This window comes from Bufo bufo, chromosome 1 (genome assembly GCF_905171765.1).
Source record: "Bufo bufo chromosome 1, aBufBuf1.1, whole genome shotgun sequence".
NCBI classification, from domain to species: domain Eukaryota; kingdom Metazoa; phylum Chordata; class Amphibia; order Anura; family Bufonidae; genus Bufo; species Bufo bufo.
The window spans coordinates 246,701,668-246,845,846 of record NC_053389.1 but is presented as its reverse complement, the minus strand read 5'-3'; the positions used below and the strand labels follow the sequence as shown (position 1 = coordinate 246,845,846).

Sequence of the window (144,179 nt, the reverse complement as noted above, 5' to 3'; positions counted from 1 at the left end):
GCAAATCGCCCAGAGATGTGGCGAAGTACATTATGCACTTTGTCCCAGGTGAAAGGAGAGGTTTGTGGCAGCTCTGTGTGAAAGGGCCCTAAGACCCCTGTGTGCCTGTCCTGTGTCACGCAATCCTTACACTAATAGTGTACCTGTGTGTGGAACTTGCGGAAACACTCCCCTATGCATAGGGCAGGCTGGTCAGGACAGTCGGGACAAAAAAAGGTTGTGTCACGCCTTATTCCACCCCTGCTACAGACACAACATCTTTTTCTTGGGGAACGTTGAGTTGGGGTACCAGGATAGACACTGGGGAAGTGTCTGCCATGTAGCCGGCTCACTACATCAGGGACTTGGGGCACGGACCCTCCTGGATACAGGATTTCCGAAATAATCTCTTCCTGGAATTTTAGGAAGGATCCTGTTCTCCCAGCCTTACTATAGAGAACAAAACTATTATATACAGCCAATTGAATTAAATATACAGACACCTTCTTATACCAGCGTCTGGTGCGACGGGACACTAAATAGGGAGCCAACATCTGGTCATTGAAGTCCACCCCTCCCATGTGAAGGTTATAGTCATGGACAGAGAGGGGTTTCACAATGACTCCAGTTGCCCTTTCAATTTGCACTGTCGTGTCTGCGTGAATGGTGGACAGAAGGTAAACATCCCTCTTGTCCCTCCACTTCACCGCGAGCAGTTCTTGGTCACACAAGGCAGCCCTCTCCCCCCGTGCAAGTCAGGTACTAACGAGCCGTTGGGGGAATCCCCGGCGACTAGGTCGCGCGTTGCCAGAGCATTGAATTCCGACTAGATGTAAATGCCGAAAGAGGGCCACGCTCGAGTAAAAATTGTTCACGTATAAGTGGTACCCCTTGTGGAGTAAGGGTGACACCAAGTCCCAGACAGTCTTGCCACTGCTCCCCAGGTAGTCAGGACATCCGACCTGCTCCAGTTTTGAGTCTTTTCCCTCATAGACCCTAAAACGATATGTATAGCCTGTGGCCCTTTCATAGAGCTTATACAGTTTGACCCCATACCGGGCGCGCTTGCTGGGGATGTACTGTTTGATGCCAAGGCGCCCAGTAAAATGTACTAGGGACTCGTCTATGCAGATGTTTTGATTGGGGGTATACGCATCTGCAAATCTGGATGACAAATGGTCTATGAGGGGCCGAATTTTGTGGAGCCGGTCATAAGCAGGGTGGCCTCTTGGATGACAGGTGTTATTGTCAGCGAAATGCATAAAGCACATGATGACCTCAAAACGTGCCCTGGACATTGCAGCAGAGAACATGGGCATGTAATGTATTGGGTCTTTAGACCAATATGACCGCAATAATTTTTTTTTTGTTAGACCCATGCTGAGGATAAGGCCCAAAAATTTTTTTAATTCGGAACTGTGACTGGTTTCCACCGGTAAGGCTGGGCATAGAAGCTTTCCGGATTGGCGTTAATAAACTGTGTGGCGTAGTGGTTGGTTTCTGCCACAACTAGGTCATAGAGAACCGCGGTGAAGAACAGCTCAAAAAACTCAAGGGCTGATCCTAAATGAGCTGTCTCCACGCGAACTCCAGACTGGGCGGTGAAAGGGTGCAATACGGGTGCGGCGGATGCAGGGGAGTGCCAATTAGGATTTGCCAGCACCTCTGGAAGACTAAGGGTTCTACGGGCCTGTGAACACGGTGGCTGCGACGGGGGAGTTACTGTACGTGCCACCGTACCAGCTGGAACTGCCCTTCTGGTGCTCGCCACTTCACCAGGGAATACGGCAGTGCTGGTAGAAGGTCCAGGATGTGCTGCGCTGCTGGTGTATGCCGCACCATAAAAAAGATCAGCGCTAGCACCACTCTGCTGCAAATGAGGCTCATCATGCGGGGTATGCAGAACCCAGACATGGGATCGGGTACGCCTGACCGTAGCAGGGACCTCAACCTCGTCATCTTCGCTAGCGGTTAGAGTGCCACTGCTGTCTACAGGTTAGTATTCTGAACCACTGGATTCAGCGGGTGAGGCGTCCCCATCGCTTTCATCCATCATGACCAGAATCCTGTAGGCCTCTTCAGTGGAATACCCCTTGTTTGACATTTTGGGCTCACAAAATTTAGGGGGTATTCCTCTGAGACTACCCAGGAAAAAGAGCAAACCTGCCTAGTAAAAAGGAGTGCTTGCGAAGTAAAGCTACGATCGCTAATAAAGATTCAAAAAGCTCAAAAGTGATCTTTATAGTGGCGCAGCGATTTTACGGTGTTTTTGCAGTGATCAGAAAAAATAAATTTCTGTCACTGCGGTGGGGCGGACTGAACGCAAGTGTGCGCACAAGATCAGGCCTGATCGGGCGAACACTGCGTTTTTTGTAGAGCCTAAGGTGACCCTAATGTACTTATATAGATCTGATTGCGATCAGTCTTGATCACTTACAGATACTATATAGTACTAGTGCTGATTAGCGACAGCGATGACGCTAATCAGCGACTAATCAGTGACTGCGGTGCGGTGGGCTGGGCGCTAACTACCTAACAAGTAGCTAACTAACTGGCGGTGATAAGGGACCCTTACAGGGGGGTGATCAATGACAGGGGGGTGATCAGGGAGTCTAATATGGGTGATCAGGGGTTAATAAGTGACAGGGTAATGTGTATGTGTGGTGATTGGTGCTACTTACAGAGCTGCCTGTGTCCTCTGGTGGTCGATCCAAGCAAAAGGGACCACCAGAGGAGCAGGTAGCAGGTATATCAGATAGCGTCTGACATACCCATTTCATTGGTCATTTCAAAAATCTACAGCCTGCCAGCCAATGATCGCGGCCGGCAGGCTGTAGATGAACTTCTGAACTGCGCGATCCTGTGAACGCGCGCTCCTGTGAGCGTGCGTTCACAGGAAATCTCGGGTTGCACGAGATGACGCTGATCGGCATTGGTGTGACCTGAGGGAGCTGCCGCAGTCACGCCTTTCGGCGTTAGTGTGACGGGAGGTGGTTAATAAGATTCCGACCATAGCAACCGCTCCTCACAAGACTTCTTTCTGACTATCTTCTCAAGATGCCCGCCAATGCCCTTACCCTGAGGCTAAGACCTCCCTCCCTAACTACCCAGAATAAATTCGGCTCATCTCAGGAACGTGCAGCCTCACCCCAACCAATCAGCTTTCTCCAGACTTAAACACGCCCTCTTCCTCCTGAGTAGTTGATCGCGAATATTCTAATCGCAAATTTTTATCGAAAATATCGGCACTATCCCGGTCTGATAGGAGGGCGCACACAGCGCTCGGGACTTCCCTCTACTGCGTCCTTCGTCTTCTGTATATAGAAGATAGGAGACGGAGGAGACCTAGCAACGCTGTTTTAGCTGCACCACTGAAATGCCTGGGGGAGGAAAGAACATGCTGCAATTACTAGGTAATTCAACACTTATACAAAAGTATTAACTAGGGAACTAAGGTAAACTTAGTCAGACCAACCCAATTACATTAAAAAAAAATATGACAGTTACCCTTTAAGTAATGTGGAAAGGTGAGAATCTACAGATTCTGGTGTAAGGTCTATACATTCTAGGAATTTCACTGATGTCACTTCTCAAAAATTTGCAAGTGTGTCAGCTCAAAAAGCAAACAGTATGATGTGCTATAGAGGCTTGTACGACAGCTTCGTGAAATTCAGTTAGGGAAAGTTCACATCACCATTTTATTTTCCGCTCTTCTGATTCAGCAAAAGAACTGAAAAAAATCCCCTAAAAAACAGGATTCTGTAAAAAAAAACATCCTGTGCATCATTTTTGTACATTTGGCAACCTTTTTTTTACTTCATGCAGGACTTTTTTTCCGTCTAAAAAACAGATCTCCGACGGAAATAAATGCCAAATATTCAACAGGATCGTTTTTTTTTAAAGGATACGTTTTTCTACGGGATCCTTTTTTTTTTTTTTCTTCTGATGGATCAGAAGAATGGAAAATGAAACTGAGATGTGAACTCTCTCTTAGCTATATTTAAAGTAAGGCCCCTTTCTTCACGGGTGCGATGCGTGAGGTGAACGCATTGCACCCGCACTGAATCCGGACCCATTCATTTCTATAGGGGCTGTGCACATGAGCGGTGATTTTCACGCATCACTTGTGCGTTGCATGAAAATCGCAGCATGCTCCTCTTTGTGCGTTTTCCACGCAACGAAGGCCCCATAGAAGTGAATGGGGCTGCGTGAAAATCGCAAGCATCCGCAAGCAAGTGCGGATGCGGTGCGATTTTCACGCACGGTTGTTAGGAGACGAGCGGGATGGGGACCCGATCATTATAATAGCATGGGAAAATAAGGGAAAATAATAGCATTCTTAATACAGAATGCATAGTACAATAGGGCTGGAGGGGTTAAAATTATTTAATAATTTAACTCACCTTAATCCACTTGCTCGCGCAGCCCGGCTTCTCTTCTGTCCTCATCTTTGCTGTGCACAGGAAAAGGACCTGTGGTGACATCACTGCGCTCATCACATGGTCCGTCACATGATCCATCACCATGGTGATGGACCATGTGATGAGCGCAGTGACGTCATCAATGGTCCTATTCCTCAAAGAAGAAGACAGAAGAGAAGCCGGGCTGCGCGATCAAGTGGATTAAGGTGAGTTAAATTTATTTATTTATTTTTTTAACCCCTCCAGCCCTATTGTACTAAGCATTCTGTATTAAGAATGCTAATATTTTCCCTTATAACCATGTTATAAGGGAAAATAATAAAATCTACACAACACCGATCCAAACCCGAACTTCTGTGAAGAAGTTCGGGTTTGGGTACCAAACATGCCGATTTTTCTCACAAGCGTGCAAAACGCATTACAAAGTTTTGCACTCGCGTGGGAAAAACGTGCATGTTCCCGCAACGCACCCGCATCTTTTTCCGCAATGCCCGTGTGAAACCAGCCTAACAAGGTGACCATACACTAGCCCTCATATCAAAACTGGCCTCTTTAACCAGAGCAACCAATCAGAGCTTTGCTTTCGCTTCCTAAACTGTTCATGAACAATGAAAGCTGCACTGTGATTGGCTGCTATGAGAAACCAGGCCTACTCTGTCCGTGAGGAGGAGAAGCCTGACAACAGGGAATCACTCTCTGGTGTTCTTTGAAACTTGTGTCCTGCTGTGTCCCTGCACTAGGCCTAATACAGAGTATCAGTAATTTCCAAAATATGCTATAAACCATAATTCATGTTCAGGTTTTATCTTTTCTGACACATTTTTGAAGCTAAAATCATAGCTGTGAACTCACGAAAGAGGAGAACTAGAATTTACCCATTATACTGTCTGATAAACGTATATCGGAAAAGGATATTTTTTTAATACTCAATATTCATAGAAAACACATTTTGTTTTAGAATTTTGGCAGTTCATCTGTTTCATTTTGCCTGAACTGTGCCATTAAGAAAAAAAAAAATACTGTCCTTCTCTAGTAGTGAACACAAATAAGACCACCTATATAGATAGGTAATCCATTGTCAGTTTACTGCTGCTGTAAGGGGAGATGCGCATAGTAATCCTCATTATACTAGTAGGCATCAAATTCATCTGGCATTGCTGGATTCTCTACTTCAACGTTGGATCCCCATTAAGGCTCCATTCACACGTCCGTAATAATAGGTCCGCATCCGTTCCGCAAATTGCGGAACGGGTGTTGACCCATTAATTCTCTATGGGGCAGGAATGGATGCGGACAGCACACAGTGTGCTGTCCGCATCCACATTTCGGGAGCGCGCCGCCGATCTTCCGGTCCGTGGCTCGGGAAAAAAAATAGAACATGTCCTATTCTTGGCCGCAATTGCGGACAAGAATAGGCATTTCTATGGAGGTACCGGCCGGCTGTATTGCGGATCCACAATTTGCGGGCGAACAATGCGAACTGGCCATTACTGTTGATGACCTGTCCCAGCGATAAGCAACCTCTAGCTGTTCAGAAACTACCACTCCCAGCATACTTCATTCACTTCTATGGGAGTTAGAAGAACAGCTGAGCATATTTGCACACTGGGAGTTTCACACCAGCTGGAGTGCCAAAGGTTGCTGAATCCTGACCTATCCTCTAGATCAGTGTTTCCCAACCAGGGCATGCTGGGAGTTGTAGTTTTGCAACAGCTGGAGGCACGCTGGTTGGGAAACACTGCTCTAGATCAGGGATCAGCAACCTCTGCCACTCCAACTGTTCTCAGACTACAAGTCTCAGAATCCTCTTTTCACTTCTGTGGTCGTTACAAGAACAGTTGATTAAGTGTGCATGCTGGGAGTTGTAGTTTCACAGCAGCTGGAATGCCGGAGGATGCCGATCCCTGCTCTAGATAGGTCATCAGTATCTGATCGGTGGTGCTGTGACACCTAGCAACCCCGCCAATCAGCTATTTGAGAAGGCACTGGTGCTTGAAGTAGTACCACGGCATTCTGTCATCTTTCCCTAGGCTATGTGATGTCACGTTCATCATTCACATGGCCTAGGCACAGCTCAGCCCCATAGAAGTGAATGGGGCTGAGCTGCAGTACCAAGCACAACCTCTGTACAATGGACATGAACCTACTGCGAGCGCCGGTGCCTGCTCAAACCGCTGATCGGCGGGGGTCCCAGGTGTTGGACCCCTGCTGATCAGATACTGATGACCTATGCAGAGGATAGGTCATCCATATAAAGCCTCATGCACACGACTGTATGTATTTTGCGGTCTGCAAAAAATACGGATGACGTCCGTGTGCATTCCGTATTTTGCAGAATGGAAAGGCTGGCCCTTAATAGAACAGTACTATCCTTGTCCGTAAAGCGGACAATAATAGGACATGTTCTATTTTTTGGCGGAATGGAAATACAGACATACAGAAATGGAATGCACACGGAGTAACTTCCGTTTTTTTTGCGGACCCATTGAAATAAATGGCTCCGTATATGGTCCACAAAAAAAAATGGAACAGACACGGAAATATTATCATACGTTCCTGTGCATAAGGCCTAAAAGTCTTGGAAAACCCGTTTTAAACAATGTTGTTTATTTTGCGTCTAATGAGATTAATGTTACCGCAAAGTGTGTGGGAATAATGGTGTGAACTGGTCTATCCATCTCTGTCCAGGTTATAGGAATTTACCAGTTTTTTATGGAAATAAACCGCAATCGTATAATGAAACATTCTGCAACTTTGTAATAAACTTGCATGTTTCCATTTTTCTGTATCTTTGCCATCAGTAAATTGTATCTCAGGTCTTTGAAAATGATGCAGCGGCTGTAAGCCTGGGTTCACACCACATTTCTATAAGCTGCTCAGCAGATCTATTTGACCGGGTGATTTTCCATTTTCATCTTTTTAACCCCAGCCTACCCAAAGCCATAACTTTTTTTTATTTTTCCATTCACATAGTCACATGAGGGCTTGTTTTTTTTGCGGGATAAGTTGTATTTTCTAATGGCACCATTTACGGTTGCATACAATGTAGCGGGAAAAAAGTCCAAATGGGGTGCAATTATAAAAAAACACAACTGCATAGTTTTCTGGGTTTTGTTTTTACTGCATAGGAAATGCTGTAAAACTGACCTGTTACTTTCATTTTACGGTTCAGTACAATTACAACGCTACCACATATGTATAGTTTGTCTTTTAATAATAGAAAGAAAAAAAAAACTTTCAAAAAAAATATTTTTTCTTTGCATCACCATGTTGTTACGTCCACAGCTTTTTATTTTTCTTGTGAAAGTGGACTTAATCCATGTGCAAATAAACAGTTAAGTGCACCCAGAGAAGGCCCAACTCTGTGCACCTTTGCTCTTCCCGCTTTCTCTGCCAGACCCTCAGTGAACTTCCTACTAACAGACTCTGCTTTAGGCTACATGTACACAAACGTTTGTGGGGGAGGGATGCTTACTGTGAGGGGTCACTTTTTTTTGAATGGATATAAAGGAGGCTTACTCACTGTGTGTTACACAAAAATGGCACTATCAAGGTGTGCGGGGCACAAAGGGGCATTATTGCTGATTGGGGGCACAAGGGAGACCAAGCGAGATTAGTCATGTATGGAGAGAAACTGGGCAGGGCTAGAGGCGTTGGTTAACAAAAGGTTTGCTGCAATGTGGGTGGCACCCCTCAAACTGTGTCCCTCTTAGCTTTCTTAGAAAGTTGGGAGATGTGACGACTACTTTCACACTCACGTTTTGTACGGATCCATCATGGACGGATCCGTTCAGATAATGCAACCATCTGCATCAGTTCAGAACGGATCCGGTTGTATTATCTTTAACATAGCCAAGACGGATCCGTCATGAACTCCATTGAAATTCAATGGGGACGGATCAGTTTTCTATTGTGTCAGTGAAAACGGATCCGTCCCCATTGACTTAAATTGTGTGCCAGGACGGATCCATTTGGCTCAGTTTCATCAAACGGAATGGAGACTGAACTGATGCATTCTGAGCGGATCCTTTTCCATTCAGAATGCATTCAAATGCAAACTGATCCGTTTTGGACCGCTTGAGAGAACGGATCTCACAAACGGAAAGCCAAAACGCCAGTGTGAAATGATAGCAGTGTGATGTGAACCCAGCCTTACAGCAACATTTTAATGCTTCTTTCTCTGACATAGGAATGAGGAATCCCAAAGGGACAGTCCAGGGTTGCTAGAGGCCCTTTGTCAAAACGTAAGCCTCATGCAGACGTCCGTGGAACACGATCCGTGAGATACCGGACTGGCATTGCAGGAGCGCACGGCATCATAGCAACCAATGACACCCTGTGCTCCTGCAATGCCAGTCCGGTATCTCACGGATCGTGTTCCACGGACGTCTGCATGAGGCTTTATGGTGGAGATTTCCTCCCCACAAAGAACACTTATCCAGTTCCACCTGGCTCCCATAGAAGTGGATGGATGGACTTGCACACTACGGGCACCAATTATTTTGGATCTCCATTCTACTCAGCGCACCATCAGTCCCAGAAGTGGTAGGTGTACAGACATGCACACTACTGCTCTAGTCACACAGGGGCTCAGGGCCCTAAATTTTTATGATCACTGGGGGTCCCAGCTGTTGGACCCTTCGCAGTCAAAATCTTTGGAAAAAAAAAAAAATCTGGCCTGCCAAAAGCGGATTTGTGCAAGCCCAGCAATCAGGAAAGCCATCTCTGACCAGACAATTCCCTTACAGTGGCCACTACTGATGAAATGTAGTATTACACGGTGGCCATTCCAATTCCAACACTCATTGCTTTGTTTGAACGTTGCACAGGCAGCGGCAGAGGTGTATGTGTGTGACGCTTTCTTATATCCCTTAAGCAATAAACATGAATGCTCTCCCAAATAGAAAGACTCAACGGAATAAATAATTTATTGTAAATGCAGGGTAATACAGATGTTTATTCAATTACTAATCTAGTTAATTCAGAATATAAGTGCAAATGTTATTTCATATAATACTTTCCACGCTGTATATAAAACACTTCTTCCTCCAAAATCTACAAATTCCATACACACAAACACAATGTAGGAAAATCTGCCTCTTGAAACCTGAATTTTAAAAAATAAAAATCGTACAAAATGTTGCAAATTATTTAAAGGGGTTATCCAAAGTACGATAAGGTAGATAAGGTATGATGCTATGCAGGGTGGTCGTGTGATAGTCACGTGACTGCAGTTTCCAATAGCTCTAGTGCTGCATGTGCATAGAGGTTACAGTACATACAGTCACAAATTTGCATTGGGGCAAAATTCTAATTATATCCTTTGGGTAAATTGCTCAGTTTTACTATATGAAAAAGGCTGACCTTAGCTTGAAATATCTGACCATAATTTTTCTATATGCAGTTATGGGTTTTCCTAGCAATTTCTGTTACAGGGCAGAGCTTATAAATCTCCTACAATTTAGGATTACAATTTTGGCAAGTATAAGGAGAGGTTTTGACATAAAGTGCAATGCAATGTCATGTAGTAATCATACAGCAAGAAGGGGGTATACCAAGACAGCAGACAACTCATAATCTTCCATGCCCATGAACCTTTCTTCTCATCTTGCACATTATCTGTTATCTGTGTAGAATGAAGTTGTCTCAAGTGCACCTCAGAATGTCCTGTGACCACTCCAGCTTTTGTTGCTACATGTGTTGAGAAGGTGGTCAGTCTTAAAACCAGTCAAGTGGTTACAAGGCAACTGCAAGAGGAGAAATACATTCATAGACTGTGCTAAGTTCTACTACAGTGCAGTTCAGCTTTAAGCCATTAAGAAGAAGAGGTCCTGAGCAGCATGGCCCCCGGTTTTAGATGTTGACAACACACTGTTGAGTCTTATGTAAATTCTTATGAGACAAATCTGAAGAAATAAACCACCAACAGCCAGCTGTAAAGCCAAGAAACCAAGAGTCACATGGGAAAGGTCAAACTGGTCCAGGGTAAGGAAGAGATGACTGATTGTTCCCAAGAAAAGTCCTACTAGACTTAAAATGTTTAGGCCTAGTTGAAAGTTCCATAAGGTGTCATCTTTGAGCCACTGAGCTAATGCCAAGTTTACAAGGCCCATGACTACGATGACCAGTGAAGAGTATGTCAAGATGAGGGACAAGGTAAGACCATGGGAGGTGATTTTGGAGTGCAGGTCGCTGAAATGAGTGATACAGTGACAGTCATCATCATTTGTTGTGTTGTGGAAGCAGTAATTGTAAAAGCCAGTTTTCTTGCAGCCATCTACAAGAACATTCCCACCTCCGATGATCAAGGCATAAACAAGGAGAAGCCAAACCAGGCTCTGTAACAAGACAATTGTGTATCCCAGACATTGAAGGCTTAGGCACGTCTTCTGCCACCGAAGCATCCTGTCCTCCACCACTGAGAAGGCTCAACCTCTACAGAGAGACAAAACATCCAGAATAAATGTTTAAGCTCATAGGATTCTACACAAAGTCAGTGTTCTGTGACCATTTATAAGTTTATAAGTTGCATGAATCTCCATGCAACCAAACCACACATGGTGAAGACTAGGTAGACCTAGTGTATTCCCATTATGATTAATTGCTAAAATCTCCAGTTGAATAAAATCTATTGCACCGTGTTATCACTCATTACAGGAAGGGGGAGGTCTAATTATAGTATTCCTCAATAGCGTGACTGACAGGAGGTCTCATGTATTTATATTTAGTTTCTTTCCATATTGGAAGCACACACATGCCTCTTGCATAGTCTACACAGACAGTCAGCAGGGTTTGTCCTTTATGGCAGCTGCAATAAACAGGAGTCAACGGTCAGAAACATGTCCATATACTGTGAATGGGAGAAATGTTTTTCCAGTGGGCCGCCCGAGCCCTCTCCACGGCGGCTGAAGAGATCTGATGCGTTAATCAATGCTAGGAGCATCAGGTACTTATGCCCTCCTGAATTCCTCAGGATAGTGATACAGCAGTATTTTATGCTGCACTGTGGTAATTGGTTCTGCTGAGGCGGTATTTTGTGAGGCACTACGGTATTGCTGGCCCCACCACTTCTGTTGTCCCTGCCTACTTGTGTCGTCCCGCCTTCTGTCAATTTGGACTCGTCTATAACATGGGCCCACGTTAAGTTCCTAGTCTACTCCTGCCCATGTCATTGCTAGAACTGGTAAACAGAGACTGGCAGAGGGCCAGGAAACCATCTGCATGGATGCGGAAGGGGATTGGTAAGGTGAGTATTACTCCGTTTGTTATTTTATACCAGGAGGAGATGGCAGACAGCCCCTTCCACTAGAAACCAGTAGTTGCAGAGGAGCTCGGCCGAGTCGACCATGCACCTGTACAGAGGTGCCAGGACAGAAGCAGAAGCTGCAGGCCAGAAGAAGCTATCTATTGTTTATGGCCGGCAATATACAACCACCAGAGGACAGGTGGGAGATAACACAGCCTGGGATGTAGAAGAGAAACAAGCAGCTCTACAGGGTGCATGGAGAATAAAATATGATGTAACCAGGGGCGGACTGGGTACTTAATGTGGCCCTGGAAAACCCTTAAAGTGCCCCCATGTTGTAGGTGGGTCCAAACTGAAAGAAGGCAGTGCAACGCAAAATGGCAGGGTCAGCAATACCACAGTGCAGCACAAAATACTGCCCCAGCAGAACCATATATAGTTAAGTTACATAGTTAATACGGATGAAAAAAGACGCAAGTCCATCAAGTTCAACCAAGGGATAGGTGGGGACGTGAATCCCAGAAGGAAGTGAGAATACCACAGTGCATCACAAAATACCGCCCCAGAAGCAGCCCTTCTATGGTTGCCAGCACCAGCTGCCACGTTCTGCCCTCCTCTAGTTGTCTCTAATTAAAATATAGAGCAGGAGGCTTAGGAGGTGAGACGTGGACCAAGCAACAAGCCAGTCCTACCTGCAGCATGCATAATAATGACCCCTATAGTTCCCCCAGTAGTATGCTCCTCAAGTGGCCAAGGAAAGAAAATGAAATACCTGCGCCATTTGTACACTGTCTTATATAGTGGCCTTTGCCCTGTTGCAGTATTCAAATGTATCACCATCGTATGCATAGAAATACAATTGAATTTAGGAGGGCATTTGCAGCAGATGGCCAGGTACATAAGTACCCTGGATGTAATTTATGATCCAGTATAATGCCTCATTCACACGTCAGTGTTCGGTCAGTGATTTCCATTAGTGATTTTGAGCCAAAACCAGGTGCGGCTCTAAACACAGAACAGGGGCAGATCTTTCCCTTATTACTTATGTCTGTGGAGGCTCCAGTCCTGGTTTTGGCTCACAATCACTGACCAAAACACACTGACGTGTGAATGAGGCTTAAGTGTCTGCAAATTTTCTCCAAATTATAGCTAAAGATAGATATATAAATGAGGCGCACCTCCTGAGTGGCGCTAGGGTCCACATGTAGAGGTTCTATTGTCATTTTATGTAAAATTACAGCAAAACCGCAGTGTGTGGCATCACCCTTACCTGGACACTTAAAGGGAAGGTGTCATCAGAAAATATTTTTAAAGAATTTTATTTATTTATGATTTCATTTTCCATGACAATATGTATATTTAAACAAAAACCATAAAATCCTGCAGTTTTCACACTGGCCACTAGACCTAATAATAGGCGCCACTTCTTGGTCTGTACAGATCACTTTACTGCAGTTATCTGCTTATCCTGCCTGTAATGATAAGAATATATCACCTCTGTGTATAGATAAGACAGGATCCATCACTCACAATAGGTGATTGTCACATCGTATCTATGCTTTCCTTATACAATGACCTCTGCACAGGGCACTGAACATGCCTAGAAGACTCTCCCATAGAAGTCAATGAGGTCCCCTCCTGACCACTGTATCTATGGACCATGGGGCTGCCGTAAAGCAATTTTCTTAATTTTCTGTGTAAATGCTGTCAAGAACAGTTCAAACAAGATGGCCGCTCCCGTAATCATACTCAGGAAATAGAATAAATAAATCTGCAATCAGAAAATAAAAACAGATTACAAAAAAGAATGTGTTACTGGTTTTAACTGGCAGAAAAAAAATAATTGGTGACACTTTCCCTTTAAGGCACTGAAGCAGGGCTGAGTTTGTCTGCACACAAAATGTAAACCGTTCCAAAGAGTGAAATCACAAGCACTGCTACATGAAGCAGAGTTGAATTTGCCATGCAACTGTCTCTTCTTTGCACAGAGATAACTCACTTGGCTTATCTGCAGTCCTATGGAAGACTGAAGTCAATACATTGTCATATGACCATAAACTCCTCTCTGCTACACACTGCTGCTGCTCTCCCTTTCGATTTCTTGTAAGGTCATTCTATGTTGCTGTGACTTGCGCTTCCAAGAAAATGAAAAATCTATAGCAGGGATCAGCAGTCTCCGGTACTCCAGATTTGATGACACTACAACTCCCAGCATGCACACTTGCTTGGCTGTTTTTAGAACTCCCACAGAAGTAAATGGAGCATGCTTGGAGTTGTAGTTTCACAATAGCTGTGGTGCAGGAGATTGCTGACCCCTGATCTATAGGCAACAGTAACTTGCAGTACAAGTAATTTGCACAGGACTGCTTACCTGAATGTACTCGTTCAGCGCCAGGAGACGTCTTCTATGTCATAGAGCTGACCTGTGGGAAAGGAAGAATCACCGTTAACTGTTTACTCACTGCATTATATGATGGTGTCCTGTGGCCCCTCACTCACCGTGCAGTGCTATTCTCCGCAGACTTGTTTTGCAGTCAGTTGTTAGTCATATGTCAGACTGTTGTCCCCATAGAGTTGCTGTGCTTGCAACTTTCTGTTTCATCTCAGACTTTGCCAATCCGAACCCCTCCTACCCCTTGGCCTGGATCCAGGGTCAAACTGCAGAACATTTCTGTAATCACTCACTGGAAGGGATAGATAATAAAAATCAGAGCAAAGTCCTGTAACATCTAGGGGCGTAACTAAAGGCTCATGGGCCCCCAGAACATCTTCTCCACTCTCGGCAGCTGCAGCCGGTGGGTGACCCTTCCATGCAGCACCAGCTATCAAGTTCATTGCAAGGCTCTTAAAAATCAGGGGCAATAACATAAGCTCTGACCCCCCTCAAAAAACATTTATTGGAGACAGCATATCTATAAGGCCTAGTTCACATGATCGTTTTTTTTGTGAGTGTACGGGACGTTTTTTGTGTTCCGTATACGGAACCATTCATTTCAATGGTTCCGCAAAAAAAAAGGAACATTCCGTATGCATTCTGTTTCCGTATTTCCGTTCAAAGATAGAACATGTCCTATTATTGCCCGCAAATCACGTTCCGTGGCTCCATTCAAGTCAATGGGTCCACAAAAAAAACGGAACACATATGGAAATGCATCCGTATGTCTTCCATATCCGTTCCGTTTTTGCTGAACCATCTATTGAATTGAAAATTTTATGCCCAGCTTAATTTTTTCTATGTAATTACTGTATACTGTATATGCCATATGGAAAAACGGAACGGAAAAACGGAAACAAAAAACGGATCCATGAAAAACGGACCGAAAAACACAGAAAAAGCCATACGGTCGTGTGAACTAGGCCTAAGACAACTCTTCTAACATGGCAGGCTTAGATATGGCGGCTCAGCTCTATAAGGTTGCCTTCACACGTCAGGGTTGCCAACCATCCAGAAATTTCTGGACAGTCCGGAAAAATAGGCAACTTTCTTCCTGTGTCCGGGAAAAAAAATATATACATGAGGCTGGTGGTACTTGACTAGATTATTTTAATTATCATCATTTTACAGCTCACAGTGAATGCTGGTGGTGAGTTCTTATCAGTATACTGCGCTATAGACATGGATTACTTATAATCGTTATCAATCATTAGGATTTTCCAATTTGTCCATAAATATTTTTTTTTAGCTGTCCGTGATTTTGGGATAAGTTGTCTAGAAAAAAAGAAAAAATGTGGTTGGCAACCCTGTCGCACATGGCAGATCAGTTCCATTCACATGAATGGAGATTGCTGAAATCCATGTGCTCGGATCATCTATGTGCTTTCCGCATCCGTAAGTCCGTTCGGCAAAAAGATAAAATATGTCTGCAAAATGCAGACCATTTAAAAAAAAATGAAAATGGGTCTGCAGATTAAATGTGGATGGTACATGGACGCATCCGTATTTTGCGGATACGGATACAGTCATGTGCATGAGGCCTAATGGAGTCACCAAATAATGATCAGATATAGAGATAAGAGAATCCACTCATACAAATCATTTTGGTCAAAGCTCGTGAGCAGTGATGGACTTGCAGCGTACTCAAGTTAGGTGTAGAAATGTTCCTGGGTGTTGTAGTGCAATTGTGACACTAACCTGAGACGGCTGACTCTCTGCAAGGGCAGGTGATGATAAGTAATGTTCGTGACGCCAGTGCCAATTAAACGGTGGCACGCCGTTTGCTGATAGCAGGAATAACTGAGGAACCACGTGATGTTAAAACAGAACTCAAACTTTAGTAGTCATCATACATGGACATAGATGGAAGCGCAGTTCCTTTGCAGACAGTTGGTTGCAGTACATTTGATGCAGGCAATATATATATAGCAAGGTGACTTCAGAGTGTTAAACACAGGACTTGCAGTACAGGCAGCTTGCACTCTATTCCTGACTGATCCTGGAACATAGAAACTCTTCTCCAAGGTCCAATGCCCTAGCTCTGGCGTATATCCTTGGTTTTATCTCTATCAAGTACCTCCTCTGTTGTCTTGAGTACCTCTTGCTTTTCTTGACTTGCCTCTGTCTCTCTCAGCACAGACTCTGGAAACTTCTGAACTTCCTAGGCTAGGCCCTAGCCTATTTATACTGAACTGGGGGCTCCCTCTGCTGGCTGGAATAAAGATTGCCTGCACCAGGCCTAACTGGCTTAAAGGGAAACATACATTACAAACTAGCAGTGTCGGGTAACCTACCCGTATGCTGCACACCCCCAGACTTTAACGTGAGTAAGGCCTTGTACTCACACACACCTTCCTGAACCGGCATAACATGGTACATAACATATGCATTCCATTATAAATACAATAAATAATTATTTAACATTTGTAACTCAATGAACCAATGACACAAGGGAAAGGGGCGTCTTCTTGCTTCTTAGGCACGGCCGCTGACCTGGCACAGCAGACTTAGGGTGAACCAGGTTAGTCCATTGTCTTTGGTGACAGTATAATAACAGAACTACCCAGGAGTTTCTTGTTGGTGTATCACAGGCAAGGGCTCACGTGGGGGAGTCCATTCTTGCGCACAAATGTCCAGCAAGGCATTACCAGTAGCAACTGTTTGGGAGGAGACACCAACAGAATAGTCAAAGTCTCCTAAACGGACTGGCGGGCGTCCCCTGGTCATCCGGGTAGACCTTCTCAATATAGGGGTCTCTTCTTCCCTTAGCAACGAGGTAGAAGAGAGAGAAACAACAGGAGGGTCTCCATCAGTGAGACCTTGGTCAGGAACAACAGGAACAACAATATCCACTACAGGGGGAACTGGATCCGGGGCATCTTGAACCGGCTCTTCTGGAGGTGAAGATACAGTAGGTGCTGGAGCGGGCACCAACAAGTTCAGCCACGGTGTCAGAAGCCAATGCATGGGATCAGCGTCATATCTTAGATTACTGACAGCCTGCATAGGATCCTCGGGCTGTATTGCTGACTCTGACACAGGATATTCAGATCCAGAACTCTCGGCACTGGGTTCTGGTGTCAGGCAGAGCTTTAACCGGTTTCGGTGTACAATTTGGGATCCCTTGCCTTCCCTGGTGATCTCATAAGTGTGAGTTCCAACATTTGGGATTGCAGTGACAACATAGGGACTTCGCTCCCATTTACTGTCCAGTTTACTGGTACGGCGGTTATTCTTTAACCATACCACGGCCCCTATTGTCAAGGGTTCTGCATGGGCTGCTTGATCATAGTCTCTCTGCTGTCGGTCCCTAGCATAGTCCATACATTCCTGAACAATGGCTTTGGCTGTATTCAATCGCCTTTGATGTTCAGCAACCCAGTCGGTGTTAGGTAATGGGTTAATGCAATCAGGTACGTGTATGTCCAATGAATGATCAGCAGGCAATGTCCCTTGGCGCCCAAACATCAAGTAAAAAGGGGTATACCCGGTGGAACAATGTATGGTATGATTGTATGTGAACATGAGCTGTGGCAACAGATTAGGCCAATCTCCTCTGTTTTCAGGAGGCACGGCCCTCAGCATCTCTATCAAGGTCTGATTCATTTTTTCACATAATCCATTACCTTGAGGATGGTAGGCCGTTGTCCGGATCTTCTTACAGTTGTGTAAGCGGCACAGTTCATGGAACAGATGGGACTCAAAAGCAGGTCCTTGATCGGTGAGGATCTTTTCTGGACATCCGTAGGGCAGGAGGAAGTGCTTCCAGAACAGTTCGGCTGTAGTCTTGGCTGTCTGGTCTCTCACAGGCACCGCTACAACAAACTTAGTGAAATGGTCAATAATAGTCATGGCATAAGCATACCCTGAGCGACTAGGCTCCAGTTTCACATGGTCGATGGCGACCAGTTCAAGAGGACGGGTACTTACAATGGGTCTCAGTGGTGCCCTCTGATCATGGTGCTCACTTCGTTTTAAGGCACAGGCTACACACTCCCGACACCACTTTTCCATGTCTTCTCTCATGCCCACCCAGTAAAACCGCTGGCGGATAGTAGCCTCAGTCTTTTGGACCCCAAAGTGCCCGGATTGATTGTGGTACATCTCCAACACCATACCTGCATCTCGTCGGGGTATGAGAATCTGGTGTACTCTTTCGTTGGACACTGGGTCTAGGCTTCTCCGTAGCAATAGGCCCTTTGGTATGAAGAGTTGATGGCGCTGTCTCCACAGTTTGATGAGCTCAGGATCTGCACTCTTACGCCGAATCCTCTCAGGGGCTCTGCCACTAGTAATGAAGTCCAACAACTCACCCAGCACTCTACTTTCAGACTGTAGTTTCACCCACCTTTCTTCTTTAGGTTCAGGCCTACTGGAGGGTGAAGGAACTGCAGCTCTGTCATTGGTAGCTCGAGCCTGATCCTGTTGAGCAAATTTGTTATAGAAGGCCGGCATCTCTACATCTTCCCAAGCATCTCGCACATCATCAGGAGCTGTCTCTGTGGGAAGCCTGGATAAAGCATCAGCATTATCATTAGTACGTCCAGCACGATATTTTACAGAGAAATCATAGTTGGCGAGGCGAGAGGCCCATCTCTGCTCCAAGGCCCCTAATTTAGCTGTATTTAGATGTGCCAGAGGGTTATTGTCAGTGAATGCAATGAACGGGGTGGCGGCTAGATAATCCTTGAATTTTTCTGCCACTGCCCACACTAATGCCAGGAACTCTAGTTTGAAGGAACTATAATTCTGGTCATTTTTCTCAGCTCCTTTCAGGGAGCGGCTTGCATAAGCTATCACTCTTTCTTTTCCCTCTTGGATCTGGGCTAACACAGCTCCCAGGCCTCGCTTGCTAGCATCAGTATACAGATGGAAGGGCTTGTTGTAGTCTGGATAACCTAACACAGGAGGCTCGGTCAGTTTCTTTTTTAACAATTGGAACGCTATCTCTCTTTCCTCATTCCACTCAATGGGCACAGGAGTTCTAGGACTTTTCTTGGGTTGCCCCCTCAAGAGCTCCTGGATAGGATCAGCTATTTGAGCAAAATGGGGGATAAAACGTCTATAGTAGCCGGCAAAACCAAGGAAACCCCTCACCTCTTTGACGGTAGTGGGGACCGGCCAATTACGGACAGCCGCTAACTTATCAGGGTCAGGTTGCACGCCCTCTCCGCTTACCACATGCCCCAGGTATCTTACTGCAGGTTTGAGCAGGTGACACTTGGATGGCTTTACCTTCAAGCCATATTTGATAAGGATTTCAAATACTTCTGCCAAATGTTTCAGATGGTCTTCATATGTTTTTGAGTACACAATGACGTCATCTAGATACAGCAGCACTGTTTCGAAGTTTTTGTGACCCAAACACCGCTCCATTAGTCTCTGGAAAGTTCCTGGGGCATTACATAGCCCGAACGGCATACAATTAAATTCGAACAGGCCCATGGGAGTAGTGAAAGCAGTCTTTTCCCTATCTGCAGGGGCCATGGGTACTTGCCAGTAGCCACTGGTCAAGTCCAATGTGGAGAAATAGGCAGAGGAGCCCAAAGCAGTTAGTGACTCCTCAATGCGGGGCAGTGGGTATGCATCTTTGTGGGTTATTTGATTAATTTTCCTATAATCCACGCAGAAACGGATACCACCATCCTTCTTCTTTACAAGGACCAGGGGTGCCGCCCACGGGCTACGACTGTCCCGGATTACATTAGAGTCTTTCATCTCTTGGATCATTTCTTTTACAGTCTGATATGAAGTAGGCGGTAAAGGTCTGTACCTCTCCTTGATAGGAGGATGAGAGCCAGTAGGTATGGTGTGTTGTATGGCACTAACCTCTCCATAGTCAGTAGCATGCTTACTGAAGGCCTGGTGGTGCTCCTTGACAAGCTGAAGAATCCCTTCTTCTTGATGTTGGGGGGTAGTCTCGTCCCCGACATGGAGCTCTTCCCACCAGGGCACCTGTGGCTGGGTCACCGGCGAACATCCACTGACTGCAGCTGGCGGCTTTTCTGTCACTGGAAGACGAATGATGTCTTGGAAGGACACCTGGGACAGCTGAGCAACAGGGTAATGCTTAGTAAGCGCAACAGGATGATCACTCAGGTTAATCAGACGGACAGGTACTTTACCTTGGGAGACGTTCACCAGGCACTTGGCAGCTCTCACATAAGGGTAATCCTCCATCTGGATTGGTTCCACTAGGGCTGGATAATCTCGGCCTTGGACTCCCAGGACAGCACGACACCATAAAAGAGTTTGAGAATTAGGAGGCAAAGTCACAGGCTTAATATCACTAATCCTGGCAGTACAAATTTCTCCTTTCCCATTAGCAAACCTCTGCTGGGCACTTAACACAGTAATAGTCTTTTGAATCACCCTCTTGGATGCAGAGGAAGCAGTGGGCAAAGTCTGGTGTAATACGGCAAGTATTTCTGAATAACAGTTTTTGAATACATTGGTGCCTAGAATGACAGGATGTCCTCCTCTGTCGCCGGCCTGTACTACTATCACCCCCTGTTGCGGTAAGGTTACTTCTCCCACCTGCAGGGTGGGTTCCCAGTATCCATGAATCTTTACTGGTTTGCCATTGCTGGCGATAATTTCCACCCAGGATTCAGGCGGCTGGGTCAATTGGTTGGTGTCCCAGAATCTTTCAAAGGCGGGCAGCTGAATAGTAGTGACCTGAGACCCAGTTTCTAATAGGGCTTCAAAGGGGACCCCGTTGATCTCTATATTGATTTTAGGATGGGATCCTACATAACGTGGCATCCAATTTGGATCCTCTGGACCTAGTGTTCTACCTCCCGAGGGGTGGTCCTCAGCCTCAGGGGTTGCCCGTTTAACTGCCAGCACGTGGATTCTGTGTGTCCCAGCTTTTTGCAGTACAGGGAGTGCAGAATTATTAGGCAAGTTGTATTTTTGAGGATTAATTTTATTATTGAACAACAACCATGTTCTCAATGAACCCAAAAAACTCATTAATATCAAAGCTGAATATTTTTGGAAGTAGTTTTTAGTTTGTTTTTAGTTTTAGCTATTTTAGGGGGATATCTGTGTGTGCAGGTGACTATTACTGTGCATAATTATTAGGCAACTTAACAAAAAACAAATATATACCCATTTCAATTATTTATTTTTACCAGTGAAACCAATATAACATCTCAACATTCACAAATATACATTTCTGACATTCAAAAACAAAACAAAAACAAATCAGTGACCAATATAGCCACCTTTCTTTGCAAGGACACTCAAAAGCCTGCCATCCATGGATTCTGTCAGTGTTTTGATCTGTTCACCATCAACATTGCGTGCAGCAGCAACCACAGCCTCCCAGACACTGTTCAGAGAGGTGTACTGTTTTTCCTCCTTGTAAATCTCACATTTGATGATGGACCACAGGTTCTCAATGGGGTTCAGATCAGGTGAACAAGGGGGCCATGTCATTAGATTTTCTTCTTTTATACCCTTTCTTGCCAGCCACGCTGTGGAGTACTTGGACGCGTGTGATGGAGCATTGTCCTGCATGAAAATCATGTTTTTCTTGAAGGATGCAGACTTCTTCCTGTACCACTGCTTGAAGAAGGTGTCTTCCAGAAACTGGCAGTAGGACTGGGAGTTGAGCTTGACTCCATCCTCAACCTGAAAAGGCCCCACAAGCTCATCTTTGATGATACCAGCCCAAACCAGTACTCCACCTCCACCTTGCTGGCGTCTGAGTCGGACTGGAGCTCTCTGCCCTTTACCAATCCAGCCACGGGCCCATCCATCTGGCCCATTAAGACTCACTCTCATTTCATCAGTCCATAAAACCTTAGAAAAATCAGTCTTGAGATATTTCTTGGCCCAGTCTTGACGTTTCAGCTTGTGTGTCTTGTTCAGTGGTGGTCGTCTTTCAGCCTTTCTTACCTTGGCCATGTCTCTGAATATTGCACACCTTGTGCTTTTGGGCACTCCAGTGACGTTGCAGCTCTGAAATATGGCCAAACTGGTGGCAAGTGTCATCTTGGCAGCTGCACGCTTGACTTTTCTCAGTTCATGGGCAGTTATTTTGCGCCTTGGTTTTTCCACATGCTTCTTGGGACCCTGTTGACTATTTTGAATGAAACGCTTGATTGTTCGATGATCACGCTTAAGAAGCTTTGCAATTTTAAGAGTGCTGCATCCCTCTGCAAGATATCTCACTATTTTTGACTTTTCTGAGCCTGTCAAGTCCTTCTTTTGACCCATTTTGCCAAAGGAAAGGAAGTTGCCTAATAATTATGCACACCTAATATAGGGTGTTGATGTCATTAGACCACACCCCTTCTCATTACAGAGATGCACATCACCTAATATGCTTAATTGGTAGTAGGCTTTCGAGCCCTTTACAGCTTGGAGTAAGACAACATGCATAAAGAGGATGATGTGGTCAAAATACTCATTTGCCTAATAATTCTGCACGCAGTGTATGTACACACGGGCCTCTTGCGACCTCTATTACGCCTCCCAGGATCCCTGGGGTGAGTCTCTTGGTATGGAGGTGGGAACGGCCTAGGAGGTGACAGGAATTCTTCTTCTGTCATTATGGGTTTTTCCCATTCCTCTATTTTTCTGCACACTTTCTCTAGACTTTTAGTGAGGTGATTTACTTGCTCTGTCAGCATGGCAATAGTATCGGTAGCTGACACTTGAACAGCTCGACCGGCCTGAGCTTGGTTAGAGATAAGCGGTTTCACCCTGCAGGCTGATGACTCAGGTGGGGTGCTCAACTCCGTAGATACTGCTGACCCCAGAATTTTTATAGCCAGTTCTTTAAAGTCCAGAAAGGCACTGTTAGGGTGCTGGGCGGACAGCATCTTTAGTTGGGTCCTTATTTGCTCACTAGACACCCCGTTGATAAATTGTTCCCTCAAGGTCTGGTCCTGATTATCAGCCTCTTTGGGATCTATCTGAATTACAGCCCCTAAAGCCTCCTGAAGTGATAGGGCATAGTCACGGAGGGACTCACCGGACTTCTGTTTCTTGCCAAAGAAGTGCATCTTTATCTCTGAGGCAGTCCTGGTTTCAAAAGTGGCCCTGAGGCGGGTGAATATCTGCTCTAGAGTACTCCGCTCAGCAGCAGGCCAGGATAATACTTCTCTGCGGGCAGCTCCCTCCAGTTGTGCTAGCAGGATTTCCATTTGCTGATCGGCATTTATGGGGTACAGTTTGAATAATGCCAGCAACTTTTCTTTAAAGTCTCTTAGGGTATGGGTCTCTCCTTTATAGCGGGGAAACCATGGGGCCCCGAAATAGTAAGGCATGGTAAAGGGCATCATGCTGGGGGCTATAGAATGATTAGGAGCCGCAAGCTCTCCCGGGGCCGGCTGCTCGGGAACTCCCGGTTCTGACATGTTAGCTTATTGCGATGTGGCCGCTGGTGACTAAAGGGGCCGGAACACTCCCCTTCCCTCCGGTTACAAGTTCTTACCGGTATCGCCGGGCTTGCGCAGGCCAAGTCTCGAGAGATTCCGGACGTCCTCTGTACGCGATGACGTAGAAGAAACCGGGCCGCGGCGGTGCGATGATGACGAGGGGTGGGATTCTCTGTGTCTTTGCAGGGATCCGCCCACGAAGGTCCTCAGCAGCGCGGGAAACTTTACTCCAGGCGGCCGGTGGCCATCTTGGTCCCCATTCCCTGACAGCAAGCAGGGTTGTTGAAAAGTCCATAAAACCACACTCCGGTGTGGCGATTTTCTTCCTCTTGATAGCGCAACACTATACAGCGCTTTTTAGAGGTTTTAGGCACACTTTGGGTATGTTTTTCAGTTCACAAAGTCCACTTTATTAAAACAGGCAATTTGTCACTTTGGTCACAGGGCAACTGTATAAGGCACAAAGTTCACGCTTCTTGCACTAGAAAGCGTGCGTATCCTGTTTGTGACGCCAAAAGAGATGTGCAGCGTACTCAAGTTAGGTGTAGAAATGTTCCTGGGTGTTGTAGTGCAATTGTGACACTAACCTGAGACGGCTGACTCTCTGCAAGGGCAGGTGATGATAAGTAATGTTCGTGACGCCAGTGCCAATTAAACGGTGGCACGCCGTTTGCTGATAGCAGGAATAACTGAGGAACCACGTGATGTTAAAACAGAACTCAAACTTTAGTAGTCATCATACATGGACATAGATGGAAGCGCAGTTCCTTTGCAGACAGTTGGTTGCAGTACATTTGATGCAGGCAATATATATATAGCAAGGTGACTTCAGAGTGTTAAACACAGGACTTGCAGTACAGGCAGCTTGCACTCTATTCCTGACTGATCCTGGAACATAGAAACTCTTCTCCAAGGTCCAATGCCCTAGCTCTGGCGTATATCCTTGGTTTTATCTCTATCAAGTACCTCCTCTGTTGTCTGGAGTACCTCTTGCTTTTCTTGACTTGCCTCTGTCTCTCTCAGCACAGACTCTGGAAACTTCTGAACTTCCTAGGCTAGGCCCTAGCCTATTTATACTGAACTGGGGGCTCCCTCTGCTGGCTGGAATAAAGATTGCCTGCACCAGGCCTAACTGGCTTAAAGGGAAACATACATTACAAACTAGCAGTGTCGGGTAACCTACCCGTATGCTGCAGACTGTCCCTAATTCTCAAGAGGTTCCCTCCCGCTTGATGGACAGGCCGGACATGTCTCCTGGACCTGTCAGTCTCGCACTTGCACTCCTGCTCTGAGGAGCGACACAAGCACAGCGAATGTGCATGCGCTGCTACACATCCATTTATTCTGTATCTGTGACTTCTTGCGCAGATTGTGGGGTCTGATCAGTTCACCAAAAAGCACCGTATTCTTCACTGGATTGCAACAGTGCTGTTCAGTTGAGCTGCAATACCCGGCACGGTCACTGCCAATTGTATGGCACTATACCAGTGAATAACGAGGGGACACAGTACTAGCCGGAGCACTAGAACCACTTCAGTGATCTGATGGATGGAGACCACTACTGATCTGATCCAGAGGATAGGCCATTGATATTTTAGCTCTTTTAAAAAATAATCCATTACTTGTTCACTATTGGGTACAATTCTGATTTATTTAATTATCTGTATAGTGGTAGGAGATCAAATTCCCCCACAATAGGGTTAAATTATCAATTTTTGCCTTCTTGCTGCCACCACCAGAGGGTGCTGCTCATATATGGAATTATGGTGACTGCTTTGTGGTGGGAAGCAGTTCAAGGCTGAGCTCATGTGCCCTGGTAGGTATACCCCTGGCCCTGATCTTCCTTTAGCTCAACCCTATACTGGCCTCTTGGGAAGTTGGATGGAGTCAATCAGCAAACCACAGTAAAGAAAAGGTCAGAGTACAGATGTGTTTTGCATTCTAAGCTCTGGGGTGAATGGGTGCGCAGCTAGCGAAGTATCAAGAAGTCAAAGTTCAGATTAAACATTATTGTGTAACTTTTAGAAGCTTCTGGACTACAACTCCAGGCAGTTTGGAACCACAACTCCCAGCAGGTTCAGTTAGGATATCATTCAAAGGGACTCCTCTACATTGTTCACAGAAATTTGACATTTAATCATGGTCGATGGCGCCATCTGGTGGTGGAAACATGTATGTCGTTCTGTGTATTGTAAATGCTGCATGAAGTTTATTTATTATTTATTGCATGCACTTATATATCGCTACCATATTCTGCAGCGCTTTACAGACATTATCATCCAACTGTCCCCAATGGGGCTCACAATCTAAGGTCCCTATCAGTATGTCTTTAGAGTGTTGGAGGAATCCGGAGTACCCGGAGGAGACCCACGCAAACACGGGGAGAACATACAAACTCCATGTAGATGTTGTCCTAGGACCCCAGCGCTGCAGGGCACCAGTGCTAACCACTGAGTCACTGGTTGGTTACTTGAACTTAACTTTTTTGCACCCTGATTCTATTCTAGTGACAAGTGTAAAACCCCAACTTTGAGGCCAAGAGGACATTGCAATTTTGGCAGTGTATGGTTCCTGTTTTAGTTTCTTTTTAAATTCAAGCCTGGGCATGGATCCAAAAGGGAAGAGGGGCGGTTTAAGTCTTTCTTTTTTTGTGGATCTGATCCCCATCTGGGAACAACAAATAAAAATAGCACATGTCCGGTCGTGATAGGGGCAGGGTTTGTAAGTATAAAATAGCATAAATCTTTTAATCTGGCATTACCTAAACCTCAAAGGAAAAAGACTTGGCCTTTGTTGGAGTGTCCTTGGGCTGAAAAGGGCACAATAAACCTCCAGTATACCGAAAAAAGATGACTCGCAATCAGGCGCCACTCCCTAGCAGGTCAGATGTGGTAAAAAATGATTGTGAAGATAATAGCAATTAAAACCAATGGTGGATTATATTAGGTAAATGAACTCAATGGTCAATAATTAGAAATAAAAACATATATTCAAATCATAACTAAAAGATGCATATGTAAAACTCACTTCACTGGGGAGGATGTCTGTCGGATAAAAGCTCAAGACACCTCCAGACAGAGCCCCCCCGGCCGGGTCCGCTTCTAGAATGTTCGAAATGATGGCAGCTGGACGTCTAGCATATGATCAGTATTCCTTTATTGAATAAACTCATGGCTCTCAACGCGTTTCGGGGGCCAACAGCCCCCTTCCTAGTCACGAGCTGTCAGCGCAGAATACACGTGTGGACTCCTAGTCCAGTAATTTTGACATCATCACTGAGACTGTATGTGGACCACGGACCCAATGGCGTCAATGCGTCTACAAAAAAACAAAATAAAACGATGCAACACGGACATCATCCGTATTTTGCAGATCTGAGTTTTGTGGACCAGAAAATACATACAGTTGTAAGGATGTAGGCCAAGGGACCTTAACCCTTAGGCTACCGGAGTTTTTTTCATTTTCATTTTACTTCCCTATTTTCCTTGAGCCATAACTATTTTATATTTCCGGTCACATGAGTTTTTTTTACGCGGGACAGGTTGTACTTTCTAATGCCACCGTTAATTATGGCATAAAATGTAGTGGGAAGCGGTAAAAAAATTCCAAATGGGGTGGAATTGGAAAAAAAAAAAACGCAATACCTCCACCGTTTTACGGGTTTTGTTCCCACGGCGTTTTGTTTACGGCAAAACTGACCCATGCTCTTCATTCTCTGGGTCAGTACGATTGCAACAATACCTCATATGTGTAGGTTTTTAAACTTTGATAAAAAAAAAAAATATTCTGACCCCCATAACTTTTTTTTATACTTTTGTCTACTGAGCTGTTTAGGGGCTCATTTTTTGCGGAACAATCTGTAGTTTTTATTGATACCATTTTGCAGTATGTGTGACTTTTTGATCACATTTATTTAATATTTTAATAGTATGGGCGTTTAAACCAATTGCTGGGAAAGAACGATTGTCTGTGTCTGTGTGGCATTGTGTACCCTCTGTACCTGTGGACCCAGCCTCGTTTTTTTTTTCACAGTCGTGAACATGAGGTCTTAATCTTCTATATATAATATGTGAGAGAGAATCTAAATCGCACATCCTCATTACTATGCTTTTGATATAACAACTGTTCTAAATTTCAGCATGATAAAACATGGCTATACAGCACTATTATCAATATGTTGCTGTGCACTATTAGGAGGCATTAGTATACAGTTTGATCAAAGAGCATAGGCCCACTTACCGCGACAAGGTCGCCTCCTTTCAAGTGGGGACCTACTCTAACTATGGCGCGGCGCAGTGCGGCGACCATCACGCCCCCACACCGCTCCAGCAGGCAATGGGACCCAGTAGCCACACAGCACCCACTGTGCAGAAAAGCCACCTAGGCCCCGGGTCCCATTACTCCACCAGCACGGCACAAAAGCAGCGACGGCCACCGTCCAGCACCGCATGTGAACTGGTGCAAAAGGCTCACCTGTTCACAGCCTCTCAGGAACTCCAACTGAGATTAGGTAGGAATTTTAAACCCTATGCAGACTTCTGCAGATTAAAAGCACCTGAGCCGAATGGGGAGGAGTGCTGATCCAGAGACACCAACAGAGGATAAATTCTCACCATTAGGCCTCATTCACACAACGTATTTTTGGTCTGCATTCGATCTGCATTCTTGGCAGATTGCATGCGGACCCATTCATTTCTATAGGGCCACAAAAATGCAGACAGCACATGGATGTCATCCGTGTGCTGCCCACATACATGCAGACTTGGCGCAATTTATAGAACATGTCCTATTCTTGTCCGTTTTGTGAACATGAATAGGCATTTTGAGAGTTGCAGCTACCACATGGCGGATCTTGGGAGAAGCTTTCTTCTTCGCTGTTTGTTGCCCCCTGCCTAATAATGCTATTTTTATGAGCTGCAGAAAGAGTAGGGGAAAGGGAACCACACAATGAAACATGTTACACATCTACATCAATATGCTTAATAATCCAATCCAATCCTGGATAAAAATGTATTTAAAGATGACCTGTCACCTCTCCTGACATGTCAGTTTTAGTACTTGCACTCAACATGTAATAACAATTCTGGAGCATCTATTCTTATAACTCTATGATGAACCATTCCTCTATTATTCCTACTACAAGTTTTCAAATAAACTGCCAGCAGTCTGCAGTAAAGGTACTGCTGGGTTTTACCAGTAGTGGGTGTGTCTGACACTGTCCAATCAGCGCTGCTATTGTCAGACTGTGCAGGGACACACCCCTAACTGGTAACACCCATTTGTACCCTTACTGCAAGCTGTTGGCAATTCACTCATAAACTTCTAGGAAGAGAAATGGCACGACATAGAGTCATAAGAATAGATGCTCAGCCTCCAGAATTGTTATTACATGGAGAATGCAAGCAGTTATGAGAAGAGACATGTCAGGAGAGGTGACAGGTCCTCTTTAAAGAATGAATCAATACAAAATACATAATAATTCAAACAGCAATGTAAGTGGTGTGTTCTGGCTTATTTCATGAACCCCTTCATATTGGTGGAAGAGATCATCGCTCTCAGGCCCCAAGCACACAAACATATTTTTGTTCCGCATCCGAACAATTTACATTTTTGGTGAATCGGATCAAGAGTCATTTATTTCAATAGAGCTACAAAATGCAGACAGCCCACAGTGTTCTATCCGCATCCGTATGTCTGGCCACAAAAAGGATAGACGTATGGCAGCATGCACACAGGCTGTATCCACGTTTTCCCTAATGTCCTACCAGCAGCACAATAATGGGATATTTCTGCCCCTGTGTACTGGTATGACAGATGGAATTTTTAATAACTAAAATATTCAAATTAACTCCTCCCTTTCCTATATAATTCCCCCAGAAACCCCTTGTGTTTTTTCCTCCACCTGACTCTTCCTTTATAGGGGTTCTTTTCTCCCTATTCCCGAGGTTTCCTTTAGTAGCCTTAGGTGTTTACTTTTCCCTTTTTTCCTTACTGTTTGCTGCACAGCAGTATCATTGGCCCCTCACTCTTTCACAAAGACAAAGGTTGTGGCTTCAGTAGCAGCAGTCCTCGTGACCCAGGGCATCACCATCATGCCATATCTAGATGATTACTTCTACAAGCGATATAGAAGAATGTTTCAGTCTGATAGCAAGCACAAATATATCTAGAAAGTTTATATTATGTAGTATGAGACTGGCACTCCCTCGCATGGAAATAGAGCAATAGCAATAGTGTTGTTACACAATATTTAATTGGCAAAATATATTAAAATACAACATCACAGTACAATATTAAAATAACAATCGCTGCAGCGGAGACAATATCAGTCCCTAAAAATACCTAAAATCTAAAACTTCAATAAAAAGTCCAAAAAGAAGGGGACCATACGTCCTGAATGTGCAAAAATATCGCAAGCCAAAAGTGTCAGTCTATTCCTTATAATAGTATTGGCATTCCTTTCTTGTATGCAATATAACATGCAAAATCCATGCAAGGCACCTTTTCAAATATTCAGAATTGTCCGATATAAATATTCAATAAAGTATCCAATCGGACACCAAGTTGTTGTTACTCACAGGTGAATGTCAATTATCCTGCAGTCCCAATATTCAATCCTTTTGATTTTTACTCACGGTATTTATTCACGTGGTTCTCAGTGTTTAGCGCCCCACCTGGTTCCTTCGTCTCTGGTCTCTCTCGATCGCTATCCACAAATCTCAGATCCGGTTATACGATCAGGGTGTAATATCGCGAGAGGTGAACTTAAACTTGTACTGACCAGTTTGAGGAAGGGGAAAGGAGATCCCCGAAACGCGTTTGGTGCTTTTCAAAGACATCCCCAACAAGTGACCCCCACTGGAAGTTCGTCTACTAATATCCGGAGATACACAAAGAAATTGGAGCGCTCCAAAGATAAAGACCTGGATTTTCAGCCATTCAAACTGGTCAGTACAAGTTTAAGTTCACCTCTCACGATATTACACCCTGATCGTATAACCGGATCTGAGATTTGTGGATAACGATCGAGAGAGACCAGAGACGAACGAACCAGGTGGGGCGCTAAACACTGAGAACCACGTGAATAAATACCGTGAGTAAAAATCAAAAGGATTGAATATTGGGACTGCAGGATAATCGACATTCACCTGTGAGTAACAACTTGGTGTCCAATTGGATACTTTATTGAAGATTTATATCGGACAATTCCGAATATTTGAAAAGGTGCCTTGCATGGATTTTGCATGTTATATTGCATACAAGAAAGGAATGCCAATACTATTATAAGGAATAGACTGACACTTTTGGCTTGCGATATTTTTGCACATTCAGGACGTATGGTCCCCTTCTTTTTGGACTTTTTTGAGTTTTTATTGAAGTTTTAGATTTTAGGTATTTTTAGGTCTGATATTGTCTCCACTGCAGCGATTGTTATTTTAATATTGTATTGTGATGTTGTATTTTAATATATTTTGCCAATTAAATATTGTGTAACAACACTATTACTATTGCTCTATTTCCATGCGAGGGAGTGCCAGTCTCATACTACATAATATATATTTTTTATTACGCCTTTGTTGATTTGAGTGAATCAATTTGAGACTAGAGCACCCAATCCAGAATTGTAAGGGGAGTGAGCGGTTTGTCTATACTTTTTCCATATCTAGAAAGTTGTGAAAAATAATATGTGTATTTTTCACTCTATCTTTTTATTTTCTTTGAATAAAATAAGATTTATTGTTTAAAACCAATTATATCAACAATGCAACATGTGTAATCTAAAATAAGTTAATAGAAGTGGATTACAGTTGGCATATATGCTAAACAGCAAAAAACGCATATATACCGAAAAATTACATGAAAACCGCATGGGAATCGCAATAGACCGAGATCTGTAATCCTCACACTTCAAAATCCGGTCCAACTTTTCTGCATATTCTAAGAGGTATCAGTATAAAACCTGTTCTCTTATAGCAAGTGTAGCCACTGATGAAGGAGTAAAGAGATACTCCGAAACGCGTTTGGCGTGTTTGATACACTTGCAAGTCAGATATAGGAGCTGAGACCAACATGGACAATATCCATTGATATGGTATACAACCTTATATTGAGAAACTAGTGAAGCGCTTCACTGAAAAAGACATAGAGAAGATAAAGGTATACAAGCTGGGGCGATATCAACCGGATCTTGAAGGGGTTAATACCTAGCTGACCCTTACCATGAGGATGTGCAAGCCCGAAAACACGTGGGATGGCGAGCGCATGCAGACTAGACTCTGCAATCCACAGCCCGGCCAGCTGAGGCATAGGAATTGCCGTGTACAATCAGTGCCGTTCGCAGCCCAGACAGCCAAAATTATGGAACTGCTATTGAACCAGTGCGCAAAGGAGGTAAGCTTACCAACTGAATATTCCACGTGGGACGCCACAGATGGAATCAGAGCTCACAACAGTGAGTACCATATACACAAAAATAAGGCATTAGGAACAATCCTCATTAACAACTACTTTTAAGCAATAGAGCCTGATGGAGAACATTTATAAGATCGCTACATACAGTTGCAAGAAAAAGTATGTGAACCCTTTGGAATGATATGGATTTCTGCACAAATTGGTCATAAAATGTGATTTGATCGTCATCTAAGTCACAACAATAGACAATCACAGTCTGCTTAAACTAATAACACACAAAGAATTAAATGTTACCATGTTTTTATTGAACACACCATGTAAACATTCACAGTGCAGGTGGAAAAAGTATGTGAACCCCTAGACTAATGACATCTCCAAGAGCTAATTGGAGTGAGTTGTCAGCCAACTGGAGTCCAATCAATGAGATGAAATTGGAAGTGTTGGTTACAGCTGCCCTGCCCTATAAAAAAAACACACACCAGTTCTGGGTTTGCTTTTCACAAGAAGCATTGCCTGATGTGAATGATGCCTCGCACAAAAGAGCTCTCAGAAGACCTACGATTAAGAATTGTTGACTTGCATAAAGCTGGAAAGGGTTATAAAAGTATCTCCAAAAGCCTTGCTGTTCATCAGTCCACGGTGAGGTGAAGAAGAATCCTAGAGTGTCAGCTAAAGACTTACAAAAGTCTCTGGCATATGCTAACATCCCTGTCAGTGAATCTACGATGCGTAAAACACTAAACAAGAATGGATTTCATGGGAATATACCACAGAGGAAGCCACTGCTGTCCAAAAAAAACATTGCTGCACGTTTACAGTTTGCACAAGAGCACCTGGATGTTCCACAGCAGTACTGGCAAAATATTCTATGGACAGATGAAACCAAAGTTGAGTTGTCTGGAAGAAACACACAACACTATGTGTGGAGAAAAAGAGGCACAGCACACCAACATCAAAACCTCATCCCAACTGTGAAGTATGATGGTGGGGGCATCATGGTTTGGGGCTGCTTTGCTTTGGTATATTTTTATTGTTACATTTTAATTACTATATTTATTTAGTATCTAGCAGGGTGGATAAAAATCTATGATTTTTTTAAAAAAAAACTAAAAAATCGGATTTTTTTTTTATTTAAATCAGATTTTTTTGATTTAAATCAGATTTTTTTTTTATATAAAATGCTTTGAGGAAAATATATTACCATCCAAAGGTTATTCCATCATGAAATAAAGATTAGTTTTTTAATTATGTAGAATAAGGCTGTACGTAGACTCCCATATTGTTGAATGGATTAGGCAGTGGCTGAGGGACAGACAACAGAGGGTTGTAGTCAATGGAGTATATTCAGACCATGGTCTTGTTACCAGTGGGGTAACTCAGGGATCTGTTCTGGGACCCATATTGTTTAATATATAGTGCAGAAGGCCTCAATGGTAAGGTGTGTCTTTTTGCTGTTGACACAAAGATATGTAACAGGGTTGATGTTCCTGGAGGGATACACCAAATGGAAAAGGATTTAGGAAAACTAGAGGAATGGTCAAAAATCTGGCAACTAAAATTTAATGTTAATGAGTGCAAGATAAAGCACCTGGGGCGTAAAAACCCAAGAGCAGAATATAAAATCAGTGATACAGTCCTAACCTCAGTATCTGAGGAAAGGGATTTAGGGGTCAATATTTCAGAAGACTTAAAGGTAGTCAGACAATGTCATAGAGCAGCAGGAAATGCTAGCAGAATGCTGGGGTGTATAGGGAGAGGCATTACCAGTAGAAAGAGGGAGGTGCTCATGCCGCTCTACAGAGCACTAGTGAGACCTCATTTGGAGTATTGTCCTCAGTACTGGAGACCATATCTCCAGAAGGATATTGATACTTTGGAGAGAGTTCAGAGAAGAGCTACTAAACTGGTACATGGATTGCAGGATAAAACTTACCAGGAAAGATTAAAGGACCTTCACATGTATAGCTTGAAAGAAAGACGAGACAGAGGGGAGATGAGAGAAACTTTTAAATACATAAAGCGAATCAACAATGTAAAAGAGGATAAAAGTAATATCAGGAAGTATTACTTTACTGAGAGAGTAGTGGATGCATGGAATAGCCTTCCTGCAGAGGTGGTAGCTGCAAATACAGTGAAGGAGTTTAAGCATGCATGGGATAGGCATAAGGCCATCCTTCATATAAGATAGGGCCATAGTATTCAGTATATTGGGCAGACTAGATGGGCCGAATGGTTCTTATTTGCTGACACATTCTATGTTTCTATATGTGTATTTTTTTGGGTAAATAAATTCCATTAATCCATTCACAATGTCATGCTCTTCCAGAGGTTTTTGTAAGATTATTGGGCAGTTTCTCTGCCTACAAGATATTATCACAGATGCTTGGTTTACTTTTGCAGTTCTCAAAACTGAATTTGACTCAGCAGAGATCACATGCCTCTTCTTCACAGCAAAAATGTTATAACATGAACAGAGTTTAGAAAAATACCTTAATCCTAACTTCTACAAACCTATGAATGCAGAATCAACCTAATCAAACTAATATGAAAAGTTGTTTAAATCTTCATCTACTTGCATATTATAAGTTATACCAGCAAGAATTAGTCTTTATGTAGAAAACTATGATTTAAATCAAGCCTTACTGACTAGTGATTTAAATCGTGATTTAAATCATTTTGATTTAAATCAAATCCACCCTGGTATCTAGTATCTAATAAATTGTTTCCTTAGTGTTCTTGTGTGATTCCAAGTGTATGAGTGCCCATCCTTATTTACTTTAATATCTAGATGATTGGCTGATAAAAGCTTCATCAACAGAGATCCTCAACAATCACCTTCTGGTCACCATGTCTTTTCTCCAGCGTCTTGGCTGGATAATAAATTGGGAAAAGTCAGATATCCAACCTGCCAAGACTTTTCTGGGGTTGATAATAGACTCCATTCACATGAGGATGTCTCTAACTCCCGGAAGAGGTTGATGTTGGCAATAAAGTCTCGATAAGGACCTTTATGAGGGTACTAGACCTTATGTCTGCCACAGTAGAAGCAGTACCTTGGGCTTTCTGGCACCTTCGACCCCTTCAACAGGAAGTCCTTCGCATATGGAATTGCAATCCAAGGGGGTTGGAGACTAAGGGCTCCCTGTCTTTACAAGCCTGTTGGTCACTCAGATGGTGGTAGAGTCAAGGGCAATTTTGGAGACTTCCCTCACTGCAGAACCTGATATCTGAATGAGAACAGGTTTGTCCAGATCTAAACTGTTTCAACCTGATAGCCTGGAGGTTGACCAGCCCTTATTTCAATCTAGAGGGCTTTCCGATGCTGTCTTGAATTTTTACAAGCTGGACTTGATAAAGGCCTTAGAAGGAGATTTATCAAGACCAGAGCTTTCTGCAACTGTCTTGATATCCCCTGTGCTGCTGGAGGATGCACCTAATTTATGATGAGGTGCATGCCTCATCATAAATTAGAAGCATCCTCCTACAGTCTATGCGTTTAAACAGAAATCTATGACAGGTCAGAGATGCCATAGATTTCTGGCTTCATTTGCGCCAGAAAACTTGTGTAAATAAAGATAAATTTGTCTGGGAGACTGACTCACTACAGCAAATGGCATTTATCATGTAGAGAAAGTTAATACAAGACATTTACTAATGTATTCTGATTGTCCATATTGCCTCCTTTGCTACCTTAATTCATTTCTCCTTCACGTTATACACTGCTTATATCCAGTGGTTATGACAACTCTGCAGTCCAGCAACTGTGGCCGTGCTTGCACACTATAGGAAAAAGTGCTTGTAATTTTTCTATAGCGTGCAAACACTGCCACAGCTGCTGGATTACAGGGTGGTCGTAACCACTAGATATAAGCAGTGTATAATGTGATGGAAAAATGAATCAAGCCAGCAAAGGAGGCAATATGGATAATCACAATACGTTAGTAAGTGCCTTTATTAACTTTATATACATCAGGGAACAGCAACCTCCAGCACTCCAGCTGTTCTGAAACTACAACTACCAGAATCCTCCTTTCACTTTTATGGCAGTTACAAAACCAGCTGAGTAAATGTGCATGCTGGGAGTTGTAGTTTCATAGCAGCTGGAGTGCAGAAAGTTGATCATCCCTGGTCTACATGACAAATGCCATTTGCTGAAGTGAGAAACCCCCTTTTAAAGGCTAGTCAATAATTTACTCCTATATTTTCTTTTCACCTTCCTGCGGATTCTAACAGATGCTGAGATTGTTTTCTGGTGACACATTGTCAGTGGTAAATTTGGGTCAATATTTTTTCCTTTTATTTATAAAAAAAAAAATTCAAAATTTGCAAAAAATTTGAATTTCTCTACTTTTAAGACAGTAATACCTCATAAAATAGTTATCAATCAACATTCCCCATATGTACACTTTATGTTGGCATAATTTAGTAAATGTAATTTTATTTGTTTAGGACATTAGAAGGCTGAGAATTTTAGAAGCAATTTTTTTAATTTTCAAGAAAATTTCCAAAACCATTCAAGTCAGTTATAAAGTCATTTTGAGGGGTCTTATGTAATAGAAACCACCCATAAATGACCCCATTTTAGAAACTACACCCCCCAAATTATTCAAAACTTACAAACTTTCTTAACCGTTGAGGTGTTCCCCAAGAATTAAAGGAAAATGGAGGTGAAATTTTGCTGATTGTTTCTCAATTTTTTTTATTAACAGCAAAATAAACCTCAATATGTGACTCGGATTGTGGTCATAAACTGCTCTATGGGCACATAGCGGTGGTCAGAAGGGAAGGAGCGCCAAATGGTTTTTGGAGGGCAGATTTTGCTAGAATGTTTTTTCAGCACCATGTTGCATTTTAAGAGGGCCTAAGCTACCCCTACAATGGAAACCCCCAAAAAGTAACCCCATTTTGGAAATTACACCCCTCAAGGATTGAGCACTGAGCACTTTGACCCCACAGGCATTTTATGGAACTTAGAAACACCTAGCTGTGAAAATAAAATGTTGCTTTAGCCCCAAATTTTTCATTTTCACAAGGGGTATAACAGGAGAAAAAGCACCCCTATAATTTTTTTACCCATTTTCTCCTGAATACGGCAACACCCCATATGTGGTCGTTAACTGCTGTAGGGGCACACCGCAGGACTCAGAAGGGAAGAAGCACCATATGGCTTTTGCAGCGCAGATTTTGATTTTTACGAGCACCATGTTGGTATTGCACAGTCTCTGGGTTACCAGTATAGCTATTTTCTGACTACCATACAGTTTTTCTCCGTGTGAGGACTTATTTTTTGCAGGATGAGTTGCCATCATCATTGGTTCTATTTTGTGGCACATATGACTTTTGGATTACTTTTTATTTCGCTTTTTGGGAAGCAGGATAAAGAAATGCAGCAATTCTATCATTGCTTTTTGGGTTTTGTTTGGGAAAAATGACACGTTATCTTTATTCTGCGGGTTAGTACAACTACAGAGATAGCAGCAAGTTTTTATATAGATTTTTTTTTTTACGTTTTACAATTTTTTTTCACAAATTTTATAAGGAAAAATCATGATTTTGCATCACCATTTTATGAAAGCCATAATGTATTTTTTTGGCGCTTGTCGTTTATGGGGGCTAATTTTTTGTGGGATGAGGTGATGTTTTCATCTGTACTATTTTGGGTACAGATGACTTTTTGATTACTCAATGTTATGCATATTCTAAGGTTAGTTGACAAAAAATATTCTGGCATTGTTTTTATTTATTTTTACAGTGTTCACCTGACAGGGTAGTCACGGATGCAGCGATACATAATATGTCTATTTTTTTTGTTAAGTTTTACACTGTAAAAGTATTTTTGAAAAGAAAAAAAATCTTGTTTTTGTGTGAGAGCTATTTTTTTCTTTCAGGCAATTGTATTAAGTATAGGATCATTTTTTGTAGGATGAGATGACAATTTGATTGGTACCATTTTGGGGTACATATGACTTTTTGATCGCTTGGTATTACACTTTTTGTGAGGCAAGGTGACAAAAAAATTGCTGTTTTGGCACCGTTTTTATTTATTTATTTTTATGGCATTTGCCTGACAAGGTGGATCATGTGATATTTTTATAGAGCCGGTCGATACGGATGTAGCAATACCTAATGTGTCTATTTTTCTTTTTTTTTTCCTATTTTATATGTCTTAAATATGGGAAAAGGGTGGGGACCCGATGGAGACCCCTACCCTCCGCAAACACCTTCTATGCCACGATCAGTGCTGACCGCGGTATAGAAGGGGTTAATCCGCCAGCATCGACAAGTAGCTATTGGGACTAGAATTGGTGAAATGCCACTGGTTATTTTTTTCTGGAACAGTTACCACATGCTGCATTTTAGCACTGTTCCACTATTATTAAGAATTTTATTCTACAAGTTTAATTTATATTTTACAATGTATCAAAAATGTTTAAATCGCAGGGTGAGCTTAGTTTATTCTCAATGCATATATTTGATATGCGTGCTGCGTGCTTTCCTGTTTTGTGCAGCAATCTGCAGGAACATTTCTGCTGTTTAATGTTTTACCACAAATATTATAATATTAAGAAGATATATAAAGATATTATATAATAAATATAATAAAGTCTGACATTAAAGGCTAGTTTCATACTGCTGTTAGCAGTTCTGGCAGGCTGTTCTGGCAAAGAACAGCATGCCAGAGCTCTCTAGATCTGGCATTGCTGAATCCTGAATCTCCCCGGGATCCCCATGGGATCCCCATTATAGTCAATGGGGCCGGCGGGCATTCCTGTAACACCTGGCAATGCCATTCCAGCAGAGAACTACTAACAGCAGTGTGAAAGAAGCCAAAGAGAATCTGTCACCCGATTCTGAATTATTATCTGCAGTGACAGGGGCGTAGCTAGAACTCACTGGGCCCCACAGCAAATATTTTGTATGGGCCTACCCAACATTTTTGCAACCCTCTCCTCCTGTGCAACCCCCACTCCTGTCACTAGTCAAGATCTCTCTCAGACCAGGCCCAGACAAATCGCATATGTTTGGGGGAGATTTATCAAGACCAGCGCTTTCTGCGCCAGTGATATCCCCTGTGCTTCCGGACGATGCCCCTAGTTTGACAAAGTGCAAGCCTCGTCATAAATTAGGTGCATCCTCCAGCAGTCCATGCTCCTAAACAGAAATCCACAACAGCTCAGAGCTGCAGTAGATTTTTGGCTTAATTTACGCAAGAAAACTGGTTTAAATAAAGTTCAATTTGTTGGGGTTGCTGGCCACACCCCCTTCCGCCCTTGCCAAATACCCTTTTAAGGAGAGGTTAAATGTTCGGATATTGCCTCTGGGTGTCTGCTTTGAAAAAAAGGCTGATACCCAGCAACTACAGTGCTTGCTTAGCTTCTGAGCCAGTGCCATTACATCCAGGACTACTGCCGTTTATGTATGGCAGAGGTCCTGAAGGGGTTAAACACTTTAGATTGGGTTCCCCCTGCTTTTTAACTCTCTGCAGGGCTTTTCATCCCCAAAAAAGCAGGGTGAACACACAACTAAACTACAGTGACCAGCAGCAGGCAGAAATTTACCCACTAGGAGGCTGTAAGTGAACTGGCATACAGTAGGTAGTCTGGGCTGTAGACTGAGCATTGTGTGGATTGTGATGGCAGTGCACACTTAGGACACTCAAGCAGGGCCGGACTGGTACTGAAATGCCGTCCTGGCACACAAATCCCACTAGCCCACATATCATCCTCCCTTCCCCCTCCCAAATCACGAAATACAGAGGTGCACACTGCAGCAAATAGCACTGTCCTTAGTCATATTGTTAGGGACAAGTGAATGCTAACACTATACAATCAATAATGTAACTTATGCACTGTTGTGCTCCAGATACAGATAATATCATGCACTAAGTCCTACAAAGAGCACCCTGCTTGAAAAAAATGTATGTATACTGTCCCTGACAATAAGAATGCCTCCCTTCAAGAATATAATGGTGTCCCCACCCTAACACACACACAAAAAATAAGAATAAAATAAAAAATAATGATATATACTATATACTATATATATATATATTATATATATATTGAAGAAAATCCAGCGGGAGCACCACCAAGAGTCGGGTGCAAAATCCACAAATCCAGATTCTGTCTGATGCGGTGGTGGCGGGCACTATAGATGAAGGCTTAAGAGAATATTTGGAGGTATCCTTTCCTGTTACTCCTGTAATATATATATTACCTAAAGTGCATAAAAGCCTTGTGGATCCTCCTGGCCGCCCCATCGTATCAGGCTCAGATTCTGTATTCAGTAGAATAGCTATGTTCTTGGACAAAATGTTGAGGGACTTCTCGACAGCCGGAAAATCCTATATCAAAGACACAGGCGATTTTCTAGAACAGTTGAGATCAGTAGACTCCAGTAATGTAAAATCTCTACTTCTTGTGTCCTTTGATGTAGTACCATTGTACACATCAATAGGACATAAGAAAGGTATTGCAGCGGTCAATAAATACCTTGATGGTTCAGATAGCTCTATTGAGACAAAATGTTTTATCAATTCCCTTCTGAAATTGATACTTGAAAATAATAATTTTTTGTTCCAAGACACCTTTTTCAATCAAAAACGCGGCGTTGCGATGGGGTCGAATGTGGCCCCAACGTACGCAAATATTTACATGCGCCATGTGGAGGAGGACCTTATCTATGTATCCCACCACTTTCAACATGTTTTGAGGCGGTGGAGGTACATAGATGACGTCTTCCTCCTATGGACTGGTACCGAAACACAGTTGGTTGAATTTCATGACTACCTTAATAGTATAGATATTGATCTCCAGTATACTATATCTCATTCTAAAACCAATTTGTCATTTTTAGACACTAATGTGAAATTGGATGAAGGACGTATCAGTACGGGTTTGTTTGTCAAATCAACAGATAGAAATACAATTCTACGATTTGAAAGCAATCACCCACGCAGTCTGATCAAACACCTCCCTCAATCTCAATTCTTAAGGGCAAAACAAATTGTGTCCGACCACACTGAATTGCCAGCCACATTGGATATGATGGCTGTTAAATTCAGAGAACGTGGCTATCCTCGTAAACTGTTGAATGAACAGAAAAGCAAAATCCTTGATATGGGTTCAGAACGTGCACAACCTATTCTCCCAAAAACTCAGAGAATACCTTTTATGTCCACATATTCCAACTATAGTGTAGAAATAGGACAGATCCTTAAAAAGAATTGGAATATTCTTAGTAGAGGAATTAAAGATGTCCCTGAATTTGAGAATCCTCCACTGTTATCTTATCGAAAAAATAAAAATATAAGAGATTATCTGGTTAAAGCAGATGTTGGTTCAAAAAGAAACATCATTCAGCGACCATTGACGCAGGCGGGTCTGGGATGTTTCCCGTGTCTTAATTGCGTCAACTGCCGCTACATAAGTAAATCAAAATCTTTTGTACATCCATCTACAGGAAGAGAATATCCTATTAGATATCATTTGACGTGTTCATCATCATATGTTATTTATGTTTTATCATGTCCCTGCAATTTAATATATGTAGGAGAAACATCTACAGAATTGAAGGTTAGGTTAAATAACCATAGGAATTCAATTAGGAAAAGTCGCACCGATCTGCCGGTTTCCAGACATTTTGGATCCCTTCATCATGGTGAACGGGATCTAAGATGCTGGATAATCGACCATGTGGCTATGCCCAGGAGAGGTGGTGACCGTCTGGCAATCTTGAAACAGCGAGAATTAAGATGGATATATACTCTGGACAGCCTACACCCCAATGGGCTCAATGTAGATTTTAGATGAGATGTCTGGCTTTGAAGTTTGGCTTGATCTTCCCTGCATTTGTTGTTCTTTCGCTTTGGTTGTATAAAAGTGCCTTGAAACGGTGATAACATACATTGATAATTACTATGACACAGATTAATTAATCTGTAATTAATTTGTTAAATCTTTCTTTGCCTTTTAGAACAAGGTTGCCAAAGTTATGGGTGAATAAAGCTCCACTGATTTTTCACTTTTATCCGGAGTGCAGTCCTGCTTTCTTTTAAACTATATATATATATATATATATATATATATATATATATATATATATACATACAGTACAGACCAAAAATTTGGACACACCTTCTCATTCAAAGAGTTTTCTTTATTTTCATGACTATGAAGGCATCAAAACTATGAATTAACACATGTGGAATTATATACATAATAAACAAGTGTGAAACAACTGAAAATATGTAATATTCTAGGTTCTTCAAAGTAGCCACCTTTTGCTTTGATTACTGCTTTGCACACTCTTGGCATTCTCTTGATGAGCTTCAAGAGGTAGTCACCTGAAATGGTCTTCCAACAGTCTTGAAGGAGTTCCCAGAGATGCTTAGCACTTGTTGGCCCTTTTGCCTTCACTCTGCAGTCCAGCTCACCCCAAACCATCTCGATTGGGTTCAGGTCCGGTGACTGTGGAGGCCAGGTCATCTGGCGCAGCACCCCATCACTCTCCATGGTCAAATAGCCCTTACTTTCAAAGTTTTCCCAATTTTTCGGCTGACTGACTAACCTTTATTTCTTAAAGTAATGATGGCCACTCGTTTTTGTTTACTTAGCTGCTTTTTTCTTGCCATAATACAAATTCTAACAGTCTATTAAGTAGGACTATCAGCTGTATATCCACCTGACTTCTCCTTAACGCAACTGATGGTCCCAACCCCATTTATAAGGCAAGAAATCCCACTTATTAAACCTGACAGGGCACACCTGTGAAGTGAAAACCATTTCAGGGGACTACCTCTTGAAGCTCATCAAGAGAATGCCAAGAGTGTGCAAAGCAGTAATCAAAGCAAAAGGTGGCTACTTTGAAGAACCTAGAATATGACATATTTTCAGTTGTTTCACACTTGTTTGTTATGTATATAATTCCACATGTGTTAATTCCTATTTTTGATGCCTTCAGTGTGAATCTACAATTTTCATAGTCATGAAAATAAAGAAAACTCTTTGAATGAGAAGGTGTGTCCAAACTTTTGGTCTGTACTGTGTGTATGTATATATATATATATATATATATATATATATACTGCCTGTCCAGTGTTGCATTAATTTTTCACCAAGATCTTGCATTGATGATGGTAGAGTCTGACTACTGCGCAAAGCCTTCTCCAGCACATCCCAAAGATTCTCAATGGGGTTAAGGTCTGGACTCTGTGGTGGCTAATCCATGTGTGAAAATGATGTATCATGCTCCCTGAACCACTCTTTTACAATTTGAGCCTGATTAATCCTGGCATTGTCATCTTGGAATATGCCCATACCATCAGGGAAGAAAAAGTCCATTGATGGAATAACCTGGTCATTCAGTATGTTCAGGTAGTCACCTGACCTCATTCTTGGAGCACATACTGTTGCTGAACTAACCCCAGATCATAGCACTGCCCCCACAGGCTTGTACAGTAGACACTAGGCATGATGGGTGCATCACTTCATCTGCCTCTCTTCTTACCCTGATGCGCCCATCACTCTGGAACAGGGTAAATCTTGACTCATCAGACCACATGGCCGTCTTCCATTGCTCCAGAGTCCAATCTTTATGCTCCCTAGCAAATTGAAGCCTTTTTTTTCTGGTTTGCCTCACTGATTAGTGGTTTTCTTACGGCTACACAGCTGTTAAGTCCCAATCCCTTGAGTTCCCTTCGCATTGTGCATGTGGAAATGCTCTTACTTTCACTATTAAACATAGCCCTGAGTTCTACTGTGGTTTTTCTTCGATTTGATTTCACCAAACGGTTAAGTGATCGCCGATCACGATCATTCAGGATTTTTTTCCCGCCACATTTCTTCCTCGAATACGATGGGTCCCCACTATTCTTGCAGTTTTTAATAATGGACAGTTCTTAACCCAATTTTAGTAGTTTCTGCAATCTCCTTAGATGTTTTCTCTGCTTGATGCATGCCAATGATTTGACCCTTCTCAAACAGACTAACATCTTTTCAACGACCACAAGATGTGTCTTTCGACATGGTTGTTTAAGAAATGAGAAGCAACTCATTGCCCCATTTGGGGTTAAATAACTTGTTGCCAGCTGAAAGATAATCGCCCATGCAGTAATTCTCCAATAGGAGGCTCATAACTATTTGCTTAGTTAAATCCAGGTGGCGACTTTTTTTTTGGACAGGCAGTGTATAAACAAACAAAAACAAAACTGGAATACCCCTTTAGCACCTCAAGGACCTTGTCATTTTTCACCTTAAGGACCAGGCCATTTTTTTTTAGAAATTTGACATGTGTCACTTTATGTGGTAATAATTTTGGAATACTTTTACTTATCCAAGCGATTCTGAGATGGTTTTCTCGCGACACATTGTACTTCAGTGAAAAATTTTAGTTGATATAATTCACCTTTATTTATTAAAAAATCCAAAATGGACCGGAAATTTGGAAAAATTAGCAATTTTCCAGATTTGAATTTATATGCTTTTAAGGCAGATAGTGATACATCATAGTGATACATCAAGAGTTATAACTTTACACTTCCCATATGTCCACTTTCATCTTTGCATCATTTTGTAAATATAATTTCTATTTTTTAGGATCTTATAAGGATTAGAATTTTAGAAGCAAATTTTTACATTTTTAAGAAAATTTCCAAAACCCACTTTTTTAAGGACCACTTCAATTCTAAAGTCATGTTGTGGGGCTTACATAGTGGAAACTACCCATAAATTGCCCCATTGTAGAAACTACACCCCTCAAGTTATTCAAAACTGATTTTACAAACTTTGTTAACCCTTTAGGTGTTCCACAAAAATTAAAGGAAAAAGGAGATAAAATTTTAAAATGTCACTTTTTGGGCAGATTTTCCATTTTAATTCATTTTGTGCCTGTAACACATCAAGGGTTAACAGACAAATAAAACTCAATATTTATTACCCCGATTCTGCAGTTTACAGAAGCACCCCATATGTGGTCGGAAACTGCTGTACAGGCACACGGTAGTGCACAGAAGGAAAGGAGCGCAATATGGATTTTGGAGGGCAGATTTCACTGGGATAATTTTAAGTTGCCATATGACATTTAAAGACCCCCTGATGCACCCCTAGAGTAGAAACTCCAAAAAAGTGACCCCATTTTGGAAATTATAGGATAAGGTGACAATTTTATTGGTACTATTTTGTGGTGTGTATATATAACTTTTGATTGCTCTATATTACGCTGTTTGTAAGGCAAGGTAACAAAAAAAATGGATGTTCTGGCACAGTTTTTATTTTTTGATTTTTACGTGTTCACCTGACAGGTTAGATCATGTAGTTATGGAGGCGACAATATCAAATATGTCTACTTTTTTTTTTTTTTTTTTTCATAATAAAGCCTTTTTGAAATACTGTAAATCATGTTTTTGAGTCTCCTTTTTCTAAAAGCCATATTATTTTTATTTTTTGGCTGATTATCTTATGTAGGGATAAATTTTTTGCAGGATGAGTTGCCATCATCATTGGTACTATTTTGGGGTATATACTGCTTTTTGATCATTTGGTATTACACTTTTTGTGATAAAAGGTGACAAAAAATGGATTTTTTGGCACGGTTTTTATTTCATTTTTTTATGGTGTTCACCAGACGGGTTAGCTCATGTGATATTTTTATAGAGCAGGCTGTTATGGATGCGACCATACCTAATGTCTGTTGTTTTTAAATAAATTTTGGTTTTAAACAATAAAATCATTTTTGAAACAAAAAAATGATGTTTTTATGTCTCCATTTTCTGAAAGCCATCTTTTTTTATTTTTTGGGCGATTGTCTTAGGGTCTCATTTTTTGCGGGATGAGATGAGGGTGTAATTGGTATTATTTTTGGGTACATATGACTTTTTGATCACTTGGTATTACACTTTTTGTGATGAAAGTTAACAAAAATGGCTTTTTTAGCACAGTTTTTATAAAAAAAAAAATTCCGGTGTTGACCAGATGGGGTAAATCATGTTATATTTTTATAGGGCGGGTTTTTACGCACACGTTGAAACCTAATATGTCTGTTTTTTTTTATTGAAATTACATTTTTTTTTATTGTTAACACTTTTATTTTACTTTTATTATTTTTTTTATTTTTGTACCACTATGGGACTTCAACATTACAGGGTCTGATCCCTGTTTTCAATGCAACACAATACATTGGTATTGTACTGCATTGACTATCAGTGTATTACACAGTGTAATACACTGAGTTTGCCTATGAGACCCAGCCTGGGAGCTGGGCCTCATAGACCTCCGTAGCTGCCGGGCCCCAAGGCCTTTAAATGGCTTAGGGCTGCCATGGCAACCATCGGGGTCCCCGTCACCACAGCGCCTGGACCCAATGGATAAGGTCAGTAACATTCGGATTCCTGCCACTGATCACGGCACCACACATGGGGGAACAGAAGGACCGCAGGATGAGAATGCTCATCCTGGGGCACTGAGTACCGGCCATTTAGGATGAGCATTCTCATTCTGGGTCCTTAAGGTGTTAAGTTGTTGAGCAAAGCATATGATAAACCCGTCAGCAGCCAAAAGGGAGTGGAATGTACTATATTGTCATTTTCATTAAGAAACACTGGTGAAATTTGCAGCAATAATCCACCAACTAGCTGTTGTAGGTTTCAGCTATAATTTATATCAGTTTTCTGCCATCGATTATATTAAATGTGCTAGGTAGTTGTTGCCCCACCCCCTTCATATAAGTTTCATAACCTTTTTCATAAAAAAAAATTGGCAAGAATGGTGTAAAATGCAAAAAGCTGCAAAATTGTGGCACAAAATACCATTTGCACAAAGTTTGCAACTTTTTACATTAAAAAAACCCTTGTAAATCCTTTGTAACTGCTTTGGAACTGGATTTTGATTATTTTCTAACCCCAGAAGGGGGAACTTGTGCTGTTATTGGTGAGGAATTTTGCACCTGGTTTCAAGATTCTCATTGAATCACTTTTCCTGAATGGGGTTTATTGGTGTTTGGTTTAACAATATGCTTTCAAGCTTGCTAAAACCCATGGTTGTGATAAGACTGATTTTAATGTTCTTATTTACTTATACATTATTAATATGTTGTATTTTTCCCTGCAATAAAGGTGTGGATATGTCAATTTCTTAGGAAGGATGACATAACTACAGAGATTGAGCGTCTGATAAGTCAGCTCAACTGCCCGTCTCTCATGAAGACCCCTCAGCTTTTTGAGAGTTGAGTGGAGGACATCGTCTCTGAAAGAGGGTCCCATAGGTGCACCCAGCAGATTGATCACCACTCCTACGAGAAGAGGCAACATTCAATGGGGATTACTCCGAGGTGGTCCTTGTGTTGGGATAAACCTCTGGACAGCTGTCATCATCCTATTAATTAGAGAGCGAGAGAGAGTGTATGTGTGTGTGTGAGAGAGAGAGTGCCTGTGCTTGAGTGAGAGTATGTGTGTGTGTGAGAGTGTGTATGTTTGTGTGTGTGCTCGCTTTTACTGACTCTTCTTGTACTCCGGGGTGGTCCTTGTGGTGGGATGCACCTCTGGATGGCTGTGGTCATCCTATTAGTTACATAGTGTGTATGTGTCTGTTTGTGTGCACTAGCTTAGAATAAGCCAATAAAGATGTGTGAATGTTTAACCTAGCTCAACTGCCTGCCTCTCCTGAAGACCCCTCAGTTTTTTTTGTGTTAGGTGGAGGAAATCGTCTCTGAAAGAGTCCCATATATGCACCACAGCAGTTTGGGCACCACTCCTCAAAGAATTAGGGTCAGTGTAGAGGCTGTCTAAGGGGCCATTTCTGGATAGGTAGGTCTGATAGTTAGCTAGAAAATGCATGGGAAATACATTTATGTATGAAAATGAAATAAATGAGAAATATTAAATAAATGAATTAATTCCACCACATTGCCTCACTTGATTCATTCTTAAGCAACATATAAAAAAAAATAGATTCTACTGTACTTAATAGTACATTATGCTTATGCTTATAAGGTGGTTTGCAACAAGAATGCCCAGACACTTCGAATGCAGAACATAAGAAATCTTATCTGATATCTATAAGCTCGTCGCCAATATTGACTGTTCACATTGTGATTGGCTTTTTTTATCATGTTTAATACTATAAAAGCCCTTTTACATGGACTAATGCCCAGGCAATTATCAGGAACAAAGCGAACAATCCTGATAATTGTCTGATCATGAGTGGAGGTAATAGCTGCATTTACATGTACTAGTCATCCCCTATAGATTCATTGTTTGTCGAAATAAGACTACCGGACACCGTTCCAACTAGCACCTGGTCAACTATATCTGAAGTACCGAAAGACTCTACCAAAGAAAACACCCATGGAAACCAACGTAAGACTACAAACGCATCTGCTCTGGGAAATATTAAGGACTTCCTAAGAAACTAAATAGACTGGTTCTTTCTATCTATTTATGTACATTTAAAAATCATCCCACGTGGTTTGAGAACTCCTCTCAAACCAACTTTTGAAAATGATCCAGCGTTCATTAAAACCTGGTTATCAATTAATGACACGTGTTCATTAAACTTAATAAGGTTACTAATAATAAAGAGGAAAACAATTTGTCAAGAATTAGGCGTATCCCTGAAATATCTCCTTGTAAACCAATCCCATGATCTTAATATGAATCATATCACAAATTTAGCAAGAACGTTTGAATACAACGAAGTCACCAAGAAATGCAGAAAACTCTTGAGAGATATAGGCGATTACAAATCTGAGAAAATCAGACCATGGGAGAGAAAATACCCCCATCGGGCAAAATATCTTCGGCCCCCGTTTAAGACTTCATCCTCAATCTATTCTCCCCAGTTAAAGAAAACACAACCACAAAACCAACCGCTGAAACACACCGGTTCTGGAAGGTTTTTCTACAACAGCAAATACCAAAAACACTCCAGACCTTCACCGGGAACATCATTAAAAACTTGTGATCCCCATTCGCCCACCTATAAATCCACCACACTACCAATCATCTTACCCATAGTCAATGGTACAGGGCAACTAGTAAATACCCTACAGACAGATTCCTACAGAACACATCACTCGCCCACACACAACACTCCCCCACATGAAACTTTAATACAGAGCTGTTCTCCACTAGAGTCCCTCTCGACTCTCATTAACCTGGTCACACCCTGTTCCCCAGAAAACATTGCCCAGATTGAGAACGGTAGCATCACAGAATCAGTTCTCAACGCATCTATACATTCTCATTCTAGTGATCAATCTGACACGTTTTTAGCATTACCCTCTAACCTATCTGAGAACTCTTTTTTAGGGAAGCTCTCACCTGCACCGCCTATAACACCATTGAACACCCCATCGAGAAACAATTTATCCAGTATACAGATTTTCAGTCCGTTCTTCACTCCAACGGGTCCGACGCCAGTTCCAAAATACCGCCCCCAGAGTCAAAAAATCACACAATTCTTCAGTCCAATACCATTAACAAGAAAAAGACCCATAAAAGAATACGAGGGTGCAGAGGCGGAAAGTCTAAGAACACCAAAAAAGAAAAAAAACAATCTTACTCCACCATTTCAGACCCCACCGAATTTACAAGATTAACTCCTTCATCCTCAGAGGCATCAACATCTATTGAGGAATCCAACCTAATCCAAAAGAAAGGTATTTTCAACCTTTCCAAACATAATTTAACACCTGATGAAATACTTCTTCTAAGCAAGTGCCTTTCTTTTTGCCCTACTCAATACCCTGATTCTTTTGAACTGTTTGTTGACCTTAATCAATACATACGCAAATTAACTCTAAAAAGACACTTTACAATAAAGAACTTGAACAAAGAAAATGGTTTAAGCTCCACCCCCGATATCAATGCCACACCATCTACAAACCCCATTCCCACAGAACCATCAACACCCATTCCATCTAATCTTAAACTAAAATCCTCTTTTTATCCCCTAGAAAGTAGGGGCCCACATTTAGAGAGCTTTTCAATATTGTTCTCGATGAATTAAAAACCCTAACAGATACACAACAAAGCAAACCAACACTCAATTTAACTAAACGTGAGAACAAAGCTCTCAGACATCTGAAGCAAAACAGAAACGTGGTAATAAAAAGTGCAGATAAGGGAGGGGGTGTGGTCATCATGGACCAAGGCTATTATCTAGAAGAATCACTTAGAATCCTATCGGATACTGAGTATTATAACATCATCAATGAGGATCCGACTCCGGTTTTCAAAAAAGAATTACAGATATTGATTGATTCAGGATATAGTGCAGGAATCCTAAATAAAAATGAAAAATTCTTTGTTCTCAATACCCATCCGACAATAGCCCGGTTCTATTTCCTTCCGAAAATTCATAAATCCATCACACGTCCACCTGGCAGGCCCATCATCTCTGGAATTGACTCCCTCACCTCCAACCTCTCAGCGTATATCGATAAATATCTTCAGAAATATGTCCTAAAACTCCCCTCTTACCTCGGATTCCTCCCAGATGATTAATATCTTTGACAAGATTGAATGGAAGTCCCACTATCTTTGGGTAACACTGGATATAGCCTCATTATATAGCAATATCAAGCACGATTTGGTCCTCGAGGCAGCACGACATTTCTTGAACAACAATGAAGAAATGTCCTCAACACAAAAAGAATTCATTCTAGACTCAATCTCTTTCATCCTACAACACAATTATTTTACTTTTAACGAAAAATTTTATATACAGAAAAAAGCTATGGGGACAAAGTTTGCCCCATCTTACGCCAATTTGTTTGTGGGATGGTTTGAACAAGAAACGGGACTCATGTCACACAAAAATATTATAATATTTAAAAGATTCATTGATGACATCTTTATATAGGACAATACCACAGAAGAATTAGTGAAATTCATTGAAAAAATCAACCAGAATGACTGGGGACTAAAATTCACCTCTGAATACCATCCAAAAGAGGCAATCTTTTTAGATATTCATATTAAAACAGTAGCAAATAAAATCACTACCAGAACCCATTTCAAAAAAGTTGGCTCCAATAGTTATCTAGATTATTCAAGCTGTCATTACTCAAAGTGGAGAAACAATATACCCTATGGACAGATGAAACGAGTTAGGAGGAACTGTTCAGATACACAAGTGATGAAAAAACAAATAAAAGTCCTGAAAGATAGGTTCAAAGAGAAGGGATACCCAAAAGGAATAATCAACACCTCTGCTAGACGCGTAACCTCTATAAGCCAAGATACCGCCTTACAACCTGCCCCAATCAAAACTACTAGAGACGACAGGTATCAGTATAACCTCATTACCCGGTACAATATCCATCATACCAACATCAGACAAACACTTACTAAACATTGGGGCATTCTTCTCAAAGACCCCATTCTCAAAAATATCTTACCGAAACATCCTTCAATTACATTCAGGAGAGCAAAAACTTTAAAAAACCTTATTGCCCCCTCTTGTCTAAATTTAACCATGAATTCCGAGGTCACTCCCACCGATCTTCCAGATAAGGTAGGGATACAAAAATGTACCTCAAAGAAATGTCTCTGTTGCCCAATGATTTCTCATGGAGTTAAAACAATAAACATCCCGAACCCTAAGATAACCCAAGGTGAGTCCCTCTGGACTATCAAACACGAATTGAACTGCGGGTCTAAAAATGTGATTTACCTCCTCTACTGTCCATGTGGTTTAAAGTATATCGGAAGAACCACCCAGACAGTCAGAAAGAGGATGAATGAGCATCGCTCAAATATTAGATGTAGTATCCTCACCCATAGCGTCTCGCGACACTATACAGAGATGCACAATAGCGATCCATCTAGTTTGAGAGTTTCACCACTAGAACAGACATCCACCTATCAGCAACTCTGCCGCAAGGAAATGCACTGGATATATACACTTAACACCCTCTCTGTTTGGACTCTTGAATATTCAAACTACTAGAACCTTTTCTGCCTGCCCAATCTATATTTTCATTTCTTCCAGTAATACCTAGTCTTTGGGATCTTTGGATCTAGAACTATTGTGCTACCAATCCAAATCCCAAGTAACCAATATGTTACAAACGGTTTTATCCAGTGCGCCAAAACTGTGTTTTCGAACGTATATGATACCAGTTTATGTATACATGCTTATTCTTACACTTTATATACCCATATGCACTATTATGTCGACCTCTAGACATAAGTATCTCTATCATTATCAAACAATTTGATATATAACACATAATGTATTTATCAATACACTGAGTTTTTTTGTACTTTTTGTCAATATTTTTATATAAATGGTCCAAATACTTTTTAATATATTAGTAGATACATAATCACTAGTTTTAACTTCCATTCTTCCTTACACACACCTTTTTAACATTCATTTTTAGGTGACTACACCAACATATTTTTAATACTGCGAATAATTCAATGAATCACTTTTAGCCCCAGTGCACTGTATTTCGATGAGAGCGGAAAGTGGCTTCCGGTGCGTTCCATGCTGGAACGCAAACCGGAAGTGGCACCCGTCACCCTGGTTTTTAAATATAGAGCTTCCAAATGCAGAGATTTTTGCAGTCGCAAGAAACCGATTTGGTTAAATACAAAGAAAACATTCTATATAAATATATAAAGATAATTCGAACATCTGTGTCTTTTCTTAGTTTCAATATCCTGATGTTGAGTAGGATGTATTATATATCTGGTTATAAATACATCACCACACCGTTAATACCGCTAATACTGGCCACCAGGTATTGCAATATTGTAGCCCCAACGACTTGCACTATGATTGAATTTGGAGGTCACTTCCGCTGCGTTCCATGTTGGAGCGCAAACCAGAAGTGACGCTCGTCACTCTTTCTAACTCAAATAAATCAATCCTTTTGCTAAATCACAAGGCATGTGAATATATAAGTATAACTTCAACCATGTACTTACAACTATTAACCTCTATTCTATTTTTTGTCCTTGTGGAATATTATCTCTATGTGGAGTGAGGTGGACGTCACTTCCGATGCGTTCCACGGTGGAGCGCAAACCGGAAGTGACGTTCCTCCCTCCATTTTGGCGCCTGTTTTCAAATGTTTTATGTATTTATACCCCCCATAACATGTATTATGTCATATGCTCCTGATGAAGTGTTTTTTCCTATACCCTGAAACGCGTTAAGCAAGATACCTTCACCCTCACCCTGTGGTTCAATAAAGACTATTGACAAGAAGTACGACTGGACTGCTGTCATTCCGTGAGATCTTACAGGCTACCCAGGCGCAGGAGGTAATCCGGAGGGTGTTTTGAGTTTATCCCATCCGATACCTCCTGGGTGAAGTGAGTTAAAATTGCTTTTTCTTTGAATTTTTATTATGACATTATCAAATTGATCTCTAAATGAGTTTTTTAATGTGTATGTTATAAGTCTGTATATATATATATATATATATATATATATATATATATATATATATACATAAATATACAAGAGAATACTTTGGAGACTTTAACTCATTGAGGGTCATATTTTATTTCTATCCGAGGGATGGTGGTGCCCTTTAAAGGGGTAAAAAATATCTTTTGCTCTATTTTCTCAGGGTATTAGAGACCAGACTGAGCTGTGGCTCTCGCCACTCAACCTAGAACCAGGCATGGTTGTGTCTGATAATGGCCGTAACTTGGTGGCGGCTTTGGAGCTCAGCAATCTCACACACATACCATGCCTAGCCCACGTTTTCAACTTAGTGGTTCAGCAGTTCCTCAAAACCTACCCCAATTTGCCTGAGCTACTGTTGAAGGTGCGCCGCCTCTGTGCCCATTTCCGAAAGTTATCTACAGCTGCCTACAGTCTGGCAGCGCTGCAGCAGCGCTTGCAATTGCCAGCTCACCAACTGTTGTGCGACATGAGCACACACTGGAACTCCACGTTCAACATGTTGGCCAGGCTTTGTGAGCATCAGAGGACAGTAGTGGAATACCAGCTGCAACATGGTCGTCACCTTTCCAGTCAGGTTCCACTCTTCACAAGTGACGAGTGGGCATGGATGTCTGACCTCTGTGAGGTTTTGCGCAACTTTGAGGAATCAACACAGATGGTGAGCGGCGATGCCGCTATTATCAGCGTAACCATCCTTCTTCTGTGTCTACTGAAACGCTCTCTGCTCACAATGAAGGAGGATGCTTTGCATGTGAAAGAGGTGGAAATGGGGGAAGACAGTACACAGGGTGATAGCCAGACCACGTGTAAAATGTAGAGCAGATAACCAGTGGCACTACACCAAACCTAAAATTGTCAGGATGCGACTGCCGAGGAGTGGTGCCTCACGGAGGTGCTCAGCTTGTAGCTGCAGTGAGCATATGTGATAAAAAGAAAAAGAAAACAAAACGAGCGGCACTCACCGTTGATAGGCAGGTTACTTTATTCCATGGCAGGAGGGGGGTGCAAGGGTTGCAGATACAGCAGCAAATAAGCAACAGCCGTTTCGCGCGTGTATGCGCTTCTTCTGGCTTTCCAACACTGAAGAGGTCACGGCACCTTCTTATAGTGCACAGGATAGCCAGACCACCCTCCGTTCGTCTTCTCAGCGTGAATTGGATGATTAGGAGGAGGAGCAGGAGACGGTTGCCTCCTCTACAGAGAGTAGTACCCACAGCAGGTTTATTCCATCTGTTCAGCGTGGATAGGCCAAACAGGAGGAAGAGGATGAGGAGATTGAGAGTCATCCTCCTGATAAGGACAGCGAAGTCTTGTCTGTTGGGACTCTGGCACACATGACTGACTTTATGTTAGGCTGTCTTTCCCGTGACCCTCGCGTTATACGCATTTTGGCCAACACCGATTACTGATTGTTCACCCTTCTCGAACCCCCGCTACAAAGAGAACTTCTCATCTCTCATTCCTGTGGTGGAGAGGATTGGCAAAATGGTGCAATACCAGAAGGTCCTTGTGGAAAAATTGCTCCAAAAATTTCCAGCTGACAACTCTGGCAGCAGAACACGTAGTTCCTTGGGCAACCGAGGAGGGAAGACAAGGGGAACACACAGCAGTTCCAACAGAGGCAAGGCAACACTCTCCAAGGCCTGGGACAGATTCATGACACCCCGCCAGCAACCTCACCCTGATGCGCGGCCTAGTGTCACAAAGAGAGAAAAGTTTTGGAAGATGGTGAAGGAGTACGTAGCAGACCGTGTCAGTGTCCTCAATGATCCCTCTGTGCCTTACAACTATTGAGTGTCCAAGGTGGACACGTGGCACGAACTGGCGCTCTACACCTTGGAGGTGCTGGCCTGCTCTGCCGCCAGCGTTTTGTCAGAGTGGGTATTTAGTGCTGGGGGCATAATAACTGATAAGCGCATCCGACTGTCAACTGAAAATGCTGACAGGTTGAGTGTTATCAAAATGAACAAGGCATAGATTGCCCCTGACTTCTCTACTCCACCAGAGGAAAGCGGCTGAACATAAAGGTGCAGCGTCCCACTAGCTTGTGTGGTAACTGTATATCATGCTGTATTGTGTTATCCTGTGATATTCCTATTTACCAGGCTGTCAGGTGCACTACATACATCCACCACTAGATGGGAGTAGCAGCACAATATAAATAGTGCAGTTCAGGCTTAGTTAGGGGAGATTGTGGGTTCTCTCTAAGGAGATGGAGTGAGGAGCTACAGGGGGAAGGAGAGGTTCCCTCTCCTCCCAGCTCTCAGGAGCTTCACGGCCCATAGAAGCCATCTTACACCTTAGGATCTAAGCCAGGAAGACAGGCGGAGGGAAGTCTCTTTATTCTTCAGGAGCAACAAGTGGATTTCTGATATTTAGTGGATCAAGACAAAGGAAGGACAAAGCCATTGTTATAGGCTCTAGGCACCTTTGTAATTTGGAGAAGGATTTAATAGCTTCAGGCAGCCTCACCGTTATTCTAAAGACAGATAAGGATTCTGTCATATCACTTTTGTAGAAGCTCAAGATTGGGACTACCTCAACTAAGACTGAAGCAAGGTCAAGAGCTGTTTTTCCAGTGAGTACATAACTTATCACCCTAGCCTGACACAGTGTCATCAGCACAGCCTGTTACTAGGATTTATCACATCCTACTTGCTTGTGTATCATAGACTGTTTTATTGCTGGATGTAAACTGTTATCAAGAACCTGGCTAAAGTAAAGTTTACCATTGGATTCAAACCTGCCTCATTCTTCCAACTCCACACCACTATTACCCTCAATCTCTTGCACCATGTAGGTGCAGGCGTCACAACATTATTTAAACCAGGGGTCCAGCCGCCCAGGCACTCAGGAACTCCTCTATGGCAAGTGAGATTCTAGTGGACCTCTCCCATTCCCTGACCGTGGGCACAACACTACCTCCCAAATGCCGAACAATGCATTTCCTTGCTTGAAACAAAAGTTTGGATATAATTTCTCGATGTTGGGCAATAGATTCACATTTGCATTTTCCGTTTGTATATGTATTTCGCCATAGTGATCTGCACCTACAGACAGGTTGTGCGGACTCAACCCCCCACATTTTTTCTTTGTAGCATATATTGGAGGCGTGGCGATCTCCTTTGAGTCTTGCACACCTGACCAGTCAATCTGTCCTGGAGGCTGGTTTTAAAGTCAGTATAAAACTGAGTCTGCTTATATAGAACCTACCAGTAGCCATTTGGCTCCAGGAGAAGTATATGGTGGGCTCAGCATGCATGTTGGTACTTGCATCCCTGGATCCGATGAAAGCTGTAATGGCACCGGACAGGGTTAAAAGCAGAGTGTGCTTGGCGTGCATGCTGACCTGCATTCCCTGGACTTTGTGTGGCTGTCATGGCCCATAAACAGGTAGGAAATAGCGTTAGGGACCACTCAAATGAGACGACCTTGACGCGGTGAGTGGCTAATTACGCTTTGGCCAAAATGTACACCAATGTCTCATCCAGCATGGAGGCAGGGCATAGTGCTGGATGTAGTGTGCGATCACATTTGCATTTTCCGTTTGTATATGTATTTCGCCATAGTGATCTGCACCTACAGACAGGTTGTGCGGACTCAACCCCCCACATTTTTTCTTTGTAGCATATATTGGAGGTGTGGCGATCTCCTTTGAGTCTTGCACACCTGACCAGTCAATCTGTCCTGGAGGCTGGTTTTAAAGTCAGTATAAAACTGAGTCTGCTTATATAGAACCTACCAGTAGCCATTTGGCTCCAGGAGAAGTATATGGTGGGCTCAGCATGCATGTTGGTACTTGCATCCCTGGATCCGATGAAAGCTGTAATGGCACCGGACGGGGTTAAAAGCAGAGTGTGCTTGGCGTGCATGCTGACCTGCATTCCCTGGACTTTGTGTGGCTGTCATGGCCCATAAACAGGTAGGAAATAGCGTTAGGGACCACTCAAATGAGACGACCTTGACGCGGTGAGTGGCTTATTACGCTTTGGCCAAAATGTACACCAATGTCTCATCCAGCATGGAGGCAGGGCATAGTGCTGGATGTAGTGTGCGATCACATTTGCATTTTCCGTTTGTAATAGATTCTCTGAGGCTGGCGTGGCTCCTTAAGGGTCATCAATAGCTTGCCTTCTTGAACGAGAAAGCACAGCGTAAACTCTTCTTTACCAAACAGACATATTTTGAGCTGGGCAATAGATCTAGTAAATTGCTGGCCCACCTGAATTAAAAGTGCCCAGTAGTCTTGTGTATACTGTCTAAGGACAAGGCGACAGCGATTGCCCACCGCTTCCAAGAGAGGAAGGAACTATATCAATCCTAGGTGACTACTACTCCCGAGGATATAAACCTTTATCTTCATGACCTGGAGATTCCCCAACTATCCCCAGATGACTCAACCCTACTGGATTCCCCTATCTCTAATGAGGAAATAGCTACTGCTATTGCTTCCTTAGCTAATGTGAAGTCCCCAGGCCCCGATGGCATCCCATTGGAAGTACATATATACTAAATACTCAGAAATGCTCTTAGATTCCTTAGGGAAAATGTATGCAGTGGCCTTTTCAATTGGTGCATTACCGCCATCTTTATGGGATGCCACAATTGTGGTCATTCTCAAACCTGACAAGAATGCAATTAATTGTGGGTCATATCGCCCGATTTCTTTTGCTGAACCTAGATTATAAGATTCTTGCTAAGATATTGGCGATTAGATTAAATAAATGCATCCTCAGTATTATCCATCCAGACCAATACAGATTTATGCCAGGTAAGTCCACAACAGAAAATATCAGTAGGGTACAGGTGGTCACTCAGATAGGGATTAGACAGCAACAACGATGGGCCTTGGCATCTCTCGACGTGGCTAAGGCCTTTGATTCAGTTCAATGACCTTATCTGCTTGGTACACTCAGACGTTTCGGTTTTGGGCCAGCCTTCATTAAGTGGGTATGTATTCTTTATAGGAGCCCTAGATCCAATGTGTCAATTAATGGCATTCATTTCACTTACTTTAACCTGGGCAGGGGTGCCCTTTGTCCCCCCTGCTGTTGTTTGCCTTGGTCATAAAACCTCTCACAATTCGCCTGCATCAATATCACATATACGTACCAGGGCATAGCTCTGGGAGATAGAGAGGATAGGGTTGGATTATATGCTGACGACTTGATCCTGTTCATGTCCTGTGTTGAAGATACACTCCCCCGAGCCATGGAAATCATTAATGATTTTGGCTGATACTCTGGCTTTATATGTATTTATTGGACCAAGTGCTCTTTTCTACAATTATTTTCTGCAGACTGGTCTGATTGTATTCAAGAGTTGCCAATAGTTTCTCACTTTAAGTATTTAGGTATTGTCATAACCAAAGACTCCAACACCTTTCACTCTCTGAATGTGCATCCCATCCTGACTTACTTTAAAGATAAGTTCCGGATTTGGGGCTTGCTCCCATTATCGGTTGCAGGCCGCATAAAACTGATCAAAATTATGTACTCCCCAAATGTTTATACAAGTGAGGTCCATAAATATTGGGACATCAACACAATTCTAATATTTTTGGCTCTATACACCACCACAATGGATTTTAAATGAAAATAACAAGATGTGCTTTAACTGCAGACTGTCAGCTTTAATTTGAGGGTATTTACATCCAAATCAGGTGAACGGTGTAGGAAGTACAACAGTTTGCATATGTGCCTCCCACTTGTTAAGGAACCAAAAGTAATGGGGCAGAATAATAATCATAAATCAAACTTTCACTTTTTAATACTTGGTTGCAAATCCTTTGCAGTCAATTACAGCCTAAAGTCTGGAACGCATAGACATCACCAGACGCTAGGTTTCATCCATGGTGATGCTCTGCCAGGCCTCTACTGCAACTGTCTTCAGTTCCTGCTTGTTCTTGGGGCATTTTCCCTTCAGTTTTGTCTTTAGCAAGTGAAATGCATGCTCAATCGGATTCAGGTCAGGTGATTGACTTGGCCATTGCATTACATTCCACTTCTTTCCCTTAAAAAACTCTTTGGTTGCTTTTGCAGTATGCTTTGGGTCATTGTCCATCTGCACTGTGAAGCGCAGTCCAATGAATTCTGAAGCATTTGGCTGAATATGAGAGAACCAGTTGCATTGGCAGCCATACATGCCCACGCCATGACACTACCACCACCATGCTTCACTGATGAGGTGGTATGCTTAGGATCATGAGCAGTTCCTTTCCTTCTCCATACTCTTCTCTTCCCATCACTCTAGTACAAGTTGATCTTGGTCTTATCTGTCCATAGGATGTTGTTCCAGAACTGTGAAGGCTTTTATAGATGTCGTTTGGCAAACTCTAATCTGGCCTTCCTGTGTTTGAGGCTCACCAATGGTTTACATCTTGTGGTGAACCCTTTGTATTTACTCTGGTGAAGTCTTCTCTTGATTGTTGACTTTGACACACATACACCTACCTCCTGGAGAGTGTTCTTGATCTGGCCAACTATGGTGAAGGGTGTTTTCTTCACCAGGGAAAGAATTATTCGGTCATCCACCACAGTTGTTTTCTGTGGTCTTCCGGGTCTTTTGGTGTTGCTGAGCTCACCGTTGCGTTCCTTCTTTTTAAGAATGTTCCAAACAGTTGTTTTGGCCACACCTAATGTTTTTGGTATCTCTCTGATGGGTTTGTTTTTTCAGCCTAATGATAGCTTGCTTCACTGATAGTGACAGCTCTTTGGATCTCATCTTGAGAGTTGACAGCAACAGATTCCAAATGCAAATAGCACACTTGAAATGAACTCTGGACCTTTTATCTGCTCATTGTAATTGGGATAACGAGGGAATAACACGCACCTGGCCATGGAAGAGCTGAGAAACCAATTGTCCCAATTATTTTGGTTGCTTAACAAGTGGGAGGCACATATACAAACTGTTGTAATTTCTTACACCGTTCACCTGATTTGGATGTAAATACCCTCAAATTAAAGCTGACAGTCTGCAGTTAAAGCACATCTTGTTCGTTTCATTTCAAATCCATTGTGGTGTATAGACAAATGTTAGAATTGTGTTGATGTCCCAATATTTATGGACCTGACTGTATATACTGGAGGACTCTCCCTACATCATTCCCACTGAAGAAGGAGCAGTGCGCTCCGAAACGCGTATGGCGTATTGAGTCAGCCATACTCAAACTAGCTAGCCACAAACAATAGGATCCTATAACTAAAAAGAAGCTCTGGAGTTAACTTCTTCCCTTTGCGAAAGCTGCAGCGTTTTCCCGCCATCAGCCTCCACGTGGAACGCCGACCAATAATCGAGCGGGAGAGCTGACAAGTGCGGGTGACGTCACCGGAAGTGACGTGAAACAGCAGCAACAAACAGAGCGAACAGCCCCGCGGGCGGGAACATCACACGTGGACGCCGTCCTCCCGTCAGGAGCCGCTCACCAACTTACCATTGGCCATCAGAAGGGTAATGTACCTGCCTATACAGCAGTATTATATACCATAATCTACTACTATTGGACTGTGAAAAACTATTTAACCACAATCGGATGTGACTATTCTTTATAAAGAAGACACTTACCCCACATTTAACCTATATCTTTGGGTCTAGAGTATTATTGCACTCCCCAAAGAAGGTTCTAACTTCTCACCTAATTTCTGGATACCGCATCTAATCTCTGGACAACATATTATGTGATTAGACCTTTTACCAATAGGTCTACAAGACTGACTTCTTTTCCCAGCAGGATTTTACAAGACTTACCCTTCTCTTTTTCCAGCAGGATTTTACAAGACTTACCCTTGTTTTATCATTATTATTATTATTATTATTATGTTCATATATCTATATTGATATTTATATTGTGTACTTTTATCTTTTACCTTCTATATTGTATACCATTTGATTTGAAGTTTCATCATTTTATATGTACTTCCTTAATAACTTAATATAGTTTTTATTGATATTAGGCCCATCAAGCCTTAATAAATACCTTTTTCCATACACAACCTATGATTTGAGTGCCATCCCTCTACCTCAATTCTCCCTACATCATCCCTAAAAGCTTTTTCCGACAGCTCAACTCCCTCCTATCACCTTTATATGGGGGTCTACTAGACCTAAGCTGTCAGGATTCGAACCAGTGACCAGCCATGTCCCAGGCAGTAGCTCTAGCCACTAGACTACCAACCCTTCTGGACATTTCCTTCTACTGAACTCTTTGATCTACCTTGTTCCAGCCTTGCCTTGTTAATCTCTGTGATTCCTTGCACCTGCTACTTCCTCTTTATAAGCCCAGCCTCTTGCACCAGATCCCTGCTGGTTATTGTTCTTCTGGACTTGATCCTGCTGCATCTACTGCTGTTCCTCTGTTGCTACTGCTACCAACTTGACTGCTGCCGACCTTGGAATTGTCCCCGACTACTCTTCTGCTTGTCCCTACCAACTGAACTGCTTCCACCGTTCCCGATCCGGATTGTCTGACCACGCTCACTGCCGCCTGCCCTGACCCACCGCCTGCTAACCGATTACGCCTCTGCCTGACTTCCTGCAACTACAACCTGCCTGCGGTCCTTGCCACTGGGCTCCCACCTCCAGCCAGCTGTCCTCTGACTCAGGTGAGCCTGTAGGATTGCAACATAAGCTCTCTATTTCAACCCTGTGTCACCCAAGATCAAGCGGCGGCAAGTCTTTATCTGATTTTTACTTTTATTATTTGGGGGGTCAGCTTTGCTATTTGAAAGCTTGGCGCACACCATATGAGCAGCTGCCAAATTAAGAGGCTCATCTGGCATTTTATCTAAATCTGAAGTCCCTCTGGCCAGTCTTGGAAAAGCCACAACTATTTCCCAGGGTATTACTTCCTATCCAGAGGACTGCCATACAGGTATGGACAGCCACAAAGGAATTACATGACTTCAATGATGTGATTATAGATCTACCTCTGTGGGATAATCCCATGTTCCCAGCCCTGGTTCCCAATATTAGAAATCACATAATGTATGCTACCTTAAGGATGAATATCAATATAATGTGGTTCGGCCATTTAGTTACTTTCCGAAGCAGTGCCAGCTGCCCCGTACTGCGTTTTATCGATACTTACAGGTTACACATGCACTTAACGTACAATTCCCTGGGACATTAGTACCTATCTCCAATTATCCTCTTATTGGAGTTCTTTGATCTCAGGGACCCCGAGGTGTTATATCTACCATATATACTTATTTGTTCAATACAACTTACACAGTTGACGGTTCTGGATAAATGGAAGGCCATGGTCCCTGATCTTTCAGATGATGATATATCTGATTTGCTGGAATCACCTTTAAGTGTGTCTCCCGCAATTAACAATAGGTTTATTTAATTATGTATTATACATCAGAATTACCTATCGCCATCCCGATTACACAAGATAGGTTGACTTCCCCATAGCAGATGTCACCGTTGTGCCAGGGATGGTGCGGACTTTTGACACTTGATATTGGCTTATCATCATATTCAATAATTTTGGGAAGAGATTACTCAATTTCTCACTAACTTTGTAAATCTCCAACTCACTGCCCATCCAAATGTATGCCTTTTTGGTATACCAGATGAATCCATATATTCTCACTACATCATAATATTTTTGTGTGAGTCGTTATTTTTGGCACTTAAGACAATTGCTTTACGATGGATGGGGGATAGATGCCCATGTATCACTCAGTGGAAGGCGCTGGTAAACGCCATAATTTCCCATGAGGACGTTGTATATAAACATAGGGGATGCGATTCCAAATTCAACAAGATCTGGGGATCATGGTTTTCCTCTCCACACATGAAATATCCAGTGCAATCTCTTTCTGTCGCTCTGTCTTCTAGACACTAAAGTACTCGAATATTTATATCTATGGGTGTCTGCTTTTTTCCCTTTTTCTTTGTATTTGTATTACAATGGATCCTCTGCAATGATTGATAAATGTCAAGCCAAGATGCATAGCCTGTTAAACTGAAATGTCATGATTGTACACCAAATGTTTAACATTTTTTATTCAATAAAACGAGTTTCAGACAATGTTTCAGTGCAAAAAGCTACATCACAATGCAGAGTGAAAATGGTGGAAAATAAAGAGCTGCCAATCACTAAACATGGGGTTTTAGATGCTGCTGGATTTTTATTAAAGGACTAGTTATGGAAATTGCCCAAGAATTGCTTTTAATAGTCCCTGTAAATACCGCTATCAGGTGGTACATGTGCATTTCAAAATGGGGATAAACACAGCAAAACTACAATAGATAAAGATGGGACTTTGAAAAATGCTAAAATGCATCATTTTTAATTGCAAAGTGCAGATATGATTTATAATACATCTATTTTTAACCTCATGAGACATCTGGATGCTTCAATTGCCCCAATGCAAAACCACTTTAGTGAAACTCCAAATGTTACCTTGACCTAGTGGCATTTTATAAATAAAAAAAATCACTGAAAAAAAGAAAAAAAAGAAATCCTACATGTATCTATATAGACATATATCTGAATGCCATCAGTCAGGTACCAGTCACATGACCAGTGGTATGTGGGTAAATAGAACCTTGGCACTTGGCAGTTAGAGAGTGACAGTTGGCGTTGGATGTGGATGGAGCGGAGCTGCCTTCAGCAAAGCAAGAAAATGGATAGCGAAGAGGAGGTCTTCAGGAGGAGAGGAAAGAAGAGGAGAATCACATTTTTGGAGGATGAGGAATCGTCCAGCAAGAAGAGCCAGGGAGAGAAGAGAATTGGCTCTGAGGAGGGGATCGTCTCCCAAAAGACAGATCACCAAGGCCAGAGAGAAGAACAGGAAGAGGAAAAGGAGGTCCTTGACAGAGGAAATGGAGCCAAGAGGAGAAGAGAAAACTCTTCAATCAAGAAAGAAGAGGGGAACTCCAGGGGCTTAGGTAAATAATGATATACTGCAGCTTACCATAGGGCACACCATGAAATGTAGCTTCTCATGTACATACTTCTATGTGTCCATGTTAGAGTCATCTTGTGGCACCTTCACTTATAGACAGTGATAAAGCGCAGTTCTTTCAAATCAGGGCAATGTTTTTAAGTCTTACCTCTTACCCCAGTACATAGCTTTATAGCGTCAGTATTAGTTAGACAGGCAAAACATTAGAACCTGATGAGTTTATTAATTAGCTTAACGTGTTAACACAAGAAAAACTCATTACAGTTTTATAACAAATTGTGTTAAAGTGACCATCCTGGTGCAGATGGTGCCGAAATAACGCTATATACATCTGTATATCAAGTAAGGCCACAGTTGATCATGGCTGATCAGTCTGCTACGTTATGCTCAATCATAGTAAAGGGGTTGTGTCAAGTTTAGAAGTTATCCCCATCCACAGGATAGGTGATAACTAACTGATTGCTGGGGGGTGGGGGGCGACCACTGGGACCCCATCAATCCTGAGAACATGGGTCCCGTTCCGCCAATCTGATGAAACGACAGGTCAGGCATGCATCCTGCCACTCAAGTCATTCTCTATGGGGCTGCCAGAAATTGCAGGGCACTGTACATTGTACTATTTTTTATATGTTAAAAGGGACAAGACTTTAAAAAAAATATTTATGGCTTTTTCACTTCCCCATGCGATCGTTTGATAGCTTCTGTATTGCAGTGTATTGTTGGGGCTGGTGTTGGGGTCTTCACTCAGCCCCCCCAGCTGTCAGAGCACTGCAAGCAGTTATATTTTTCCTGTCATATTTCACAGAATCTGAGACGTGGCTTTGAACAGAACGTCGAACCTGGGTGTGAATAGAGCCTTACCCTGAATACTAAACTGAACAGCACATTGTAATCAGTCTTCTCTCATCAACAACAGAGATAAATACATGTTCCCAATGCTTCTATGTGAACATTAATCTAAGGATAGAGGCCAACATATTCCAAAACTGAGCAAAACACATGGGGGTCATTTAACAAACTGGTGTAAAGTAGAACCGGTGTTCTGCCAAATCTCTATACCTTGCCAAAAGTCTATACCGGAAGTGACGCAGCCGCACCAGAACTGACGAGATTGCCAAGGAATCAGCAAGCGCACATCCCCCGGCTTAGCAAAGAATTATTGCAGCGCCGCGATAGAAGTTCTTCGTACACCGCGCGTGCGCACTTAGGGGTATAGAGATTTTGCAGCGCAAAATGTTTCATCAGAGCTCCCTACCCCTGAGTGCGCACGCGCCCACAAATCATCAGTTGCAGTTCAGCTCTACTATGTGGTGAGCTCGGTATCCAGCACTCAGCTCTGCGGTAAAGATGAACTGCAACTGATGATTTGTGGGCGCGTGCGCTCTCAGGGGTAGGGAGATCTGATGAAACATTTTGCGCTGCAAAATCTCTATACCCCTAAGTGCGCACACGTGGTGTACGAAGTACTTCTATTGCGGCGCTGCAATAATTCTTTGCTAAGCCGGTGGATGTGCGCTTGCACAGCGCCGCGCACACCCTCCTCCAGCGGATTCCTTGGCGATCTCGTCACTTCCGGTGTGGCCGCGTCACTTCAGGTATAGACTTTTGGCAAGGTATAGACATTTGGCAGAACACCGGCTTAGTTCCCCATGTCAAGTGAGCTGTCAAAAATGGTGGAATCAACTATGCCAATTCTACTTTGCAACAGTTTGATAAATGCCCCTAATATTTTTCTGCTAAGATTAAAAATAAAATCCAAATCATTAGGAACATACTATAGTAATTTAATTTCTAATCTTGTGTTTTATTTCTCAATTAGGAAACAGCAATGGTCGGCCATCCCACCCCACCAGCCCAATCTCTGACAACATCCAGAGATTCATTTTCCATCATGTGCTTGGTCGGGGAAGTTTTGGAAAGGTAAGAAACCATAAAACTGCAAGCATATTGTTTGCCTAATAAAGCAGACATGACCCTTTAAGTAATGTCAGGAGCATCATGCTGCCCTCAAGGGCTTCTGACTGGTGCTACCTCACCAGAGGCAAATCCAGGGAGATTCCCAAATGTGCTGGTGCATATAGCAGAGATGGCAGATATTTTAGCATTAGTGGTTAGTAGTAATGTTCCCTTTAGGAGTAAACACCTAATATCCCTGGTGTTTACCTAGTACAGTTAGAAAATGACACAGGCTTAGCCTGGGGATGGGAGAGGATGTGGATGAAGGAAGACGTATGGCTAAGCTTTATAGCACCCCTTGTAGTACCCCCAGTTATTACAGTGCTGTCCATGTATTGCCCCCATATCTTTTAGTGCCCCCCATAGTTCTTCTAGACCTTATAGTGCCCCCTTGTAATGCTTCTAGACTTTATAGTGCCCTTAGTCCTTATTGGGCCCCCTGTATTGCCCCCACACCTTACAGAGCCCCTAGACCTTTTAGTAGCCCCTGTAGTTATAATGCCCCCTCCCAATTCCATATTGCCCCAATACTATTTTCCCTGACACACAAAGAAGAAAAAAGATACTCACCTGACTTCCCACCACTGTCAGCGATGCAGGCCACAGGCCTCTCCCGGTCCACATCTATGTGACTATCGCTAATGTTCCCATTTTACATAAACTGACATTTATATGTATATATAGCAGCACTGGTGGTATTTTCCTGCTCCCTGTCCACACTTATGAAGATTGTCCAGTAAGAAGTGGTTTTTCTAGGTGGTGCTGGCAGAGGACAAGTATACCCACCAGCAATTTGCCGTAAAAGTCATCACAAAGCGAGACCTGCTTGCTGAAGGAGAAGAGCGCGCAATGGTGGAGCGGCGAGTGTTACAACTTGCATCTGGCTGCCCCTTCCTTCTTCATGGCACATTTGCATTCCAGACCAAGGTAAAATTGTGACTACTTCATGAGTATATCATAAACTGCACTGACATATATGTATATATACATATTTATATATATGGTGTTTAAATGTCCTGCTTCTTGTATGTGTAGCTGGCACTACCTATGACAATACTGGACAAACCCTGGGGACCAGGCAATGTGCCTAAAACATTTGGGGCTGACTTTGGGTTATTGAAGTCTATGGAACATCTTACTTGCGCCTGGAGTGGTCCAACTGGGTCCTAAAATCTACTACTGTCCTCCCCTTCCCTATGGATGTAGTTCTTAATGAGTGCTTCAAAATGGTGAGAAATGTGCCATTCATGATAATGTAAAGTTATCCAAACGTTGAAATGTAATGTCTTACACAATATATCTGCATGGTCTCCATATGCATGCATAGAATATGCCAGACACAGAGAACAAGCAGAGGAAAGTCACAGTATTACTGTAATTACACAACTATATTATCAGGAGTGAGTGGCTTAATGATCTGTTATACAGGGACCATCAGAGGAAGCCAAACTGTCTCCATATGGCCTGTGTCTTGGCTGATGAAATAGCTGGTTACTGTAAATACATAAACTCTACAAACACTTTAACAGATATCTAAACTATATATATATATATATATATATATATATATATATATATAATATATGTATCCATCTGACAGGAGCTTGTTCTACTTGGAATGGAATATGCCACCTATGGAGATTTCCACCAACTCCTGAGGAGGAAGGGGCGTCTTGACATCCCCAGTGCAAGGTACAGTAGTCAAAGCCTAAACAGTACAACTATGTGACAGATTTACTAATGCTATCTAAGATTTAGACAGTGGAAACTTAAGGCCCCGTACACCATAAGCTATTGTCAGCTGAACCTGCCGGGAGAAGATCTAACGTATATGAGGATCCCCTGAACAGATGAGAACAGATACCAGACACCATCCAAGGTGTCTGGCAGAAGCTTTCTCCTCTCTCCCCATTGACAACACATATGAGTTTGGACAAACTGAGCGTGTATGAGTTTGAGAGAGTCAAGAGATACCGTAGCTCTTAGCAAAAGAGTGTTTAGCCAAAAGCTGTTGAAGATCTGTGGGCACCTTTAGACTAGACAGTCTAAAAATGTGCCAGAGTTATCACAGTGACTGATGCGGGATAAATAACTTGGCGACCTTTAGACTGTCTAGTCTAAGTTTATACCACCTAATGTTTGGTCTGTCGCAATTATGACACAGTGTTCCATCTTATAGGGAATCTGTCAGCTCTAAAACACCCCCAAACTAGAGTAAGTGGTGTACAAGTGGTGCTGAGTCGTGTTATGTCATTTTTATCTTCATACTCACCTGCATTCTGACCTTGTCTAATCCACAAATACCTGATAGTTAGATTTAGGGATGAGGGTTCAAAGTGAGTTCGCTCAAAACTTCGGTTTACTGCTGTACGGAGATCCGTCTCTATACAAAATTAACATGTATGACCTCCGACCAGGCAAAGTGAGTTATTCCCGAAGTCTCGTGAGAATTCAGTGAATAACTTCAGAATTTGACTTTTAAACTGAAAAAAACATCTTAAACTTAGATCCGAACTCGGCTTCAGTTCCGACAGCATTAGGCCTTATGCACACGACCGTTGTGTGCACCCGTGGCCGTTGTGCCGTTTTCCGTTTTTTTTCGCGGACCCATTGACCTTCAATGGGTCCATGGAAAAATCGGAAAAATGCACCGTTTTGCAGCCGCATCCGTGATCCGTGTTTCCTGGTCGTGAAAAAAATATGACCTGTCCTATTTTTTTCACGGCCAACGGTTCACGGACCCATTCAAGTCAATGGGTCCGTGAAAGAACACGGATGCACACAAGATTGGCATCCGTGTCCGTGATCCATGGCCGTAGGTTACTTTCATACAGACGGATCCGTCTGCATAAAAGCATTTTCAGAGCTGAGTTTTCACTTCGTGAAAACTAAAATCCGACAGTATATTCTAACACAGAGGCGTTCCCATGGTGATGGGGACGCTTCAGGTTAGAATATACTAAAAGAACTGTGTACATGACTGCCCCCTGCTGCCTGGCAGGTGCTGCCAGGCAGCAGGGGGCAGCCCCCCCCCCCCCGTAGTTAACACATTGGTGGCCAGTGGGCCCCCCTCCCTCCCCTGTAGTTAACTCTTTGTTGTCCAGTGCGGCTGGCCCCCCTCCCTCCCCTGTAGTTAACTTGTTGGTGGCCAGTGGGCCCCCCTCCCTCCCCTGTAGTTAACTCTTTGTTGTCCAGTGCAGCCGGCCCCCCTCCCTCCTCTGTAGTTAACTCGTTGGTGGCCAGTGGGCCCTCCCTCCCCCTCCTAATTAAAATCTCCCCCCCTATTATTGGTGGTAGCGGAGAATACCGATCGGAGTCCCAGTTTAATCGCTGGGGCTCCGATCGGTAACCATGGCAACCAGGACGCTACTGCAGTCCCGGTTGCCATGGTTACTTAGCAATTTGTAGAAGCATTATATTTACCTGCGAGTTGCGATGTCTACGTGTCCGGCCGGGAGCTCCTCCTACTGGTAAGTGACAGATCATTAAGCAATGCGCCGCACAGACCTGTCACTTACCAGTAGGATGATTCCCGGCCGGACAAGGAGACATCGCAGCTCGCAGGTAAGTATAATGCTTCTACAAATTGCTAAGTAACCATGGCAACCGGGACTGCAGTAGCGTCCTGGTTGCCATGGTTACCGATCGGAGCCCCAGCGATTAAACTGGGACTCCGATCGGTATTCTCCGCTGCCACCAATGATAGGGGGGGAGATTTTAATTAGGAGGGGGAGGGAGGGCCCACTGGCCACCAACGAGTTAACTACAGGGGAGGGAGGGGGGGCCCACTGGCCACCAATGAGTTAACTATAGGGGAGGGAGGGGGCCGGCCGCACTGGACAACAAAGAGTTAACTACAGGGGGGAGGGGGGGCCGCCGCACTGGCCACCAATGAGTTAAAAACAAAGGGGGGGTGGTCTGCCCCCTGCTGCCTTATGTACACAGTTATTTTAGTATATTCTAACCTGAAGCGTCCCCATCACCATGGGAACGCCTCTGTGTTAGAATATACTGTCGGATGTGAGTTTTTACTATGTAATTCATATCCGACAGTATATTCTAGCATAGAGGCGTTCCCATGGTGATGGGGACGCTTCAAGTTAAAATATACCATCGGATTGGAGAAAACTCCGATCCTATGGTATATTAACTCCTGACTTTACATTGAAAGTCAATGGGGGATGGATCCATTTGAAATTGCACCATCAAGGAAGACCCACGGACGAAAAAACGGTCACGGATCACGGACCAACGGACCCCGTTTTTGCGGACCGTAAAAAAAAACGGTTGTGTGCATGAGGCCTTAAACTGAAGTTTTGAGCAAAGCTTGCTTCGTTCATCCCTAATTAAATCCATTAGCACAGTCCATTATATGCAGTCTAATAGGTAGCACAAAGTCACTTTCCAGGTGACTGTGGCCCTCTATGTTCTGGCCCTCTGTGCAGCTGGATAAGTTATACATGTGATATGTCCACCTCTGATATAATTATTATTACACTATGTCTTAGGTAATAGATACTTTCCATATACCAGGACTTTTTTTTTAATCAAAACATCATGAAGATGATCTAATTTGAAGGAATTAACAATTCCATAATTTCTATATTATTGGAAGTATCTCTTCAATATTAACATAAAACAATCTCATATATTCAGAATATAACAGGTTTAGGTACATATGTGCTATGAAGAGAACGATAAGTGCAGTTGTCCCACTGGGCCATATTAGTAACATAAACTCCAGTCATAAATAACATAAAATCCAGCCGGTCTGGTCTACTGAGCGTTGTGTATTTCTGAGACTAAATCATCCACTAAATCCTATTCTTTCCTCTTTCTTTCCTTTCTACCAGATTCTACGCCGCAGAACTTGTGTGTGGAATTCAACATCTGCATTCTAAGGGCATCATCCACCGGTAACCTGAAATATATGATATCATCCTGATATAGCACCGAGCACCAACATAGTCCACGGCACTGTGCACAGAATGTACTCTTGGTCGTTGCCCATAGTCAGGATCACAGTATCAATTTCATGTGCTATACTTGCAGCAATTTTATAGAAACGCAAGCAAGGCAAAGGAGAAAATACATGCAATAATCCTACTGACACCATGATCCTTTGTGATATAGGCAATGGGACAGATTGATACGCCAGTCTTATCTACCAGTGTGCTGGTAGAAGATCTACCAAATGTATAAATACCTTTGGAAAATCTTCTGGCAGTCAGTGTACCAGAAAACCAAATCTATGCAAGCCGTACCCTCTGCAATTCCCCTCAACCAATATATTTCCAGATAATCTGAAAACTATTAGTCCACTATCTGTTGGGGTTTAATCAGCAGATTCCCTCTTCCTCTAACACAATGCTACATGCAAGCACCCAGTTCCTGCATTCATTTCTGATATCCTACAACAGGCACTTAGAGACTGAGCTTGTGGTAAAGGTTTTCCTTAAAACCCGGATAAAACACCACAAAAAATATTTTTGTCTTACACTGACTAATATAACATTAGCCAAATGCAGCATTATACTCTGATAATTATAGGAGGAACACTGACAACAATTAAGGTGTTTTTTTAATCGTCACAGAGATCTCAAGCCTTCCAACATCCTGGTGACTGAAACGGGCCATATTAAGATTGCCGACTTCGGTCTGGCACTTGAGAACATCTATGGAGACCGAACAGCCACCGAATACACTGGAACACCGGGCTTCATTGCTCCTGAGATCCTGGCTGCGGAGGAGTACAATGCTGGAGTAGACTGGTATGCATTTGGCATCATCTTGAACATCATGATTACCACCAGCCACAAATACCAGCGAGGACTATTCACTTCCTCCAGCAAAGAGGCGAAGAACATCATTAAAAAGGTTAGTATATTATAAAGTAATATAATCTACAAACTGTAATAGGCCATGTTAACAGTGTTGTTTCAAGGACTGGACTTTTTTTTTTTTTTTTACCACACGGCAGCAAAACGGCTAGAAACACCACTGGTAGTAGTAGTAGTAGTACTGAAGCAGTACTGAAGTAATCTGATATGTAACAGCCAACCTTCCCTCTGGTGTTTATAACAGTGCTCAACTTCTTATAGGGACATATTAGTGAAATATATTACTTAATTATTGCCTAATTATTGTATGTTTAAAGATAAATCTATTAATATGTTTTTCTAAAAAAAATTGACAATGAAGTTATGCTATTAGTTTTTTCATCTAAATTTTTATGAAGCTGTAATATAACTTTAAATTAATATTCCTATTTGTAGCTCCTCCGGGAAGATCCTACCAGGCGTCTCGGAGTCAATGGCAACATCAGAGCCCACAGGTTTTTCCAGTGTATTGACTGGGACTCGGTGGAAGCCCTTAGGATGCGTCCACCACACATTTCTAAACCAGTAAGTATAAGAAGAAACAATGTACAGGCCTGTTTAGAGACATTTTAAATATAGACACAAATGATAGTGACATATCTTTCATCTCTTTTTCCATATTCATCATGGTACTAAGAAGAGTAGATATCATTATTGTGTGATAACCTTCTTCTACTATCTCTTTCTTATAGCCAAACAACATCCAGCGTGGCTCAAGACCATTCAATCTCCAAATACTGAAAGCAGCAGAGTCTAGCAGCTCGGCCATTTCAGCAAACCACCAGGCCTTATTCACAGGGTTTTCCTTTACCAACATCAGCTGGAAAACCCCGGAACATCCACCAGCTCTTTAATACCATCAGAGCAAGCTGTCTTCCTAAGCCCCAAGGAGAGCTTCAGAAAGGAGAAGATCAAGATGGACAAGCAGGACCTGGACAAGCAGGCAAGAAACATCATGACAAGACTAAAGTCAGGATCAGGACCTCAAAGGAACACCAGAGATATTCCTGTTCAAGAGGATGGCCACAGAGATGGATGACACCAAAAAGGTAAGTATCCTTGGGGAAATATTATTTGGCATTATGATGTGCCTGGACATACCAGGCACACTACATGCCCATGACAATTACAGCCTTATGCTACTATATGTATAGTATTCTGCTATATATATACTACATAAGAGAGCAAAAAAAAACACTATAATTATATTTACCGGTGATGACCGGTAAATATAATTACAATTTTCCCCCTCTTCTATAACAACTGATTGTGATGTTATGGGCGATGGGAAAATAAGGTGTGTGATGGCTGGCTATTAAGGGGTGGAGGAGGCCAGGCGGGGGGGAATTTACTAAAACCAACATTTCATAACATGGTCTTAGTGAAAAGCATGCTAAAGTAAGATGTGACATACAGTCGAGTCTCATTATTATAACTACCAGCTAATATCTAAAGTAACCATTATGTGCAGCACGGACAGCAGCTAGACGACCTTGGAGGGACTCAAAAAGGTCCCGGTAGGTTATCACAGGTATCTGGAGCCATGCTTACTGCAGTGCATGGAGGGTGCGTGGGGGTGAATCCAAACAGCGAACGCAATGATCGAGGTGGTCCCACAAATGCTTAAAGGGGTTGGCCACTCTTTAACCACCTCAGCTCCCCTAGCTTAAACACCCTTAATGACCAGACCACTTTTTACAATTCTGCACTACACTACCTTCACGGTCATGCAACTTACCACCCAAATGAATTTTACCTCCTTTTCTTCTCACTAATAGAGCTTTCATTTGGTGGTATTTCATTGCTGCTGACATTTTTACTTTTTTTTGTTAGTAATCGAAATTTACCGAAATTTTTGCAAAAAAATGACATTTTTCACTTTCAGTTGTAAAATTTTTCAAATAAAACTACATTTCTATATAAAATTTTCTCAAAATTTATTGTTCTACATGTCTTTGCTAAAAAAAAAAGTGTATATTTATTGGTTTGGGTAAAAGTTATAGCGTTTACAAACTATGGTACAAAAATGTGAATTTCCGCTTATTGAAGCAGCTCTGAGATTCTGAGCACCTGTCATGTTTCCTGAGGTTCTACAATGCCCAGACAGTAAAAACACCCCACAAATGACCCACACATTTTTTATTTATTTTTTTCTTACAAAGTTTCATATTCCACTAACTTGTGACAAAAAATAAAAACTTCCATGAACTCACTATGCCCATCACTAAATACCTTGGGGTGTCTTCTTTCCAAAATGGGGTCACTTGTGGGGTAGTTATACTGCCCTGGCATTTTAGGGGCCCTAATGCGTGAGAAGTTGTTTGAAATCAAAATGTGTAAAAAATGCCCTGTGAAATCCTAAAGGTGCTCTTTGGAATGTGGGCCCCTTTGCCCACCTAGGCTGCAAAAAAGTGTTACACATGTGGTATCGCCGTACTCAGGAGAAGTTGGGCAATGTGTTTTGAGGTGTCTTTACACATGCCCATGCTGGGTGAGATAAATATCTCTGTCAAAAGACAACTTTGTATAAAAAAAAGGGAAAAGTTGTCTATTAGAGACATATTTCTCTCACCCAGCATGGGTATATGTAAAAAGACACCCCAAAACACATTGCCCAACTTCTCCTGAGTACGGCGATACCACATGTGTGACACTTTTTTGCAGCCTAGATGCGCAAAGGGCCCAAATTCCTTTTAGGAGGGCATTTTTAGACATTTGGATCCCAGACTTCTTCTCACGCTTTAGGGCCCCTAAAATGCCAGGGCAGTATAACTACCCCACAAGTGACCCCATTTTGGAAAGAAGACACCCCAAGGTATTTCGTGATGGGCATAGTGAGATCATGGAAGTTTTTATTTTTTGTCACAAGTTAGTGGAATATGAGACTTTGTAAGAAAAAACTAAAAAACTAAAAAAAAAAAAATTTCCGCTTGCTTGTGCCCAAAAAATTTCTGAATGGAGCCTTACAGGGGGGTGATCAATGACAGGGGGGTGATCAGGGAGTCTATATGGGGTGATCACCACCCTGTGATTGATCACCCCCCTGTAAGGCTCCATTCAGACGTCCGTATGTGTTTTGCGGATCCGCGGTGTCTGTGTTTTGTGGATCCGCAAAACACATACGGACGTCTGAATGGAGCCTTACAGGGGGGTGATCAATGACAGGGGGGTGATCAGGGAGTCTATATGGGGTGATCACCCCCCTGTAAGGCTCCATTCAGACGTCCGTATGTGCTTTGCGGATCCGATCCATGGATCCGTAAAACACATACGGACGTCTGAATGGAGCCTTACAGGGGGGGTGATCAATGACAGGGGGGTGATCAGGGAGTCTATATGGGGTGATCAGGGGTTAATTAAGTGACAGGGGCGGGTGTAGTGTAGTGTGGTGCTTGGTGCTACTTATTACAGAGCTGCCTGTGTCCTCTGGTGGTCGATCCAAGCAAAAGGGACCACCAGAGGACCAGGTAGCAGGTATATTAGACGCTGTTATCAAAACAGTGTCTAATATACCTGTTAGGGGTTAAAAAAAAATTGCATCTACAGCCTGCCAGCGAACGATCGATTGGATCTACAGCCTGCCAGCGGCACTTACCTGCAGTACCTGTGAACGCGCGCACCTGTGTGCGCGCGTTCACAGGAAATCTTGCATCTCGCAAGATGATGCGTAGATGCGTGACTGTGCCTGAGTGAGCCGCCTTCGGAACGCCATCCTGCGTTAGGCGGTCCGGAGGCGGTTAAATACTCTCCACTACAGTGTGGTAGGCAGGGAAAAAATTTTGTTCCTAATAAACTTCATTAAACACCTCTGCCTGCTTCTCTTTCAGTTATAAGCCACTCCCCTTAGTCCTGCTCTACCTTGCAGGGGCGTAGCTAGAAATGCATGGGCCCCATGGCAAAAAAAATTTATGGGCCCCCCCCGTGCCATCCACAGATCCTCCTCCCCTAAACAGTGCCATCAACAGATCCCCCCTCCCCTAAACAGTGCCATCCACAGATCCCCCTCCCCTAAACAGTGCCATCCACAGATCCCTCTCCCCTAAACAGTGCTGTCCACAGATCCCCCTCCCCTAAATAGTGCCACCCACAGATCCCCCTCCCCTAAATAGTGCCACCCACAGATCCCTCTCCCCTAAATAGTGCCACCCACAGATCCCCCTCCCCTAAATAGTGCCACCCACAGATCCCCCTCCCCTAAATAGTGTCATCCACAGATCCCCCTCCCCTAATTAGTGCCATCCACAGATCCCCCTCCCCTAATTAGTGCCATCCACAGATCCCCCTCCCCTAAATAGTGCCATCCACAGATCCCCCTCCCCTAAACAGTGCCATCCACAGATCCCTCTCCCCTAAACAGTGCCATCCACAGATCCCCCTCCCCTAAACAGTGCCGTCCACAGATCCCCCTCCCCTAAATAGTGCCATCCACAGATCACCCTCCCCTAAATAGTGCCATCCACAGATCCCTCTCCCCTAAACAGTGCCATCCACAGATCCCCCTCCCCTAAATAGTGCCATCCACAGATCCCCCTCCCCTAAATAGTGCCATCCACAGATCCCCCTCCCCTAAATAGTGCCATCCACAGATCCCTCTCCCCTAAACAGTGCCATCCACAGATCCCCCTCCCCTAAATAGTGCCATCCACAGATCCCCCTCCCCTAAATAGTGCCATCAACAGATCCCCCCTCCCCTAAATAGTGCCATACACAGATCCCCCTCCCCTAAACAGTGCCATCCACAGTATCAGGTGCCTCCCCCCCCCCCCCCCCCCCCAGGTGCCAGTATCAAGTGCCCCCCGCTCCCCCCATGGCAGTAACAGTCGGGTATTAAAAAAAATAAAATAAACACTTCTACTCCATGTCAGCGATGCGATGCAGCCTCTTCCTGTGTCCCTATATGGAGTCAGTGCTTGTATTTCAGAAAAGGTTTCTGTTGGGATTCGAACCCACGACCTTCTGTATCAGAGGCAAAGCATCTAACCACAAGACCATAAGAGCTGGCTTCCTGCTGACTGAAAAATTATGAGACTTCTACTGTTATAGCTGGCTAAGTGTACATCTATACACATGACAGCTGTTCATATATAGAGATATAGCAGAGCTGAGTGTGCTGGGATAGCTGTCATATAAAGATATAGCAGTGCTGGGTGTGTTGGGGCAGCTGTCATATGTATAGATGTACACTTAGCCAGCTATAACAGTAGAAGTGTCAAATTTTTTCAATCAGTTGCAATGCCTCCTTTATGGTTGTGAGGGTAAATGCTTTGCCCCTGATACATTGGAGGTTGTGGGTTCGAATCCCAGACACATCAGGAGACTTTAGAATACAGTAAGATTAAATCACATTAGCGAGGGGGCCTGAACATTAAAGGGTTTCTGTCACCCTGCAAAACTCATTTTTTTTTTTGGGATAGTTAGATTGCTCATAGTGCGATATAGCAGAATATAATGCTCTTACTTACTTTCATGCGGCCGATTCTTTATAAAACGAACTTTTATAATATGTAAATGAGGGCTCTACCAGCAAGTAGGGCGTCTACTTGCTGGTAGCTGCTGCAGAAATCCGCCCCCTCGCCGTGTTGATTGACAGGGCCAGCCGTGATCTCCTCCTCCGGCCGGCCCTGTCAGTAATTCAAAAATCGCGCGCCTCGCGTCATTCGGCGCAGGCGCTCTGAGATGAGGAGGCTCGTATCCTCAGCACTCCCTCAGTGCGCCTGCGCCGATGACGTCTTCTCTTTCGGTGATGTCATCGGCGCAGGCGCACTGAGGGAGTGCTGAGGAGACGAGCTCCTCATCTCAGAGCGCCTGCGCCGAATGACCAGAGGCGCGCGATTTTTGAAATACTGACAGGGCCCGCCGGAGGAGGAGATCACGGCTGGCCCTGTCAATCAACACGGCGAGGGGGCGGATTTCTGCAGCAGCTACCAGCAAGTAGATGCCCTACTTGCTGGTAGAGCCCTGATTTACATATTATAAAACTTCGTTTTCTAAAGAATCGGCCGCATGAAAGTAAGTAAGAGCATTATATTCTCCTATATCGCCCTATAAGGAATCTAACTATCCAAAAAAAAAAAAAAGTTTTGTGGGGTGACAGAAACCCTTTAAGACATCGATATTTAACTAACTTGAAAATAAACTGTCGGGCTTCCCCGGTAGTTACGCCACCTCCTGGCTGCCTGTGTGTGTTAATTAAAAAAAAAAAAAAAAAAAGAAAACTGAATGCGGTCGGATGGGCCTCCAGTGGCATAGGGCCCCATAGCCACTGCTATGGTTGCTATGGCGATCCCTACGCCACTGCTACCTTGCAGCTAAGTTCGTCCATGGCTGCACGCGACATGGAGGAGCTTGAGAGGAAGCTCGTCCATGCGCATGTGCAGTCTGCTCCTGTCAGTAGTCGGCTCCCTGCTGCCCGCTCCAACTGTGACAGGAATCAGCTGCTTGTTCCCTCTCTACAAACAGCTGATTCCTGTCAGAAGCTGGCTGTGAGAAAAACCTGCAGAGTCCCTACTGCAGAAGCTACTTCGTCAATCCCCATCCCCCCCTGCACTATCACCACACAGCCGACCCGGTTCCGTTAGGCCACGCCCCCTGCAACCAACAGGGAAAGCACACCTTGGAGTGCTGCCTGCTTTTTGGATTATATATGGCGGTCCTGGTACGGGGAGGAATGTCGAAAATGGATCAGTTTTGCCCTAATGCATTCTGAATGGAAAAGGATCCACTCAGAATGCATCAGTTTGCCTCCGATCAGTCACCATTCCGCTTTGGAGGCGGACACCAAAACGCTGTCCGCCTGATGAAACTGAGCCAAACGGATCCGTCCTGGCACACAATGTAAGTCAATGGGGACGGATCCGTTTTCTCTGGCACAATAGAAAACGGATCCGTCCCCCATTCACTTTCAATGGTGTTCAAGATGGATCCGTTATGGTTATAGAAGACCTAATACAAATGGATCCGTTTATGACGGATGCATGCGGTTATAATATGGTAACAGAACCGTTTTTGCAGATCCATGACGGATCCGCAAAAAACACAAGTGTGAAAGTAGCCTTGGGCACGTAGTGTCCCTCTTCCTTCTATTCTAAAGTTGGGAGGTATGCTAAAGCACTGATGAAATGACACCTAAGGTGCTGTTGTCACTATGGTATCACAAGTAGGCAGAGATGTCATGTGACCGCTCCCCTGGAGACGCTTTGCTGTGATGCATGCTGGGATTTTTACTTTCACTTTGCAGCTGCTCCGCCCACACAGCCTCTCATTAATGGGAGCATGCTATGCCAAATGCAGTAGAAAAATGATATATATACAGTATATCTGTCATGATACAAATTCCTCTTGGCTTTAGTTATTGTCTGGGGCACTTTATTGTTTTTTATACTTATGGTGGCCAATCCCTTTAATTGAGCTCAAGTCTGGGAAATTCTGGGGACCAGGGTAGTACTTGGAAGTCTCTTCCAAGCAATGTGAGACATTTCTAGCTGTGTGACATGTCACATTGCCTTGCTGGAAGATCCCATCTGCCCAAGGGAAGACAATCAGCTTGTATGGGTGTACGTGATCTGCAAGGATAAATTCTTACCCACATGCATGGCCAACTCTGCCACCACCAGCTTGTGTTATTCCAGTTATGGCTGCAGCGTGTTTGTTCTTTGAGGTTTCTCGTCTGACACACCAATGTCCATCCAGTCAAAAAGCAGAAAACTTGACTCATTGGAGAAGGCAACCCTTTGCCAATCAGCGGAGGTCCAATTTCTATATTGGCACGAAAACTGAAGCCTTTTATGCAGCTTTGTTATCAGAAAGGCAGTGACCATTCATCTGCTTTAGGGCTCAATCAGACACCCGTATAAATGGGTCCGCATCCGTTCCACAATTTTAAGGAACGGATGTGGACCCATTCATTTTAATGGGTCTGCAAAAGATGCGGTCAGCACACCGTGTGCTGTCCGCATCCGTAGTTCCATTGCGTGGCCCTGCAAAAAAGAAAGAGCTTGTCCTATTCTTGTCTGCAATCTCGGAAAAGAATAGGTAGTTCTATCATAGTGCAGGCCGTGTGCAGTGCGCAAAATGCGGAAAGAACACAGCCGGTATCCAAGTTTTTCAGATCCGCAAAACACTATGGTAGTGTGAATGCGCCCTTAGAGCCCCATACACAGTAGGGTTCAATTTGGCGATGAGTTGCTCATTTGTAGTGTGTCGGTCCGCCCGCGCGCTCCTTCGTAGCCAACGTTGCCCTCTCACATCAATGGTACGTGATGCTCTGCAGTTTCCATGTACCATTTGTCGGCCGGCTCCAGGATCATGTGGGCCCTTGGGCGATAAAGTCTCAGTGGGCCCCCTTACACAGTGGTAACTCTCTGAGTACAGATAATACAGTAGATATCACCTGCAGTCCTATGTAACAGCATAGATAACAGTCATGGCTATCTGAGTACAGAAAATGTAGTAGTGTTACCTGCAGTCCTATGTAAAACCACAGATAACACTAGTGCTGATAATGTGATAGTGTTACCTGCAGTCCTATGTAAACCACAGATAACACTAGTGTAGATCATGTAGTAGTGTTACCTGCGTCCTTAGTGTGCCTCCCTGTGCCTCTACCACAGACTCCATGCTGGCGGTGCTGCCTCCTCTTCCATCTTCATCTTGCCCCGCACAGAATGTCCTGATGCAGATGCGTCAAGACAAAGGGAACACTGTGGGCATGGTGATGGTGACACACACACAGGCACAGACACACACACACACACACACACACACACACACACACAGGGACAGACACACACACACACACAGGGACAGACACACACACACACACAGGGACAGACACACACACACACAGGGACAGACACACACACACACACACAGGGACAGACACACACACAGGGACAGACACACACACAGGGACAGACACACACACACAGGGACAGACACACACATACAGGGACACACACACAGGGACACACACACAGGGACAGACACACACACACACAGGGACAGACACACACACACACACACAGGGACAGACACACACAGGGACAGACACACACACACACACAGGGACAGACACACACGCACAGGGACAGACACACGCACAGGGACAGACACACACACACAGGGACAGACACACACACACACACACACAGGGACAGACACACACACACACACAGACACACACACACAGGGACAGACACACACACACAGGGACAGACACACACACACAGGGACAGACACACACACACGGGGACAGACGCGCACACACACACGGGGACAGACGCGCACACACACACACCGGGACAGACGCGCACACACACACACCGGGACAGACGCGCACACACACACACACACCGGGACAGACGCGCACACACACACGGGGACAGACGCGCGCACACACACACTGGGACAGACGCGCACACACACACACGGGGAACTCTCTGAGTACAGATAATACAGTAGTATTATCAGAGTGGTAACTCTCTGAGTACAGATAATACAGTAGATATCACCTGCAGTCCTATGTAACAGCATAGATAACAGTCATGGCTATCTGAGTACAGAAAATGTAGTAGTGTTACCTGCAGTCCTATGTAAAACCACAGATAACACTAGTGCTGATAATGTGATAGTGTTACCTGTAGTCCTATGTAAACCACAGATAACACTAGTGTAGATCATGTAGTAGTGTTACCTGCGTCCTTAGTGTGCCTCCCTGTGCCTCTACCACAGACTCCATGCTGGCGGTGCTGCCTCCTCTTCCATCTTCATCTTGCCCCGCACAGAATGTCCTGATGCAGCTGCGTCAAGACAAAGGGAACACTGTGGGCATGGTGATGGTGACACACACACAGGGACAGACACACACACACACACACACACAGGGACAGACACACACACACACACACACACACACAGGGACAGACACACACACACACACACAGGGACAGACACACACACACAGGGACAGACACACACACAGGGACAGACACACACAGGGACAGACACACACACAGGGACAGACACACACACACACAGGGACAGACACACACACACACACACAGGGACAGACACACAGACACAGGGACAGACACACACACAGACACAGGGACAGACACACACACACACACACAGGGACAGACACACACACACAGACACAGGGACAGACACACACACAGGGACAGACACACACAGGGACAGACACACAGACACAGGGACAGACACACACACACACACACACAGGGACAGACACACACACACAGGGACAGACACACACACACACACACACACACACAGGGACAGACACACACACACAGGGACAGACACACACACACAGGGACAGACACACACACACAGGGACAGACACACACAGGGACAGACACACACACACAGGGACACACACAGGGACACACACACACACAGGGACAGACACACACACAGGGACAGACACAGGGACAGACACACACACAGGGACAGACACACACAGACACACACACACACACGGGGACAGACGCGCACACACACACGGGGACAGACGCGCACACACACACGGGGACAGACGCGCACACACACACGGGGACAGACGCGCACACACACACGGGGACAGACGCGCACACACACACGGGGACAGACGCGCACACACACACGGGGACAGACGCGCACACACACACGGGGACAGACGCGCACACACACACGGGGACAGACGCGCACACACACACGGGGAACTCTCTGAGTACAGATAATACAGTAGTATTATCAGAGTGGTAACTCTCTGAGTACAGATAATACAGTAGATATCACCTGCAGTCCTATGTAAACCACAGATAACACTAGTGTAGATCATGTAGTAGTGTTACCTGTGTCCTTACTGTGCCTCCCTGTGCCTCTACCACAGACTCCATGCTGGCGGTGCTGCCTCCTCTTCCATCTTCATCTTGCCCCGCACAGAATGTCCTGATGCAGCTGCGTCAAGACAAAGGGAACACTGTGGGCATGGTGATGGTGACAAACACACAGGGACAGACACACACACACAGGGACAGACACACACACACACACACACGGACAGACACACACACACACACGGACAGACACACACAGGGACAGACACACACACACACAGGGACAGACACACACACAGGGACAGACACACACACAGGGACAGACACGCACAGGGACAGACACGCACAGGGACAGACACACACACACGCACAGGGACAGACACACACACACGCACAGGGACAGACACACACACACACACAGGGACAGACACACACACACAGGGACAGACACACACACACACACACACGGACAGACACACACAGGGACAGACACACACACACACAGGGACAGACACACACACAGGGACAGACACACACACAGGGACAGACACGCACAGGGACAGACACGCACAGGGACAGACACGCACAGGGACAGACACGCACAGGGACAGACACACACACACGCACAGGGACAGACCGCGCACAGGGACAGACCGCGCACAGGGACAGACAGCGCACAGGGACAGACACACACACAGGGACAGACACACGCACAGGGACAGACACACGCACAGGGACAGACACACGCACACACGCACAGGGACAGACACACACGCACAGGGACAGACAGACGCACATAGGGACAGACCGTGCACAGGGACAGACCGCGCACAGGGACAGACGCGCACAGGTACACGGGGACAGGCGCGCACACACGGGGACAGACACACACACACACACAGGGACAGACACACACACACAGGGACAGACACCTGTGTAATCATCAACCAACTTCTATCTAAAAGGGAATTCCACCTTTAGTTATGCTCCAACCTTTTGTTACCTTCTAATATGACCCCCACTGATTCCCAGTACTGAGGGGACATGGACTGGGGTTTAAAAGGGAATTATCAACATGTACCACAAGGTGGTCTAAACCGTAACCCATTAGGCACTGGCTAGACTGTGGGATGGAGTCTAAGCAATGCCTCAGGGCTCATGCACACTGCCGTTATGCGTCCGTTCCGTGCATTGGGGACCACAATTTGTGGTCCCCAATGCACTGGCAACGTCCGTGCGGCGGCCGGGACAGATTGAGACCCATTCAACCTGAATGGGTCCATGATCCGGCCGCACCGCACAAAAAAAAAAGAACATGTTCTATTTTTTTGCGGTGCGGAGGCACGGACGGAAACACCACAGAAGCACTCCGTAGTGCTTCCCATTGAGCGATTGCAGACCCATTCAAGTGATGCCCACGGCCGGTGTGCATGAGGCCATAGACACAGAAAGGGGCACACACACAGGGACAGACAGACACACACATCATGGCCCTCAGAATACACCTGGATCTGTATGATAAACCCCCTTAATTGCACCAGATTCCACTCCACTTGAACCCCACTGCCCCTGAGTGCTCCACCTGCCCCCTCATATATGAGCTCCATATGCTTCCCCTCACAAGTTCTGCTTCTCCAGCAGCACATCCTCCCTCACTCTGCATCTTGCAGGCAGGCACAGCCCCTCCTCCTTCCACAAGCTGCTGCTGCCGCCGTCAGGGTTTGTCATGTGACCATGAAGGAGCATGTGACCAGTGATGTCACAGACCTCCTTCTAACAACTACATTCTAGCATAGGATCAATCATCTACCGAAACTCCATCTACCCTGTTCTACCCATCTACCCCAGCAGTGCACATGGCAAAAATTGTCTGCATTGCTGGGGTAAGCTGCCCTAGAATTCAAAACAGGCAGGACACAGCTGCAGGAGTGAGCGGGCACAGTGGGCCCCCCCAGGAGCAGGGGGCTCCGGCATTTGCCCTGCCACTTATGATACACTTTCAATACAGCAGCATACAAACAGTTAACAAACTGTGCAGTTTCAGAAATACTGCCACCTTTGGCCTAAAAGCCAATAATCATCCCTTTTTTATGAGCTACGCGCTGCCAGCTTCAAAAATAGGAAGCAGCCATAATAATGTGACTGGATTTTGAACAAACTGCATAAAAGAATCTGCAACAACAGCTTCAACACAGATGCCTTTAGGGCGTTCATTTGCTTATTACATCTCAGATCTGTACATACACTGATCAACTTTCTTTTGTTACAGCATCTTATAAATGCCATAATTAGTGTTGAGCGAACTTGTGTCTTCAAGTTTGGCATACAAGGTTCTAAGAATTCCGTTATGGATTCCGCTATCACAGAACATAACTTATGGTCAATGGTAGCGGAATCCATAACGGAATTCTTACATAACCCGAACCTTGTACGCCGAACTTGAAAACAGAAGTTCGCTCATCCGTAGCCATAATAATAAAGGGCCTGCCTAGTGTCAGGAACATTTTAGAGGCTTCTGTTGTAAAGTACAATGCCAGTCATTAACCGCCTCCGGACCGCCTAACGCAGGATCGTGTTCCGGAGGCGGCTCACTCAGGCAGAGTCACGCATATACGCGTCATCTCACGAGACGCGAGATTTCCTGTGAACGCGCGCACACAGGTGCGCCCGTTTACAGGAACTGCAGGTAAGCGAGTGATCTACAGCCTGCCAGCGGAGATCGTTCGCTGGCAGGCTGTAGATGCGATTTTTTTAACCCCTAACAGGTATATTAGACGCTGTTTTGATAACAGTGTCTAATATACCTACTACCTGGTCCTCTGGTGGTCCCTTTTGCTTGGATCGACCACCAGAGGACACAGGCAGCTCAGTAATAAGTAGCACCACACTACACTACACTACACCCCCCCCTGTCACTTATTAACCCCTGATCACGCCATATAGACTCCCTGATCACCCCCCTGTCATTGATCACCCCCCTGTAAGGCTCCATTCAGACGTCCGTATGTGTTTTGCGGGTCCGATCCGTGGATCCGCAAAACACATACGGACCTCTGAATGGAGCCTTACAGGGGGGTGATCAATGACAGGGGGGTGATCAGGGAGTCTATATGGGGTGATCACCCCCCCGTCATTGATTACCCCCCTGTAAGGCTCCATTCAGACGTCCGTATGTGTTTTGCGGATCCGTGGATCCGCAAAACACGGACACCGCGGATCCGCAAAACACATACGTCTGAATGGAGCCTTACAGGGGGGTGATCAATGACAGGGTGGTGATCACCCCATATAGACTCCCTGATCACCCCCCTGTCATTGATCTCCCCCCTGTAAGGCTCTACACTGCGTGCAGAATTATTAGGCAAATGAGTATTTTGACCACATCATCCTCTTTATGCATGTTGTCTTACTCCAAGCTGTATAGGCTCGAAAGCCTACTACCAATTAAGCATATTAGGTGATGTGCATCTCTGTAATGAGAAGGGGTGTGGTCTAATGACATCAACACCCTATATTAGGTGTGCATATATTAGGTGTCCTTTCCTTTGGCAAAATGGGTCAAAAGAAGGACTTGACAGGCTCAGAAAAGTCAAAAATAGTGAGATATCTTGCAGAGGGATGCAGCACTCTTAAAATTGCAAAGCTTCTGAAGCGTGATCATCGAACAATCAAGCGTTTCATTTAAAATAGTCAACAGGGTCGCAAGAAGCGTGTGGAAAAACCAAGGCGCAAAATAACTGCCCATGAACTGAGAAAAGTCAAGCGTGCAGCTGCCAAGATGCCACTTGCCACCAGTTTGGCCATATTTCAGAGCTGCAACATCACTGGAGTGCCCAAAAGCACAAGGTGTGCAATACTTAGAGACATGGCCAAGGTAAGAAAGGCTGAAAGACGACCACCACTGAACAAGACACACAAGTTGAAACGTCAAGACTGATTTTTCTAAGGTTTTATGGACTGATGAAATGAGAGTGAGTCTTGATGGGCCAGATGGATGGGCCCGTGGCTGGATTGGTAAAGGGCAGAGAGCTCCAGTCCGACTCAGATGCCAGCAAGGTGGAGGTGGAGTACTGGTTTGGGCTGGTATCATCAAAGATGAGCTTGTGGGGCCTTTTCGGGTTGAGGATGGAGTCAAGCTCAACTCCCAGTCCTACTGCCAGTTTCTGGAAGACACCTTCTTCAAGCAGTGGTACAGGAAGAAGTCTGCATCCTTCAAGAAAAACATGATTTTCATGCAGGACAATGCTCCATCACACGCGTCCAAGTACTCCACAGCGTGGCTGGCAAGAAAGGGTATAAAAGATGAAAATCTAATGACATGGCCTCCTTGTTCACCTGATCTGAACCCCATTGAGAACCTGTGGTCCATCATCAAATGTGAGATTTACAAGGAGGGAAAACAGTACACCTCTCTGAACAGTGTCTGGGAGGCTGTGGTTGCTGCTGCACGCAATGTTGATGGTGAACAGATCAAAACACTGACAGAATCCATCGATGGCAGGCTTTTGAGTGTCCTTGCAAAGAAAGGTGGCTATATTGGTCGCTGATTTGTTCTTGTTTTGTTTTTGAATGTCAGAAATGTATATTTGTGAATGTTGAGATGTTATATTGGTTTCACTGGTAAAAATAAATAATTGAAATGGGTATATATTTGTTTTTTGTTAAGTTGCCTAATAATTATGCACAGTAATAGTCACCTGCACACACAGATATCCCCCTAAAATAGCTAAAACTAAAAACAAACTAAAAACTACTTCCAAAAATATTCAGCTTTGATATTAATGAGTTTTTTGGGTTCATTGAGAACATGGTTGTTCAATAATAAAATTAATCCTCAAAAATACAACTTGCCTAATAATTCTGCACTCCCTGTATTCAGACATTTTTTTGGCACAAGTTAGTGGAAATTGATTTTTTTTCTTTTTTTTTTCTTACAAAGTCTCATATTTCACTAACTTGTGACAAAAAATAAAATCTCACATGAACTCACCATACTCCTCACGGAATCCAAATGCTTCTTCTCACGCTTTAGGGCCCCTAAATTGCCAGGGCAGTATAAATACCCCACATGTGACAACATTTCGGAAAGAAGACACCCCAAGGTATTCGCTGAGGGGCATATTGAGTCCATGAAAGATTGAACTTTTTGTCCCAAGTTAGCGGAAAGGGAGACTTTGTGAGAAAAATAAATAAAAAATCAATTTCCGCTAACTTGTGCCAAACAAAAAAAATCTTCTATAAACTCGCCATGCCCCTCATTGAATACCTTGGGGTGTCTTCTTTCCAAAATGGGGTCACATGTGGGGTATTTATACTGCCCTAGCATTTTAGGGGCCCTAAAGCGTGAGAAGAAGTCTGGGATCCAAATGTCAAAAAATTCCCTCCTAAAATGAATTTGGGCCCCTTTGCGCATGTAGGCTGCAAAAAAATTGTCAAAGGCAAAGGGGCCCACATTCCAAAGAGCACCTTTAGGGTTTCACAGGGCATTTTTTACACATTTTGATTTCAAACTACTTCTCACGCATTAGGTCACCTAAAATGCCAGGGCAGTATAAATATCCCACAAGTGACCCCATTTTGGAAAGAAGACACCCCAAGGTATTCCGTGAGGGGCATGGTGAGTTCCTAGAATTTTTTATTTTTTGTCACAAGTTAGCGGAAAATGATGATTTTTTTTTTTTCTTACAAAGTCTCATATTCCACTAACTTGTGACAAAAACTAAAAACTTCCATGAACTCACTATGCCCATCACAAAATACCTTGGGGTGTCTTCTTTCTAAAATGGGGTCACTTGTGGGGTAGTTATACTGCCCTGGCATTTTAGGGGCCCTAATGCGTGAGAAGTAGTTTGAAATCAAAATGTGTAAAAAATGCCCTGTGAAATCCTAAAGGTGCTCTTTGGAATGTGGGCCCCTTTGCCCACCTAGGCTGCAAAAAAGTGTAACACATGTGGTATCGCCGTACTCAGGAGAAGTTGGGCAATGTGTTTCGGGGTGTCTTTTTACATATACCCATGCTCGGTGAGAGAAATATCTTTCTAAAAGACAACTTTTCCCATTTTTTTATACAAAGTTGTCATTTGACAGAGATATTTATCTCACCCAGCATGGGCATGTGTAAAAAGAGACCCCAAAACACATTGCCCAACTTCTCCTGAGTACAGCGATACCACATGTGTGACACTTTTTTGCAGCCTAGGTGGGTAAAGGGGCCCACATTCCAAAGAGCACCTTTAGGATTTCACAGGGCATTTTTTACACATTTTGATTTCAAACTACTTCTCACGCATTAGGGCCCCTAAAATGCCAGGGCAGTATAACTACCCCACAAGTGACCCCATTTTAGAAAGAAGACACCCCAAGGTATTTCGTGATGGGCATAGTGAGTTCATGGAAGTTTTTATTTTTTGTCACAAGTTAGTGGAATATGAGACTTTGTAAGGAAAAAATAAAAAATTAAAAAATCATAATTTTCCGCTAACTTGTGACAAAAAATAAAAAGTTCTATGAACTTGCTATGCCCATCAGCGAATACCTTAGGGTGTCTACTTTCCGAAATGGGGTCATTTGTGGGGTCTTTTTACTGTCTGGGCATTGTAGAACCTCAGGAAACAAGACAGGTGCTCAGAAAGTCAGAGTTGCTTAAAAAAGCGGAAATTCACATTTTTGTACCATAGTTTGTAAACGCTATAACTTTTACCCAAACCATTTTTTTTTTTACCCAAACATTTTTTTTTTATCAAAGACATGTAGAACAATAAATTTTGAGAAAATTTTATATAGAAATGTATTTTTTTAAAAAAAAAATTTTTACAACTGAAAGTGAAAAATGCAATTTTTTTTGCAAAAATTTCGGTAAATTTCGATTAATAACAAAAAAAGTAAAAATGTCAGCAGCAATGAAATACCACCAAATGAAAGCTCTATTAGTGAGAAGAAAAGGAGGTAAAATTCATTTGGGTGGTAAGTTGCATGACCGAGCAATAAACCGTGGTCATTAAGGGTGTTTAAGCTAGGGGAGCTGAGGTGGTTAAAGGGTTAATACTTGAGCACACTGCGGGTGACTTCATAGTAAAAGTGAATGAGGCATTAAACACCTATAGTTACTATGGCAACTGTGCTGAAGTCAGATACATAAGTCTATGACATAAAGAACCCATGGAAGAAGATTCCATATCAGAAGGGCCCACGGCCATATGCAGCACCATGCTTGATGTGTCTGGAGACAAGGAGCTTCATCATCTGTAAGAGAGAAAGGGGAAAACTGCCTAGCCAGCCACATCAGCCCTATCCACCTAGCCAGCCACATTAGCCCTATCCACCTAGCTAGCCACATCAGCCCTATCCGCCGAGCGAGCTAGATCAGCCCTATCTGCCTAGCGAGCCAGATCAGTCCTATCCGCCTAGCCAGCCACATCAGCCCCATCCACCTAGCCAGCCAGATCAGTCCTATTCGCCTAGACAACCAGATCAGCCCTATCCACCTAGCCAGCCTGATCAGCCCTATCTGTCTAGCGAACCAGATTAGCCCCATCCACCTAGCCAGAAAGATCGGCCCTATCTGCCTAGCGAACCAGATCATTCCTATCAGCCTAGCCAGCCTGATCAGCCCTATCTGTCTAGCGAACCAGATCAGCCCCATCCACCTAGCCAGAAAGATCGGCCCTATCTGTCTAGCGAACCAGATCAGCCCTATCTGCCTAGCGAACCAGATCAGCCCCATCCACCTAGCCAGCCTGATCAGCCCTATCTGTCTAGCGAACCAGATCAGACCTAGCCAGCAAGATCGGCCCTATCTGCCTAGCGAACCAGATCATCCCTATCAGCTCTATCTGCCTAGCAAGCCAAATCAGCACTATTTGCCTAGCGATTAATGGGGTGACAGATGCTGCAGCCAGATCGTCCTCACATCCAATGCTAGCTGCTACACCTTTATTTGTAAGCCCTTTAGTGGTCAAATATCTCCACAAGAGGCTCACACAGGGGGCCTGCTTTGGCCTTACCTTCTTTAACACTGTGTAACTGCTTACTAATCTGTTCACTGTTTAACCTTCATGACTATGTAATGTCATCATATCTATAGTGGATTTATATTATGTGGCATTGTAAATGTACAAATTTTGATAAAATATGCTGTTTTATGTTGGCATTAACTTTCTAAGCCCAATGGAAGGGCAGCTCTCCAGCTACGGTTCCCTAGAGGTTTCCTCCACAGGGGGTTTTCCTCTCCTGAATGCTGGGGGAGTCTCTTCGTGAGTCGGGGGTGTGCCATTTTCATAGTGATTGGTCTGATAATAAATTTGAGGCACTGAAAGAATATACCGTAATTTAATTTTAAATAAATTCTCTCCATTTAAAACCCAATTTAAGTGTGTTGTGCATTTCTTTCATAATCTCTGGTTCGGGTGGTCTTACTTGGGAGTGATGACCCATTACATATTACCTAGCGATAAAACCAGATATCCACTGGGTGCGGTTTTAATGAGGGTCCATTACATATTACATAGCGATAAAGCCATATATCCAGTGGCTGCATGTTTAATACTGTGCTGGTAAATAGGATGGAGCAGAGATGATAGGATTTACTGCACAGTCAGTACTAATGTGCTCACATCCTTGAATTAAGATAATGGCGGTGGTTTATCAGTAGTGTTATAAGGTGCATTCATTTATTAAAATGTTAAAACTGCCAATTTCACCAAATTTATCAAAAAGGCATGTATTGTCATAAACTTGGTGCAAATCGTTAGGCAGCTCCACCGGCTTAAAGGGGTTGGCCACTTTTTGGCTACTTGTGACCAATGTGTATGTAAGATGACTATATGGCACTTAGTAATATAGGGGCACATTTATTAAGATCACAGTTTTAGACACCGCTCTTAATAAAGGCCCTGTGCTGGCGGTGGATCCAGCGCCAGTTCTAAATGTAAGAAGCCTACCAGGCCGTCCTCTTCCACGCCCATGCCATGCCGACAATTTTAGATAGTGGAGCAACAGTTACACCTAATTTAGGTGTATTTCAGTATATTAAACAACCCCCATAGTCTTTGTTGATATTATGTGTTGTTTGCCACATTTTTAGGCAAATCATCGGAGCTGTCCACATAGAGGGCCTGTCCATAAGATGGCTGCTGATGGAGGGTCATGTGACCAGACACATCACTTAGTCTCCTACATTCAAACACACTGCACCTGCACTAAACTCTCAACAGTGCAGATGGCAGGTAGAGTGGAATTACAGATGGCAGGTGGAGTTTATGGAGGAGACATCACATGGAGATGATTTGCCTTGTCACATGACCCTCCTTCAGCAGCTATTTTATGGACAAGACCTCTGTATGGACAGCAAAAAGGACAAAAAAGCTGGCATACCTTATGAAATAAAGAAAATGGCAAGGCTATATTAGTAAGTGCTATATAATCATCTTACAAACACATTGCTGAACAGTAACCAAAAAGGGGCCAAACCCTTTAAGTACCAACCAATGGTTTTCCCGCTGCCTAAATCTTGACTCTTGAAGGCCATGCAAGAGTGGCGGCGGAGTGTAGCTGCAGTGCAGGCCAGGCATGCTAGGCAGAAGGCTTCAATTCTAATATAAGAAAAGGAGACATGGCATCCATGGTAATAAACAGGGAGTAGGAGGGAGTCAGCTATATTCAAGTCTAAAAGCTACATAGTGAGTCCTATATTATCATCTTCAGATAATCCTTTTGGTTGCCATGTGGTGTTCCCATTGTGATCAAATGAACACACATACAAACATACATGTACATTTACCTTACTGGGGAGGACGAGGTTTAGAACAACTTCAGAGGACTCCATGTGATGTTGTATGGGCCTGGGGGCTAGTAGAAGAGGATGGAAGGAAAAAAGGGAGGAGAGAAGGGAGGGAGGACAAAGTCACCTGAGCTCATCCTCCAAGGTCCGAGCAACTGAATTCTAGGTTGGGATCCCTATAATTGGGAGCTCCTACCAACACAGCCTACCCCTAGCAGGGGGGCTGGTACACTAACTAGAACTTCCTTCTCCTTCTCATGAGACAGGACATGGGACCAGCTCACTTCTGCTCACACAGGGGAGACTAGACTGGAATGAACCATTCCAGTCTAGTTATACTAAACTGGCTAAGGTCTGCTGAACATATTGCTGGACATGGAGAATTACAGCATATATGTATATAACAGGCTTGGCAAATACATATACAGGAAAATGCAAAGTTAGATTACACAAGATGGCAATACATATATACCTAGCATGATGTAGCAGGGAACTAGAGTTTAGTGACATACTCTGGGATGTTACAGATGCGCCTGTCTGTGATCACCCCCCTGCTATGCTAAACATACGTTTGGACAATACACTTGCCGCAGGGCAGGCCACCACCTCAAAGGTGTAGAGGGCAAGCTGAGGCCATGTGCCCAATTTGGAGACTCAGAAGTTAAATGGGGCAGACCCATCAGTCAGTACATGCAGACGTGTGGACGCCATCAGTAGTGCCTCTACTAGCGTACGCTTGTACTCACGCATCTTCTGTTCACGCTCCAGTGACGGAAGTAAGGATGGCACGTTGTCCTTGTAGCGGGGATCCAGTAGGGTGGCCACTGAGTAATCAGCACCGGTTAGAATGTGGGCAACTCGTTGCTCAGGAAGAGCAGCATGTAGTCGCTCATGTGTGCCAGGCTGCCCAGAGGGAATGACAATCTGTCCTCGGTGGGAGGTGTATCGTCTGTGTCCTCTGTATCCCTGGAGCCCTGCTTCGGTGAAGTCCGTGAGCTGATTTGGGTGCCAACCTGCTGTGAACGGGGATCCTCATCATCATTCTCCTCATCCTCCAAAAATGTGACCTGGCTGGACAGTTGGGTGCCTGGCCGCTGTTGGTGAAGGAACTCACCATCTGAGTCACCTGTGGACGACTGGTCTGATAACCGTGGGAATGATCACTATTCCTCCTCCTCTGCCTCCCTTGCCACATCCTCATCGATCAGCACCTGAAGCGTTTTTTCAAGGAGACATAGAAGTGAGATAGTAAGGCTGATGACGGCGTCATCACCGCTGGCTATGTTAGTTGAGTACTTGATTTTTAGCGCAACATGGCACGCACGTCCCGCATGGAGGCACACTTGTTGGTGGTGAAATTGTGCTGTTCCACAGAGAGACTCAACCGTGCAGGCTGCAGCTGAAACTCCACTATCTCTCCAGTTGCTAGTGCTGGGAACCACGTACAGTGGGACAGCTGCCGTCATGACATTTTTAAAACCCTCCGTCTTCAACAGACAGAATGGCAGCATTTCAAAAGCCAGCAATTTTGAAATGCTGGCATTCAGGGCTAGGGCTCGTGGGTGGGTATGGGTGTACTTCCTCTTTCTCTCCAGTGTTTGGAGGATGGACAGCTGAATCCTTCCATGGAATAGTGTGGAGATCCTCGGTGACGGTGGTGGTGGTGTTTCTGCCACATCCTCTGTTTGCGGGGTGGCAGGTGCTTCTCTCGTTCCAAAGGGGAAGGAAGAGGCCGAGACAGCAGCAGAAGAGGGAGTAGGAGGAGCCTCTGATCTTTAGTGGCTCTTGAGGTGTCTACTCCACTGCAGCTCGTGCTTTGCGGTTAGATGCTGCATCATGCAGGTGGTGCTCAGATTTATAACATTTATGCCTCGATTCAGTCTCTGACTGCACAGCGTGCAAACCACCCATGTCCTGTCGTCAGCACACTACCTGAAGAACTCCTATGCGCTGGCTTTGGTGTGCTATGTCTCTTGTCGCGTTGGGAAGTAGCAGGCGTACTGGCTGGTGGACGGCCGCTCTGATTTTGCACCCTGCTCCCTCTTTGCTGTGTGGCTGGCGCTGCGTGACCCTCACCTCTTCCTCTGAACTGCACACGTCACTGGCATGACCTGGATGCCATGTGAAGTCTAGGATCTCATCACCCTCCACATCACCTTCTACCCACTCCTCACCCCTTCCCTCCTGGCTGGTCTGCAAACTGCAGAAAGCCCCAGCAGTTGACACCTGTCCTTCACCATTGTCATCAGAGACGTGCTGCGGTGGTTCTTCCACGTCCTCATCCTCAAACATAACTAGTTGGGCATCAGTACACTCAATCTCCCTTCTGGGGCAGGGCAGAGTCATCAAAAAGCATAAGAGACTGCCGCATGACTTGTGGCTCAGACTGCTTGGCTGATGTGCAAGGGGTTGAGGAGAAAGACGGATGCCTGTGGGCCGCCGGTGTCAACTCTGTGCTTTCAACAGTGGACCGGGAGGAAGATAATGTGAAGGAAATGGAGGCACTCTCAGCCATCCAATCTACTACCTCTTCTACTTGTTCTGGCCTCACCATTCTTCCCTGCAGCAGGAGCTCCACCACCACCTCCAGCAGCACCACGACCACCGCCCCTAGTTGATGCTCTCCTCATTTTGTTACGGTCACCCACTAAATTGTCTGACAGACGAAAATTGTATATCCGTGTCACGGATGCAAAAGAGGTGTTTAGCACAAAAAAAATTGGTATGTCTCACCGACCCATTTAACAGGCTGATTTAGGCCTCATGCACACGACAGTATTTTTTCACGGTCCGCAAAACGGGGTTACGTTGTTTCGTGATCCGTGTCCGTTTTTTCTTCCGTTGTGCTTCCGTGTGTCCGTTTTTTTTGCGGACCGTCAGAAAACAAGGAATGGTGAAAAAAATTTAATTTTAATATCTCCACCCAGGATACTGGTATAAATGAAGGTCACCTGAGTGTGGTTTTGTGGCCATTTTCTGTAGTCTTCACAGAGTACAGAGGTTCTTTTGGTTGCTTGTCTTTGCTGTATCACCATGGCGGATGACTCTGAGGAAGAGGTCTTACTGCATTGGCTTGTTCCCCAGCGCACTCCTTTGTTGGATGAGGAACCTAGTAGAAGGCGGCGATTTTGGGTCCATCCGATTGTTTCTCAACGTTACCGGAAAGGACACTTTCATACCCTCTACAAAGATCTGCGGCTGCATCCTGAGAAGTTTCTTTCCTTCTGTAGGATGTCAGTCACTACATTTGATCGCTTGCTGTCGTCTCTACGTACTGTCCTTACCTTCATGGACACCAATATGAGGCGCAGCATTTCTCCTGAGGAAAGGCTCATTGTCACGTTGAGGTAAGCAATATTTTACATTTAAAGTTTCACCAGTAATGTGCACGGCTTCTGTCAGGAGGAACATGTGTTTGAAAATGGCTGCTGTTAGACATGTGCTACTGTTTGCTGAAGTAACCTTTCTTTGCCCCTAATGTTTTGTGGAAATGTTTTTTTTATTTGTTTTTAAAACCGTTAATCCCTGACACATAACATCCCAATATTGAAGGTTGTCTATTCTTTTGTGCAAGTTTCAAACTTGTGTTCAGCTAACGTCCTCGAGACCCTCCAATAATCTGCAGCACTCGCCAGTAGTTTGTGACAAATGGTGATTTATTCAGTCAGTCAGGTTACAGCAGGCTACAACCTGCCTGTCTGAGTGAATAAATCACTACTGGCGAGTGCTGCGGATTATTGTAGTGTCTGGAAGAATTGGGACCCTCGGTCAGGATCCCTATCTGCGGGCACCACCCGGCTTGAAGCCTATATACCGGTCTGTACCCTATTTTGTGGGATTGTGGTGCTGCCAACCCCTGAGATTTTCAGCTAACGTCCTCATCATGCATAATGTTCACATCATTTTGAAGTTGCCCATAACTTTCAGCATTTCTAAGGGGCTAAACACAGTTGTTGTAACTTAGTTGTGGTGGTACTGCCCACACCCCAATAGCTGGTAGTGTTTTGCTCCTAGACACAAATTCAAATGTTTCATTTTAGTTTAATCGACAAAGGCCATAGGGCAGTGATGGCGAGCCGTTTACAGACTGAGTTCCCAAAACCCACGTATTAATCGCAAAGTGCCAACACGGCAATTTCACCTGAATACTATAGTCCAATATAGTTTATCTTCCACGTATTTTATCATTTAGCTATAATAGCCTGCCTACATTCAGTGCTGCCTGTCCTTTTCATAGTGTGCCCTGTGCTGATGAATGGTCGGAAAAGTCTAAGGTATATTGGTAAACCATAGACTTTTTCTAGGGTGCGGGTGCCCACAGAGAGGGCCCTGAGTGCCGCCTCTGGCACCCATGCCATAGGTTCGCCACCACTGACATAGGGTGTTTAATATCATGTCTTGTATACAACATTATACGTGATTCATGAATCTGATGTTCCCTTTGATTTGCTGCTGACTGATTGTTTTTTTTTTCGATTTTCAACAGATTCCTTGCAACTGGGAACTCTTTTGCATCCCTGCATTTTGAGTTTCTTTTAGGAACCTCGACGATCTCGCGGATTGTACGTCACACTTGCCATGTCATCTGGCAGCAACTCCGAGAGACGGTGATGCCGCAGCCCAAGGCGGACGATTGGGTTCGCATTGCTGAGGGCTTCCAAATTTCAGCACAGTTTCCAAACTGCATCGGGGCAATGGATGGCAAGCACATCCGTGTGAAGAAGCCTCCTCACTCAGGGTCCCGATTCTTCAATTATAAACAATATTTTTCGGTAGTGCTGATGGCTGTTGCTGACAGCAACTACCGGTTTATAATGGTTGATATCGGGGCCTATGGAAGCACTGCGGATGCTCGCATCTTTAGTGCTTCTAGAATGGGTGAGCGGCTTTGTGCCAACCAGCTTGCCCTGCCCGAGTCCAGAAGACTGCCCGGATATGCAGGTCCGGCGGCTCTATTTGTCATCGTGGCGGATGAAGGGTTTGCATTGACTCCACATGCTATGCGGCCCTTTCCAAAGCGTGGTTTGGATGTCAGGAGGCGTATATTCAACTACCGGTTGACTCGTGCCCGTCGGTATGTTGAGTGCGCTTTCGGGATACTCTCTAGCAAGTGGAGGGTGTTTTTGTCATCCATACAGATGGATCCGGAGAATGCTACCCTGGTGATTAAAGCTTGTGTTGTTCTACACAACTTCACCAGGATTAATGAGGCTTCCTCTTCTGTTGACATGGTAGATCTTTCTACGTCATCAGATTTGGGTTTGGAAAGGACCCTGCATAGATGACCTGGGACTGCAGGCATTGCAGTTCGGGAACTCTATGCAGACTACTTTTACAGCCCAGAGGGGTCCTTGCCATGGCAGAGGGACGCTATTCGTGGCAGTTTTTGAAATCTTCTGGGCTCTTTAGTTGTTGATTATTTTGTAGATAGATTACAAATATTTATTGTGGTAGTTGAGTGTAGGGACTCGCAAGAGACTGAGGACCCTTGACATGGGCTTGCGGGCTGAGATTTTTTGGACATCACATATTTTAAACTGCATATAAATAAATATTAAAGATGTTTTTGTCAAAATATAAATTGACTTAAACATCTTTATTATTTGGCATATATGGTCCGAAAATTTTTCTAATACCTCATGATCACAGAATCCCAAAATACAGATGTTGTTCTTCAAAATAAAGTGTTGCTTTGTGAGCTATAGTGCGTGTGGAAGTGTCTTTACATTGTGTTGAACTCTAAATGTTTTGTGGATTGAGAAAATAAACACAAGTCAAATTGTTTTCTCCCAAACAAACTTTAAATAAAATATCTGGATCACAAATCCAAAACCAATAGCAATGTAGATAATTTAAAAACATATACAGAAAAACTTCTCGAATATTTTTTAGAAACAACAGTTATAATTCAAATAGGTCTTGGGTAAACGACCCAGGAGCAAATGACGACCGTGGCCGTACATGGGCCTGTTGTGTTGCCCCAGTTGGCAAAGTGCCCGGGTAATGAGGCTGACCCACATGATGTGTTGGGTCTTGAGATTGCTGGTATGGTGGTTGGGGGGGGGGGGAAAGATGGCCCTTGGGTTGTTTGGGGAGGCTGATGATAGGTGCCTGTTTGCTGCTGCTGAGCAGCATTTAGTATTTCATTTTTGAGAAAATTAATTTTAGCAAGTATGTCTCCCTGGTAAGGGGTACTGTACATCTTGATGACTAGGGCCAATGAAGCCAGACACTCATGTTATTTTTCAGGAGTGACCTGCTTCATTAGTGGCCCTAGTCCCCTTAGCATCTCCTCCTCCAAGCCATCACTCCTCCTCTGGGCAAGAAATTCTATGACGCGTGCGTCAATCATTTCACGATTCTCCTGCCCAGAGGTAGAGGGAGGGACATGGCGGCGACGCCTGGGCTGTGGCTGATGAACTCTTTGTGGACTGGCCAGTGGTAGGGTGGCCTGGGCCAGTGTCGATTCTTCAGGGTCCTCCGCTGGCGTTGGTGCGGGACTTGTGGCCGGGGAGAAAACAGACGGGGTTTCACTCCCCGCCGTCTCCAAATCATCAGAGGCATCCAGACTGTCCACAGTACTGTATTTGAAAGAAACACAAAAAAATATATTATATCATTTGATTTCATCATTGCAAAAGTACATCCTTTTTTTTAAGTGTAAACAGCCGTGTGTGTACAATATATATACGGTGAGGCAGCATACATCAGATATTTGATTTTACACAATGAACAACAGCTTCTATGTGAATTTTTACATAAAAAATTTGTGAAAAATTTGAAAAAAACGATGGGACATGTCATGTAAAGGCCTAATGTAACACTATATTTGGAACACATTGTTTTGCGTTTGGAGCTGTCCAGCCTCAAAAGAGGATTACTCATTCAAGGACCAAAACCAGTGGTGATATTCAGGCTACTTTCACACTAGCGTTCGGAGCGGATCCGTCTGATGTTTCATCAGACGGATCCGCTCCGATAATGCAGGCGTTCGCATCCGTTCAGAACGGATGCGTCTGCATTAAAACTTAGAAAATTTTCTAAGTGTGAAAGTTGTCTGAGCGGATCCGTTCAGACTTTACATTGAAAGTCAATGGGGAACGGATCCGCTTGAAGATTGAGCCATATTGTGTCATCTTCAAGCGGATCCGTCCCCATTGACTTACATTGTAAGTGTGGACGGATCCGCTCGCCTCCGCACGGCCAGGCGGACACCCGAACGCTGCAAGCCGCGTTCAGGTGTCCGCTCACTGAGCGGAGCGGAGGCTGAACGCTGGCAGGCGGATGCATTCTCAGTGGATCCGCCTCCACTGAGAAAGCATTGGGGCCAGACGGATGCGTTCGGGGCCGCTCGTGAGCCCCTTCAAACGGTGCGCACGAGCGGACACCCGAACGCTAGTGTGAAAGTAGCCTTAGTCCATCTCGTCTGTACACTGTGTGCAGAATTATTAGGCAAATGAGTATTTTGACCAGATCATCCTCTTTATGCATGTTGTCTTACTCCAAGCTGTATAGGCTCGAAAGCCTACTACCAATTAAGCATATTAGGTGATGTGCATCTCTGTAATGAGAAGGGGTGTGGTCTAATGACATCAACACCCTATATCAGGTGTGCATAATTATTAGGCAACTTCCTTTCCTTTGGCAAAATGGGTCAAAAGAAGGACTTGACAGGCTCAGAAAAGTCAAAAATAGTGAGATATCTTGCAGAGGGATGCAGCACTCTTAAAATTGCAAAGCTTCTGAAGCGTGATCATCGAACAATCAAGCGTTTCATTCAAAATAGTCAACAGGGTCGCAAGAAGCGTGTGGAAAAACCAAGGCGCAAAATAACTGCCCATGAACTGAGAAAAGTCAAGCGTGCAGCTGCCAAGATGCCACTTGCCACCAGTTTGGCCATATTTCAGAGCTGCAACATCACTGGAGTGCCCAAAAGCACAAGGTGTGCAATACTTAGAGACATGGCCAAGGTAAGAACCACCACTGAACAAGACACACAAGCTGAAACGTCAAGACTGGGCCAAGAAATATCTCAAGACTGATTTTTCTAAGGTTTTATGGACTGATGAAATGAGAGTGAGTCTTGATGGGCCAGATGGATGGGCCCGTGGCTGGATTGGTAAAGGGCAGAGAGCTCCAGTCCGACTCAGACGCCAGCAAGGTGGAGGTGGAGTACTGGTTTGGGCTGGTATCATCAAAGATGAGCTTGTGGGGCCTTTTCGGGTTGAGGATGGAGTCAAGCTCAACTCCCAGTCCTACTGCCAGTTTCTGGAAGACACCTTCTTCAAGCAGTGGTACAGGAAGAAGTCTGCATCCTTCAAGAAAAACATGATTTTCATGCAGGACAATGCTCCATCACACGCGTCCAAGTACTCCACAGCGTGGCTGGCAAGAAAGGGTATAAAAGAAGAAAATCTAATGACATGGCCTCCTTGTTCACCTGATCTGAACCCCATTGAGAACCTGTGGTCCATCATCAAATGTGAGATTTACAAGGAGGGAAAACAGTACACCTCTCTGAACAGTGTCTGGGAGGCTGTGGTTGCTGCTGCACGCAATGTTGATGGTGAACAGATCAAAACACTGACAGAATCCATGGATGGCAGGCTTTAGAGTGTCCTTGCAAAGAAAGGTGGCTATATTGGTCACTGATTTGTTTTTGTTTTGTTTTTGAATGTCAGAAATGTATATTTGTGAATGTTGAGATGTTATATTAGTTTCACTGGTAAAAATAAATAATTGAAATGGGTATATATTTGTTTTTTGTTAAGTTGCCTAATAATTATGCACAGTAATAGTCACCTGCACACACAGATATCCCTCTAAAATAGCTAAAACCAAAAACAAACTAAAAACTACTTCCAAAAATATTCAGCTTTGATATTAATGAGTTTTTTGGGTTCATTGAGAACATGGTTGTTGTTCAATAATAAAATTAATCCTCAAAAATACAACTTGCCTAATAATTCTGCACTCCCTGTATGTGGCCTGCTTCCACCATCCAAACATCCTGGATGTAATGTAAACCTAGTAGAACATCATTTCCAGAGAAACAACATGTACCAGGCAACACTTGACCATGGTGGGAGTAGTAGTTTTAATTCTGCTGGTCAAACGTAGTTGGAACATCATTATACTCCATTATCATAGGATTATGTTATTGTCATTTTATATGAGAACCTTTAGGAATTCATGTTGTGGTTTGTAGTATACCATTTAACCTATATAAATGACAATGACAATACCTAATGGGTATGAAATTCTAAAACATACAAAAATAAGATAACAGGTATGTATGGAAAAAATATAACCACCACCCAAACAAACACAAATGGCTACACTATTCAGGAGGGTTTATCCTACCTTTTGAGATTTGACCCCTATCCATAGGCTAGGTACACAAGAGTATATTGGTGTGTGACCAACAGCCGTCAAACACGATGATCCACTGTATGAGGAGATAATGCGCGCAGTGCGCACGTGCCGTCTCCCTTCTCTATTCTTGATCAGATTGCAAACATCTATGTTCCGGGACCGTGAAAATACTGCTTCACAGGATCAAAAGAGAGAGGGGAGGCGCCATCTGCGCTCTGCACGTGTCGTCTCATCAGCGGTGGTGCCTGGTGTGACTCCACCACAAATATGATGGAGACCACCTACACCAGGCATGTCCAAATTGTGGCCCGCCAGCTGTTGCACAACTACAACTCCCAGCAGGACTGGATAGCTTACAGCTATTATGGCATGCTGGGAGTTGCAGTTTTGAAACAGCTGGAGGGCCTCAGTTTTGACATGCCTGACCTACTCAAAGGATAGGTCATCAGTAGTACAACGCAACCCAACCCATTACTTTCTTCTCCACTATTGCTCACCAAGATTATAACCTAAGTTTAAACAACATTTTTAATGACAAAAAAACATTAAAAATACTTACGGCCTCAAATCCATAACTGGCCTCAAAAACTGCAACTGCGCAGTTTAAAGATATGGCCTTTTCCTGGAGGTTCCCTCACCGCTCCGGCCTTTGCTGGCGACCTCCCTTCTGAATTGGTCGCGGCAACTTGCCCATCGTGTTTTAGTCTGTTTGACTGTTAAGAAATGACATAATATACAAATTACTAAAAATTTTATAGAATCCAAAAATACATGACGGTGGTATTGGTTATCCGCCGTCCGACCCCTAACCAGAACCCCGCTCTATTCACTCCAACTCCATGTCCACACCTCCCCCATACCTCTTTCAACATGCCCCAAAAGACACACGGACACCAGGCTTGGAATAAATCGGCCACAGCAGCCGTCTTTTATTAACATATAAACATAACAGATAATAAATAACAATTTCCCCCCCCCCCCGAGGGGAAGTCCTTGAAGCCCCCAAACAACCGCAAATACTCCAGTGGATGAGCCATCTTGCTTCCAGCCGTTGTCCTCCAGCTCAGAAGCACCACTGAATGGCCCCTTATAAATCCGTCACCACTGGGAGTCCAGCCCCAACCATGGAGCCCTCCCAGCATCCTCCTCTGTGAATATGACCAACTTCAAGGACCTCCCCCCGCCACAGCCACCGTGACACCACAAACTACCATAACCTGCCCCACTCCCCTTTGAACAACCACCCCAACCCCATAAATAAAGGGCGGGTGGGCGGGAGCTCTTTTCTAGATCCTAACAAAATGGCCCCCGGTCTCCCGTCAGCTACTCTATTTAACCCCTTGGCCACACCCCCACACTTAAACCAACCAATCCCCCCACTTTCCACGATTCCTCCTCCCATCCCCTCTAACTCCACCTAACCTACACACTGGGGTCTCCCTAAACCAAACCCCCGTCATGATGCCCTCCCCTAAGGCTGCGCCCCCAGTCCGGCCATGACTTGACGGTGGTATTGGTTATCCGCCGTCCGACCCCTAACCAGAACCCCGCTCTATTCACTCCAACTCCATGTCCACACCTCCCCCATACCTCTTTCAACATGCCCCAAAAGACACACGGACACCAGGCTTGGAATAAATCGGCCACAGCAGCCGTCTTTTATTAACATATAAACATAACAGATAATAAATAACAATTCCCCCCCCCCCCCCCCGAGGGGAAGTCCTTGAAGCCCCCAAACAACCGCAAATACTCCAGTGGATGAGCCATCTTGCTTCCAGCCGTTGTCCTCCAGCTCAGAAGCACCACTGAATGGCCCCTTATAAATCCGTCACCACTGGGAGTCCAGCCCCAACCATGGAGCCCTCCCAGCATCCTCCTCTGTGAATATGACCAACTTCAAGGACCTCCCCCCGCCACCAACGCACAGACTTGACCACCTTAAGTCTGCGCGTTCCTCCACAAACGCAAGGCTATTTCAACCCCTTCCTGGATTGCAAGGCTCCACATGTCCAAGCCGACCGCATTCAAATGCACACCGTCTGCCCGCCAGAACCCCCCTACCCCCTTTTCAAGCTCCAAATGCCTCACCGCCACCGCACCATTCCTGGCCATGAACCTACCCATTGCCCGGTTCACCTTAACCCGTGCCCTATTGACACCTACCACTGAACGAGCGTCCCTCCACACCTTCCTAGGAACAATATCGGACCAAACCGTCACCATCTGCGGGAACAAGGCCCACAACCGCAGCAAGTCAAACTTCATCCCTTGCAACAACTCGCGGAACGGCCGCGCCACCAGGTCATTACCTCCCACGTGCAGAACTAAGACCTCGGGTGCCCTGTCTTGCCTTACAAACCTATGCACCTCCGGCAACACCCCAGCCCAAACCATACCTCTTCGCCCTAGCCATCTCACCACCGCCACGGACCTCGAGAACCCCAGTTGCTGACCGTCCGGCCGAACCGCTGCCCGGACGGCCCCCCAAAAGACATAAGAATGTCCGAGGATCCAAACCAGGGCCGGCACTGCATCTGTAACGAAAACAAACCCAAAGACAAACAATAATGACATTGCATAACACCAACCATCTATCCTACCCCATCCCCCGCCGGCCGTTCCTTTACAGACTATGTACGATCTAAACCGCACGGACTCCCAACGCCCAATCCTTTTTATAATCTCGTCGCTCAACCCCCACCTAGCTGCCTCCGTCGCCGCTCCAATTCTAAAAGAATGACTCGAGTACCCCTCAGGCCCCAAGCCTAACCGAACCAGACATTTTGAAAAAACCGCAGCAAACTGAAAACGCGACAAAAAAGAATCATCCTCGTGCACCAGCAACGGCAACATCCCACTCCTCCTATCCCCCCAGTAATCCCTTAAACTCCCCACCGGGCACATGGCGCAATCCGGGACCTCAAACAATACTACTCTCCGCCCTCGACCTTCCGCATCCGTTTTGGACCGGCGAATAACGAACTCCAGCCTGTCTTGGAACAGCTCCACATCCGCCCTCTGCAACCCCCCAGCCTTACGCACTGACGGACTCACCAACTCCCCCACCCTTAACGCCCCAAAAAACGCCAAGGAAAACGCCAACCGGAACAACCGAACCTCTGAGGCGGAAAAACACACCACCCCCAGCTGCTCCCCCAATTTCAACAGCAATCCGAAGGACACCGGTCTCCTATTATCCCCCCCCCGTACACTCCCTTCGCCACCCCTTCAATGCCCGCATTACCAAAAATGATTTAGTCACATCCGGCCGCTGCCTACACTTAAAACCGAATGCCAATCCGGCCATGCAACTATTCATTTTCGCCACCGACCACCCCTCTTCTCTACAGTGCCCCACAAACAACAACATCGGGACCTCTAGCTCCCCTTCCCCCACCCCCAACTTACTGCACCAATCCTCCCAGTACTGCCACGATCTCTGGTACAACTCCCACGTCCTAGGTGCCAGCGACGCCTGAATAAGACTTGCTACCGTTCTTCCAGTACCTCCCATAGACAACTCGGGCATTCCCTCCCAAACTCCTCCGCGTCTGGAGCCAACTGCCGGAAACGATCCCACTGTGAACGAGAAAGAGCGTCAGCTATGCCGTTATCCACTCCCGGCACATGCACCGCCACCACCCATGCATTGATCAACAGACACTCCAACACCAACCGTTGTAACAACCTCACCACCAACTCCGACGAAGCAGACAACCCATTTATCGCTTGCACCACCCCTAGGTTATCACAGTGGAACCGAACCTTCCTATCTCGGAACGTGTCACCCCACAACACTACGGCCACTACAATTGGGAACAGCTCCAACAAAGCCACGTTCTTCACCCAGCCTCGCTCCACCCAACTGTCAGGCCACCGACCCGCACACCACTGCCCCCGGCAATAGACCCCAAAGCCCATACTGCCCGCTGCATCCGAAAACAACTCGAAATCGAAAGAATGCACCACATCACCCATAAACAACGAGCGACCGTTATAACGTTCCAGAAAAGAACTCCACACCCTCAAGTCCGCTCTCAACTCCTTACCTAAACGCACATAATGATGTGGTGAAACCACCCCCCCCCCCGTCGCCATAGCCAATCTCCTACAGAACACCCTCCCCATAGGCATGATCCGGCAAGCAAAATTGAGCTTTCCGAGCAGCGACTGAAGCTCCCGCAACTGTAATTTTTTCAAACGAGACGCCCTCGCCACCTCCCCCTTCAAATCCTCTAACTTATCCAAGGGCAACCTACACTCCATCCTAACCGAGTCAATCACTATCCCTAAAAAACTCAATTCCGTAACCGGCCCTACCGTCTTGTCCTTAGCCAACGGGACCCCAAAAACCCCAAACAACGACTCCAAGGTATGCAACAATAAGGCGCACACCCTTGAACCCGACGGACCAATACACAGGAAATCGTCCAGGTAATGAATGATAGATTCACACCCAGACGAGTCCACCACCGCCCATTCTAAAAATGAGCTAAACGCCTCAAAATACGCACAGGACAGGGAGCAGCCCATAGGCAGGCACCTGTCCACAAACCCCCCCCCCCCCCCAATAACATCCCAACAAATGTAAACAGTCTGGGTGTACCGGCAGCAACCGAAACGCCGCCTCAATATCAGTTTTTGCTAACAGCGCCCCCCTCCCAAACTTCTTAACCCACTGCACTGCCGCATCAAATGAGGTATAAACCACCGAACACAAGGCGGGGTCTATACCGTCATTGACCGACGAACCTTTCGGAAAAGACAGATGATGAATAAGCCGAAACTTATTCATCTCCTTCTTCGGAACCACCCCTAATGGTGACACCCGTAAATTCGGCAACGGTGGAGCCGAAAAGGGGCCCGCCATTCTGCCTAAACTGACCTCCTTGCCCAGTTTCTCAGCCACCACCTCCGGATGCTCCAACGCTGACCTCAAATTTTTCTTAACCAAAACCCCTTCACACTGAACAAACGGGATCCGAAAACCAACTGAAAACCCTTCCCACAACAAAGCCGCCGCCTCCCTATCCGGATACCTGTCTAGAAACGGGCCCATCCTTCCCAGACTAACCGGCGTCTCCCCCTTTGCTATTATAATCCCCCCCTCTCTGTCTGTTCCCCCTAAAGCACCTCGCTGCACCGTGAGCCCCCCCACACACTGAGCACTCGTGCTTGAATTTGCACTTTGCTCCGAATTTACATGTTCCATCATTGAATGCGAAACATAGCCCCTTTGCTGATGCTGATGCAACATTAGACTGCCCACTACCTCCTGCCTCCCCCCGAAAGGACTGACCCTGTCTCACCGGAGCAGTAACCTTCAACCACAAAGCTATATCTTTGTGATCCCACCTAATCTCAGGCCGCACCGCCTTCCGCTGCCGGAACTGTTCATCGTACCGCAGCCACGCTATACCCCCATACACCCTGTACGCCTCCCCAACTGCATCCAAATAACAGAACAACGCCGAACAGCACTCCGGCGCCTTCTCCCCAATTATGCTCGCTAATATCGCGAACGCCTGCAGCCAGTTTGCAAACGTCCGCGGTATCAGGCGATACCTCCGCTTCTCTTCCTCCTCCTTCTTACCCTCATCCCGTCTCACCCTATCCAAGTTAAATTTGTCTAGGGGAAGCAAAGAAAAAATCTCTACATACTCCCCCCTCCAAATCTTCTCCCTCACCTCCTGCTTCAAATGAGCCCCCAATGGGCCCTCAAAGCACACATAAACCTCTCCCCTTGCCCTATCGTCTAACCGCACCGTCTCCGCCTCCACCGCACCCCCCGCCTGCGTCTGCACCGACGACATTGCAGACCCTCCACTCACACTAGCCCCCCCAACCGCTTGTGCCCCCAGAGGGCCCAGACACCCCCCACGCTGGTAACGGAGACGCCCCCCCCATACCCCATCCCGCAAGCAAACCTGCCAGCCCCCCCAACAACTGGCCTAAACCCCTGCTAACATCTACTGGGGACCCCCCAACACCCCCAGCCCCCCCAACAAACTGTGCTAACGTTCCCCAAGAGGCCTCACCTGGCTGCCTGGGTGCTGTGTCCCCACCAGCCGACAATCCGGACTCCAGCTGATCTCTCCTCTGCGTTGCCGCCTCATCTTCAAGTCCCCTAGCCAGGCTCAGGCTAGAGACGTTAGACCCTCCATCTTCTTGAGCTGCGATGGAGTGGGCGGGGCTTCCTCTTCCTTGTGCAGGCCTCACCGCTGACAGGGGCCTGCTGCCGGACACCGGAACAACTGCAGCAGCCCCGCTCCTCCCGCTGACCTGACCACGCCGAGGGGTCTCAACCTCCGCTCCAGGGGTGACAACCCCCGCTCCTGGTCCTGCACCCACGATGTCCACTGCCGCAGAACGAGGTGACCGGGCCCGGCCACCTCGCAGGCTCCGCCTACTATTCGGATTCCTCCCACGCCGGGGAGTGCTGGAGGAAGCGTTCCCCGCCGACCCCCGGCGTGAAGGGTCCCTGGAGGGGCTCCGCTTGCGGCGCTGAGCCTTGGGAGGGGGCTGGGCAGACTGAGAAGCCTGCGGGCTATAGCGCGCCGGCGGCCTGGCCCGCCGCGGCCGGATTAACACTGGCTGAGGCCCGGCTGGAGCCTCAGCCGCCCCCTGGAGCATCTGCTACGAGCAATGGTTTCCTCTAGCTGTTCCATCTCGGTTACCAGCCACACTGTAAGGTAAGCTCTTTTCTAGATCCTAACAAAATGGCCCCCGGTCTCCCCTCAGCTACTCTATTTAACCCCTTGGCCACACCCCCACACTTAAACCAACCAATCCCCCCACTTTCCACGATTCCTCCTCCCATCCCCTCTAACTCCACCTAACCTACACACTGGGGTCTCCCTAAACCAAACCCCCGTCATGATGCCCTCCCCTAAGGCTGCGCCCCCAGTCCGGCCATGACTTACAAATAGTTAAAAAAAAAGTTAACCTAGTTCAAGGAGAAAAATCACAAACATATCTGAATTGGCCAGATTATCCAGCACATAGTACAGTACTGCAGGTGTGTGGATACTAATGTACAAGTTCAGGAAGGAGGAGACTAGTCGTGCAAGCCTTTACAATATGTGATGGTGACAGCTATAAGATGCTCAATTACAACAGGGGCACATGTGTCACCAAATAAAAAGTGCCCATACATGTGATTAGACATGAGTACTGTATGCTGTAGCAAAGGGAGGGACAGCCATTTAAAGTTAGAAATGGTGGGGTATGGTATCTAGTGCCCGACTCATTAGAAACCATGTACAGGCCTTTCTGCTAATTGAAGCTGGACCACAAAATAAACACTATTGTCACCTCAGGGAATTTATAGCTACATCATGTTGGCACACACAGGGCAAGGACAGCACAACTACATTGCCATCACTTACCTAAATCTGCCCGGCCTCGGCTATCTGCTTTGGCCCATTCGGCCGTCTCATACTACGGGCCACTTGTTCCCACGCAGCCTCCTTTCTCCCTCGGTCCAGATAGGAATTGCATCTGGTGTCCCAGAGCTCGGGCCTCTCCTGGACCAAATGAATAAGCTTTTCCACATTCCAGCAGCGTGGCATGGTGGATGAAGATACAGCTGCAATGGCTGCCTCACCACACACCAGCTTTTCCACATTCCAGCGTGGCATGGTGGATGAAGATACGGCTGCAATGGCTGCCTCACCACACACCAGCTTTTCCACATTGCAGCGTGGCATGGTGGATGAAGATACAGCTGCAATGGCTGCCTCACCACACTACAGCTTTTCCACATTCCAGCAGCGTGGCATGGTGGATGAAGATACAGCTGCAATGGCTGCCTCACCACACACCAGCTTTTCCACATTCCAGCAGCGTGGCATGGTGGATGAAGATACAGCTGCAATGGCTGCCTCACCACACACCAGCTTTTCCACATTCCAGCGTGGCATGGTGGATGAAGATACAGCTGCAATGGCTGCCTCACCACACTACAGCTTTTCCACATTCCAGCAGCGTGGCATGGTGGATGAAGATACAGCTGCAATGGCTGCCTCACCACACACCAGCTTTTCCACATTCCAGCAGCGTGGCATGGTGGATGAAGATACAGCTGCAATGGCTGCCTCACCACACACCAGCTTTTCCACATTGCAGCGTGGCATGGTGGATGAAGATACAGCTGCAATGGCTGCCTCACCACACTACAGCTTTTCCACATTCCAGCGTGGCATGGTGGATGAAGATACAGCTGCAATGGCTGCCTCACCACACACCAGCTTTTCCACATTCCAGCAGCGTGGCATGGTGGATGAAGATACAGCTGCAATGGCTGCCTCACCACACTACAGCTTTTCCACATTCCAGCGTGGCATGGTGGATGAAGATACAGCTGCAATGGCTGCCTCACCACACACCAGCTTTTCCACATTCCAGCGTGGCATGGTGGATGAAGATACAGCTGCAATGGCTGCCTCACCACACTACAGCTTTTCCACATTCCAGCGTGGCATGGTGGATGAAGATACAGCTGCAATGGCTGCCTCACCACACTACAGCTTTTCCACATTCCAGCAGCGTGGCATGGTGGATGAAGATACAGCTGCAATGGCTGCCTCACCACACTACAGCTTTTCCACATTCCAGCGTGGCATGGTGGATGAAGATACAGCTGCAATGGCTGCCTCACCACACTACAGCTTTTCCACATTCCAGCGTGGCATGGTGGATGAAGATACAGCTGCAATGGCTGCCTCACCACACTACAGCTTTTCCACATTCCAGCAGCGTGGCATGGTGGATGAAGATACAGCTGCAATGGCTGCCTCACCACACACCAGCTTTTTGGCACAGGTGGCTAGCAATTAGCATAACCTGTGACCTTAAACTCCCTGTATATATATATATTTTTTATTTTTTTTCATTTTATTGGCACAAGTTTTGGCAGACAGTTTGGCCATGGCAAAAGATAGAAATAAAACGGACGCGGATGTCAATCGGGTGTGCCACCGCTTTTTTTCACGGTCCCATTGACTTGAATGGGTCCGCAAACCGTTTTCCGCGAAAAAAAATAGGACAGGTTATATTTTTTTGACGGACTGGAAACACGGATCACGGACGCGGTTGACAAACGGTGCATTAGCAGAGTTTTCAACGGACCCATTGAAAGTCAATGGGTCTGCAGAAAAACACAGAAAACGGAACAATGGCCACGGAACACAACAACGGTCGTGTGCATGAGGCCTAACTATTATATTTCCCTGTGATAGTGGCAAGTAAAGTTTTTTTCACCCAAAAATATAGGTATGTCTGACCCACACAATTAACAGACTGATTAACTATTATCTTTCCCTGTCACTGGTGCGAAGGAGTAGGATTGCACCGAACAAAACTCCCAACAGGTCACCCTCAGACTGAACAACATGGAAGTATGGTATTTCTGTCTCATTGGTGAAAGGAGCTGTATTGCACCGATCAATAATGCCTACAGGTCACCAGTAGTGATGATCGAGCATGCTCGGCAGAGTTCCGGTTCGGCTCGAGCATCGCTATGCTCGGCAGATCTGAGCGCTCTGCCGAGTACCACATGTGCTCGAGCGCCATGCTCGAGTCTCCTCCCCGGACGTTTGGCGCCTTCTAAGCAGCCAATAAACATGCTGGTAAGTATTGCCATCACTGTAATGCCATTAGACATGTTTTCTACTGGCATTACAGTGATTGGCTGGCCGGAACACGTCATCGGGTGCTATATAGCACTCAGTCAAGCGGGTTCGGCTCATTGCGAGTCAGGGAGAGCTGCTGTTAGGAAGGGACAGAGCGAGTGTAGAGCGAATTTGATCTCAAACCTTTCAGAGACCCAAAAGTCCTTTTAAAGACTATTGTTAGAGGTGGCTGCAAAATTTATTTTGGGGGAATTATTTTTTTGTGTCAGGGCGACCGTTAGTTACATTCATTTTCTGCATTCTACAAACTCTGCTTGCTGTGACCAGTGAGAAGCAAATCAGCACTGATATCTAGGCCGTGTGTGACGCCTATATTTAATCCAAATTGCAGTTACAGTCAGTTTCTGTATTATACAAACTCTGCTTGCTGTAACCAGTGAGACACAAATCAGCACTGATATCTAGGCCGTGTGTGATGCCTATATTTAATCCGAATTGCAGTTACAGTCAGTTTCTGTATTATACAAACTCTGCTTTCTGTGACCAGTGAGAAGCAAATCAGCACTGATATCTAGGCCGTGTGTGAGGCCTATATTTAATCCAAATTGCAGTTACAGTCAGATTCTGTATTATACAAACTCTGCTTGCTGTGACCAGTGAGAAGCAAATCAGCACTGATATCTAGGCCGTGTGTGAGGCCTATATTTAATCCAAATTGTAGTTAGTCAGTTTCTGTATTGTTCAAACTCTGCTTGCTGTGACCAGTGAGAAGCAAATCAGCACTGATATCTAGGCCGTGTGCGACGCATATATTTAATCCAAATTGCAGTTACAGTCATTTTCTGTATTATACAAACTCTGCTTGCTGTGACCAGTGAGAAGCAAATCAGCACTGATATCTAGGCCATGTGTGACGCCTATATTTAATCCAAATTGCAGTTACAGTCAGATTCTGTATTATACAAACTCTGCTTGCTGTGACCAGTGAGAATCAAATCAGCACTGATATCTAGGCCGTGTGTGACGCCTATATTTAATCCAAATTGCAGTTACAGTCAGTTACTGTATTATACAAACTCTGCTTGCTGTGACCAGTGAGAAGCAAATCAGCACTGATATCTAAGCCGTGTGTGACGCCTATATTCTTTTCAAATTGCAGTTACAGTCAGATTCTGTATTATACAAACTCTGCTTGCTGTGACCAGTGAGAAGCAAATCAGCACTGATATCTAGGCCGTGTGCGACGCCTATATTTAATCCAAATTGCAGTTACAGTCAGTTTCTGTATTATACAAACTCTGCTTGCTGTGACCAGTGAGAAGCAAATCAGCACTGATATCTAGGCCGTGTGTGACGCCTATATTTAATCCAAATTGCAGTTAAAGTCAGTTTCTGTATTATACAAACTCTGCTTGCTGTGACCAGTGAGAAGCAAATCAGCACTGATATCTAAGCCGTGTGATACGCCTATATTCTTTTCAAATTGCAGTTACAGTCAGATTCTGTATTATACAAACTCTGCTTGCTGTGACCAGTGAGAAGCAAATCAGCACTGATATCTAGGCCGTGTGCGACGCCTATATTTAATCCAAATTGCAGTTACAGTCAGTTTCTGTATTATACAAACTCTGCTTGCTGTGACCAGTGAGAAGCAAATCAGCACTGATATCTAGGCCGTGTGTGACGCCTATATTTAATCCAAATTGCAGTTAGTCAGTTTCTGTATTATACAAACTCTGCTTGCTGTGACCAGTGAGAAGCAAATCAGCACTGATATCTAGGCCGTGTGTGACGCCTATATTTAAACCAAATTGCAGTTACAGTCAGTTTCTGTATTATACAAACTCTGCTTGCTGTGACCAGTGAGAAGCAAATCAGCACTGATATCTAAGCCGTGTGTGACGCCTATATTTAATCCAAATTGCAGTTACAGTCAGTTTCTGTATTATACAAACTCTGCTTGCTGTGACCAGTGAGAAGCAAATCAGCACTGATATCAAGGCCGTGTGTGACGCCTAAATTTAATCCAAATTGCAGTTACAGTCAGTTTCTGTATTATACAAACTCTGCTTGCTGTGACCAGTGAGAAGCAAATCAGCACTGATATCAAGGCCGTGTGTGACGCCTAAATTTAATCCAAATTGAAGTTACAGTCAGTTTCTGTATTATACAAACTCTGCTTGCTGTGACCAGTGAGAAGCAAATCAGCACTGATATCTAGGCCATGTGTGACGCCTATATTTAATCCAAATTGCAGTTACAGTCAGTTTCTGTATTGTTCAAACTCTGCTTGCTGTGACCAGTGAGAAGCAAATCAGCACTGATATCTAGGCCGTGTCGCCTATATTTAATCCAAATTGCAGTTACAGTCAGTTTCTGTATTGTTCAAACTCTGCTTGCTGTGACCAGTGAGAAGGAAATCTATACTTATTTCAAAACAGTGTGAGAGGCCTATATTTAATCTATTCAAACTGAAAAGACTAGCGTGGTATTAGCAGGAGGTGCTCAAACCCACATGCAGTCGTGCATATACACTCACCTAAAGAATTATTAGGAACACCATACTAATACGGTGTTGGACCCCCTTTTGTCTTCAGAACTGCCTTAATTCTACGTGGCATTGATTCAACAAGGTGCTGATAGCATTCTTTAGAAATGTTGGCCCATATTGATAGGATAGCATCTTGCAGTTGATGGAGATTTGAGGGATGCACATCCAGGGCACGAAGCTCCCGTTCCACCACATCCCAAAGATGCTCTATTGGGTTGAGATCTGGTGACTGTGGGGGCCATTTTAGTACAGTGAACTCATTGTCATGTTCAAGAAACCAATTTGAAATTATTCGAGCTTTGTGACATGGTGCATTATCCTGCTGGAAGTAGCCATCAGAGGATGGATACATGTTCTCATTCTGTTTACGCCAAATTCGGACTCTACCATTTGAATGTCTCAACAGAAATCGAGACTCATCAGACCAGGCAACATTTTTCCAGTCTTCAACAGTCCAATTTTGGTGAGCTCGTGCAAATTGTAGCCTCTTTTTCCTATTTGTAGTGGAGATGAGTGGTACCCGGTGGAGTCTTCTGCTGTTGTAGCCCATCCGCCTCAAGGTTGTGCGTGTTGTGGCTTCACAAATGCTTTGCTGCATACCTTGGTTGTAACGAGTGGTTATTTCAGTCAACGTTGCTCTTCTATCAGCTTGAATCAGTCGGCCCATTCTCCTCTGACCTCTAGCATCCACAAGGCATTTTTGCCCACAGGACTGCCGCATACTGGATGTTTTTCCCTTTTCACACCATTCTTTGTAAACCCTAGAAATGGTTGTGCATGAAAATCCCAGTAACTGAGCAGATTGTGAAATACTCAGACCGGCCCGTCTGGCACCAACAACCATGCCACGCTCAAAATTGCTTAAATCACCTTTCTTTCCCATTCTGACATTCAGTTTGGAGTTCAGGAGATTGTCTTGACCAGGACCACACCCCTAAATGCATTGAAGCAACTGCCATGTGATTGGTTGACTAGATAATTGCATTAATGAGAAATAGAACAGGTGTTCCTAATAATTCTTTAGGTGAGTGTATATAGCGGAGCAAATCCTGCACTTGTGGCCAGTTGCTAATGGCGATCCCCAGCAAAAATGCATACGGTGGAGGATGCCCGCAGCGAACCACAAGTACCACAATAGACATCCTACACAAGGTAGCAATTGTGTCGATGTCATAATCAATATAACAATATAACTAATTAATAGCAAAGACAGGTGTACTCTGCGGTCTTACTAAACCCTCAAACTGATTTTAAAATTGAGAGATTAGTCAACATGTCCTACACCGTAGGACATGTTGACTAGCCTATATTTAATCCAAATTGCAGTTACAGTCAGTTTCTGCATTATACAAACTCTGCTTGCTGTGACCAGTGAGAAGCAAATCAGCACTGATATCTAGGCTGTGTGTGACGCCTATATTTAATCCAAATAGCAGTTACAGTCAGTTTCTGTATTGTTCAAACTCTGCTTGCTGTGACCAGTGAGAAGCAAATCTACACTTATTTCTAGACAGTGTGTGAGTAGAGTTGAGCGAACCCGAACTGTAAAGTTCGGGTTCGTACCGAACTTTAGGTTTTTCGGCACCCGGACCCGAACCCGAACATTTACGTAAAAGTTTGAGTTCGGGTTGGGTGTTCGGCGCTTTCTTGGCGCTTTTTGAAAGGCTGCACAGCAGCCAATCAACAAGCGTCATACTACTTGCCCCAAAAGGCAATCACATGCCTACTATTGGCATGGCTGTGATTGGCCAACTGCAGCATGTGACCCAGCCTCTATTTAAGCTGGAGTCACGTAGCGCCGCCCGTCACTCTGCTCGGATTAGTGTAGGGATAGGCTGCAGCTGCTGTGAGGGAGAGATCAGGGAGAAATCTTATGAAGAACTGCTTCTTTACTCAGCGATCTACAGCAAATGTGTTTTGTGGGTGCAGTGCACAATTGTTTTAAGCCTGCCCTGAGCCAACTACTACTAAAAACAAACTTTTTTTTCCATCAGTTAGTCAATATCAATACATAATCGGCAGCCATTTTATGCAATGATAGTGCACCAGCACAGGATATCTGCATGTCTGCAAGTCCAGAAATACTGCTTTGAGACACTGGGGTTAAAAAAAAAAACTATTTTTCATATAGTGCACATCTAGGATTAGACGTGCATAAGTGAGTGTCACATTTAGGCCAGAAATACGGCTTTTTGGTTACTGGGGTTATAAAAACCCTCTGATATACTGCACATCTGGGATTAGACGTGCATAAGTGAGTGTCACATTTAGGCCACAAATACAGATTTTTGGTTACTGGGGTTAAAAAACCCTCTGATATACTGCACATCTGGGATTAGACGTGCATAAGTGACTGTGAAATTTAGACCACAAATACCGCTGTCATATAGAGTTTAAAAAAAAAAATTTGAGTGCAATACCCTACATCAAGGTTTTTATTGGTGGTTAATTATTTTTAACAGACTTAACCACTTTTTACTTTGCTTGGTGAACGCTAACTATGAGGGACGCGGTCGTGGTGGTGGTGTTGGTGGAGGCTCTGGTGCAGGGAGAGGATGTGGCCGTTCTGCCACTGCTACACGTCCTACTGAACCTACTACCTCAGGTCCCAGTAGCCACCAGAATCTACAGCGATATTTGGTCGGGCCTAATGCCGTTCTAAGGATGGTAAGGCCTGAGCAAGTACAGACGCTAGACAATTGGGTGGCCGACAGTGGATCCAGCACGTTCACATCATCTCCCACCCACTCTTCTGCAGAAAGCGCACAGGTGGCGCCTGAAACCCATGCCCATCAGTCTGTCACATCACCCCCGTGCATATCGGGGAACCTGTCTGAGCCTCAAGTCATGCAGCAGTCTCTTAGACTCTGCTGGCAGGGTTTCCCAAGGGCATCCACCTAGCCCTTCCCCAGGGGAGGAAGACATAGAATGCACTGACGCACAACCACTTATGTTTCCTGATGAGGACATGGGAATACCACCTCAGCACGTCTCTGATGATGACGAAACACAGGTGCCAACTGCTGCGTCTTTCTGCAGTATGCAGACTGAACAGGAGGTCAGTGAGGAGGAATGGGTGGAAGACGATGCAGGGGACGATGAGGTCCTAGACCCCACATCGTAGCAAAAGAGGGAGCAGGGTGCAAAAGCAAAGCAGCCGTCGCCAAAACAGTTCGCCTGCGACTGGCCACCGTCACCAGGGACCAAGCACACCAAAGGCAGCTTCAAGGAGTTCCCTGGCATGGCACTTCTTCACACAATGTGCTGACGACAAGACCCGAGTGGTTTGCACGCTGTGCCATCAGAGCCTGAAGTGAGGCATTAACGTTTTGAACCTTAGCACAACCTGCATGACCAGGCATCTACATGCGAGACACGGGCTGCAGTGGAGTAAGCACCTTCAAAACCAAGAAAGGGCTCAGGCCCCTCCTGCTCCCTCTTCAGCTGCTGCCTCGGCCTCTTCCTCCGCCTCTGGAGGAACGTTGGCACCTGCCGCCCAGCAAACAGAGGATGTGCCACCAACAACACCACCTCCGTCACCAAGCATCTCCACCATGTCACACGGAAGCGTTCAGCTCTCCATCTCACAAACCTTTGAGAGAAAGCGTAAATTCCCACCTAGCCACCCTCGATCTCTGGCCCTGAATGCCAGTATTTCTAAACTACTGGCCTTTGAAATGCTGTCATTCAGGCTGGTGGAGACGGACAGCTTCAAACAGCTCATGTCGCTTGCTGTCCCACAGTACGTCGTTCCCAGCCGCCACTACTTCTCCAGGAGAGCCGTGCCCTCCCTGCACAACCAAGTATCGGATAAAATCAAGTGTGCACTGTCCACCTAACCACAGATACGTGGACGAGTAAGCACGGCCAGGGACGCTATATCTCCCTAACTGCACACTGGGTAAATGTAGTGGCGGCTGGGCCCCAGGTGGAGAGCTGTTTGGCGCACGTCCTTCCGCCGCCAAGGATCGCAGGGCATCATTCTTTGCCTCCTGTTGCCTCCTCTTCCTACTCAGCTTCCTCCTCCTCTTCTACCACCTCCTCATCTGGTCAGCGACAGACCTTCACCGCCAACTTCAGCACATCCAGGGGTAAACGTCAGCAGGCCGTTCTGAAACTGATGTGTTTGGGGGACAGGCCCCACACCGCGCAGGAGTTGTGGCGGGGTATAGAACAACAGACCGACGAGTGGTTGCTGCCAGTGAGCCTCAAGCCCGGCCTGGTGGTGTGCGATAATGGGCGAAATCTTGTTGCAGCTCTGGGACTAGCCGGTTTGACGCACATCCTTTGCCTGGCGCATGTGCTGAATTTGGTGGTGCAGAAATTCATTCACAACTACCCCGACATGTCAGAGCTGCTGCATAAAGTGCGGGCCGTCTGTGCGCGCTTCCGGCGTTCTCATCCTGCCGCCGCTCGGCTGTCTGCTCTACAGCGTAACTTCGGCCTTCCCGCTCACCGCCTCATAAGCAACGGGCCCACCAGGTGGAACTCCACCTTGCACATGCTGGAGACACTGTGTGAGCAGCAGCAGGCGATAGTGGAGTTTCAGCTGCAGCACGCACGGGTCAGTCGCACTGTGGAACAGCACCACTTCACCACCAATGACTGGGCCTCCATGCGAGACCTGTGTGCCCTGTTGCGCTGTTTCGAGTACTCCACCAACATGGCCAGTGGCTATGACGCCGTTATCAGCGTTACAATACCACTTCTATGTCTCCTTGGGAAAACACTTAGGGCGATGATGGAAGAGGATGTGGCCCAGGATGAGGAGGAGCAAGAGGGGTGATCTCTAACACTTTCAGGCCAGTCTTTTAGAAGTGGCTCGCCAGTCTTTTAGAAGTGGCTCAGAAAGAGGATTTTTGCAACAGCAGAGGCCAGGTACAAATTTGGCCAGCCAGGGCCCACTACTGGAGGACGAGGAGGAGGATGGGGATGAAGCATGTTCACAGCGGGGTGGCATCCAACGCAGCTCGGGCCCATCAGTGGTGCGTGGCTAGGGGGATATGGAGGATGCAGACGATACACCTCCCACAGAGGACAGCTTGTCCTTACCTCTGGGCAGCCTGGCACACATGAGCGACTACATGCTGCAGTGCCTGCGCAACGACAGCAGAGTTGCCCACATTTTTACGTGTGCTGACTACTGTGTGGCCACCCTGCTGGATCCCCGTTACAAAGACAATGTGTCGTCCTTAATTCCCTCACTGGAGCGTGTTTGGAAGATGCGCGACTACAGGCGCACGCTGGTAGACGCGCTCCTGAGAGCATTCCCGACTGACGCCGGGGGACAAGTGGAAGTATAACATCCTGAAGTATGTCACCAAACTTCTGTTCCCCTGCTTCATAATGTTAAATGTAAATGTGTTATTCCATCTTGTGTGATTTAACTGTGCATTGCCAAAATGTATATTTCTTTATGCCTGTTTTGTATATATGCTGTAATTCTCATTGTTCACCAGCATGTGGCAGCAGTATGCAGCAGGTCAGAGTTAGCTTCTAGCCTGGAACAGACCATTCCAGTCTAGTCTCCCCTACATGAGCAGAAGTGGGATGTCCCATGCCATGCTTTATAAGGAGGAGAAGGAAAGTTCTAGAGAGGAGTGTGAGCCACCCCCCTGCTGGGGTAGGCTGTGTTAGTAGGAGCTCCCAGAAACAGGGACCCCAACCAAGGATCCAAGCCTCTGTTGAGTACCGGTGCAAGCTGCAACTGGCGTCACGAACTATTACACATATAAACTGACCCACTGCATAGCATCCCCACTGACCCAGTGTCCTGCCCATTGCAGAAGCACAAGGCGAAGGCAGGGGAGGAGGAAGAGGTCGCCAACGCCGCTGTGTCAGCGCCAGCACCTCAGAAGGCAGGGTTAGCATGGCCGACATGTGGAAAAGCTTTGTCACCTCGCCGCAACAACCGGCCCCAACTGCTGATATGGAGCGTGTTAGCAGGAGGCAGCATTTGAACAACATGGTGGAAAAGTACCTGTGCACACGACTACACGTACTGACTGATGGTTCTGCCCCATTCAACTTCTGGGTCTCCAAATTGTCCACATGGCCACAGCTTGCCCTGTATGCCTTGGAGGGGCTGGCCTGTGCAGCGTCCCACTATGTGTGTGTGGGCATTGCTTAAAAGCACTTTTTTTTTATATTATTATGAGTACTAGGTTGTTATGTATAACTTTGCATTTGTGTATCTGCAAAATTCCTGTTAACAGGCCTATTAGGTGTAATTTATACATCCCGCCACTAGATGGGGATAAAGTTCAGGTCATATATACAGTCATGTGAAAAAATTAGGACACCCTTTGAAAGCATGTGGTTTTTTGTAACATTTTTAATAAATGGTTATTTCATCTCCGTTTCAACAATACAGAGAGATTAAAGTAATCCAACTAAACAAAGAAAACTGAAGAAAAGTCTTTTCAAGATCTTCTGTAAATGTCATTCTACAAAAATGCCTATTCTAACTGAGGAAAAAGATAGGACACCCTCACATGTATTCCCTCTTAAATTGGCTCAGATCTCACACAGGTATATCACACCAGGTGCACATAATTAGTAGATCGTTACTCTGCATGTTGAATGAGGCTTGCCCTATTTAAACCTCAGACATTTAGTTTGGTGTGCTCCTGACTGTTGAAGTGAGAGTGAGCACCATGGTGAGAGCAAAAGAGCTGTCAGAGGACTTCAGAAAAAAGATTGTAGCAGCCTATGAGTCTGGGAAGGGATTTAAAAAGATCTCAAAAGATTTTGAAATCAGCCATTCCACTGTCCGGAAGATAGTCTACAAGTGGAGGGCTTTCAAAACAACTGCCAACATGCCCAGGACTGGTCGCCCCAGCAAGTTCACCCCAAGAGCAGACCGCAAGATGCTAAAAGAGGTCTCCAAAAACCCTAAAGTGTCATCTCGAGAACTACAGCAGGCTCTGGCTACTGTTGATGTAGAAGTACATGCCTCTACAATCAGAAAGAGACTGTACAAGTTTAACTTGCATGGGAGGTGTGCAAGGAGGAAACCTTTGCTTTCCAAGAGAAACATCGAGGCCAGACTGACATTTGCCAGAGATAAAGTTGACAAAGACCAGGACTTCTGGAATAATGTTCTTTGGACAGATGAGTCCAAAATTGAATTATTTGGACACAACAGCAGAGGACATGTTTGGCGTAAACCAAACACAGCATTCCAAGAAAAGAACCTCATACCAACTGTGAAGCATGGAGGTGGAAGTGTCATGGTTTGGGGCTGCTTTGCTGCAGCAGGACCTGGTCAGCTCACCATCATAGAATCCACGATGAATTCTACTGTGTATCAGAAGGTGCTTGAAGAACATGTGAGACCATCAGTTAGAAAATTAAAGCTGAAGCGGAACTGGACCATGCAACATGACAATGACCCAAAACATACTAGTAAATCAACCAAAGATTGGCTGAAAAAGAAGAAATGGAGAGTCCTGGAATGGCCAAGTCAAAGTCCAGATTTGAATCCCATTGAGATGCTGTGGGGTGACTTGAAAAGGGCTGTACGTGCAAGAAACCCCTCAAACATCTCACAGCTGAAAAAGTTCTGCATTGAGGAGTGGGGTAAAATTTCCTCAGACCGATGTCGAAGACTGGTAGATGGCTACAAGAACCGTCTCACTGCAGTTATTTCAGCCAAAGGAGGTAACACTCGCTATTAGGGGCAAGGGTGTCCTATCTTTTTCCTCAGTTAGAATAGGCATTTTTGTAGAATGACATTTACAGAAGATCTTGAAAAGACTTTTCTTCAGTTTTCTTTGTTTAGTCGGATTACTTTAATCTCTCTGTATTGTTGAAACGGAGATGAAATAACCATTTATTAAAAATGTTACAAAAAACCACATGCTTTCAAAGGGTGTCCTAATTTTTTCACATGACTGTATACCTAGGTCAGGCCTAGTTAGTCAGTTGAGATCCTAGTTGAGACCAGGAGGGAGATGATGATCAGGATAGCTAGGAAAATGTAGTCAGAAGAGAGCAGATCTGAGGTAGTCAGATCAAATTAGTGGGAGGAAAGATAGAGTGAATACTTCGCAACACATATTAGTGAGTGGAGCCAACTTCGCTAGGAGGTGTTACTCAGATGTTAGGCGCAGAAGAGCGTTTTCCTTCTGTAGCTGGACTATAGACTTGCATCCCTGACCAGTAGGAGAAGAGTTTGCCTCCCTGGAAAAGAAACAAGCATTCCTAGGAATTCATCGGTGATAAGAGCCATTATTGAGGGCCACAGACACCTTTGCATGGTGGAGGTTTTATAGCTTCAGGCAGACATACCAACCTTCTAAGAGACAGTTGAGTTTTCCTGTCTAAAAACATTTAGCTTGTAGGGAAAGACAAGGAATAGGATCCAAAGCATCTAACGGAATCAGGTACACCTAACCCACTGCTCCAAAAACCCAAGAAACCTGACAAGCCTAAAACAGTGGATTTGCAGAATTAACTCTGTACCATCTAGAGCAGGGGTACTCAACTAGTTTTATTAAAGGTCTACATACCTGGGTCTGCAGTCAGGTGAAGGTCTGAGCTGAACGCCAACAGTAAAGATGCCATGCGATCATGTGATCCATGCACGTGGGGCGCTCTGACGTTATAGTGGAGTGCCCCGGGTAAGTCCCAGAATTAGTAATGGCCACATTAGTGCCCCAGTAAGAATAATGCCCCCAGTAAGAATAATGTCCCCATTAGTGCCCCCAGTAAGAGTAATGCCCCCATTAGTGCCCCCCTTCTCTGCTTTTGCAAAAAAATAAATAAAAATTAGCATTCACCTGGCTGCGGTGAACATTCGCTGCTTACTGCAAGCTCAGGACCGGTGCTCCAACGTGATGACGTCTTGTAGGTCCTGTCCTGAGCTTCTAGTCAGCAGGGAGTGTTCTCCACAGCGTGAGCAAATGGAGGTGGAGGTACCGTAATATATATTTTTTTTTACTAGCACAAGTAGCGGTGGAGGTAAATGCTGTACTAATGGGCGTTCCATGATGGAAGCGCTCATTAGTAAGGGTACTTTCACACTTGCAGCAGGACGGATCCGACAGGCTGCTCACCCTGTCAGATCCATCTTGCCACTACTTTGCCGTGCCGCTGCACTGTGCCCATCGACTATAATGGGGATGGGGCAGAGCTACGGCGCAGCACGGTGAGAGGCCGCCAGACTAAAAGTACTACATGTCCGACTTTTTCGTCTGGCGGCCTCACGCCGTGCACTGCCATGCTGCGCCGTAGCTCCACTCCCGCTATAGTCAATGGGGAGTGGCAGTCCGGCAAAATAGTGGCAGGACGGATCTGACAGGGTGAACAGCCTGTCGGATCCGTCCTGCCGCAAGTGTGAAAGTACCTTAACAGTCCTTACAGGAAAATTCTGGCACCGGCAAGGGAACTAAAATACCAGCCTTGCTGGTGAACTACTGGCCGGGTGGCAACCCAAGCCACAGAACAGACATATGATAGTTTTGTTCCGCATCCAATTCCCATTATTGGGGGATTGGATGCGGACCCCTTAATTACAATGGGGCCACAAGAGATGCAGACAGCACACTGTGTGCTGTCTGCATCTTTTTCCGCTCCATTGAAACTAAGGGGTCCGCATCCAATGCCCCAATAATGGGAATTGGATGCGGAACAAAACTATCATGGTTTGATGGGGCTTAATCACTTTATTTAATCAGGTTACCTAAAGAAGATGGCCCAGGAGAGATGGGAACACGACACTGACTGGAGTCCTTTCCTGCAGTCAGTGATGTGTTCCCACCTCTCAGTAGCCCTCCTTCTCCACACCCCCCTTCTTTACCAAATGTGACATTTATTTCATTGGTGGCAGTGGTGATGTCCCTCCCCTCTCCAGCAGCACGTAAGTGTCCTTTGGAGCTTGAAGCTCCCTTATGTGCTGCCGCTGCTGCAGGGGAGGAGGGACCTGTGAGCGCACTGAGGGAGAAAGCTCTGGTGCCTGCATGTGGAGGGAGCCATCTCTCACTGCGCCCCTGGGAAGGAGGAAGTGCGCCAGTAAGCTCCTCCTCCTGCATGTACCAGAGTGTGCAGGAGAGGAGGAGCGCTACATGTCTCACTGCGCTCAGCACTCTGGGAGTGGGACAGGAGGAAGTGCGCCGGTAAGCTCCTCCTCCTGCACGGTACAGTGTGCAGGAGAGGAGGAGTGCTCTGAAGGATGGCCGGGGTCCGGACAACTGGCGGCCGCGGTCCGTATTTGGACCGCGGTCCGCCAGTTGAGTACCCCTGATGTATAGTAATCAGATGATAGTATCCAGGATTACATTATGATGTCACAATGTATGGTCAGCAGATAATAGTATCCAGGATTCTATTATGATGTCACAATGTATGGTCAGCAGGTGATAGTATCCAGAATTGCATTATAATGTCACAATGTATGTTCAGCAGATAATAGTATCCAGGATTCCATTATGATTTCTCAATGTATTGTCAGCATGTAATAGTATCCAGGGTTCCATTATGATGTCACAATGGATGGTCTGCAGGTGATAGTATCCAGGATTGCATTATGATGTCACAATGTAAGGTGAGCAGATGATAGTATCCAGGATTGCATTATGATGTCACAATGTAAGGTGAGCAGATGATAGAATCCAGGATTCCATTATGATGTCACAATGTATGTTCATCAGATAATAGTATCCAGGATTCCATTATGATGTCACAATGCATTGTCAGCATTTAATAGTATCCAGGGTTCCATTATGATGTCACAATGTAAGGTGAGCAGATAATAGTATCCAGGATTCCATTATGATGTCACAATGTATTGTCAGCATATAATAGTATCCAGGGTTCCATTATGATGTCACAATGTATGGTCAGCAGATAATAGTATCCAGGATTCCATTATGATGTCACAATGTATAGTAATAAGATGATAGTATCAAGGATTCCATTATGATGTCACAATGTATTGTCAGCATTTAATAGTATCCAGGGTTCCATTATGATGTCACAATGGATGGTCAGCAGATAATAGTATTCAGGATTCCATTATGATGTCACAATGTATGGTCAGCAGGTGATAGAATCCAGGATTCCATTATGATGTCACAATGTAAGGTAAGCTGATAATAGTATCCAGGCTTCCATTATGATGTCACAATGTATTGCCAGCATATAATAGTATCCAGGGTTCCATTATGATGTCACAATGTATGGTCAGCAGATAATAGTATCCAGGATTCCATTATGATGTCACAATGTATGGTCAGCAGATGATAGTATCTAGGATTCCATTGTGATGTCACAATGTATGGTCAGTAGATAATACTATCCAGGATTACGTTATGATGTCACAATGTATGGTAAGCAGATGATAGTATTCAGGATTTCATTATAATGTCACAATGTAAGTTAAGCAGATGATGGTATCCAGGATTCCATTGTGATGTCACAATGTATGGTCAGTAGATAATACTATCCAGGATTCCGTTATGATGTCACAATGGATGGTCAGCAGATATTAGTATTCAGGATTCCATTATGATGTCACAATGTATGGTCAGCAGGTGATGGTATCCAGGATTCCATTATGATATCACAATGTATGGTCAGCAGATAATAGTATCCAGAATTCCATTATGATGTCACAATGGATGGTCAGCCGATATTAGTATTCAGGATTCCATTATGATGTCACAATGTATGGTCAGCAGGTGATAGTATCCAGGATTCCATTATGATGTCACAATGTATTGTCAGCATATAATAGTATCCAGGGTTCTATTATGATGTCACAATGGATGGCCAGCAGATAATAGTATTCAGGATTCCATTATGATGTCACAATGTATGATCAGCAGGTGATAGTATCCAGGGTTCCATTATGATGTCACAATGTATGGTCAGCAGATAATAGTATCTAGGAATCCATTATGATGTCACAATGTATGGTCAGCAGATGATGGTATCTAGGATTCCATTGTGATGTCACAATGTATGGTCAGTAGATAATACTATCCAGGATTCCGTTATGATGTCACAATATATGGTAAGAAGATGATAGTATTCAGGATTCCATTATAATGTCACAATGTAAGTTGAGCAGATGATGGTATCCAGGATTCCATTGTGATTTCACAATGTATGGTCAGTAGATAATACTATCCAGGATTCCGTTATGATGTCACAATATATGGTAAGAAGATGATAGTATCCAGGATTCCATTATGATGTCACAATGTAAGGTGAGCAGATGATAGTATCCAGGATTCCATTATGATGTCACAATGTATGGTCAGCAGGTGATAGTATCCAGGATTCCATTATGATGTCACAATGTATGGTCAGCAGATAATAGTATCCAGGATTCCATTATGATGTGACAATGTATAGTAACAAGATGATAGTATCCAGGATTCCATTATGATGTCACAATGTATTGTCAGCATTTAATAGTATCCAGGGCTCCATTATGATGTCACAATGGATGGCCAGCAGGTAATAGTATTCAGGATTCCATTGTGATGTCACAATATATGGTCAGCAGGTAATAGTATCCAGGATTCCATTATAATGTCACAATGTAAGGTGAGCAGATACTATCCAGGATTCCGTTATGATTTCACAATGTATAGTAATAAGATGATAGTATCCTTGATTCCATTATGATATCACAATGTATGGTCAGCAGATGATGGTATCCAGGGTTCTATTATGATGTCACAATGTATGGTCAGCAGAAAATAGTATTGAGGATTCCATTATGATGTCACAATGTATTGTCAGCAGATAATAGTATCCAGGGTTCTATTATGATGTCACAATGTATGGTCAGCAGATAATAGCATACAGGATTCCATTATGATATCATAATGTATGGTCAGCAGATAATAGTATCCATGGTTCTATTATGATGTCACAATGTATTGTCAGCATATAATAGTATCCAGGGTTCTATTATGATGTCACAATGGATGGTCAGCAGATAATAGTATTCAGGATTCCATTATGATGTCACAATGTATGATCAGCAGGTGATAGTATCCAGGGTTCCATTATGATGTCACAATGTATGGTCAGCAGATAATAGTATCCAGGAATCCATTATGATGTCACAATGTATAGTCAGCAGATGATGGTATCTAGGATTCCATTGTGATGTCACAACGTATGGTCAGTAGATAATACTATCCAGGATTCCGTTATGATGTCACAATATATGGTAAGAAGATGATAGTATTCAGGATTCCATTATAATGTCACAATGTAAGTTGAGCAGATGATGGTATCCAGGATTCCATTGTGATTTCACAATGTATGGTCAGTAGATAATACTATCCAGGATTCCGTTATGATGTCACAATGTATGGTAAGCAGATGATAGTATTCAGGATTCCATTATGACGTCACAATGTATGGTCAGCAGGTGATAGTATCTAGGATTAAATTATGATATCACAATGTATAGTAATAAGACGATAGTATCTAGGATTACATTATGATGTCACATTGTATGGTCAGCAGATAATAGTATCCAGGATTCCATTATGATGTCACAATGTATGGTCAGCATTTAATAGTATCCAGGGTTCCATTATGATGTCACAATGTATGGTCAGCAGATAATAGTATCCAGGGTTCCATAATGATGTCACAATGTATGGTCAGCTGATGATGGTATCTAGGATTCCATTGTGATGTCACAATGTATGGTCAGTAGATAATACTATCCTGGATTCCGTTATGATGTCACAATGTATGGTAAGCAGATGATAGTATTCAGGATTCCATTATGACGTCACAATGTATAATCAGCAGGTGATAGTATCTAGGATTAAATTATGATATCACAATGTATAGTAATAAGACGATAGTATCTAGGATTACATTATGATGTCATAATGTTTCCGGGATTCCATTATGATGTCACAATGTATGGTCTGCAGATAATAGTATCCAGAATTCCATTATGATGTCACAATGTATTGTCAGCAGATAATATTATCCAGGGTTCCATTATGATGTCACAATGTATGGTCTTCAGTTGATCGTATCTAGCATTCCATTGTGATGTCACAATATATGGTCAGTACATAATACTATCCAGGCTTCCGTTTTGATGTCACAATGTATGGTAAGCAGATGATAGTATTCAGGATTCCATTATGATGTCACAATGTAAGTTGAGCAGATGATAGTATCCAGGATTCCATTATGATGTCACAATGTATGGTCAGCAGATAATAGTATCCAGGATTCCATTATGATGTCACAATGTATGGTCAGCAGGTGATAGTATCCAGGATTCCATTATGATGTCACAATGTAAGGTGAGCAGATGATAGTATCTAAGATTCCATTATGATGTTAGAATGTATGGTCAGCAGATAATAGTATCCAGGATTCTATTATGATGTCACAATGTATGCAAGAGGGGAGACTCTCAACCAGGGGGCGTAGAACATGATCGATTAATCTACATATTGGTTCGCACATATTGTTATTACCTGCCATGATGGGACGGCCTGGAGGGGTGGACTGCTGCTTGTGCACTTTAGGAAGCAGGTAGAAGGTCGGTATAGTAGGGCAGGTTACGAGTAGACAATTGAACTCCTTTTGGTTGATCGTACCTCTATCAAGGGCGGCACCTAGTATTAAACGTCCCATCGTGGCAGGTAATAACAATATGTGCGAACCAATATGTAGATTAATCGATCATGTTCTACGCCCCCTGGTTGAGAGTCTCCCCTCTTGCCTTAAGGATATGGGGGATATCCTGCGGAAATTGAATGGCATACAGCTGGAGGAGGATATGTTAATTGTCACCTGTGACGTGGAGTCATTATATACCTCTATCTGCCATGACGACGGTATGACAGCTGTTGCCCAATTCTTGGCCATGTCGGATGTTGAAGGTGATTATGCATCATTTATTTTACAGATTTTGGATTTTGCCCTTAGGCATAATTTTTTTATGTTTAGGGGTTCTTTCCACCTACAGCTCCAGGGAACGGCCATGGGGGCGGCATGTGCGCCGTCCTATGCCAACCTTTTCCTGGGGCTGTGGGAGAGAGGCATTTTCCTTACTGATCCTGTTCCCTGTATTGACAGGGTATATATGTGGAACCGTTACATCGATGATGTTTTGTTGATTTGGCAGGGTACGACTGGAGAATTGGATTCCTTTATGGCTGATCTCAATAAGAGCCACCTGAATATCCACCTTACGTACAAGTCGGGCCGTAGTGATATGGATTTCCTGGACAACCTTCGTCAGGTCTACAAGGATGGATACATATATATACTGACCTGCATCGGAAACCCACCTCGGTCAATAGCCTCTTACACGCTGGATCTGCTCACCCTAGGAAATTGATTGACGGTATTCCTACGGGACAGTTTCTACGCTTGAGGCGAATCTGCTCCAATGATGATCTATTTGAGAAGCGTGCACAGGAGCTGACTAGAAGATTTAGGGAACGTGGCTATAGTGAATCCTCCCTGAAAAAAGGCTATTTTAGAGCTAAACGATCTGGAAGAGATGAACTTCTACAGCAACGTCCTAAAAGGTCAAAGCAGTCCAAAAATAGTATGGTACGTTTTATAACTACATTTAATTCAGGCCCTAATGCTGTGTTGAAGTCACTAAGAACACATTGGAACATCTTGTACATGGATCCTATTCTGAAACACCATCTCCCACCCAGACCCTCTCTTACCTTTCGTCGGGATAGCAATATTCGTGATGCATTGGTACACAGCCACTATCAGGCCATTACCCCTCCTAGACTGTTTGGGTCCAAGGGCCCGAAATGGGGCTTCCGCCCCTGTGGTAATTGTGTGGCATGTGCCAATATTCTTACCACCACTACCTTTTCCGACTCTACAGGTTCCAAGACCTTCCAAATCACGCACACGATCACCTGTAACACCATCGGGGTGGTCTATATGGCCAGTTGTCCATGTGGCCTCCTATATGTAGGTCTCACTTCACGTGAACTGAAACGTAGAACAAGGGAGCACGTCTTGGGGATTTTGTCTGCGGCAGATGAAGAAGATGACACCTGTTTGAAGACGATTCCACGTCATTTTAAGATCTTCCATTCTTGTGATGGCTCCCTCCTCAAGGTAAGGGGCATTGATAGGGTTTTTGTGGGCAGTAGGGGTGGTAACTGGAAGCGGATTTTAGCCCAACGGGAGGTTAAGTGGATTTTCCAGCTCAATACTGTCACTCCGCATGGCCTTAATGAGGGACTCAGCTATGCCCCCTTTCTGTAATTACTTATTGTATCCTTTACTGTAGATGCTTCATTTTCCATTCTTTATTTAATTATTTGGTGTGTTCCTTTCGGTGTTGTATGTCAATAGGTGTGTATATATTTTTTCGCTTTGGAGTGGCACCGGCTGGTGCCTCTCTAACGCCTAGATGCTTTTAGGGCTCTCTTGTTAGATATTACTTCGGGCCAGACTGTTGTTTAGTTGTATATTTACAGCTTTTATTCATGTTTTTATTATTCATTTTTAACTGTGTTCTCTTTGTCAATTATTTAGGTGTGGCCACCGTTCATTTTACCGGATTTCTATTCCCTTTTGTTTTTCTCCCCTTCCCTTCCTCCTCCCCCCCCCCCTTCCCCTCCCTGTCTCTTTCCTTTCCCCTTTTTTTCATGTTTGGAGAAGGATCCAGTATGGACTTTATACACAGTTACTATTAATCATTCCAGATACCTGGGTGATTGGTCCCTTTTACCTATGTATATCGCACTTATTTTATATGATTGTTTTTCACATATATTAATGTACTCACATCGATGCTGTCACTTTTTGCCATGTTCACTATATCTTTATGATTTTATATATATAACTATATAAATGCCTTTATTATTACCCATATTATATGGCTTCTGCCTTTTATGTATTTATATTTATATATGTTTATATATTGTTTGTATTGCACTCATACTGCATTCCTGGTGCGCTCCGTGGGACATGCGATGGTTTTATTGCCTTCCATGTCCAGGCAGCGCTCCGGTCTGCTTAATTATCATGTACTCATTGTAGATACACATGTATTATCCTGTCATCACTGTGTTACTGTCTTTATACGTTCTTTCACTTCCTTCTATCATATACACCCCTCCCTGGGTCCATACCTGCTTCTCCTCTCTGTTCCGTTATACCGGAAGTGACGTCTGCGTTCCAGGACGCATTTGCGTTCCACCTTGTGGCGAAACCGACCTCGCCACTGGGTTTTGGAGAGGACTGGCTGCTGGCCTCTTGCCCCAGGATTATGGGCCATATACTAACTTTTAAACCCCTGAACCGATTCAAGTGAATTTTGGATAGGTTTGTCCCCACGTTATACTGTTTGAATTAATGTAAGTTATATGTATGGCCAATGTAAACTCACAAAATTGTAACTTGTCAGCTTGGGAGGAAAATGCTGGGTGTGTTTCTATTGTGCCATTGTCCCATTGTGTGTTTAAATGGTGATGTCTGTCCTGTTGTCTGCGCATGTGTATTGGCGATCTCCCTTTGTCCTCAGAGATAATTGGATTGCTCTTCAGGTTGTCTGGACAGAGAGGAGGAAACCATGATGCATTGTGGGGATATGTTGTCCTATGTCAGTCTTCATTCTGGTCCTCTGGGGGCGTGAACGATTGGTTGCTGTAGTTACATTGTATGTCTTGTAATATACTGATTGGTTGTATTTCAAACCCCTGTGGGCAGTACTATGTTTGTGGTTTATGAATAAAAGAGGCTGTACGTGAAGTACAGTCAGACCACTGCTTGACCCTCAAAACGGAGCCTTGTCTCGTTATTGGGGGGATTCACTGTATGCTGTTAGAAGACCGATTGCCAGGATTGTATGCTTTTCCTGTTCGTCTGCTAGCAGCTATTCGTGAGGTTCCAGTTTGGAGTGCTACTTTGTATCCAGTTCGGGAGTTTGGTGTTCTGCAGTAGCTGTGCCTGTCTATCAGAAAGAGGTTTATCGCCTAAACGGATTTTAACCCCTTGTCCGCGGAAACGGTCCGTTACATTGGTGGCAGCGGTGGGATCGTTCCTACATCCAGAAGGACAGCTACAGGAGACACCATTTCTGTGGATTCTACAATTTAAGGACAACGCATGTCTCAGTACAGCGACCCTAAAAGCACCAGGATGGAACCAGCAGTGTTATACGAGGAGGAGGACCTGGATGGCCGGGATGCATTAAGGAAAGGCATCTGGTACCAGGCCCTGGATAATCTACAATACCAACGGGGTGAGAGTCTCCCCAGTGAAGAGCAGCGGTTGCAGAAGCAAGTGGCCCTGCGGATGCCCTTCCTGGGAGAGCAGCCTCTGGAGGAATGGGTGAAGGAACTAGAGCACCGGGTATGGCAGGAGCTATGGCTGGAGGATGCCTACCAGGCGCTTTGGTGGTATATGGCACAGTATATACCCTGGACAGCCGAACATGACAAGCCAGAGGGAGAGGAGTTTTATGGTCCTGGCTTGTTATGGGAGTCCTTTGCAGAGCATGACTTCGGGAGCCCTGCACAGTCCAGACTTCAGGACATTTTCTATGAGAGGGAGGCTAGGCATGAGTGGGATGACCCCCATGAGGTAGAGCAAGACCTGGCTCACCTAGCAACCCTGGAGTGGGAACTGGAGCAGGACTACCGAGATCTCTTCCACTCCATTGAGAAGGCTCGGCAGGACGGTAAGGTGACAGACCCAGATCCAGACCCATTCAGCTGGGCAGATATTGTAGAATGTTACTGGGAAGGACCCCAGGTGGCCGGTAGAGATGGGACCGAGGTCTCTCCACCGGTCCTGCAGGGAATTGGGAGCCCAGTCTCCATTCCCCAGCGGCAGTGTGAAATGCAGGGAGAGGAGAGCAGCGTCCTCCCTCCTCAGCGGCAGGCGGAGTTACAGGGGGCAGAGGTAGTTGTTCCTGCCCCCCAGCAGCAGAGTGATATGCCGGGAAGGCAGTGTGAAATGCAGGGAGAGGAGAGCAGCGTCCTCCCTCCTCAGCGGCAGGCGGAGTTACAGGGGGCAGAGGTGGTTGTTCCTGCCCCCCAGCAGCAGCATGATTTTTTGGGAATAGAGAGCCCAGTCTCCTTTCCCCAGCAGCAGGACACTGTATTGGGAGTGGAGACGGTCGGTCGCCCTCCCCAGCGGCTGGAAGTATGTATGGGAGAGGAGCTCGTTACCCCCTCTCCCCAGCGGCAGCTTAACGCACCAGGGGGAGACAGTAAGCCCCACAACAGTGCAGATGGGACCGTGGTCTCTGCACTTACAGCACAGGGGGTAGAGACAGTCGGTCTCCCCCTCCAACAACCAGGCTCCAACCAGGCTTCTTCCGTGGTAGCGCTGGCACCAGGGCAGAGTACCGCTGATACCTGCCCACAAAGCAACCTCCACTCCAAGCCAGGGAGCAACACAGAGACCGGGAGTTCCAGCTTCCAACATAACCTTGGTGGACTCACTGGACAGAGACAGGCTACTAAAGTCAACAGGTCCAGTATTTGGTTGTGGGTGGGCTGCCAGACTAACTCAGGTACCGACCGGCGTGAGGTCAGGTATCTGGTTAGTCTTCCCTGGGGGGGGGAATATGTGTGGCGAAACCGACCTCGCCACTGGGTTTTGGAGAGGACTGGCTGCTGGCCTCTTGCCCCAGGATTATGGGCCATATACTAACTTTTAAACCCCTGAACCGATTCAAGTGAATTTTGGATAGGTTTGTCCCCACGTTATACTGTTTGAATTAATGTAAGTTATATGTATGGCCAATGTAAACTCACAAAATTGTAACTTGTCAGCTTGGGAGGAAAATGCTGGGTGTGTTTCTATTGTGCCATTGTCCCATTGTGTGTTTAAATGGTGATGTCTGTCCTGTTGTCTGCGCATGTGTATTGGCGATCTCCCTTTGTCCTCAGAGATAATTGGATTGCTCTTCAGGTTGTCTGGACAGAGAGGAGGAAACCATGATGCATTGTGGGGATATGTTGTCCTATGTCAGTCTTCATTCTGGTCCTCTGGGGGCGTGAACGATTGGTTGCTGTAGTTACATTGTATGTCTTGTAATATACTGATTGGTTGTATTTCAAACCCCTGTGGGCAGTACTATGTTTGTGGTTTATGAATAAAAGAGGCTGTACGTGAAGTACAGTCAGACCACTGCTTGACCCTCAAAACGGAGCCTTGTCTCGTTATTGGGGGGATTCACTGTATGCTGTTAGAAGACCGATTGCCAGGATTGTATGCTTTTCCTGTTCGTCTGCTAGCAGCTATTCGTGAGGTTCCAGTTTGGAGTGCTACTTTGTATCCAGTTCGGGAGTTTGGTGTTCTGCAGTAGCTGTGCCTGTCTATCAGAAAGAGGTTTATCGCCTAAACGGATTTTAACCCCTTGTCCGCGGAAACGGTCCGTTACACACCTGCATACCGGAAGTGAGGCGATGCGTTCCAGCTTGGAGCGCACTCGTCTCACTTCCTCTAGTGTGGCCACACTCGTTCTGCTCAGCTGCTCCCCATTTCGGTTAATACCTCAGCTATATAAAGTTGCCCAATAGCCATCTATACACACACACCTTGTCCCCTGAAGAAGCTAACGCGAAACGTGCGTTGGGGCTATCCAGTTCACCACTCAGGTATTATATGTCATCAGTCTTTATACGGATGTTTCACTAATCTGATCCATGTACTTGCATTTTGGCACTTTGCACTTTATCTATCCCTGTACTGTTTTTTGGATTTTTTCATCCGTTTGTATTATCCATGACTTTGCCTGTTTTTTAGATATCTGGCTTTTTTATTCATTTATACACTATGTATATTTATATGATTCCATTTGCTTTGATATCTAATTGACATATATATATTTTATTTATATGCTCATTACCAGTGGTGTTGGTCTTTTTTCTTCCTGTGTCTCCCATCCTTCATAGTATTGTATTTTATCTGTATTTTTACCTCCAGTCCCGGTTTGAGACCATAATAAAGATTAATTATATATTCATTTCTGTGCTGGCCTTTTTTCCTTGGTGTTTCATATGATGTCACAATGTATAGTAATAAGATGGTAGTATCAAGGATTCCATTATGATGTCACAATGTATGGTCAGCAGATGATGGTATCTAGGATTCCATTGTTGATGTCACAATGTATGGTCAGTAGATAATACTATCCAGGATTCCGTTATGATGTCACGATGTATGGTAAGCAGATGATAGTATTCAGGATTCCATTATGATGTCACAATGTAATTTGAGCATATGATAGTATCCAGGATTCCATTATGATGTCACAATGTATGGTCCACAGAAAATAGTATCCATTATTCCATTATGATGTCACAATGTAAGGTCAGCAGATGATGGTATCTAGGATTCCATTGTGATGTCACAATGTATGGTCAGTAGATAATACTATCCAGGATTCCGTTATGATGTCACGATGTATGGTAAGCAGATGATAGTATTCAGGATTCCATTATGATGTCACAATGTAATTTGAGCATATGATAGTATCCAGGATTCCATTATGATGTCACAATGTATGGTCCGCAGAAAATAGTATCCAGGATTCCATTATGATGTCACAATGTAAGGTGAACAGATGATAGTATCCAGGATTCCATTATGATGTCACAATGTATGGTCAGCAGATAATAGTATTCAGGATTCCATTATGATGTCACAATGTATGGTCAGCAGATAATAGTATCCAGGATTCCATTATGATGTCACAATGTATAGTAACAAGATGATAGTATCCAGGATTCCATTATGATGTCACAATGTATTGTCAGCATTTAATAGTATCCAGGGTTCCATTATGATGTCACAATGGATGGCCAGCAGATAATAGTATTCAGGATTCCATTATGATGTCACAATATATGGTCAGCAGGTGATAGTATCCAGGATTCCATTATGATGTCACAATGTAAGGTGAGCAGATAATACTATCCAGGATTCCATTATGATGTCACAATGTATAGTAATAAAATGTAAGTATCCTTGATTCCATTATGATGTCACAATGTACGGTCAGCAGATGATGGTATCCAGGGTTCTATTATGATGTCACAATGTATGGTCAGCAGAAAATAGTATTGAGGATTCCATTATGATGTCACAATGTATTGTCAGCAGATAATAGTATCCAGGGTTCTATTATGATGTCACAATGTATGGTCAGCAGGTAATAGCATACAGGATTCCATTATGATATCACAATGTATGCTCAGCAGATAATAGTTTCCAGGGTTCTATTATGATGTCACAATGTATTGTCAGCAGGTGATAGTATCCAGGATTCCATTATGATGTCACAATGTATGGTCAGCAGGTGATAGTATCTAGGATTCCACTATGATGTCACAATGTATTGTCAGCATATAATAGTATCCAGGGTTCTATTATGATGTCACAATGGATGGTCAGCAGATAATAGTATTCAGGATTCCATTATGATGTCACAATGTATGATCAGCAGGTGATAGTATCCAGGGTTCCATTATGATGTCACAATGTATGGTCATCAGATAATAGTATTCAAGATTCCATTATGATGTCACAATGTATAGTAATAAGATGATAGTAACCAGGATTCCATTATGATGTCACAATGTACGGTCAGCAGATGATGGTATCCAGGATTCCATTGTGATGTCACAATGTATGGTTAGCAGATAATAGTATTCAGGATTCCATTATGATGTCACACTGTATGATCAGCAGGTGATAGTATCCAGGGTTCCATTATGATGTCACAATGTATGGTCACAAGATAATAATATCCAGGATTCCATTATGATGTCACAATGAATAATAATAAGATGATAGTATCCAGGATTCCATTATGATGTCACAATGTACGGTCAGCAGATGATGGTATCCATGATTCCATTGTGATGTCACAATGTATGGTCAGTAGATAATACTATCCAGGATTCCGTTATGATGTCACAATGTATAGTAATAAGATGATAGTATCCAGGATTCCATTATAATGTCACAATGTACGGTCAGCAGATGATGGTATCCAGGATTCCATTGTGATGTCACAATGTATGGTCAGTACATAATACTATCCAGGTTTCCATTATGATGTCACAATGTATTGTCAGCAGGTGATAGTATTCAGGATTCCATTATGATGTCACAATGTAAGGTGACCAGATGATAGTATCCAGGATTCTATTATGATGTCACAATGTATGGTCAGCAGGTGATAGTATCTAGGATTCCACTATGATGTCACAATGTATTGTCAGCATATAATAGTATCCAGGGTTCTATTATGATGTCACAATGGATGGTCAGCAGATAATAGTATTCAGGATTCCATTATGATGTCACAATGTATGATCAGCAGGTGATAGTATCCAGGGTTCCATTATGATGTCACAATGTATGGTCATCAGATAATAGTATTCAAGATTCCATTATGATGTCACAATGTATAGTAATAAGATGATAGTATCCAGGATTCCATTATGATGTCACAATGTACGGTCAGCAGATGATGGTATCTAGGATTCCATTGTGATGTCACAATGTATGGTTAGCAGATAATAGTATTCAGGATTTCATTATGATGTCACACTGTATGATCAGCAGGTGATAGTATCCAGGGTTCCATTATGATGTCACAATGTATGGTCACAAGATAATAATATCCAGGATTCCATTATGATGTCACAATGTATAATAATAAGATGATAGTATCCAGGATTCCATTATGATGTCACAATGTACGGTCAGCAGATGATGGTATCCAGGATTCCATTGTGATGTCACAATGTATGATCAGTAGATAATACTATCCAGGATTCCGTTATGATGTCACAATGTATAGTAATAAGATGATAGTATCCAGGATTCCATTATAATGTCACAATGTACGGTCAGCAGATGATGGTATCCAGGGTTCCATTGTGATGTCACAATGTATGGTCAGTACATAATACTATCCAGGGTTCCATTATGATGTCACAATGTATTGTCAGCAGGTGATAGTATTCAGGATTCCATTATGATGTCACAATGTAAGGTGACCAGATGATAGTATCCAGGATTCTATTATGATGTCACAATGTATGGTCAGCAGGTGATAGTATCTAGGATTACATTATGATGTCATAATGTATCCGGGATTTCATTATGATATCACAATGTATAGTAATTAGATGATAGTATTTAGGATTACATTATGATGTCATAATGTATCCGGGATTTCATTATGATGTCACAATGTATGGTCTGCAGATAATAGTATTCAGTATTCCATTATGATGTCACTAGGAATGGTCAGCAGAAAATAGTATCCAGTATTCCATTATGATGTCACAATGTATTGTCAGCAGATAATAGTATCCAGTATTCCATTATGATGTCACAATGTATGGTCAGCAGATAATAGGATCCCGGATTTCATTATGACGTTACAATGTATGGTCAGCAGGTGATAGTATTCAGGAATCCATCATAATGTCACAATGTAAGGTGAGCAGATGATAGTATCTAAGATTCCATTATGATGTTAGAATGTATGGTCAGCAGATGATTGTATCCAGGGTTCTATTATGATGTCAAAATGAATCGTCAGCAGGTGATAGTATCTAGAATTACATTATGATGTCACAATGTATATTCAGCAGATAATAGTATCCAGGGATCCATTATGATGTCACAATGGATGGTCAGCAGATAATAGTATTCAGGATTCTATTATGATGTCACAATGTATGGTCAGCAGGTGATAGTATCTAGGATTACATTATGATGTCACAATGTATAGTAATCAGATGATAGTATCCAGGATTCCATTATGATGTCACAATGTATAGCAATTAGATAATAGTATCCAGGATTCCATTATGATGTCACAATGTATGGTCAGCAGGTGATAGTATCTGTAACGGTCCGTTTCAGCAGACAAGGGGTTAAAATCCGTTCAGGCGATAAGCCCCTTTCTGAGAGACAGGCACAGCTACTTGCAGAACACCAACTCCCGAACTGGATACAAAGTAGCACTCCAAACTGGAACCTCACGAATAGCTGCTAGCAGACGAACAGGGATCAGCTTACACTTCTGGCAATCGGTCTTCTAACAGCATACAGTGAATCCCCCTAATAACGAGACAAGGGTCAAGCAGTGGTCTGACTGTACTTCACGTACAGCCTCTTTTATTCATAAACCACAAACATAGTACTGCCCACAGGGGTTTGAAATGCAACCAATCAGTAATTTACAACACATACAATGTAAGTACAGCCCATCTGGTGTACACGCCCCTAGGGGACCAGAATGAAGACTGTGACATAGGATAGATAAACAGCACTTAGGACACACAGACACAACACATCTCCACAATGCATCATGGTTTCCTCCTCTCTGCCCTCGAGACACCCGAGGCGTAATCCAATTATCTCTAAAGACAAAGAGAAGTCACCAATACACATGTGCAGACGATAGGACAGACATCACCATTTAAACACACAATAGGACAATGGCACAATAGAAACACACCCAGCATTTTCCTCCCAAGCTGACAAGTTACACTTATTATAAATTGTTACAACTTTGTGAGTTTACATTGGCCATACATATAACTTACATTAATTTAAACAGTATAACTTTGGGACAAACCTATCCAAAATTCACTTGAATTAAAAGTTAGTATATGGCCCATAATCCAGGGGCAAGAGGCCAGCAGCCAGTCCTCTCCAAAACCCAGTGGCGAGGTTGGTTTCGCCACACATCTCCCCCCCCCCAGGGAAGACTAACCAGATACCTGACCTCATGCCGGTCGGTACCTGAGTTAGTCTGGCAGCCCACCCACAACCAAATACTGGACCTGTTGACTTTAGTAGCCTGTCTCTGTCCAGTGAGTCCACCAAGGTTATGTTGGAAGCTGGTACTCCCGGTCTCTGTGTTGCTCCCTGGCTTGGAGTGGAGGTTTCTTTGTGGGCAGGTATCAGCGGTACTCTGCCCTGGTGCCAGCGCTACCACGGAAGAAGCCTGGTTGGAGCCTGGTTGTTGGAGGGGGAGACCGACTGTCTCTACCCCCTGTGCTGTAAGTGCAGAGACCACGGTCCCATCTGCACTGTTGTGGGGCTTACTGTCTCCCCCTGGTGCAGTAAGCTGCCACTGGGGAGAGGGGGTAACGAGCTCCTCTCCCATACATACTTCCAGCCGCTGGGGAGGGCGACCGACCGTCTCTGCTCCCAATACAGTGTCCTGCTGCTGGGGAAAGGAGACTGGGCTCTCTATTTCCTGCTGGACACTCTGCCGCTGGGGGACAGGACCGACTGTCTCTGCTCCCAATACAGTGTCCTGCTGCTGGGGAAAGGAGACTGGGCTCTCTATTCCCAAAAAATCATGCTGCTGCTGGGGGGCAGGAACAACTACCTCTGCCCCCTGTAACTCAGCCTGCCGCTGGGGAGGGAGGACACTGCTCTCCTCTCCCTGCATTTCACACTGCCTTCCCGGCATATCACTCTGCTGCTGGGGGGCAGGAACAACTACCTCTGCCCCCTGTACCTCAGCCTGCCGCTGGGAAGGGAGGACGCTGCTCTCCTCTCCCTGCACTTCACACTGCCTTCCCGGCATATCACTCTGCTGCTGGGGGGCAGGAACAACTACCTCTGCCCCCTGTACCTCAGCCTGCCGCTGGGAAGGGAGGACGCTGCTCTCCTCTCCCTGCACTTCACACTGCCGCTGGGGAATGGAGACTGAGCTCCCAATTCCCTGCAGGACCGGTGGAGAGACCTCGGTCCCATCTCTACCGGCCATCTGGGGTCCTTCCCAGTAACACTCTACAATATCTGCCCAGCTGAATGGGTCTGGATCTGGGTCTGTCACCTTACCGTCCTGCTGAGCCTTCTCAATGGAGTGGAAGAGATCTCAGTAGTCCTGCTCCAGTTCCCACTCCAGGGTTGCTAGGTGAGCCAGGTCTTGCTCTACTTCATGGAGGTCATCCCACTCATGCCTAGCCTCCCTCTCATAGAAAATGTCCTGAAGTCTGGACTGTGCAGGGCTCCCGAAGTCAGGCTCTGCAAAGGACTCCCATAACAAGCCAGGACCATAAAACTCCTCTCCCTCTGGCTTGTCATTTTCGGCTGTCCAGGGTATATACTGTGCCATATACCACCAAAGCACCTGGTAGGCATCCTCCAGCCATAGCTCCTGTCATACCCGATGCTCTAGTTCCTTTACCCATTCCTCCAGGGGCTGCTCTCCCAGGAAGGGCATCCGCAGGGCCACTTGCTTCTGCAACCGCTGCTCTTCACTGGGGAGACTCTCACCCCGCTGGTATTGTAGATTATCCAGGGCCTGGTACCAGATGCCTTTCCTTAATGCATCCCGGCCATCCAGGTCCTCCTCCTCGTATAACACTGCTGGTTCCATCCTGTTGCTTTTAGGGTCGCTGTACTGGGACATGCGTTGCCTTTAAATTGTAGAATCCAAAGAAATGGTGTCTCCTGTAGCTGTCCTTCTGGCTGTAGGAACGATCCCGCCGCTTGCCACCAATGTAACGGTCCGTTTCAGCAGACAAGGGGTTAAAATCCGTTCAGGCGATAAGCCCCTTTCTGAGAGACAGGCACAGCTACTTGCAGAACACCAACTCCCGAACTGGATACAAAGTAGCACTCCAAACTGGAACCTCACGAATAGCTGCTAGCAGACGAACAGGGATCAGCTTACACTTCTGGCAATCGGTCTTCTAACAGCATACAGTGAATCCCCCCAATAACGAGACAAGGCTCCGTGTTGAGGGTCAAGCAGTGGCCTGACTGTACTTCACGTACAGCCTCTTTTATTCATAAACCACAAACATAGTACTGCCCACAGGGGTTTGAAATGCAACCAATCAGTAATTTACAACACATACAATGTAAGTACAGCCCATCTGGTGTACACGCCCCTAGGGGATTAGAATGAAGACTGTGACATAGGACAGATAAACAGCACTTAGGACACAAAGACACAACACATCCCCACAATGCATCATGGTTTCCTCTTCTCTGCCCTCCAGACACCCGAGGCGTAATCCAATTATCTCTCAAGACAAAGAGAAGTCACCAATACACATGTGCAGACAATAGGACAGACATCACCATTTAAACATACAATGGGACAATGGCACAATAGAAACACACCCAGCATTTTCCTCCCAAGCTGACAAGTTACACTTATTATAAACTGTTTCAACTTTGTGAGTTTACAATGGCCATACATATAACTTACATTAATTTAAACAGTATAACTTTGGGACAAACATATCCAAAATTCACTTGAATAGGTTCAGGGGTTTAAAAGTTAGTATATGGCCCATAATCCAGGGGCAAGAGGCCAGCAGCCAGTCCTCTCCAAAACCCAGTGGCGAGGTTGGTTTTGCCACAGTATCTAAGATTCCATTATGATGTCACAATGTATGGTCAGCAGATAATAGTATCCAGGATTCTATTATGATGTCACAATGTATGGTCAGCAGGTGATAGTATCCATGATTTTATTATGATGTCACAATGTATTGTCAGCATTTAATACTATCCAGGGTTCCATTATGATGTCACAATGGATAGTCAGCAGATAATAGTATTCCGGATTCCATTATGATGTCACAATGTATGGTCAGCAGATAATATTATCCAGGATTCCATTATGATGTCACAATGGATGGTCAGCAGATAATAGTATTCAGGATTACATTATGAAGTCACAAAGTACGGTCAGCAGGTGATAGTATCCAGGATTCCATTATGATGTCACAATGTAAGGTGAGCAGATAATAGTATCCAGGATTCTATTATGATGTCACAATGTATTGTCAGCATATAATAGTATCCAGGGTTTCATTATGATGTCACAATTTATGATCAGCAGATAATAGTATCCAGGATTCCATTATGATGTCACAATGTATAGAAATAAGATGATAGTATCCAGGATTCCATTATGACCAGTGTTCCCTCTAAGCCTTGGCAGCTGCTGAGCGGGGTCGGCTCAGAGCTGGACACAGCGCCATCAAAGGTGGGCGATAGGAAAACCTAAAATAATTGTCACATTAAAGAGCATACAGTGTAGCCCCTGCACCATGCTGTGTAATATAAAGCATAATCCTTACACCATGCCGTATAATATACATTATAATCCCTGCACCATGCCGTATAATATACATTATAATCTATGCACCATGCTGTACAATATACATTATAATCTATACACCATACAGTAAAATATACAGTATAATCCATACACCATGCTGTACAATATACATTATAATCCCTGCACCATGCCGTATAATATACATTATAATCTCTGCACCATGCCGTATAATATACATTATAATCCCTGCACCATGCCGTATAATATACATTATAATCTATACACCATACAGTAAAATATACAGTATAATCCATACACCATGCTGTACAATATACATTATAATCCATACACCATGCCGTGCAATATACAACATAACCCTACAGTGTAGGTGTTATACTATATATTAAACGGCATTGTGTATAGATTATAATGTATACTGTACAGCAAACGTATGGAGGTTACACCATGCCAGACAATATAACCCCTGTGGGATAGATAGTAGATAGATAGACCTATACACAGCCTATACATATGTACATATATACTGCCTATACCTATATCTGCCCCCCCCCCCCTCCTCCCCCAGCTTTGTGGAGAAGGCCTCGGTGAAATGCACATACCGGCAGAGGTGCACCCGACGTTTGCTCCTCAGGGTTTGTTGTTCTGCGGTCTGGGAAAGCTGGGTGAAGGTCGGAATGGCAGCAATATTGGCTTTCACCCAGCTTTTCTAGAAGCGGATAGAACTAAAGAAAATAAATATTATTGCAGTATAGGCACACAGAGATTTGTGAACAGATGTAGCAGAGCTTGGTTTGCAAATGGACTGTTTGAGGCCGCAGTGTCTGTGCTGTGAACAGTCGGTACATGCGGCTACAGT

General features: G+C 44.5%; 1 long non-coding RNA gene across 1 annotated transcript; it reads left to right on the top strand.

The window, feature by feature from the left end:
* The first annotated feature begins 66,091 nt into the window (after positions 1 to 66,091).
* LOC121005459 lies at positions 66,092 to 67,400 on the top strand. Its single transcript, XR_005779952.1, has 3 exons — positions 66,092 to 66,142; positions 66,935 to 67,105; positions 67,214 to 67,400. It is a non-coding gene; the product is annotated as an uncharacterized LOC121005459 (long non-coding RNA).
* Positions 67,401 to 144,179: the final 76,779 nt, after the last annotated feature.